This window comes from Phaseolus vulgaris, chromosome 4 (genome assembly GCF_051622355.1).
Source record: "Phaseolus vulgaris cultivar YP4 chromosome 4, ASM5162235v1, whole genome shotgun sequence".
Lineage (NCBI taxonomy): Eukaryota > Viridiplantae > Streptophyta > Magnoliopsida > Fabales > Fabaceae > Phaseolus > Phaseolus vulgaris.
The window spans coordinates 5,127,789-5,271,967 of record NC_143501.1 but is presented as its reverse complement, the minus strand read 5'-3'; the positions used below and the strand labels follow the sequence as shown (position 1 = coordinate 5,271,967).

General features: G+C 30.6%; 10 protein-coding genes, 3 long non-coding RNA genes and 1 pseudogene across 18 annotated transcripts in view; 6 read left to right on the top strand and 8 right to left on the bottom strand.

Moving 5' to 3' along the window:
* Window positions 1–6,823: 6,823 nt before the first annotated feature.
* Window positions 6,824–6,929, top strand: LOC137838956 (small nucleolar RNA R71; annotated as a pseudogene).
* An 8,743-nt stretch (window positions 6,930–15,672) lies between these two features.
* LOC150027840 (uncharacterized) lies at window positions 15,673–16,181 on the top strand. Its single transcript, XR_016520651.1, has 2 exons — window positions 15,673–15,709; window positions 15,868–16,181. It is a non-coding gene; the product is annotated as an uncharacterized LOC150027840 (long non-coding RNA).
* Window positions 16,182–19,254: 3,073 nt separating this feature from the next.
* Window positions 19,255–20,345, bottom strand: LOC150027839 (heat shock protein 90-1-like). The gene is made up of 4 exons (XM_090301532.1): window positions 20,225–20,345; window positions 20,007–20,144; window positions 19,702–19,901; window positions 19,255–19,635 (listed from the first exon to the last, which is right to left on the bottom strand). The coding sequence occupies exons 1-4, from the start codon at window positions 20,343–20,345 to the stop codon at window positions 19,384–19,386; spliced, it is 711 nt and encodes a 236-aa protein (XP_090157658.1). The 3' UTR covers window positions 19,255–19,383.
* Window positions 20,346–35,674: 15,329 nt separating this feature from the next.
* On the top strand, window positions 35,675–36,543 carry LOC150027838 (ribonuclease MC-like). Its single transcript, XM_090301531.1, has 3 exons — window positions 35,675–35,905; window positions 35,992–36,374; window positions 36,489–36,543. The coding sequence occupies exons 1-3, from the start codon at window positions 35,675–35,677 to the stop codon at window positions 36,541–36,543; spliced, it is 669 nt and encodes a 222-aa protein (XP_090157657.1).
* A 420-nt stretch (window positions 36,544–36,963) lies between these two features.
* Window positions 36,964–38,027, bottom strand: LOC150027837 (uncharacterized). Its single transcript, XR_016520586.1, has 2 exons — window positions 37,834–38,027; window positions 36,964–37,370 (listed from the first exon to the last, which is right to left on the bottom strand). It is a non-coding gene; the product is annotated as an uncharacterized LOC150027837 (long non-coding RNA).
* An 18,202-nt stretch (window positions 38,028–56,229) lies between these two features.
* LOC137836608 (uncharacterized) lies at window positions 56,230–66,989 on the bottom strand. The gene is made up of 6 exons (XM_068645269.2): window positions 66,210–66,989; window positions 64,412–66,108; window positions 58,200–58,348; window positions 57,984–58,119; window positions 57,679–57,878; window positions 56,230–57,612 (listed from the first exon to the last, which is right to left on the bottom strand). Exons 3-6 carry the CDS (start codon window positions 58,320–58,322, stop codon window positions 56,230–56,232), a joined length of 1,842 nt encoding a protein of 613 aa, XP_068501370.2. The 5' UTR covers window positions 58,323–58,348; window positions 64,412–66,108; window positions 66,210–66,989.
* LOC150027836 (extracellular ribonuclease LE-like) lies at window positions 62,604–63,504 on the top strand. Its single transcript, XM_090301716.1, has 2 exons — window positions 62,604–62,831; window positions 62,918–63,504. The coding sequence occupies exons 1-2, from the start codon at window positions 62,604–62,606 to the stop codon at window positions 63,320–63,322; spliced, it is 633 nt and encodes a 210-aa protein (XP_090157842.1). The 3' UTR covers window positions 63,323–63,504.
* A 226-nt stretch (window positions 66,990–67,215) lies between the features above and the next one.
* Window positions 67,216–69,035, bottom strand: LOC137836920 (expansin-A10). Its single transcript, XM_068645716.2, has 4 exons — window positions 68,886–69,035; window positions 68,651–68,790; window positions 68,215–68,503; window positions 67,216–67,761 (listed from the first exon to the last, which is right to left on the bottom strand). Exons 1-4 carry the CDS (start codon window positions 68,897–68,899, stop codon window positions 67,452–67,454), a joined length of 753 nt encoding a protein of 250 aa, XP_068501817.1. The 5' UTR covers window positions 68,900–69,035; the 3' UTR covers window positions 67,216–67,451.
* A 6,701-nt stretch (window positions 69,036–75,736) lies between these two features.
* LOC137836919 (mogroside I-E synthase) lies at window positions 75,737–84,081 on the bottom strand. The gene is given in 3 exon segments (XM_068645715.2): window positions 75,737–75,938; window positions 75,941–76,648; window positions 83,352–84,081. Coding segments are annotated over 3 exon segments (1,389 nt in total). The 5' UTR covers window positions 83,997–84,081; the 3' UTR covers window positions 75,737–75,902.
* Window positions 84,082–87,500: 3,419 nt separating this feature from the next.
* LOC137836604 (polypyrimidine tract-binding protein homolog 1) lies at window positions 87,501–101,039 on the bottom strand. Its single transcript, XM_068645266.2, has 10 exons — window positions 100,816–101,039; window positions 100,439–100,639; window positions 96,591–96,653; window positions 96,347–96,420; window positions 96,130–96,225; window positions 90,746–90,803; window positions 90,577–90,663; window positions 90,410–90,491; window positions 89,103–89,215; window positions 87,501–87,822 (listed from the first exon to the last, which is right to left on the bottom strand). Exons 1-10 carry the CDS (start codon window positions 100,993–100,995, stop codon window positions 87,523–87,525), a joined length of 1,254 nt encoding a protein of 417 aa, XP_068501367.2. The 5' UTR covers window positions 100,996–101,039; the 3' UTR covers window positions 87,501–87,522.
* Window positions 101,040–107,329: 6,290 nt separating this feature from the next.
* LOC137836917 (RNA-binding KH domain-containing protein) lies at window positions 107,330–113,719 on the top strand. Of its 5 annotated transcripts, none has more exons than XM_090301714.1 (8): window positions 107,330–107,464; window positions 107,924–108,567; window positions 108,725–109,156; window positions 109,539–109,796; window positions 109,895–110,161; window positions 110,279–110,343; window positions 111,879–111,946; window positions 112,522–113,719. In XM_090301714.1, exons 2-7 carry the CDS (start codon window positions 107,992–107,994, stop codon window positions 111,925–111,927), a joined length of 1,647 nt encoding a protein of 548 aa, XP_090157840.1. In that variant the 5' UTR covers window positions 107,330–107,464; window positions 107,924–107,991; the 3' UTR covers window positions 111,928–111,946; window positions 112,522–113,719. The 5 variants fall into 5 exon arrangements, with proteins under 5 accessions (XP_090157840.1, XP_068501811.2, XP_068501813.2 ...); XM_068645710.2 differs by lacking the exon at window positions 112,522–113,719 and adding an exon at window positions 112,144–112,461; XM_068645712.2 differs by lacking the exon at window positions 112,522–113,719 and adding an exon at window positions 112,144–112,461 and having other exon boundaries at window positions 107,459–107,536.
* A 1,760-nt stretch (window positions 113,720–115,479) lies between these two features.
* Window positions 115,480–116,280, top strand: LOC150027835 (uncharacterized). Its single transcript, XR_016520585.1, has 3 exons — window positions 115,480–115,618; window positions 115,977–116,030; window positions 116,133–116,280. It is a non-coding gene; the product is annotated as an uncharacterized LOC150027835 (long non-coding RNA).
* A 2,254-nt stretch (window positions 116,281–118,534) lies between these two features.
* On the bottom strand, window positions 118,535–118,999 carry LOC150027834 (uncharacterized). The gene has a single exon (XM_090301712.1). It carries the CDS (start codon window positions 118,831–118,833, stop codon window positions 118,672–118,674), a length of 162 nt encoding a protein of 53 aa, XP_090157838.1. The 5' UTR covers window positions 118,834–118,999; the 3' UTR covers window positions 118,535–118,671.
* A 23,483-nt stretch (window positions 119,000–142,482) lies between these two features.
* The window catches only part of LOC137818798 (uncharacterized), a 3,037-nt gene continuing 1,340 nt past the window's right edge, over window positions 142,483–144,179 (bottom strand). The window contains exons 2-4 of one of the 2 annotated variants that reach the window (XM_090301788.1): window positions 143,902–144,078; window positions 143,283–143,377; window positions 142,483–142,706 (exon numbers count right to left, since the gene is read on the bottom strand). In XM_090301788.1, coding sequence (XP_090157914.1) covers window positions 143,303–143,377; window positions 143,902–144,078 — 252 coding nt within the window. In that variant the 3' untranslated portion in view covers window positions 142,483–142,706; window positions 143,283–143,302. The remainder of the gene's footprint in view (window positions 142,707–143,282; window positions 143,378–143,901; window positions 144,079–144,179) is intronic. The other variant, XM_090301787.1, reaches the window with a different exon arrangement.

Sequence of the window (144,179 nt, the reverse complement as noted above, 5' to 3'; positions counted from 1 at the left end):
TGACTACACGGACCTCAATAAGGCATGCCCAAAAGACTCATACCCTCTGCCTACCATTGATCGTCTCGTTGATGGGGCGGCCGGACATCACATCCTCAGCTTCCTTGATGCCTACTCAGGTTATAATCAAATCCAAATGCACCCGACCGACCGAAAGAAGACAACCTTCATGACTGATTCCAATAATTTCTACTATGAAGTTATGCCCTTCAGACTAAAAAATGTCGGGGCCACTTATCAAAGACTAATGGACCATGTATTCCACGACATGATCGGCAGGAATGTTGAAGTCTATGTCGATGACATTGTTGTCAAGTCCGACTCATGCAAGCAACATATTGCTGACCTAAAAGAACTTTTTCAGGCCCTCCGCCAACACCAGATGTGACTCAATCCTGACAAGTGTGCGTTCGGCGTCGAAGGGGGGAAGTTCTTAGGTTTCATGCTGACTCATAGAGGCATAGAAGCTAACCTTGAGAAATGTAAAGCTATTTCCGAAATGAGAAGTCCCAACTCCATTCAGGAAATTCAGAGACTCATCGGCCGACTCACCGCTCTATCCAGATTTGTTCCTAAACTTGCCGAACGAACAAGGCCCATCGTCCGACTATTGAAAAAAGCATCCCACTTTGAGTGGTCGACCGAATGCGAGGAAAATTTCCTCCAATTGAAAACTTTTCTATCTTCCCCGCCGGTCATCCAGAAACCGGACGCCGAAGAGCCCATTATAGTCTACCTCGCCGTTTCACACGAAGCCGTCAGTTCAGTCTTAGTGCAAGAAATTAATTTTGAAGAACGGCCAGTTTATTTTGTCAGTCGCGCCCTCCATGGCGCCGAAATCCGATACCAAACGATCGAAAAGGTAGCTATGGCTCTCATCGTTACCGCCCGGCGAATGCGTATGTATTTTTAAAATCATCGTATTATTGTTCGGACAAATTACCCCATTGTAAAGTTTCTCACTAAGCCAGATTTAGCCGAACGAATGATCGGATGGACGATAGAACTATCCGAATTCCATATTTAGTACCAACCACGAGGAGCCATCAAGTCGCAAGCTCTTGCTGATTTCGCAGCCGAACTCACTTCTTCCTCAGCCGAGACCGAACACTCATCGTGGATCCTATACGTGGACGGCTCCTCCAACGAAAGGTCGTGCGGCGCTGGAGTCGTTTTGGAAGGCCCCGGCGAGATTTTCATCGAGCAAGCCCTAAAATTCGACTTCAAAACTTCAAACAATCAGGCCGAATATGAAGCCATTTTAGCCGGGCTACACCTCGCTCAAGAATTGGAGATCACTAAGTTAATTTGTAAAAGTGATTCCAGGCTAGTCATCGATCAACTTAATGATGAATATGAAGTCCGAGAAAGCTTTTTACAACGATACTATCACTTAGTCAAACAGTCGATGAGCACCTTTTCTGAAATTTCCATGCAGCACGTTCGACGAGATCACAATACTCGCGCGGACGCCTTGTCCCAGCTAGCAACCACGAAGTGTAAGGGAATGCATAGGTCGGTCATCCATGTTACGCTTGCACGCCCAAGCATCGACCTACAAGAATGCCTAACGACCGAAGCGGAATCTACTTGGATTACCCCAATTAAGCAATATTTACTCGACGACACGTGTAGTCCTCTCGGCGAAAAAACCATGAAGCTGCAGGCCGCCCGTTTTGTCTTAATTGGCGACGACCTTTACCGCCGAGGTTATACCCGACTACTCCTTAAATGTTTGACACCCGACCAAGCTTCCTATGTCGTCCGGGAGTTGCACGAAGGAATTTGCAGAACTCACTCCGGCGCACGAACAATGGCTGCCAAAGTATTCCGGGCCGGATACTACTGGCCGACCGTCCAAGGCGACTGCACCAATTTCGTCCAAAAATGTCTTAAATGCCAAGAGTTTGGCACTTTGTCCCATCAAAAACCTGAGGAACTTCATTTTATGTTATCACCTTGGCCGTTCGTCCAATGGGGTATGGACATCATTGGCCCTTTCGCCCCCGGTAAAGGCCAGTGTAAATTCTTACTGGTCAGCATTGATTACTTCACCAAGTGGATCGAAGCCGAGCCTCTTACTGCGATCACCGCCCGCAATGTTCAAAATTTCGTATGGAAAAATATCGTTTGCCGCTTCGGGCTTCCACAGATCATCATCACCGATAACGGTCGGCAATTCACCGACCGGACGTTAGCTGAATTTTACGAGAAGCTCCACATCAAACACATCGCCAGTTCAGTCGAACATCCGCAAACAAACGGACAAGCAGAAGCTGCAAACAAGGTCATCCTGAACAAACTGAAGAAACGTCTCGGCCCAGCCAAGGGTAACTGGACGGAAGAACTCTTAGAGGTCTTATGGGCATATCGCTGTACTCCTCAGACGACTACACAAGAAACGCCGTACAGCTTGACATATGGTACTGAAGCTATGATTCCCGTCGAGATTGGAGAACCTTCTTTCCGCCGACAAACCCTTGATCTTGATCTAAACAAGGAAAGTCTCTCGGTCGGCCTCGATCTCATCAACGAACTTCGGGACAAGTGTAGAATTAGAGAAGAAGCATGCAAAATTTGGGCGGCCAGACGATACAACTCCAAGGTCAAACCAAGACAGTTCCACAAAGGCGACTTAGTATGGCGAATGCGGAGTAGCTGATGACTTTTTACGCCAAGTGCACCGCGTTTGTCAAAAGTAATAATTGTCCCTAAGGACGGATATCGATCCCACAAGGAACGGTGAATTATCGAGTACAATAATCGCTAAATATAAAAACAGAACAATTAAAAGAGTTTTGAATTAATTGTGTTGGCACTGATCAATAAGAAAACAAACAAAGAATTAGTTGTTTCAATTGGAAAAATAAGGATTAGTTTCATCTCTCTCACTCTCAAGTATTTTGATTAGCATGTCAATATTAAGTTCTTTGATTGAAATTGATGCCCGTATAAAAATCATTTATATCGATTCCTCGCATATAAAATCCTTAAGAATGTCCCCTAACTATCGATCCCTCGCATAATTATAAGAACAACGTAGAATGAAGCTCAGACGTTTAATAGCAATTAACATTTCAAGTCTATTCCTAGCACTCAAATATGTTAAGTATTGTTGTTTAGGTCCGAACCCTAAAAATACCTCCCGGTCAGATTTAAGATTCTCAATTTGTCACGGAAAATTAAAAGTAAAACAACAATACCAATAATCAATCAAGAACTGAATATTAATATATAAAATATCACCTCAATACATAAGAGTTTGAGCAGATTACTCCAAATCCCAAAGGGTAGAATTAGCCACGCATACTTCTATCACCTTCCATTCTCCCAATTGGGTTACAATTCACTCTATTGTGTTTTCTTCTCAATCTGGCACCCTAAGGTTGAGCCTCTAGCCCTCTATTTATCCTAGTTTTCTAGGGTTAGGTTGTTTATTGTGTCGTGCTAATGGGCTAAATGATAAAACATAAAAAAGGCCCAATCTTCCTTTGCATCTTTTTCCATTCTGGGACCTTCTATCTTTATCTTTTTAGCTCAAATAATTCATCTTTAATCCAAATATCCAATCTTCCTTAGAAATCTGCAATTAACACCAAATTTGGGAATAAAATACTCTTATTCAAATAAAGATCATAAAAAATGTAAAAAGGTATAAATTCATAAATTATGGATTATTTTATATGTAAATTAGCAATAAATCCTCATAAGTGCCTATATTTTAATATGAAATATTACTGAAATTAGACACTTATCACTCTCCCCAACTTAGAATCTTGCTTGTCCTCAAGCAAAGTAAATGAATATATTTGAATTTAAATATCAAACAGCTTAATTCACTAAACAACAGATCAAATTAGAAACTTATGATGCTTCCAAATTCAAATATAGAAAAATATAAACACATTCAATTTCCAGGATCAAATGAAAACAAATAAATGACAATTCATCAAGGAATATCTTCTCATATGCTCACGGGTAAGTGTTTCTCTCTATTTTCACTGAATCATAACAAATCACAGTTGCTTTTCATTTCATCTTCAAATCACAAACATATTATGAACATGAATCTTGAGGTCTTTTCCAGGGTTGTAATGAGGCTGGGCTTCCAAAAAATATTGGTTTTTCTTAGATAACAAAATGCACATCTTAAAGAAGAAGAACATACATACAATTCAATTATAGAGAACATATATGTTATCTAATTACCACTTTCTTTCGATGTCACCTTTTTCCTAATTTTCTTTCTTTTCATGATTTTCATGAAATTTTTTCCTATCTTTCTTTTTTTTTTCTTCTCCTGTTTCTTTTTTTTTTTTCAATTATAGGAAAAAATTCTTCCTATTTTCAACTTTTTGAACTTTCAAAATCAGAACCAACCATTCCCTTTTCTATATGTATTGCATCTATGTTCTCCTTCCTTAGACATGCTAAAGGGTAGAAAATTATATCAATAAAGGTTAAGGTGCAATATTAACAAAAAATTTCTTGGCCCAAAGGGGATATAAAAAAAATGGAATTCTAATATAAAGGTTGGCTTTTTGGCCCTAGCTCCTAATTAACACAAACAAATGCCTCAATCATCTTCATGCTCTTTTACGATGCAACAAAAATAAAAATTAAGCAACCACAACTGTCAATTCATCAGTAAAACCCTCAAAATTGTTTAAGGTTCACACACTCACTTGGTTTCAATGGTCTCATTCCTTTTTGTCTTGTCATTATTTGTCCTAATCAATCATCCTGTTAAATTTGCATGTATCATAATTTTAACTACATTTGAATAGGGATTCAATCATATTTTCTTTTCTAACCTGTGTCTAATTCATCTCACTATTTAATATTTAAACTCAAATTCTTTTTTCCACAATTCAAAATTAATATTCTAGTTCTTTTTTATTTGAAAAAAAAAATAAACTAGAAAACAAACAAATTAAAACTGAAATTTAGTCAAGAAAGATAATTCTAGACTTAAAATTACCAAACTAACAAAACATGAAATTTATTCAAAATAAGCAATAAAAACAAACTAACAAATAAGCAAATAAACAGAAAACAAAATAACCGAAAAATAAAATAAATAAAATAAGACAAAATTCAAATAATTGAAAAGAAAAGATAATTAGAAAGATAAAACCATATTTTTGCTCAATCCTCTCTTCTTAAGAAGTCATCCAGCTTTTTGTTAAAATCTTTATCTACAGTCTTGCTTCATTTGCTGGATCTGCCCCCTGAATAATAGAACCTGTCCTCAAGTCAAAATACATAACCTGCAAAATGATTAGGAGGCATACAAGATTTTTTTTTTTTTTTTGAAAAATAAAATAAACAAAGGTAACAACATAAAACTAAAATGTGGACGGGGTTGCCTCTCAGTAAGCGCTCGTTTAACGTCATCTAGCTTGACGCCTGTTTATTTCAAGGTGGAATATCTCTGTGATCCATCCTTCTGTACACATTCTTCCCCTGCATTAAAATTTTTAAGACCATTAAAAAGATTTAAAGTTACCTCCTCATCTTGAGTTCTAACTTGAAGTTCTCCTTTGTCGACATCAACTATGATTCTAGCAGTCTTCATAAAGGGTCTTCCAAGTATCAAGGGAACCTCCTCATCTTCTTTCATGTCCATCACAACAAAATCCACAGGAAATATGAATTTATCCACCTTGACGAGAACATCTTCAACCACACCATATGGATACTTGGTTACTTGATCAGCTAACTTTAAACTCATCTTGGTGGGTTTAATCTCCAAATCACCTATTTTCTTCAGCATTGCCAAAGGAATTATATTTACGCTTGCTCCCAAATCCAATAAAGCATTGGCTACTAATAAAGCACCTATAGACACGGGAAGGTTAAAACTCCCTGGGTCCTTGAATTTTTTAGGCAAGCCTTTTTGAATAACGACACTGTATCTATCCTCCAGCTCTATATTTTTTTCTTCAATATAGCTCCTATTCTTTCAAAATCTTTCAAATGTTGAATCTTGCTTCAAATTTCCTGCAAAATAATTTTTAGGGAGCAATTTATCAAAGAATTTTCTTTCCTTCTCGCTTTTTGAAGGAGAATGAGGATATGATAAATCTTTTTCAAAAACTCCTCTCTCCTTATTTTCACTTTTCTTCTTATTTTTTCCTCCTCACTTCTCTCTTTCTCATCTCTCTTCCCCTCTATCTCATCTTTTTCTTCTTTTTCAGCCACTACATTATCGCAATGCTCTTTTGAATTGGTTTGCCTATTGACTGAAAACTGGCCACTTTGTTCCTCCACAATTTGTGCAATTTGTTTGGTCAGCTGTCTCATCTGGATCTCTATACTCCTAATCATGGCCATGCTATTGTCCTGCACTCTCACAATATTGTCATGTGCACTCACAATCTTTGTCAGAGCGTCTTCAACTTTATTCATTCTTTCAAGCATGGATGGATCCTCAACTTCAGGTGAATTGTTATGATAAAAACAGTGACCATTAGGATGAACACCTCCACAAAAATCACACCTGATTGACTGACTTTGGCTTTGAGATGAATGAACAACATATAATTGTTGGGGCAATTTAGCCATTTGTGCAGTTAGTTGCTCAATCTGCTGTGTCAGAATCTTATTTTTAGCCAAGAGTGCATTTTCTAACAACCCTTTATTCTGAAGATCTTGTCCATCATGTTGGGCTTTATAATCAGTTGATGCCAATGCATCAATAATTATTGTCGCTTGTTCTACATCAAGGGCCATCATTGTGCCACCAGCTGCAGCATCTAGGAGCATCTTTATGTCAGATCTGAGACCATTCAGGAATATGCTCAATTGAGCAATATCTTCAAACCCATGATTTGGGCATTTTCTCAATATCATCTTAAATCTTTCGCATGTATCACAAAAGATTTCATTTGCTCCTTGTCTGAACATAGAGATTTCAGACTTTGCTTTGATGTAGCGAGAAATTGGAAAAAATCTTTGCAAAAATTTTTCCTCTACATCCTTCCAGATAGTGAGACTCTAATTTGGAAGTGATTTGAGCCATTCCTTAGCCTTTCCTGCCAATGAAAAAGAAAACAAGCGCATATAAACATTTTCAAGATCACCTGATTGAAAACCCATTGTTCCTACCAATTCATAAAATGTATCCAAATGTGAATATGGATCCTCATGTTACCTTTCACACAAGCATCACAAAGCCTGTTGTCCTGAAATTTAATGTTAGGCAAACCAGAAACTAAATCTTTAGATTTCAATTTATTCAAGTGATTTGTGTGTATGTGAGCTAACCTCCTGTGCCACAACCAAGACTCATCACTTCTGGACAGCAAACACTCATTTGAAGAGTTAGTTTCCATGATATTCAACAGACAAATGTTATTCACTCTCTTACCAGTAAACAGTACCTTACTAGATGAATTACTTGAGATTGTGCAGCCATTTGACTCAAAATTCACTTTGTATCCTTTGTCACAAAGCTGACTTATGCTGAGAAGACTATGCTTGAGTCCTTCTACATACAACACGTTCTCAATGGTTGTTGAGTTCCCTATTCCAACAGTGCCTCTGCCCAAAATCCTCCCTCGGTTATTATCACCATAGGTTACATGTCCTTCTGCTTTGAGCTTCAAGCTGGTAAACTTTGTAAGATCTCCAGTCATATGCTGGGAACAGCCACTATCCAAGTACCACTGATTTTTCTTGCTGCCAATCTGCAAAACAAAATAAAAATGATACAAATGGTACCCTTTTCAGTATAGGGTCCAGCACAGATTAAAACCTTCTCTTTGGTAGCCATTTTGCTAAGTTCTCAGGCACAAGATGTTTTCTAGCAATGCAAGACCTAGATGTATGACCAGATTTCATGCAGTAAAAACAGGTTACATGAGATGCCTTTTTGCCACTGTTAAAAGCTGAAAAAACTGATTTTGCTGGAACAAAAAAACTTGAAAGCTTTTTGACATTGGTTACATTTCCAGGGGTATAACCAAGTCCATTCTTATTGAAAACAGCATTCTGTGATCCAAGGAGAGACTCAAGGTTTTCTCTTCCCTTGGTGAAATTGGAAAGGGTTTTCAGCAAATACTCCACTTGTTTTTCCAATTTTTTGCAGTTTTCACAGGATTTAATAGAGGCATGCAAGCAAGTTAGTTCAAGGCTTACCAAATCTGTTTTGGCTTTATGCAATTCTTCCATAAGTGTTTTTACTTTAGGTGCAAGCACATTATTTACCTTTTGCAACTTATTGCATATTACAGCTAGCCTATTGGCTTCATCATGTGTTTCCTTGAAGGCAGCAAGCAAATCATCATAGTTATCAGAATCAACAGAAAAATTACTTACTGAATCAGAGTTTGACTCCTCATCCTTCATCATGAAGCACAAATTGTTCTCCTCATCTTCTGTTGAAGAACTGCTAGTTGAGGATGCTTCATTTTCCTCCCATGAGATGTAGGCTCTTCTTCCCTTGTTCCTTTCAAATTTCTTGCTGGCAGATTTGTCCCTTGTTTGATTGTCTCGACAATCTGTTTTGATATGCCCTGTTTTGCCACATCCAAAGCAAGTATATTTAGAGGAATTTGAATCATTGGGTTTAAGATACCTTCTTTTCTGCTGGTTCCTATTTTTGCTTTTCTTCCTCAGGAATTTGCTGAATCTTTTTGTAAGAAGGCTGATTGTATCATCATCTTCAGCATCTACTTTTTCTTCCTTGATCTCTTTTAGTTCAGTTGCTTTTAGTGCAAGACCTTTGGGTTTTCTCTCTGTTGTTTCCTACTCTTTAAGTCTTTTAAGCTCTAGCTCATGCTCCATCAGCTTTCCAAACAGTGCAGCAGTTCCCAACTTTGACAGATCACGGCTTTCAGAGATAGCTGTCACCTTTGGTTGCCAGCTTCTGTCGAGGCACTTCAATATCTTTATGTTGAGTTCCTCTCTGTCAAATTCTTTTCCCAAGCCAGTGAGGTGATTCACAATATGGGTGAATCTTTTCTGCACATCAGCAATGCTCTCCTCGGGTTGCGTTCTGAACAGTTCATATTCTTGGATGAGCGCATGTTTCCTTGACCTTTTCACATCTTCAGTACCCTCATGAAAATAACCTTAGAGTAGAAGTGATATATTTTAAATGATACCTGAATATTTTATTATTAAAATGAAAATGACATATAAATAGAAAATTCAGTTATCCAGGTTTCATTTTAAAATAACCACCATCTCTCTAAAAGTTTCCCTTTTTCTTTCTCTCCCTTCTCTCTAAGATTCTGACCTCCTCGTTCATCTGTTTGACGATCAGAGTACGCCATTAGACTCCTGGCAGCAAAGACTACAAGATTGCCCGATCAAAATCCTAAATAGAGTAAGTTCATTTTTTGCCCTTTTCTTTGAGTCAAATTTTGAACTTGATAGGTTGTCTACATGAGTTTTACATGTGACTCTTTTAGCTTTAGGGTTAATCTCTGTTAACTCAAGGTCCTAATTATATAGTTAGATTTTGATTAGGACTTTGTGGTGCAGGTTAATTACCTTTAAGCTTTTGGGTAGATTTGGAGCTCTTAGTGAGCATCAACTAAAGTTCAGGTAAGGGAAGCTAGTCTTATTATTTTCAATAAAACCCTAGGTTAGAAGATTCTGGATGTGGAGGTGACGTGGTCACCAATTCTAATTGTTTTTGCTTGCAGGATTGTCTCTCTTGAAGAGTAAAGTAATATATTGACTGGAATGGTTGATTTTGAATCTGTTATGGGAATAATTTGTTGAAACTGTTTGTGATTGAGAATTGAAAGTGTTTGAATGATAATATAAATGAGTTGAACTATTCTTTTTGAATATTTTGGTTGAATTACTTAAGTGAGATGTTTGATGAGAAGTGGTTGTGTGATTTCAGACGATGATTGATTTAAAGAGCATATATTTTGAATTAATTATGTGTTTTAAGTAAAGTTTGAGATATATTTGGATTGTTTAGAAAGTATATATATATGAAGTGATTGAGTGGTGCATTGATATGTTAAATGATGTATGAGGTTAAAGTGTGATCAAGACGTAGTATTTTCAGGAAAGGAAATACCATGTTGAGATTGTTATTAGGGTGTATTGATTTGTGAGTGTCCTGTGAATGAGACGATCCTGACTCTACTGATATAATGGAATCAAATAGATGAAGTTATTCAGTTGGTGAGAGTCGAAGGAGGTCCATTTGGCTGATTCTGAGGTTTGAAAGAACTGATCAGAGCATATCAAATGGATTTACCCTGTCATATGAAGATGATGAGATGATGAGATATTGAGATAATTATGTGCATGGCTGTGTGGGTTTCACAGCAGTAGTATGACAGGTGCAGGTCTCTGGATGCTAATTTCATTACACGAGTCTTCCGGAAGTAGAGTCAAGTGTCTATGTGTTGTGAGTCAGTAAAAGTCTGACATATGAAAGATGAATTTTATGAATGTAATAGACACTTGATGGTTTGAGAAATCATATGAGAATTGATGAATTATGCTTATTAATTTGAAATTTAAATTATATCAAAACTTTTTATATAGATAGTTTACCCTGTTATTTGTTTGTGTTTGTTTCTTTATCTGTGATGATCGTGTTTTACATGGGAGCAGATGAGATTTCAGGTGATAGAGCTCCTTAGTGAACAGCTGGACAATGAGATAGTTTTATTTGAATGTTTTGTTTTGTTGTTAAAATTTTAGATGTATATATATTAAATCCCTATGAAAAGGGATATTTCTTTTGAGATACACGTATGAGAAAGTAGTATATGTTATTTGTAATTAGATATTGCTTGTTTTACTTTTATTACATTATATATGGGAAAAATTAAGGATGTTACATTATGGTATCAGAGTTGTTCGAACCTTAGGAGACCTAAGGGTTATGGGATTGTTTATGTGTGCTTTAGTTAGTTTGTTAGTAAAACTACATAGTTATGATTTTTTAGATTCATCCTAAATCTTTCTTTTTTGTTGTATAGCATGGCTCCTAGACCTCCTACCCCTCCCCAACCTTCTTCTGAGATGAACCAGATTGCCAGGGCTATTGAGATGATGACAAATGCTATCCAACAACAGAATATGGCAATGGCTCAGAATCACCAGGCAGCAATGCATCATTCAGAGACTGCTAGATCTGGTGCAACAGCTTCCCATGTCAGTCAGTCTCAGAAGCAGATGGGACTGACAGAGTTCGTGAGACACAACCCACCTAAGTTCACTGGGAATGCCACTCCTGACCAAGCAGACCAATGGATAAGAGATTTAGAGAAGATCTTTAGGGCAACCTCCTGCCCTGAGGATAAGAAATTGGTATTTGCTACATATTTATTGTCTGGAGAAGCAGAGTTCTGGTGGATGGGAGCTCAACAGATGATGGAAGCCAGAGATGAAGTATTAGACTGGGAGAGTTTCAGAGTGAAGGTTTTAGAGAAATATTTTCCAGATAGTGCAAGGTTTGCAAAGGAAGCTGAATTCCTCAGGTTGGAACAGGGAGAGATGTCAGTGAATGCATATGCTACTAGGTTTGAGTACCTAGCTAGATTCTACACCCAAGCTACCTCTGAGGCTTGGAGGTGTAGGAAGTTTGAAGAAGGTCTAAAACATTAGCTGAAGAAGACTATAGCTCCTATGTGCATTAGAGAGTTTCCCGCCTTGGTGGAGAAGGCGAAGATGGTGGAGACCCTGGAAAATGGTGATTCCAGGGTGATCAGATCACACCAAGGAGGGTCTTCCAGTGGGAAGGCCAAGGTGCAGCATCAACAACATAAACCTTATGCTAGACCTCCACAACATAGGACAGGAACATCTCTCCCACAGTTTCAGCAACAACAACCATGGAGACCCACATGTTATCACTGTGCTGGAACCCATTTGAAGAAAGCTTGTCCTCAACTTTCATCAGAGAGAAAGTGTTATACTTGTCAGAAAGAAGGACATCTATCAAAAGATTGCCCTAATAGGAGGAGGATAATTCCTGGAGGTAACTTGCAGTCAGGAAGAGGAGGAGGTGGTAGACCCCAAGCAACTGGAAGGGTGTTTGCTATGTCAGGAGCTGAAGCATCTCAGTCAGGTAACTTAGTACAAGGTGTATGTTATATAGCTGGTAGATATGTGAAAGTTTTATTTGATTCTGGAGCGACACACTCTTTTGTGTCGAGTTTATGTGTAGCGGAGTTGGGTCTTCTAGTAAAGGAGTTGTCGTTTGAATTGTTGGTCTCTACACCAACATCAGGAAAAGTTTTGACCTCTACAGTTTGCTCTGAATGTCCAGTAATAGTAGAGGGACGCAGGTTCAAAATAAATTTGATCTGTCTACCTCTTCAGGACTTAGATGTTATCTTAGGGATGGATTGGCTATCTGCCAATCACATTCTCATAGATTGTGGTCAACAGAAAATAGTGTTTTCAGATTCCAAGAAGTCATATGTGATGTCTGCTTAGCAGGTGTGGTCAGAATTGAAAGAAGGATCAAAGTGTTTTGTAATCTTAACTCAGATGGAAGTTAAGAACGAAAAAGAAATGAGTAGTATACATGTGGTGAAGGATTTCATGGATGTATTTCTAGAAGAAATACCTGGATTACCTCCTAAGAGAGAAGTAGAATTCTCTATTGATTTGGTACCTGAAGCTGGGCCAGTGTCAATGGCACCTTACAGAATGGCTCCAACTGAGTTGATTGAACTAAAGAAGCAAGTTGAAGATTTGTTAGAGAAACAATTCATCAGACCAAGTGTATCTCCATGGGGAGCTCCGGTGCTTCTAGTTAAAAAAAAAGATGGAGGGTCTCGTTTGTGTGTAGATTACAGACAGTTGAATAAGTTGACCATCAAGAACAAGTATCCTCTGCCCAGAATTGATGATTTGATGGATCAGTTACATGGAGCCTCAGTGTTCTCAAAGATTGATTTGAGATCTGGATACCACCAGATTTTGGTAAAGGCTGAAGATGTTCAGAAGACAGCCTTTAGGTCTCGTTATGGACACTATGAGTATGTGGTGATGCCGTTTGGAGTAACAAATGCTCCAGCTTTGTTCATGGATTACATGAATAGAATTTTTCGTCCGTTCTTGGATAAGTTTGTTATAGTCTTTATAGATGACATACTTATTTATTCAAGGACTAAGAGAGAACATGAAGAGCATCTGAAGACAGTGTTGGAGATTTTGAGGGAGAAGAAATTATATGCTAAATTATCTAAGTGTGAGTTTTGGCTGAAGGAAGTCAACTTCTTAGGGCATGTAATATCAACTCAGGGGATCTCAGTGGATCCAGCCAAAGTGGAGGCAGTGCTTCAATGGGAACGTCCAAAGACAGTGACTGAGATAAGGAGTTTTGTGGGTCTAGCTGGCTACTATCGGAGGTTCATTGAAGATTTTTCCAGGGTAGTAGCTCCTTTGACTCAATTAACCTGCAAAGATCAACCTTTTGCTTGGACTGACAGATGTGAGGAGAGTTTCATAGAGCTGAGGAAAAGGTTAACTAGTGCTCCGGTGTTAGTGATTCCTGATACAGGAAAACCTTTTGAAGTTTACTGTGATGCTTCACATCAGGGTTTGGGTTGTGTCTTGATGCAAGAGAAAAGACCAGTTGCATATGCTTCAAGGCAACTCAAAGTTCATGAGAGAAACTATCCAACTCATGACTTAGAGTTGGCAGCTGTGGTGTTTGCTTTGAAGATTTGGAGGCATTATTTATATGGAGCTCAATTTCAGGTGTTCAGTGACCATAAAAGTTTGAAATACTTGTTTGATCAAAAAGAGTTGAATATGAGACAAACAAGATGGATGGAGTTTTTGAAGGATTATGATTTCCAACTGATGTATCATCCAGGGAAGGCTAATGTAGTTGCAGATGCTTTGAGTAGAAAGTCAGTACAGGTGTCAACCATGATGATTGAAGAACAAAAGTTGATTCAGCAATTCAGAGATCTAAATTTAGGAGTGAAATTTCATGTTGATCATATTAGTTGTAGTAAGTTAACTACAACTAATGATTTTCTTGGAATGATAAAGGAAAAGCAGTTAGAGGATCCTACTCTGAAGCGTACTATGGATTTACTAGGTACAGATCAGGCTAAAGACTTTGTGATGGGAGAAGATGAGATCTTAAGATTTAATGGCAGAATTTGCATACCTGCAAATGAAGAACTGAAGAGAATGATCCTAGAAGAGGGTCACAAGAGTTATCTTAGTCTACATCCCGGTATGAATAAGATGTACCAAGATTTGAAGGAGTCATTTTGGTGGTCAGGCATGAAGAAAGAAATAGCTCTATATGTTGCTACATGTTTAACATGTCAGGAGGCAAAGGTAGAACATCAGAGACCTGGTGGTTTGTTACAACAGTTAGATGTTCCTGAGTGGAAATGGGATAGCATTGCTATGGATTTCGTTACTCATTTACCAAGATCAGTAAGGGGACATGATGCAGTCTGGGTAATAGTTGATCGACTGACGAAGAGCGCTCATTTTCTTCCAGTTAATTTGAGAATATCTATGACTAAGTTGGCACAATTGTACATCAAAGAGATTGTAAGATTGCATGGGGTGCCTTCTAGTATTGTTTCAGATAGAGATCCTAGGTTTACTTCACGGTTTTGGCAGAGTTTACAAGATTCTTTGGGAACTAGATTGAGAATGAGCTCTGCATATCATCCTCAAACAGATGGGCAGTCTGAGAGGACGATCCAATCCTTAGAAGATCTGTTGAGGACATGTATCTTGGATCATCTGGGAAGTTGGGATGAGATGTTGCCTCTGGTGGAGTTTACTTATAATAATAGTTATCATGCCAGTATTGGGATGGCACCATATGCAGCTTTGTATGGGAGGAAATGCAGAACTCCTTTATGTTGGTATAAGGATGGTGAAACAGTTTTGGTTGGGCCAGAGTTAATTCAACAGACCACTGAGAAGGTGAAACAGATACAAGACAAAATGAAAGCTTCTCAAAGTAGGCAGAAATCATATGCAGATAAGAGGAGAAAGCCTTTGGAGTTTGCAGCTGGAGATCATGTGTTCATGAGAGTGACACCAACCAAAGGTGTAGGACGAGCTATCAAATCAAGGAAGTTATCTCCTAAGTTTGTTGGACCATATCAGATCCTAAAGAAGATAGGTCCAGTGGCTTATCTCCTCAATTAGCAAATCTGCATAATGTCTTTCACGTATCACAGCTAAGGAAGTACATCCCAGACCCTAGTCATGTGTTGGAAGTGGATAATGTGCAAATCAAGGATAACTTGTCTTTTGAAGCAAAACCAGTCAGGATTGAAGACCATCAGAGTAAACAGCTCAGAGGCAAGACCATCAGTATGGTGAAGGTGGGGTGGGATGATAAATCTGATGATTCAACTTGGGAATTAGAAGAAACCATTAGAGAAACCTATCCATATCTCTTTTCTGGTAAGTCAATTTTTGAGGACGAAAATTTGTCTTGTTAGGGAGAATGTAAGGATCTAGAAAATAACCTTAGAGTAGAAGTGATATATTTTAAATGATACCTGAATATTTTATTATTAAAATGAAAATGACATATAAATAGAAAATTCAGTTATCCAGGTTTCATTTTAAAATAACCACCATCTCTCTAAAAGTTTCCCTTTTTCTTTCTCTCCCTTCTCTCTAAGATTCTGACCTCCTCGTTCATCTGTTTGACGATCAGAGTACGCCATTAGACTCCTGGCAGCAAAGACTACAAGATTGCCCGATCAAAATCCTAAATAGAGTAAGTTCATTTTTTGCCCTTTTCTTTGAGTCAAATTTTGAACTTGATAGGTTGTCTACATGAGTTTTACATGTGACTCTTTTAGCTTTAGGGTTAATCTCTGTTAACTCAAGGTCCTAATTATATAGTTAGATTTTGATTAGGACTTTGTGGTGCAGGTTAATTACCTTTAAGCTTTTGGGTAGATTTGGAGCTCTTAGTGAGCATCAACTAAAGTTCAGGTAAGGGAAGCTAGTCTTATTATTTTCAATAAAACCCTAGGTTAGAAGATTCTGGATGTGGAGGTGACGTGGTCACCAATTCTAATTGTTTTTGCTTGCAGGATTGTCTCTCTTGAAGAGTAAAGTAATATATTGACTGGAATGGTTGATTTTGAATCTGTTATGGGAATAATTTGTTGAAACTGTTTGTGATTGAGAATTGAAAGTGTTTGAATGATAATATAAATGAGTTGAACTATTCTTTTTGAATATTTTGGTTGAATTACTTAAGTGAGATGTTTGATGAGAAGTGGTTGTGTGATTTCAGACGATGATTGATTTAAAGAGCATATATTTTGAATTAATTATGTGTTTTAAGTAAAGTTTGAGATATATTTGGATTGTTTAGAAAGTATATATATATGAAGTGATTGAGTGGTGCATTGATATGTTAAATGATGTATGTAATGAGGTTAAAGTGTGATCAAGACGTAGTATTTTCAGGAAAGGAAATACCATGTTGAGATTGTTATTAGGGTGTATTGATTTGTGAGTGTCCTGTGAATGAGACGATCCTGACTCTACTGATATAATGGAATCAAATAGATGAAGTTATTCAGTTGGTGAGAGTCGAAGGAGGTCCATTTGGCTGATTCTGAGGTTTGAAAGAACTGATCAGAGCATATCAAATGGATTTACCCTGTCATATGAAGATGATGAGATGATGAGATATTGAGATAATTATGTGCATGGCTGTGTGGGTTTCACAGCAGTAGTATGACAGGTGCAGGTCTCTGGATGCTAATTTCATTACACGAGTCTTCCGGAAGTAGAGTCAAGTGTCTATGTGTTGTGAGTCAGTAAAAGTCTGACATATGAAAGATGAATTTTATGAATGTAATAGACACTTGATGGTTTGAGAAATCATATGAGAATTGATGAATTATGCTTATTAATTTGAAATTTAAATTATATCAAAACTTTTTATATAGATAGTTTACCCTGTTATTTGTTTGTGTTTGTTTCTTTATCTGTGATGATCGTGTTTTACATGGGAGCAGATGAGATTTCAGGTGATAGAGCTCCTTAGTGAACAGCTGGACAATGAGATAGTTTTATTTGAATGTTTTGTTTTGTTGTTAAAATTTTAGATGTATATATATTAAATCCCTATGAAAAGGGATATTTCTTTTGAGATACACGTATGAGAAAGTAGTATATGTTATTTGTAATTAGATATTGCTTGTTTTACTTTTATTACATTATATATTGGAAAAATTAAGGATGTTACACCAGTCCACTCTAGAATTTTTTGTTTGTAATCCTTTCTAGAGCATTTCTTAGGTTCCGTTTTCTTGTGCTTACTTTTATTAGTATCCTTAATTTTTGCTCGTCTTTCTTGTCCTTCCATTGTTGTTTATTATATATTTTTTGATGGTGGACCATCCAAAGCCGGACTACATGATTATTCCTCTTGATTTTAGCTTCCCAAATTTTTAGCATTTATTGCTTTCTTTATTGGCTTCTGTTGGTACACCTTTTTGGTGATTTGGTGGTGCTAGAAGTGGTACATAAAGTAATGCTTTGGCTAAACCATTTTTGGGGTAACAATTTGGTCTTCAAGGCTCTATATCAAAAGGAGAAAGAAGGATCAAAGAGAAGGAAATTCATATTACTTCACTTCATGGACCAAATCATATACTTTCAGACTTTTCACCAAACACCTTATGTTCAAGCCTTGTAATTTGTTTTAGTATCATAGAATTTTTTGTGATTTTATTTTCTTGTATAATTGTATTTCTTTTTTAGTGTTTGGGAAAATGCTCGAACAGAAATCTCAATAAAATTTGTAATAATTTTTGTGCAGTAGTGTGATAATGTGTCAGTGTGCTTTAAGTGTTCATTGCACTATCACCATATGACTTGTCCAACTTTACACTTGCATTTATTTCTATGCTTTCTCTTTTCGCATTATCCCTTTCTTTTATTTTCTTTACCTTTTATGTCTTTGTGATACTTTAGGGTTTTTCCTATTCTTGTGTTTAATATACCTTTCTTTGGTCTTCAGGATCATTTGTGCATTCACACACACACTTTTATGTTTTCAAATTGTTTTGAAGTTTCTTCCGAAAACTTTTGTGTGACCTTTTTGAGGTAAACTCTGGTTAGGAAAGTCTTTGTACTTAAGTCGTTCATTGTGACTCACATCACTTTCCTGTGAGTGAATTTGGAAAATTCTCACTTTAGATTCCTTGATTAATTTCGGAAAAAAATATCTAAACTTTTGTGAAAACATTTTTGTTCAACCTAGTTCAAATTTTAAATCTTTTGTGAACTTTTGTGAAAACATTTTTATCAATACAATTTTAATTATATTATGAATGCATGTTGAATTCTATTATATAAAATGTGAAATTAAATTACGAAAACAACCTCAATTAAATATTAAAAAATATAAAATTTAAATTTCGTGCCTTCTGACAAATACCTGATTTATTTTGTATTTTTTTTTCTAGGTTTTATAAAAGGACACAAAAATCCACATGACAATTAATGTTAATCATTCAGCCTACAAACTTTTATAAATTTAAAAATAAAAAGTTAATTTAAATAAATAGATAATTCACTTCTATCTTATAAAGGACTTACTCTCTCACTTAATTAAAGAATTTTATATAACACAAACTTCAAACATTAGATCTAAACAATAACTCTTACAATTTTATAATTTCATCATCACATAGTTGACATATATTTACAGAAGACACTAAGTCATTATGTTTCAAAAAATTCCATTACAATATACTTAAAATTTAGCAGTTCTCAACTCTTTAGTTTCTACTTAAGCACAATAGGAGAAAAAGTAAGAGGAATAAAAGTAAAAGAAATAAATAATTATTATACTAATATATCTTAAAACATACATATATCCTTCATAAACCACTTATTTTGCTCCCTTATCATATCATAGATGAAGCTATAAACAAAATTTCTCTTCATTAGGTAATAACACATGCTTAAAGGTAAAAGATTATTTTTAAAGTTGAAATAGAACCAATATAAGAATGTAGACAAAAAGAGAGATCAAATGTTCAAAACAAATTTATAATTATTATCAAAGGATTTGATAATTTATCATATGTTTAATTATAATTTGAAATTGTCAACCCATTTGTACATATACAAGAGAAACCTTTAAAAAAAGTCATAAGTCACTTAGGTTATAACAACAAAAATAATTAACTTTTCATTCCTTGGATTTGAACAAGACTTTCCCTATAAATTACCATATGGAACATTATACCAAGATGTACTTTGATACCAACCTTGGTAATTTTGTGGGTACTTAACTCAAACTAAACTAGTTGACCATCCTTTGTTTTGAAGAGTATATTTCCCATACTCCTTGCTCCAATAGGTGTTCCAATGCTAGGTAAAGGATAAAAAATGAAGAGTTTCTTCCATGTTTCTTTCTTAAGAGATTTCAAATCTCTTGAGAGATTTCAAAGGAAGTTTGAAGAGAATCGAGACTATGAGATCATTAGGTAAGTGATTTCCAAGCTTCTCATCCACAAATTTGTTCTTCATCTCTTGCTTATTCAAACAAGAGTTAATGAGTTGCAAATAGTCTTTGGTGTTTTCACTCCAAATGTAGATAGGATAGGTAATGTGTTGGCAGTGTTTGTTAACCAGATTCTTGATGGTGGCCTCTTCTATGTACTCCAACTAAAAGAAAAAATGAGTTAGAAAAATTAAATAACAAAAAAATTGGGGATGGGTTAATATAGATACCTGATCGTCCTTGAGAAAGAGGGTGATTTTGGTTCCCCTTGAAATTTTTTTGGCACTAATGTCCCTAGTGACAATTAAGGATCCATGGAGTTGAGATTCCCAATTATATTGATCAAGGTCATTATACTTAGAGGTGACGATAACCTTGTGAGCAACTAAATAAGCTGAGTAGAATCCAACATCCAAATTATTGACCAAATCTAAAACAAACAGACGAAACTACAATTAATAACCATTAAATACAAATGAAAATAATTTAATAACCAATAAATAGGAATGAAAATAAAACATTGTGACCTTCCTACCATATTTGGTCATGCCAACACCATTATCGATGATAGAAAGTGTTTTCTTAGCCTTGTGAGGTATCAATCTAATCATCAATTCATCATCTAAAATTCTCATGTCTGCGAGTCTCTCAAATCGAATTTTATTTAGAGCATGTGAAGGCATACATTGATTGATAACAATTCTGTATAAGAAATGTACAAATATAAAATCAAACTTGAAAGAGAACTTACATCAAAAGCATTATTGATAAGTTCACGAAGGAAGATTTCATTGTTCGAATAGAAAGTCTTCTTCATCAGGCTCAACACTGAACTCATTTTACCTTCCAATACCAATGCGTCATCATTCACCATTGCAATTGCTTTGTGATAATAACGAACTAGATTGAATCAATTCAACATAACGACATTATCAATAACCATATTTTATATGCATTACCACGTCCACAAAATAAAACCACTTAATACAAAATCATCATCCACACACGTGTATAAAAGTAAAACACTATTTCTAATACTTTTTTAATATCTTTTGTAAAATATTTAAAATTCATTATGATAAATCAATAATTATATTAACTAAAATATTATGAAATATATTAAGATAAAAAGATAACATTTTAATCAATTATTAATTAATATATTTAATAATATTTTAATTATTGTAATTATTGATTTTAATGAATTTTAAAAAAATTACAAAAGATATTAAAAAAATATTAAAAATAGTGTCTTAGTTTTATACACGTGTATGTATAGATATAACTAGTTAACATTATAATTTAAATTAATTATAAGTTAATTATAAATTAATAAAATTTAGCAACTATTTAATTAATATAATTACAATTTAAGTCATACGTTAATTTGATTTGAATTTGCTTAAGTTCTTTTATATTAATATTCGTGGTGAAAAATTTCGTCATCCTCTTCCTGTTAAATGAGAGTTTCCTTCACCATGTTGGGTTAAAATTAATACTGATGATCTTGTTAGGGGTTCTCTTGGTCTTGCTACATGTGGTGGTATTTTTCATGGGAGTATAGGGGAGTTTATTGGTGGTTTCTCTTCTTTCATTGATATTAAAATTGCATTGCTAGTCGAGTTTTATGGAGTTATACATGCCATTAAAGAAGCTAAAACGATGGGTTTTACTTGTTTATGGCTTGAATGTGATTCTGCCTTGGTTTGTGCTGCATTTACTGCTAGGACTAATGTTCCTCGGATTCTTCGTAATAGGTGGAACAATTGTCTTAATTACTGTGAGAAAACCAGGTCATGTGCCTAATCTTCCAAGTCCCATCAGACGGTCTTAAACTAGTACATCATCTATCGGTTTTAATGATAATAAACATTATATATGACTTATTTGTATAATTTTGAATGTATTATCTGAACATTTTAACATGACTTTTCTGATAGTTGAAGAATTTATAAGACCATCCAATGATATTTCCAAGTCTCATGACATAAGGTCTAATAGAACTTAAGTCTTCATAATTTGAATTTAGATAATAATAAAGAAATAACAATAAAATAATTTCTAGATAAATATGAAGTGTTTAAAATATCATCTTCAACTATGAAAAAAATAGGGAAAACATAATAAGAGAGTGTTAAATTGTATTTTAAAAACTTTTTGTAGATTCTTGCAAGTATGCCTGATGATAAACAATTAGAAGATAGTTTTGTGCTTGAAAGACAAAGTATAAAAAACTTTTGATATACTCAAACGAAGAATTTCTCCTTCTTCAGTTATTGCAAAAATAAAAAATACAATTTTAGCCGGATAAGGAAGGAAGAGATTATTCAGATACTTTTCTAGGAATTCGTTGGAAAACACAAACTATGTCTAATTCACAATCAACAAATTAAGTTCTAGTATGTAGACTAATGCTGCAATTTACAAAATTGAGTATTCTTTTGATTTGAAGGGAAAAACCATGAGAAAGCGCCTTGAGTGTAAAATTGTTCTTCCTGGTTTAAAATACAACTTGTTGTTTTACAGATTAATCAATTATTTTTTTACTTGTTGGTTTTGTTATCAACAATTTAATTTGTTAACTGAAAAGATAATCTGTTTAATATGTTTAATCTTGGTGACTTAAATTGATATCAAGAACTGCTGCTATTCAAGAATAATCTGATAAAATTTTCTATAAGTGAATATATTGAAATTCTGTAAACAATTTAGTGTTTTCCCTATTGTGGTATTCTGTTAAGGAAATTTCAATAAGTTATTTCATAAAATAACCAGTTTTTTTTCAGTCAAGATTGAATAATTTGATCTTTGCGAAAATTAGTCTAAGTACAATTCACCCAACCCCGCTCTTGAACTTAGACTCCTATAAAAGTCAACAGGTTAAACTAAATCAAACATGCGTCAATCTAATTCAACCGAATTTTATCAGAAAACATGTGTCTATTGATGTATTCAGTACGCCATTTGTAAAATTAAAAGGTTAGAATAAAATTAGACAAAATTCTATGATACTAAAACAAATTAAAAGGTTTGAATATAAGGTGTTTGGTGAAAAGTCTGAAAGTATATAATTTCGTCATTGAAGTGAAGTAATATGAATTTCCTATAAAATTACACAAAGTTCTATGATACTAAAACAAATTACAAGGCTTGAACATAAGGTGTTTGGTGAAAAGTCTCAAAACATATTATTTGGTCCTTGCAACAATCTATGCCACTCCACTCTAGAATTTTTTGTTTGTAATCTTTTCTATAGCATTTCTTTAGGTTCCTTTTTCTTATTGTTAAGATATTTAATTTTATATTTTAAATTATTGGGCTTTGTTTGTTTGGCCCAACTTTCCTCTTCTGTTTCAGCTAGGTCTTAATCTTTTTCTTATATATACACCATGTATTTTACTATCTAATATACAAGTGAATAAAAGTTTTTTATATATTTATTTTTCTCTACAGTTAAGGTTCATCAAAACCTCTCTTTCTTTATTACGATTACGTGCGATTACGTACGCTACATTAAAGCATCACATCAGACAAGGAATATTCATGTTCATTTACTGTAATATGGTATCAGAGTCATTTCGAGCCTATCCTAGCGAGTGTTTGTGTTGGGCTTATCGTGCCACCCGCTATCGGACCACCCATAATATATAGTCCCACGCACGAGTTGGTAGTCTCGGCGTGAGGGGGGGTGTTGGAGATCCACATCGACTAGAGATTAGAGCCTTTTCATTGTATATAAGTGGGTGCAAACCTTAACCTCATGAATCGGTTTGATGGGGTTGAGTTAGGCTTAAAGTCCACTTTGTAATATGGTATCAGAGCTCTTCGAATGAAAAGTTCTGTTGCGCTTCTCTCTGATTTTTATTTCCCTCTTTGCTGTTCTTGGTTATTTTTTTTTCTGTTCTCTTTCAAAATCTTGATTGGTTTTAAAAATCTTTTAGACAATGTTTAATGAAAACCCTAGTCTTAATAGTAGTCACACTATTACATGCAATTTTTGTGGTAAATATGGTCATACTGAGGCAGTTTGTTTTCGCAAAGTGGGTTTTCCTTCTGGTAATGTTAAAATCTCAAAGTTTTCTTTTACTAGAAAAGTCTGCACTTTTTGTAATTGTCTTGGCCACACTGTCGACACCTGATATAAAAAGGATGGGTTCCCTCCTGGCTACAAATTCACCAATTGGACATCCCAAGCCAATAATATGATTAGTACTAACACTTTTTCTGAGCTTTTTCCTAAAGAACCGGATGTAAAGGGGATTCAACTTACATCACAACAGTGTCAATTCCTTACCAACATTTTGCGTCAGCAAAACCTTGAGGATCCTCCCCCTCACACTCAAATTAATCAAGTCGGCACCATCTCTACGAACGAAATCCCCAATACTGAGCATTCTTCAACAGGTAAGTTTCTCTCTTCACTATCTTCTATAAAAGAATCTTGGATTATTGATTCTGGTGCCACTGGTCATGTTTGTCACAATTTGAACGTTTTTACTACTTATACTAAAATTAAACCTGTCTTAATTAGTCTTCCAAATGGCCAAACTGTTTATGCCACATATTCTGGTTTAGTACGTTTTTCTGATAAGTTTTATTTGTCTGATGTGTTATACGTGCCTCATTTTCAATTAAACTTAATATATGTTTCTAAACTCACACACCAACTTAAATGCACTTTAACTTTCACTTCAACCCACTGCATTATACAAGACAATCTCACCCAAGAGAGGATTGGTACAGTTAAAGCCACCGCTGGCTTGTACCTTGTCACTACCTTGCCTGCTTCTAGTCGTTCTAAACCGCATTGTTTTGCTCCTTTTATTAATTGTAATATCACAGACAAAACACTATGGCATTATAGACTAGGAGACCCTTCACATGAAAGATTACATGTCTTAAGCAAACAATACTCTTTTATTACTGTTGATACTCATCATGTATGTGACACTTGTAGTCGTGCAAAACAGAGAAAACTTCCTTTCACTTTAAGTAATACTGTTACCTCTGCTATTTTTGATCTTGTACACTTTGATATTTGAGGACCATGTTCCATAATTTCTATGCAAGGTTTTCGTTATTTCTTGACTATTGTTGATGATTACTCGCGTTATACTTGGGTTATTCTGCTGCATAACAAATCTGAAGTGCGTCAGCACATCATTAACTTCATTGTTTTCGTTCAAAATCATTTCAAAACTAATATCAAAACGATTCGTATTGACAATGGTGTTGAGTTTGCTATGTCAAATTTTTATGCTTCAAAGGGAATTATACATCAAAAATCTTGTGTTGAAACACCACAACAAAATGGCATTGTAGAACGTAAACATCAACACATACTAAATGTAACCTGGGCTTTACTTTTTCAAGCAAATCTTCCTCCTATTTTTTGGGAATTTGCTGTAAATCATGTTGTTTTCTTAATAAATGCTATTCCTACTCCATTACTTAATAACATCACTCCTCATGAAAAGTTGTTTGGAGAACCATATGACATTTCCTTTCTAAAAGTGTTTGGTTGTCTCTGTTATGCTAGTACCATTACTGCACATAGAAAAAAAATTAGATGATAGATCTATCAAAGGTATTTTTCTTGGCTTCCCGCAAAATACAAAAGGTTATATTATTTTAAATTTAAAGTTTCATAGCATAGAGATATCAAGACATGTAATCTTTCATGAAAACCACTTTCCATATAAATTGGACAGTGGCTTGCCTAAGGACCCTAACACTTTATCTCTCCCTATTTCTAATGCATATAATTTTGCTTTTGATTTTTTTTCTGATACTGCACCTCCTGTCGAGCCATGTGCCTCTACTCCTGCACCCAATACTGTCCCTCCACCAGCCTTATTATCCTATGATCTTCCAACAAATAGTGCCTTTGCTCCTGCATCCAACATTGCACCTCCATCAGAATTATCACCGCCTGCATCTCCAAGAAGCATCTCACCCCAATTTCCTAGAAGATCAGCTTGTCCTCACCGACAACCTGCCTATCTTGCAGATTTCCACACTGCAACCAACACTGTAAGTAGTAGATATCCTATTCATAATTACTTGTCTTACAATTCCTTATCTTCCAATTTTAGAAATGTTATTTCCTCTATCAATTCTCATCCTGAACCTCAAAACATATAATGAAGCCTCCAAACATGCTTCTTGGCAATCTGCCATGCAAGATGAGCTTCAAGCTCTTGCTGCTAACAATACTTGGCAACTTACCCCTATCCCTCCAGGAAAGAAAACTATTGGTTGTAAATGGGTATATAAAATCAAATACCATTCTGATGGCACTGTTGAGCGCCACAAAGCTAGAGTTGTTGCCAAAGGGTTCACCCAACTTGAAGGACTTGATTTCTTAGACACTTTTGCACCTGTTGCTAAACTCACTACCCTCCGCCTTCTCCTTGCTATTGCCACTACCAAAAATTGGATTTTAACACAACTTGATGTCAATAATGCATTTCTTCATGGTGATCTCCATGAAGAGGTATACATGACCCCCCCACCTGGCTTCTCTCTTCCTTCTCCCCAGCATGTTTCCAAGCTTCAACGGTCTTTGTATGGCCTTCGTCATGCTGGTCGCCAATGGTACACCAAACTTTCTACTTTTCTTTTATCAAATAATTACTCTATTTCTGTTGCTGATCACTCTCTTTTTCTTAAATATAATAATGATAAACTCACTGTTATTCTTGTTTATGTTGATGAATTGGTCTTAACTGGTGATGACACGGAGGAAATCAATACAATTACTGCATCCCTTCACCATCACTTCAAGATAAAAAATTTAGGTAATCTCACTTACTTTTTGGGACTGGAAATTACTCGCAACAGTACTGGTCTTCATTTAAGTCAACGCAAGTATACTCTTGATCTCCTTCACGAAACTGGCATGCTTGACTCTGCACCTGTGGCCACTCCTATGACTCACACCTCCCGTCTCTCTCCCGGCCAAGGCTCACCTCTCGATGCTGATGCCACTTCCCAATACAGAAGACTCCTTGGACGTCTAATTTACCACACGCAAATCTGTCACTGGATATTCCATCTACTTAGGAGACTCCCTAATATCATGGAAATCAAAGAAGCAGCCAACTATCTCCCGCAGCTCCTCTGCAGTCGAGTATAGAGCCCTTGCCACCACCACATGTGAGTTACAATGGTTGTCTTACCTCCTTCAGGATTTACATCTTCCTCTCTCCCAGCCTGCAACCCTGTACTGTGATAACAAATCTGCCCTTCAAATAGCTTCCAATCAAGTTTTTCATGAACGAACCAAGCACATCGAAATTGATTGCCACCTAGTTCGTGAAAAACTTAACTTTGGTCTCCTCAAACTACTTCCCATTACTTCTGCAATGCAAGTTGCTGACATATTCACCAAGCCCCTTGCTTCCGCATAATTCTCTTCTCTCAAATCCAAGCTGGGCCTGACAAATATCTACTCCCCAGCTTGAAGGGGTGTTAATATATTTAATTTTATATTTTAAATTATTGGGTTTTGTTTGTTTGGCCCAACTTTCCTTTTCTGTTTCAGCTAGGTCTTAATCTTTTTCTTATATATACACCATGTATTTTACTCTCTAATATACAAGTGAATAAAAGTTTTTTTTATATTTATTTTTCTCTACAATTAGGGTTCATCAAAACCTCTCTTTCTTCATTACGATTACGTGCGATTACGTACGCTACATTAAAGCATCACATCAGACAAGGAATATTCATCTTCATTTACTGTAATACTTATGCTTACTTTTATTAGTAGCCTTAATTTTTGCTTATCTTTCTTGACATTCCATGGTGTTTTATCATATATTATTTGATGGAGGACCATCCAAAGCCGGACTACATGATTATTCCTCTTAATTTTAGCTTTCCAAATTTTTAGCATTTATTGCTTTCTTTATTGGCTTCCGTTGGTACACCTTTTTGGTGATTTGGTGGTGCTAGAAGTGGTACATAAAGGAGTGCTTTGGCTAAACCATTTTTGGGGTAACAATTTGGTCTTCAAGAGTCTATATCAAAAGGAGAAAGAAGGATCAAAGAAAAGGAAATTCATATTACTTCACTTCAAGGACCAAATCATATACATTCAAACTTTTCACCAAACACCTTATGTTCAAGCCTTATAATTTGTTTTAGTATCATAGAATTTTGTGTAATTTTATTTTCTTGTATAATTTATTACGAAGTGGACTTTAAGCCTAACTCAACCCCATAAAACCGGCTCATAGGGTTGAGGTTTGCACCCACTTATATACTATGAAAGGCTCTAATCTCTAGTCGATGTGGGATCTCCAACATAATTGTCTTTCCTTTTTAGTGTTTGGGAAAATGCTCCAACAGAAATCCCAATAAAATTTGTAATAATTTTTGTGCAGTAGTGTGATAATGTGTCAGTGAGTTTTAAGTGTTCATTGCACTATCATCACATGACTTGTCCAACTTTACACTTGCATTTATTTCTATGCTTTCTTTTTTCGTATTATCCCTTTCTTTTATTTTCTTTACCTTTTATGTCTTTGTGATACTTTAAGTTTTTTTCCTATTCTTGTGCTTAGTATACCTTTCTTTGATCTTTAGGATCATTTGCGCATTCACACACTTTTATGTTTTCAAATTGTTTTGAAGTTAAACTAGTTTTTAACATTTAAACTTCTTTGCCATGGAAGTTGAAATTCTAAGTTATTATTATAAAAAATCTTTTTATTTATAATAAATTTGTAAATAATTACCAATCTATTCTTCTTCTTACTGAAAGAATTAAAAAAAAAAGGAAAACAAAAAGAGGTACAAGATAAGATTCCATTTAGTTTTGGCTGTAACAACGGTTGTTTTATCATATTGGAGAAGAAGCAACTTTGTGTATTGCAGATCCAATTTTTTTGTTCTTGGAATTATTGCACTAAAACTCTTTTTGTTGGACTCGTCATTCATTCCAACATGATTTTGTACATTCACGTCGATATTCCAAAGTCATGCTTGTCATATATTTACAAAGGACACTAAATCATTTTGTTTCAAAAAATTCCATTACAATATATTTAAAATTTAGCAGTTCTCGATCTGTTTAGTTTCTACTTAAGTACAATAGGAGAAAAGGAAAGAGGAATAAAAGTAAAAGAAATAATTAATTATTATACTAATATATCTTAACACATACAAATATCCTTCATAAACCACTTATTTTGCTCTCTTATTATAGATGAAGCTATAAAAAAATAATCTTCATTAGGTAATAACACATGCTTAAAGATAAAAGATTATTTTTAAAGTTGAAATAGAACCAATATAAGAAAGTAGATACAAAAAATCAAATTTTCAAAACAAATTTATAATTATTATCAAAGGATTGGATAGTTTATTATTTATGTTTAATTATAATTTGAAATTGTCAACCCATTTGTATATATACAAGAGAAACCTTTAAAACAACTTAGGTTATAACAACAAAAATAATTAACTGTTCATTCCTTGGATTTGAACAAGACTTTCCCTATAGATTACCATATGGAACATTATACCAGGATGTACTTTGATACCAACCTTGGTAATTTTGTGGGTACTTAAGTCAAACCAAACTAGTTGACCATCCTTTGTTTTGAAAAGTATATTGCCCATACTCCTTGCTCCAATAGGTGTTCCAATGCCAAGTAAAGGATCAAAACTGAAGAGTTTCTTCCATGTTTCTTTCTTACCAACTTCACCCAAAATTGATACGTAAAAGGTAGTTTTATCTTGATAATTTGACATCATAGCAATTGACCCATTTAAGACGAATAAGAACCTGGCCACAGCATATATAACAAAAGTATCATGTTTGGGCATGTCTATGGGCACAAGGGTTGCACAGTATGTCTCATTGCTCACGTCAAATGATACCAAGTATACTTGGCCATCAGTAGATGATTTAATTTGAAACTCAAAATCTTGATCAGAAGTCCAACTATTTAACCAATGACACATTCCATCTAAGTACAAATTGTTCTCCCCACCATTTGAACAAAAAGCGTAATCCATATCAACTTTCCTCCAAGAGTTACTTCTTTGGCTATAGATCTCACATATGGGTGTGAAATCCCATTCAATATCAAACAGATTTTGATCCATCACACTAACCAGATTGTCACCAAACGTCACAGTTCTAATCACCTTATAGTCATCTCTTACACAATCATAACCAAAGCCATCATTTGTAATATAAAGCTTGACATGATGTGGTACATACTCAGTTGGACTACGAGGAAGGGTCTTTAATTCACCTGTAGCTGGATTCCATAAATACATAGATTGGTTATAATAATTTAGGTAAAAGCAAAGAATTCCATTAACACTGGAATAACTAAATATATATTTTTCAAAAGGGTGATCCTCTAGTGGATTTTTCCAATTCAATTTTTCTGTATTCTGAAACTTTTCACCATTAAGTAAATATAAACAGGACTCATACTTAATCGGGTCATTATAATATTGATAGAGACATAGAACGAGAGATGTATCATCATAGTAGGAATGGTGACTAGATATGACATTATTACGAAATAAGTCAATAAAATGAGAGTTCTCAAACAAGAGGGCCCATGATTTGCAGAGGCCTCCAAATCTCTTGAGAGATTTCAAAGGAAGTTTGAAGAGAATCGAGACTATGAGATCATCAAGTAAGTGATTTCCAAGCTTCTCATCCACAAATTTGTTCTTCATCTCTTGCTTATGCAACCAAGAGTTAATGAGTTGCCAATTGTCTTTGGTGTTTTTACTCCAAATGTAGATAGGATAGGTAATGTGTTGGCAGTGTTTGTTAACCAGATTTTTGATGGTGCTCTCTTCTATGTACTCCAACTAATGAAGGGAAAATGAGTTAGAAAAAGGAAATAACAAAAAAAATTGGGGATGGGTTATTATAGATACCTGATCGTCCTTGAGAAAGAGGGTGATTTTGGTTCCCCTTGAAATTTTTTGGGCAGTAATGTCCCTAGTGACAATTAAGAATCCATCGATTTGAGATTCCCAAATATATTGATCAAGGTCATTATACTTAGAGGTGACGATAACCTTTTGAGAAACTAAATAAGCTGAGTAGAATCCAACATCCAAATTATTGACCAAATCTAAAACAAACACAACGAAACTACAATTAATAACCATTAAATACAAATGAAAATAATTTAATAACCATTAAATAGAAATGAAAATAAAACATTGTGACCTTCCTACCATATTTGGTCATGCCAACACCATTATCGATGATAGAAAGTGTTTTCTTAGCCTTGTGAGGTATCAATCTAATCATTAATTCATCATCTAAAATTCTCATGTCTGCAAGCCTCTCAAATCGAATTTTATTTAGAGCCTGTGGACGCATACATTGATTGATAACAATTCTAGAAAAGAAATGTACAAATATAAAATCAAAATTGAAAGAGAACTTACATCAAAAGCATTATTGATAAGTTCACGAAGGAAGATTTCTTTGTTCGAATAGAAAGTCTTCTTCATTAGGCTCAACACTGAACTCATTTTACCTTCCAATACCAATGCGTCATCATTCACCATTGCAATTGCTTTGTGATAATTACGAACTAGATTGAATCAATTGAACAAAATGACATTACCAATAACCATATTTTATATGCATTACCACATCCACCAAATAAAACTACTTAATATAATATCATCATCCAGACACGTGTATAAAAGTAAAACACTATTCTAAATTTTTTTTAATATCTTTAGTAAAAACATTTAAAATTCATTATGATAAGTCAATAATTACAATAATTAAAATATTAATAAATTCTATTAATTAATAATTGATTAAAATGTTATATTTTTATCTTAATATATTTTAATAATATTTTAATTAATATAATTATTGCTTAAATGAATTTTAAAAAAATTACTAAAGATATTAAAAAACTATTAAAAATAGTGTCTTAGTTTTATACACGTGTGTATGTATATATATAACTAGTTAACATTATAATTTAAATTAATTATAAGTTAATTATAAATTAATAAAATTTAGTAACTATTTAATTAATATAATTAAAATTTAAGTCATATGTTAATTTGATTAAATTTGTTGTCAAAATGCTTTCTATTCGGATGATATGACGTATGAGAAATTATGCTAGATTTCAAGTTAAGATTAATTTTTCCAGGACCATTTACACCATTAAAGATTTCACTTGCCTACTGAGTAATTTGTCCGAAAGCTATATGACCAATGATATGTTTAATTTCAATTTGCTTAAGTTCTTTTATATTAATATTCATAGTGAAAAAGTTCTTCATCCTCTTCCTGTTAGATGAGAGTTTCCTTCACCATGTTGGGTTAAAATTAATAATGATGATCCTGCTAGGGGTTCTCCTAGTCTTGTTACTTGTGGTGGTATTTTTCATGGGAGTATAGGTGCGTTTATTGATGGTTTCTCTTCTTTCCTTAGATATTCAAACTGCTTTGGTTGTTGAGTTTTATGGAGTTATACATGCCATTAAAGAAGCTCAAACGATGAGTTTTACTTGTTTATGGCTTGAATGTGATTTTGCCTTAGTTTGTGTTGCATTTACTTTCCTTGGATTTTTTGTAATAAGTGGAACACTAATCAGGTCATGTGCCTAATCTTCCAAGTCCCATTAGACGGTCTAAAACTAGTACATTATCTATGAGTTTTAATGATAATAAACACTCTATATGACTTATTTGTATAATTTTGAATGTATTATCTGAACATTTTAACATGTTTTTTTTTTTTCTGATAGTTGATAGATTTATAAGACCATCCAATGATATTACCAAGTCTCGTGACAAAAGGTCTAATAGAACTTAAATCTTCATAATGTGAATTTAAATAACAATAAAGAAATAACGATAAAATAATTTCTAGATAAATATGTAGTGTTTAAAATATCATCTTCAACTGTGAAAAAATAGGTAAAACATAATAAGAGAGTGTTGAATTGTATTTTAAAAACTTTTTTAGATTCTCGCAAGTATTGCGTGATGATATACAATTAGACGATAATTTTGTGCTTGAAAGACAAAGTATAAAAACTTTTCATACACTCAATCGAAGAAATTCTCCTTCTTCTGTTATTGCAAAAATAAAAAAATGCAATTTTAGTTGGATAAGGAAGGAAGAGATTACTCGGATATTTTTCTACAGGTTCGTTAACACAAACTATATCTAATTCTCAAATCAACAAATTGAGTTCTATTTATAAAAATTAGTATTCTTTTGATTTGAAGGGAAAAACCATGTGAAAGCGCCTTGAGTGTAAAATTGTTGTTTTACAGATTAATCAATTGTTTTTTTACTTGTTGGTTTTGTTATAAAAAATTTAATCTGTTAACTTGTTAACTGAAAAGATAATCTGTAATTTTTCTTGATTGAGACTAGAATAAGAATTTCAATCTATTATTTTGAGTTTTAATCTGTTTAATCTGGGTGACTTAAATTGATATCAAGAACTGCTGCTATTCAAGAATAATCTGATGCTATTCAAGAATAATCTGATAAATTTTTCTTTAAGTGAATATCTTGAAATTGGTTATGAATTTGCTTAAGAAAAAATATTAATTTGTTGTTTCTGTAGACAATCTATTGTTTTCCCTATGGTGGTATTCTGTTAAGGAAATTTCAATATGTTATTTCATAAAATAACCAGTTGTTTTTTTAGTCAGGATTGAATAATTTGATCTTTGCGAAAATTAGTCTAAGTACAATTCACCCCCCCTCCCCTCTTGAACTTACATTGCTATAAAAATCAACATGTTAAACTAAATCAAACATGTGTCAATCTAATTTAACTGAATCTTATCAGAAAACATGTGTTTATGATGTATTCAATATGCCACTTGTATCCATGTATGTACTCATGGGATGTTTCTCTCCTCTCTCCTGAATCATGCGTCTAAGAAATTAATCAGAATAATGCGAACTAATTAAAAAAACCAAATTTTAAGACAAGTAAGACTCTCAATTGTGCGTTCAAGTACAACCTCTCATAAAAACCAAATTTCCAAGAGATTAAAAGATTAAAACAACTGTTACAAAGAATAAAAAAATAAACTTTTATTCATCAAAACTTCAAAACTCATGAGAAATTACAAAGGAATCAACCAAAAAGATTTTAGCATTCCATGCGGAGACAAAAACAAAAAAAATAAAAAAATAAAATAAAACTAGGTTAGAGTGTGTTGCATATGATGCTCCTTTTTTCTTCCTCTGAGTCTGCTTTATAATCTTCTTTCCTTGTACAAAATTAGATTAAAAATCTACCTTATGATATTGTTTTACAATTATTAGATGTTTTCTTTCTTGTTTCAGATTATTAAGAGATATCTTCATTCTCATATTTTATTCTTACTTCTCTTTCATATATATTGTTTCCAATTTTGTTTTAAATTTGCGCATTGATAGTAATGCATTCCAATACTGCTGTGAGAGATGATTATGATGGATGAAATAAAAATAACTAATTATTATATTCACTAAATCAAAAATTATTTTATAAATTAAAAATTATTGAAAGTTAAATTAGTTTTTATTATTAATAAAAACTTTTGATATAAATAGAGATTATACTTTTAGGACTAATGGTCATAAAAAAACATTTGTTTATTTAGAAACAACTTTTTTTTTTTGTCTCTAATTGAAATATAAATAGAAATATTTTTTAATTATTATTAATTTATTTCAAGGACTAATGTTTTGTCAATAAATAATAAAATTAGATATTAAGTTTTTTCCTGGATTAATATATTTAAATTTTTCGTCATTAAAATCTTATTTTAGATATTATTTTTTTAGTATTTAAATTTTATAAAATTATGTACTATTTTTTTTATTGTGATTTATAAACCAATTATATATAGACTAGATTATTGAATATGTTATACGGAAACCAATTTAGTTATCAATATATTATTCACTAAATTAGTTTTTAAATAGTGAATATTTATTATCATAATACCATTTACTCCTTTATTTATTTACATAATTTTTTAAATTTAAAACTAATATATAAAATAAAATAATTGATATAATAAAATTAGTTAACACACTATGAAAATTTCAAATGTTAGCAAGGTTTTGCACACATATGTAGTAAAATGTCACATGCAAAATTTTTACCTCAACAAATTGAATATAGTATTTCTATCATTTCAGTTATTTCACCTAACATTTTCATGTGTTGTTACATTTAACAGGAACAAAATAATAACGGCTCATATGTGTTTTCAATAATATGTAAGTGTTTTATAAAATTAAAATATATAACTCTAAAATTATAGATGGATAGAAATTGTCCAACTATAAAATAGAAAATGAGTTAGTGTTTCAAATAATGATTCTAGTGTACATACAGTAAAATTTAAAAACTTTTCAACAATAGAAAAAAGATAAAATTTGATGAAAGTAAAGAAAAATTAGATAAATTAATCACTATTATAATAATTTGTAAATACATTACAATATATGCCTTGGACAGTTTATTATACTCACTTTTGTTTCAGTTATTTCAGTTATGCTTTGCAAGATTTTCAATTATTATATTTGTTCAAAATATCCTGAAGAATCATCAATAATTATAATAAAAAGGAGTCTTAGTAACTAATAATGTGAGACTTGCTAAAAAATATAATCTCTTAATATTAATGCTAAATAATATATTTGATTAAATGTAATTATATTCAATATTGTATTTTTATAATTTTTTTATTGGTATGAATTTTATGTTTTTGTGTTCTAAATTAAGTCTTCAATATTTTTGTAATTGTAATTCTTACCTAATGTTTAGGATTTTCACAAAGAATAAAACATGTGTTATGATTCTTTGCATGCATGTGCAATGTTTGCATGTTGTATGTTTAAATTATAGTTAGGTTCTTTATTGACATTCATGTTATCTCTAAATTATTTTAATAGAGAATTTAAAAAATTGTTAATTAAAATTATTTATACTTTAAAATAAAAATAATAGTGTATATATATTAATTTGAATACTAAGAAGGTCACAATTTACAATAATAATATTAATGAAATGTGGAGAAATGGAGAAATATCATTTTTAATAGTTTTGTTATTTTGATATAAAGTACAGTAACACAATCTAAATTAAAATTTGATTGTGTAGTTAAACAAAATTAAGAAAACTCATTTGTTATGTTTGTTTAAACATTCATTCAAAATGAATAACTTCACTTTCATCTTTATAGGATTTTTCCTATTCCATGGTTATGGTTTTGCTAATGGATTTGATTATAGGATGATTGCACAAACTTGGCCACCAGGCTTATGTCATGAAAAATCATGCATACCAGAAAAAGCGACACTAATGAAGTTTACTATTCATGGTCTATGGCCATCTTCCAACTCCATCAGACTAGAAAACTGTGGAGGAAATCAGATACTACCTCAGGTAAGGCTTTAATTTAAATTTCTTAATATTATAATATTTTGATATGATATTGAAGAGATGACACTTTCTATTATTTATTTTGTTAGATGGGAGGAATACAAAGTGAACTCCAACAAGATTGGCCAAATTTGTTAAATGCGAATGACACAACATTTTGGTCTTACCAGTGGAAGAAGCATGGAACCTGCTCTTATATGATGTCATTTGATTTCTTCATGTTGGCATCAGATATTTATGCAAGAAATGATCTTCAAGCAATACTTAACAATGCAGGTATATTAAGTGGTGGGAACTATGATAAAAATCATATCATCTCAACCATAAGCCTATCTCTGGGTGCTAAACCACAAGTCGTATGTTCCAAAGCATCACCTAAGCATGTAATTGAAATAAGATTATGTTTGGACACAAACCAATTTCCTGGGTACATCAACTGTCCTTCACAATGGTTTGCATGTGATAAAGGTCAGTATGTAAACTTTCTGTAATAAGATACAATATAACTAATTGATGAATAAAGATTAAACAATTCTACACAAATATACACAATTATATGTTGTATCTTATTTTCTCCTGTTATTAGGTCTACTGCAACAGGTCTACTGCAACAGGGTAATCCTGTTCTATGTGTCCAATAAAAATTTCAGTTGTGTTGTATTGGTTATTTGATGTTGTATTTGACTAATTATTGAATGTTACTATGAAATTAAGAAGAATTGGATTGGATGTAACATGCTTTCATACTTATTATACTTTTTAACTTAAAATATTAATATATATATATTATTATATTATCAAAATAGTTGTTTAATTGTTGTAATTTCTCTTTGGGTGAGTGTTAAATATACTTTTCTAATAAATTATACTTTAAAATTAAAGGTGATGATTTATAAAATAAGGGAGTACAAATGAGGAGGCATTAATTTCTTTGAAAGTACAGTGAAGAGAAAGGAATAACAAAAAAGCTTACAATAATTTATATAATAAATTATTAAATGATACCATGATAAATGAAAAGGGAAAGATAAGAAAAGAAAAAGTGAAAAAGATGCATGATGTAAAAAAGGGTAAATATTTGATCCCTCTTTCCCAATATAAGAAGAGCAGAGGCACATGAGTGGAATAGAGACACCCAAAACAAGAGTTCAAGATACATACATGGGTATGATGACATTCTCCATCTTCAAACTACTTCTGTCATCATTCTTTCTCTGCACTTTCTTGCAAGAACCCACTAATGCCCTTAGAAAGGAAAGCAAGCTCTGTATTGTATTCCTCCACCACTGTTTCTTATTCAACTATTTTCAGTGTTAATCTATTCAAGAAATGTAACATAAACATGGATAGATACTCTGTTTTCATACCTACATTGTGTACTTGGTAGGACACTCTCATGGACTAGACCCTCTCCCAATGATCTTGAAATAGCCACCAACACTAATCTTTATTTATTCTTGTTTCTCTACTGTGCAATGAATGAAGGAGGCATATATTTATTAGTAACAAAGAAGCATCACTCATTTTGACCAACATGGGAAGCAATGTTTTTATTAATAACAAAGAAGCAGTATTTACTAGTAACAGCAACAAACATGGAAAGGCATCAGCTTCAATTTAATCTGCATTACCAATTTTTTTATTAAGGAAATCAATACAAATGTTATATAAGCAAATATTCAAAACATCACCTTAGGGTTTCTTTGATTTTGGGCAAAGTCTCTGGTGGTGGTGAAACAGATAATTGAAAATTAGATGGGATGTTGGAAGAAGATAAAAGCTAAACCTTCACTACATGATTAAATTATCATTTCACGATAAAGAAATCCAAATTCCAGCAACTACTAACATTCCTAGGGTTTCAAAGGAGCTAGAAAATGCAAAGGCAAAACCTAAACCTAAGAAGGAGAAATCTTGAGAGAGGCACTAACCAGTTGTTACCGAGCACTTCTTCTACGCGGTAGCTGCTAACCATCTCGAAGACGGTGTTGACGTATGTGATATGGTGGTAAAGCACGACGAAGCTGCAGGGCGCAGTTTGGAGGAAGAGAATGACGAAAAGGGGATATGGGTTTCCAGCAAGAGTGAAAATTATAAAATATTAAAGGATAAATAATAAAAAAGTATTAAAATTATTTATTTATTAGGTTTTGAAAAAAATATTTTCATCAGTTTTTGAATAAATCTTTGAAACTTAATCTAATAAAATAAATCTTTGCAAATTGTTCATATTTTATAATAAACTTATACAAAATTCTATGATGTAGTCTGGCTTTTTGGATGGTCCTCCATCAAATAATATATCATAAACAACAATGAAAGGTCAAGAAAGACAAGCAAAAATTAAAGCTACTAATAAAACTAAGCAACCTAAGAAATGCTCTTGAAAAGATTACAAACCAAAAATTCTAGAGTGGACTGACACAAATTGTAGCAGAATTTATATGATTTTTTTCACAAAGTATTTTATGGTATAAACTCAACAAGGAGAAATATGCAACAAATTTGAGACTATATGGATATTTATTCACAGATAAATAAATACAACAAGTTGATATAACCGCAAGCAATTTGGTAGAATTATGCAATCTAGGTTCAACATTGGCCTTGTTCATGTGCACTGGCCTACAAAAAGGTGTGATGAACTTTCCCATGGTTTTACTAGGCCAATTAGGCTCTCTAGCAAGGGAAATTTCAGAGAGAATTAGGTTTCAAATCTAAATACTTCATTCAATAATAACAAATTTGAATACATGAGACTCTTGCTTGTATCAGAAGTAAGGGTATCTAGAGTGTCTTTGATTTATTTACCAACTACTCTTAAACTAGTTCAAAATACAAGTCCTAAACATCATTATTCTACTATTTGTAATTTCTATACAAATAGTTCTTGTATCTTTATTCTTATATATGGTTGCTTGGATGGTCCTCCATTAATCTCCCTTTCTTCAAAAGGATCTACCCTCAGATCCAATTAAAGTGCCACCTTATTTGTATAGACTAGATTCAATATCCACCGGTTCGTGGATCCACCTAAAAGAGAAAGTAAGAATACATAATAAGTAAACATATTTGTAAATTTTCCAAAAAATGTGTTGTATCCTTTTTGTAGAAGAAAAGTCTTTAACAATAGAAAAAGAATGTAATTGAGATATACCTTCCTTGCAAGTTGGAGTAAGTCGGAACAAAATTTTTGAAGGGTAATCCTCTATTGGTTGAGGTGTTATAATAGTTTGTTTTCATGCTGCTTGTTCACCTTCTAGCCTACTTCCAAGTCACTGATGTTCTCACGAAACCTGTTTCAGGAGACTCTTTTGCTAGACTTAGACATAAACTTATGGTTGACCTTGGATTGCATCACCTTTTATCTCCATCTTTCCCTAGATTCCTAAAATTAGCATAAACTTGGGAATAAATAGTTCTTTTTCATCTCATAATCCAAAAATATGTTAAAAGATTCAAATTCCTAATTTTAAGATTGAATTATAACTTTATCAACAATTAAAATTCATAAGTGCCTAGCTTTTTGTAGAAAATGTCACTAAATTATGACATTTATCAATGTCCTCAAAAGAAAACATTGATTTTAAAAGACCAAGACATTCAAGGGATTAATACTTTATCTTTTGTATTTGAGGCTGAAGAAGTCATGTCTTCTAAGGAAGAAATTCAACTACGTACAGGAGATTTATGGATGGTTCAATGACTCCTTCAAAGTTGTCCCGTAGAATTAGGTACTTCACAATGAGAAAACCTATTTCACACACACTAAATGTAAAGTTCTAGATAACATTTGTTCCTTAATTTTCGATAGTGGTTCTTGTTATAACTGTTAGAGTTCTAGGTTAGTCAACATGATGTTGTAGTTGTCAAACATATTAGACTGGATTAATCAACATGATGGTGTAGTTGTTAAACACAAGCAGGTGCGCCAATTCACATAGGAAATTACCAAGAAAACATTTTATGTGATCTTATCCCCACAGAAATTGGACACATGATACTTGGGTGACCTTGACAATTTGATCGTAATACTCTTCATGAAGGTCATTCCAATTAAATAACTTTCCATTTCAAAGGTCATAAATATACTATATGTCCTCTTACACTTGCAAAACTTTGAGAGGATGCCATAAAACTCAAAACAAAAATAGAAGGTGAAAGACAAAATATAGAAACACCTCAACCAACAATAGAGGATTACCTTTCCAAACCTTCCAAAATTTTGTGCCTACTTACTCCATCTTACAAGGAAGGTATATCTCACTTACATTCTTTTTCTATTGTTAAAGACTTTTCTTCTACAAAAAATATACAACACATTTTTTGGAAAATTTCCAAATATGTTTACTAATTTTGTATTCTTACTTTCTTTTTTAGGTGGATCCACGAACCGGGTGGATATTGAATCCAATCTTTACAAATAAGGTGGCACTTTAACCGGATCTGAGGGTAGATCCTTTTGAAGGAAGGGAGATTAATGGAGGACCATCCAAGTCACCATATACAAAAATAAAGACAGAAGAACTATTTGTATAGAAATTACAAATAGTAGAATAATGATGTTTAGGACTTGTATTTTAAACTAGTTTAAGAGTAGTTTGTAAATAAATCAAAGACACTCTAGAAACCCTTACTTGTCATACAAGCAACGGTCTCTAGAGCATCTTAAGAGGACCTACACGCCACCTCCTTAAGCCACTAACCTCACCATAGTTAAGCTTGCTTAACTAGAGTTATGGTAGCTTAAAGAAAAAGTTACTTTCATCCTCTTCATCTATAAATATCTCAAATGAACCTCATGTATTAAGATTTGTTATTATTTAATGAAGTATTCAGATTTGAAACCTCATTCTCTCCTAAATTTCCCTTGCTAGAGAGCCTAATTGGCCTAGTAAAACCTTAGGAACGTTGGACACACCTTTTTCCTCTTCATTGCACCTCAAATTCCAACCGAAACTCACCTTCTCCTCTTACTTTCGGTGAACTTCTCCAACCAATTCCGTCGCCACTCCATATTTTAATCCAACCTCAAGCTTGGATTACATCAGGTGGATCAGAGCACACCAAGATCCCACAACCAAGCTTCTTCCAACTAAGTCAAATTTCACAATTTTTTTTGTTCAACCTTGTTCTTCACGGTTCTTGCTTGTTCTTCCATAATTATTTGTTTTACAATGTTTATAATCATTTTTATCTAATTATAATTTGTTTCCATCATTTAAAACAATTTTTCACCAGTTAAATTCACTTAAACATTCATCAAACACTTTAACCTCACTTGTTGCTTGTTGTTCTCTTTTGTTTTGCATTTTTCTTGCTTTTAATTGGTTCAATGGTTGTTCTAGTTCATTTTCCAATGTTTAACCTTTTTTTTACAATTTAATTGGTTCATTCCATGTTTTGTTTGGTGCCTTTTGTTTATTTATGTTGCATATAGCATCCACACCAAAACAGTACAGTTTGTGTTCTTCGATTTTCCTTTGATAATGCTTCATTATTTGTTTTTTTTTTAGTTTAAATCCATGTATGTGTGCATTAAGGTCTTGTTTAGTGTTTCTAATATTTGCTTGTTCAGTTTCACATTCAATTCTTCATTAGTTTTGATTTTTTTGGTTAAGTGTTTTTATTTTGCTAGATGTTTGATAGTTTGTGTTCATGCACACCTAGTGTTTGTGAAAAGGTTCCTTTGAGTTTCTGAGTTTATGCTTTTGTTCTTTTCAGTTTTTACCTATTCCTGAGTCTTTCAACTTGCTACTAGTTCATTAGTGAGTTTCTTTAATCCATTTTCAATAATTGTCTTGAAATTTTGTTCAATTGTTCGTTGACTTCTTTAGGTTTCTGCTCAGTTTTCATAATTATATGATTTTCACTTCGTTTTGAAAAATTACCCTGACCTCATTTTGCATCCAAATCTTGTGAATTTTTTTTTGTATGAACCTTGACATGTTTACGACATATAGTAAAACAAGCACATTCTAATCTCAACTACAAAAAAAAAAAAACCCACCAAATCCAGGACGTTTTTGTTGTATCACACATAGTTTCCGTGCATTTGTAGCTCTTAATTTTCAGTTTATTGCACCAAGTTCCTTTGGTGTTTTAGCTTGATACTTTTACCATATTATGCAACATATCTTACCTATAACTAGTTCAAATTTTAGCTTTAAATTCTTTGTATAAAAATTACCATAAATCTTACACTCCACTCGGCCAATGTTGAACCTAGATTGCATAACTGCTACCAAATTGTTTGCGGCAATATCAACTTGTTGCTTTTATTTCTCTGTGAATACAAATCCATTTAGCCTCAACTTTGTTGCATATTATCCCTTGTTGAGTTTATACCGTAAATATTTCAGCCTAAAAAAGTTTGCGAAAAAATTCATATAAATTCTGCAACAGTCTATGGCAATCCACTCTAGAATTTTTTGTTTGTAATCTTTTCTAGAGCATTTCTTAGGTTCCGTTTTCTTGTGCTTACTTTAATTAGTAGCCTTAATTTTTGCTCGTCTTTCTTGACCTTCCGTTGTTGTTTATCATATATTATTTGATGGAGGACCATCCAAAGCCGGACTACATGATTATTCGTCTTGATTTTAGCTTCACAAATTTTTAGCATTTATTGCTTTCTTTATTGGCTTCCGTTGGTACACCTTTTTGGTGATTTGGTGGTGCTAGAAGTGGTACATAAATGAATGCTTTGGCTAAACCATTTTTGGGGTAACAATTTGGTCTTCAAGACTCTATATCAAAAGAAGAAAGAAGGATCAAAGAGAAGGAAATTCATATTACTTCACTTCAAGGACCAAATCATATACTTTCAGACTTTTCACCAAACACTTTATGTTCAAGCCTTGTAATTTGTTTTAGTATCATAGAATTTTTTGCGATTTTATTTTCTTGTATAATTGTCTTTCCTTTTTAGTGTTTGGGAAAATGCTCCAACCGAAATCCCAATAAAATTTGTAATAATTTTTGTGCAGTAGTGTGATAATGTGTCAGTGAGCTTTAAGTGTTCATTGCACTATCACCATATGACTTTTCCAACTTTACACTTGCATTTATTTCTATGCTTTCTCTTTTCGCATTATCCCTTTCTTTTATTTTCTTTACCTTTTATGTCTTTGTGATACTTTAGGGTTTTTCCTCTTCTTGTACTTAGTATACCTTTCTTTGGTCTTCAGGATCATTTGCGCATTCACACACACACTTTTATGTTTTCAAATTGTTTTGAAGTTTCTTCCGAAAACATTTGTGTGACCTTTTTTAGGTAAACTCTGGCTAGGAAAGTCTTTGTACTTAAGTCGTCCATTGTGACTCACATCACTTTCCTGTGAGTGAATTTGGAAAATTCTCACTTTAGATTCCTTGATTAACTTTGGAAAAAAATATCTAAACTTTTGTGAAAACATTTTTGTTCAGCCTAGTTCAAATTTTAAATCTTTTGTGAATTTTTCAGTTTTCGAAATTTAACTACGGGTGATCATAAGATACTTTTGGCTTTGAAAAAAAAGCATTGAAGACCTTTCTGAGATAAAATAAATGCTTATAAAATATACCCAATCTCAGGAAAGTAAAACACATAGGTCTCAAAGTAAACATATAGAAAGCTTACATAGACCTAGGAGTAGACAGAGGGAGGGTATTATAAAAAAGGAACCTTATACGAAATCCTATTGTCCAAGAAAAGAGGTCTTTCAAAACACCCATATTGTGGATACATATCCTAGTTCAACCTACCCTAAGAAAGAGTACAAGAACTGATGGGGAATTACAAAGGAATCAACGAAAAGGATTTTAGCCTTCCATGCGGAGGCAAAAACAAGAAAAAGAAGAAAATAAAATAAAACTAGGTTACAGTGTGTTGCATATGATGCTCATTTTTTCTTCCCTAGAGTCTCTTTTATAATCATATTTTTCTTGCATAAAATTGGATTCAAAATCTACCTTATGATATTGTTTTACAATTATCAGATATTTCCTTTCCTGTTTCACATTATTAAGCAGATATCTTCATTCTCATATTTTATCCTTGCTTCTCTTCCATATATATTGTTTCCAATTTTGTTTTAAATTTGTGCATTGATAGTAATGGATTCCAACACTATTGTGAGAGATGATTATGATAGGTGAAATAAAAATAACTAATTATTATATTCACTAAATCATAAATTCTTTTATCAATTAAAAAACATTGATAGTTAAATTAGTTTTTAACATTCAAACTTCTTTTTCCATAGAAGTTGAAATTCTAAGTTATTATTATAAAAAATCTTTTTATTTGTAATAAATTACTAATAAGTACCAATCTATACTTCTCCTTACTGAAAGAATTAAAAACAAAAAAAGAAAAACAAAAAAAATACAAGATAAGATTCTACCTAGTTTAGGCTTTAACAACATTTGTTTTAACAACGTTTGTTTTATCATGTTGGAGAAGAAGCAACTTTGTGTATTGCAATCAAATTTTGTTGTTCTTAGAATTATCAATACAATTTTAATTATATTATGAAAGCACGTTGAATTCTATTGTATAAAATGTGGAATTAAATTACGAAAACAGCCTCAATTAAATATTAAAAATATTTAAATTTCATGCCTTATTTTTTGACAAATACATGATTTATTTGTATTTTTTTTCTAGATTTTATAAAAGGACACAAAAATCCACATGACAATTAATGTTAATCATTCAGCCTACAAACTTTTATAAATTTAAAAATAAAAAAGTAAATTTAAATAAATAGATAATTCACTTCTATCTTATAAAAGACTTACTCTCTCACTTATTAAAAAATTTTATATTACACAAACTTCAAACATGAGATCTAAACAATAACTCTTACAATTTTATACTTTCATCATGACATAGTTAACATATATTTACGGAGGACACTAAGTCATTATGTTTCAAAAAAATTCATTACAATATACTTAAAATTTAGCAGTTCTCGACTCTTTTTAGTTTCTACTTAAGCACAATAGGAGAAAAAGTAAGAGGAATAAAAGTAAAAGAAATAACTAATTATTATACTAATATATCTTAAAACATACATATATCCTTCATAAACCACTTATTTTGCTCCCTTATCATATCATAGATGAAACTATAAACAAAATTTCTCTTCATTAGTTAATAACACATGCTTAAAGGTAAAAGATTATTTTTAAAGTTGAAATAGAACCAATATAAGAATATAGACAAAAAGAGAGATCAAATGTTCAAAACAAATTTATAATTATTATCAAAGGATTTGATAATTTATCATGTTTAATTATAATTTGAAATTGTCAACCCATTTGTATATATACAAGAGAAACCTTTAAAAAAAAAGTCATAAGTCGCTTAGGTTATAACAACAAAAATAATTAACTTTTCATTCCTTGGATTTGAACAAGACTTTCCCTATAAATTACCATATGGAACATTATACCAGGATGTACTTTGATACCAACCTTGGTAATTTTGTGGGTACTTAAGTCAAACCAAACTAGTTGACCATCCTTTGTTTTGAAGAGTATATTGCCCATACTCCTTGCTCCAATAGGTGTTCCAATGCCAGGTAAAGGATCAAAAATGAAGAGTTTCTTCCATGTTTCTTTCTTACCAACTTCACCCAAAATTGATATGTAAAAGGTAGTTTTACCTTGATCATTTGACATCATAGCAATTGACCCATTTAAGACAAACAAGAACCTGTCCACACCATATATAACAAAATCATCATCTATGGCCATGTCTATGGGCACAACGGTTGCACAGTATGTCTCATTACTCATGTCAAATGACACCAAGTATACTTGGTCATCAGTAGATGAAATATCAAGTTGAAACTCAAGATCTTGACTAGAATACCAGTTATTTAACCAATGACACATTCCATCTAAGTACAGATTGTTCTCCCCACCTTTTGAACAAAAAGCGTAATCCATATCAACTTTCCTCCAACAGTTACTTTTTTGGCTATATATTTCACATATGGGTGTGAAATCCCATTCAATAGTAAACAACTCTTCATCCCTCTCACCAAACGAATTTTCATCAAACGTCACAGTTCTAATCACCTTATAATCATCTCTTACACAATCATAACCAAAGCCATCATTTGTAATATAAGCCTTGACATGAGGTGGTACATACTCAGTTGGGCTGCGAGGAAGGATCTTTAATTCACCTGTAGCTGGATTCCATAAATACATAGATTGGTTATAATAATTTAGGTAAAAGCAAAGAATTCCATTAACACTGGAATAACTAAATATATATTTTTCAAAAGGGTGATCCTCTAGTGGATTTTTCCAATTCAATTTTTCTGTATTCTGAAACTTTTCACCATTAAGTAAATATAAACAGGACTCATACTTAATCGGGTCATTATAATATTGATAGAGACATAGAACGAGAGATGTATCATCATAGTAGGAATGGTGACTAGATATGACATTATTACGAAATAAGTCTATAAAATGAGAATTTTCAAACAAGAGGGCCCATGATTTGTAGAGGCCTCCAAATCTCTTGAGAGATTTCAAAGGAAGTTTGAAGAGAATCGAGACTATGAGATCATTAGGTAAGTGATTTCCAAGCTTCTCATCCACAAATTTGTTCTTCATCTCTTGCTTATTCAACCAAGAGTTAATGAGTTGCCAATAGTCTTTGGTGTTTTCACTCCAAATGTAGATAGGATAGGTAATGTGCTGGCAGTGTTTGTTAACCAGATTCTTGATGGTGGCCTCTTTTGTGTACTCCAACTAAAAGAAAAAATGAGTTAGAAAAAGTAAATAACAAAAAAATTGGGGATGCGTTAATATTGATACCTGATCGTCCTTGAGAAAGAGGGTGATTTTGGTTCCCCTTGAAATTTTTTTGGCAGTAATGTCCCTAGTGACAATTAAGGATCCATCGAGTTGAGATTCCCAATTATATTGATCAAGGTCATTATACTTAGAGGTAACTATAACCTTGTGAGCAACTAAATAAGCTGAGTAGAATCCAACATCCAAATTATTGACCAAATCTAAAACAAACACATATAACAAAACTACAATTAATAACCATGAAATACAAATGAAAATAATTTAATAACCATTTAATAGAAATGAAAATAAAACATTGTGACCTTCCTACCATATTTGGTCATGCCAACACCATTATCGATGATAGAAAGTGTTTTCTTAGCCCTGTGAGGTATCAATCTAATCATCAATTCATCATCTAAAATTCTCATGTCTGCGAGCCTCTCAAATCGAATTTTATTTAAAGCCTGTGAAGGCATACATTGATTGATAACAATTCCATAAAAGAAATATACAAATATAAAATCAAACTTGAAAGAGAACTTACATCAAAAGCATTATTGATAAGTTCACGAAGGAAGATTTCATTGTTCGAATAGAAAGTCTTCTTCATTAGGCTCAACACTGAACTCATCTTACATTCCAATACCAATGCGTCATCATTCACCATTGCAATTGCTTTGTGATAATAACAAACTAGATTGAATCAATTCAACATAACGACATAATCAATAACCATATTTTATATGCATTACCACGTCCACAAAATAAAACCACTTAACACCAAATCATCATCCACACACGTGTATAAAAGTAAAACACTATTTCTAATAATTTTTTAATATCTTTTGTAAAAACATTTAAAATTCATTATGATAAGTCAAGAATTATATTAACTAAAATATTATAAAATGTATTAAGATAAAAATGTAACATTTTAATCAATTATTAATTAATAGATTTAACAATATTTTAATTATTGTAATTATTGATTTAAATGAATTTTAAAAAAATTACTAAAGATATTAAAAAAATATTAAAAATAGTGTCTTAGTTTTATACACGTGTGTATGTATAGATATAACTAGTTAACATTATAATTTAAATTAATTATAAGTTAATTATGAATTAATAAAATTTAGCAACTATTTAATTAATATAATTACAATTTAAGTCATATGTTAATTTGATTTGAATTTGCTTAAGTTCTTTTATATTAATATTCGTTGTGAAAAATTTCATCATCCTCTTCCTGTTAAATGAGAGTTTCCTTCACCATGTTGGGTTAAAATTAATACTGATGATCTTGCTAGGGGTTCTCTTGGTCTTGCTACATGTGGTGGTATTTTTCATGGGAGTATAGGGGAGTTTATTGGTGGTTTCGCTTCTTTCATTGATATTAAAATTGCATTGGTAATCGAGTTTTATGGAGTTATACATGCCATTAAAGAAGCTAAAACGATAGGTTTTACTTGTTTATGGCTTGAATGTGATTCTGCCTTGGTTTGTGTTGCATTTACTGCTAGGACTAATGTTCCTTGGATTCTTCATAATAGGTGGAACAATTGTCTTAATTACTGTGAGAAAACCAGGTCATGTGCCTAATCTTCCAAGTCCCATCAAACGGTCTTAAACTAATACATCATCTATCGGTTTTAATGATAATAAACACTATATATGACTTATTTGTATAATTTTGAATGTATTATCTGAACATTTTAACATGTCTTTTCTGATAGTTGAAAAATTTATAAAACCATCCAATGGTATTTGCAAGTCTCATGACATAAGGTCTAATAGAACTTAAGTCTTCATAATTTCAATTTAGATAACAATAAAGAAATAACGATAAAATAATTTCTAGATAAATATGAAGTGTTTAAAATATCATCTTCAACTATGAAAAAAAAGGGAAAACATAATAAGATAGTGTTGAATTGTATTTTAAAAACTTTTTGTAGATTCTCGCAAGTATGCCTGGTGATATACAATTAGAAGATAGTTTTGTGCTTGAAAGACAAAGTATAAAAAACTTTTGATATACTCAAACGAAGAATTTCTCCTTCTTCAGTTATTGCAAAAATAAAAAATACAATTTTAGCCGGATAAGGAAGGAAGAGATTATTCAGATACTTTTCTAGGAGTTCGTTTGAAAACACAAACTATATCTAATTCTCAATCAACAAATTAAGTTCTAGTATGTAGACTAATGCTGCAATTTACAAAATTGAGTATTCTTTTGATTTGAAGGGAAAAACCACGAGAAAGCGCCTTGAGTGTAAAATTGTTCTTACTGGTTTAAAATACAACTTGTTGTTTTACAGATTAATCAATTGTTTTTTTACTTGTTGGTTTTGTTATCAAAAATTTAATCTGTTAACTGAAAAGATAATCTGTTAATTTTTCTTGATTGAGACTAGAATAAGAAGTTCAATCTATTCTTTTGAGTTTTAATATGTTTAATCTTGGTGACTTAAATTGATATCAAGAACTGCTGCTATTCAAGAATACTCTGATAAAATTTTCTATAAGTGAATGTATTGAAATTCTGTAAACAATTTAGTGTTTTTCCTATTGTGGTATTCTGTTAAGGAAATTTCAATAAGTTTTCCATAAAATAACCAGTTTTTTTTTCAGTCAGGATTGAATAATTTGATCTTTGCGAAAATTAGTCTAAGTACAATTCACCCAACCCCCCTCTTAACTTAGACTCCTATAAAAGTCAACAGGTTAAACTAAATCAAACATGTGTCAATCTAATTCAACCGAATTTTATCAGAAAACATGTGTCTACTGATGTATTCAGTACGCCATTTGTAAAATTAAAAGGTTAGAATAAAATTACACAAAATTCTATGATACTAAAACAAATTAAAAGGTTTGAATATAAGGTGTTTGGTGAAAAGTCTGAAAGTATATAATTTCGTCCTTGAAGTGAAGTAATATGAATTTCCTATAAAATTACACAAAATTCTATGATACTAAAACAAATTACAAGGCTTGAACATAAGGTGTTTGGTGAAAAGTCTCAAAATATATTATTTGGTCCTTGCAACAATCTATGTCACTCCACTCTAGAATTTTTTTTTTGTAATCTTTTCTAGAGCATTTCTTTAGGTTCCTTCTTCTTATTGTTAATATATTTAATTTTATATTTTAAATTATTGGGCTTTGTTTGTTTGGCCCAACTTTCCTTTTCTGTTTCAGCTAGGTCTTAATCTTTTTCTTATATATACACCATGTATTTCACTCTCTAATATACAAGTGAATAAAAAAAAATTTATATTTATTTTTCTCTACAATTAGGGTTCATCAAAACCTCTCTTTCTTCATTACAATTATGTGCGATACGTACGCTACATTAAAGCATCACATCAGACAAGGAATATTCATCTTCATTTACTGTAATATGGTATCAGAGTCATTTTCGAGCCTATCCTAGCGAGTGTTTGTGTTGGGCTTATCGTGCCACCCGTTATCGGGCCGCTATCGGACCACCCATAATATATAGTCCCACGCACGAGTTGGTAGTCTCGGCGTGAGGGGGGTGTGTTGGAGATCCCACATCGACTAGAGATTAGAGCCTTTTCATTGCATATAAGTGGGTGCAAACCTTAACCTCATTAGCCGGTTTGATGGGGTTTAGTTAGGCTTAAAGTCAACTTTGTAATATCCCACATCGACTAGAGATTAGAGCCTTTTCATTGTATATAAGTGGGTGCAAACCTTAACCTCATGAGCCGGTTTGATGGGGTTGAGTTAGGCTTAAAGTCCACTTTGTAATATGGTATCAGAGCTCTTCGAATGAAGAGTTCTGCTGCGCTTCTCTCTGATTTGTATTTCCCTCTTTGTTGTTCTTGGTTATTTTTTTTCTGTTCTCTTTCAAAATCTTGATTGGGTTTCAAAATCTATTAGGCAATGTTTAATGAAAACCCTAGTCTTCATAGTCTTCATAGTCTTAATAATAGTCACACTATTACATGCAATTTTTGTGGTAAATATGGTCATACTGAGGTTGTTTGTTTCCGCAAAGTGGGTTTTCCTTCTGGTAATGTTAAAATCTCAAAGTTTTCTTTTACTAGAAAAGTCTGCACTTTTTGTAATCGTCTTGGCCACACTGTCGACACCTGTTATAAAAAGCATGGAATCCCTCCTGGCTACAAATTCACCAATTGGACATCCCAAGCCAATAATATGATTAGTACTGAAACTTTTTCTGAGCTTTTTCCAAAAGAACCGGATGTAAAGGGGATTCAACTTACATCACAACAGTGTCAATTCCTTACCAGCATTTTGCGTTAGCAAAACCTTGAGGATCCTCCCCCTCACACTCAAATTAATCAAGTCGGCACCATCTCTACGGACGAAATCCCCAATACTGAGCATTCTTCAACAGGTAAGTTTCTCTCTTCACTATCTTCTATAAAAGAATCTTGGATTATTGATTCTGGTGCCACTGGTCATGTTTGTCACAATTTGAACGTTTTTACTACTTATACTAAAATTAAACCTGTCTTAATTAGTCTTCCAAATGGCCAAACTGTTTATGCCACATATTCTGGTTTAGTACGTTTTTCTGATAAGTTTTATTTGTCTGATGTGTTATACGTGCCTCATTTTCAATTAAACTTAATATATGTTTCTAAACTCACACACCAACTTAAATGCACTTTAACTTTCACTTCAACCCACTGCATTATACAAGACAATCTCACCCAAGAGAGGATTGATACAGTTAAAGCCACCGCTGGCTTGTACCTTGTCACTACCTTGCCTGCTTCTAGTCGTTCTAAACCGCATTGTTTTGCTCCTTTTATTAATTGTAATATCACAGACAAAACACTATGGCATTATAGACTAGGAGACCCTTCACATGAAAGATTACATGTCTTAAGCAAACAATACTCTTTTATTACTGTTGATACTCATCATGTATGTGACACTTGTAGTCGTGCAAAACAGAGAAAACTTCCTTTCACTTTAAGTAATACTGTTACCTCTGCTATTTTTTATCTTGTACACTTTGATATTTGGGGACCATGTTCCATAATTTCTATGCAAGGTTTTCGTTATTTCTGGACTATTGTTGATGATTACTCGCATTATACTTGGGTTATTCTACTGCATAACAAATCTGAAGTGCGTCAGCACATCATTAACTTCACTGTTTTCGTTCAAAATCATTTCAAAACTAATATCAAAACGATTCGTACTGACAATGGTGTTGAGTTTGCTATGTCAAATTTTTATGCTTCCAAGGGAATTAGACATCAAAAATCTTGTGTTGAAACACCACAACAAAATGGCATTGTAGAACGTAAACATCAACACATACTAAATGTAACCCGGGCTTTACTTTTTCAAGCAAATCTTCCTCCTATTTTTTGGGAATTTGTTGTAAATCATGTTGTTTTCTTAATAAATGTTATTCCTACTCCATTACTTAATAATATCACTCCTCATGAAAAGTTGTTTGGAAAACCATATGACATTTCCTTTCTAAAAGTGTTTGGTTGTCTCTGTTATGCTAGTACCATTACTGCACATAGAAAAAATTTAGATGATAGATATATCAAAGGTATTTTTCTTGGCTTCCCGCAAAATACAAAAGGTTATATTATCTTAAATTTAAAGTTTCATAGCATAGAGATATCAAGACATGTAATCTTTCATGAAAACCACTTTCCATATAAATTGGACAGTGGCTTGCCTAAGGACCCTAACACTTTATCTCTCCCTATTTCTAATGCATATAACTCTACTTTTGATTTTTTTCTGATATTGCACCTCCTGTCGAGTCATGTGCCTCTACTCCTGCACCCAATACTATCCCTCCACCAGCCTCATTATCCTATGATCTTCCAACAAATAGTGCCTTTGTTCCTGCATCCAACATTGCACCTCCATCAGAATTATCACCGCCTGCATCTCCAAGAAGCATCTCACCCCAATTTCCTAGAAGATCAACTTGTCCTCACCGACAACCTGCCTATCTTGCAGATTTCCACACTGTAAGTAGTAGATATCCTATTCATAATTACTTGTCTTACAATTCCTTATCTTCCAATTTTAGAAATGTTATTTCCTCTAACAATTCTCATCCTGAACCTCAAAACATATAATGAAGCCTCCAAACATGCTTCTTGGCAATCTGCCATGCAAGATGAGCTTCAAGCTCTTGCTGCTAACAATACTTGGCAACTTACCCCTCTCCCTCCAGAAAGAAAACTATTGGTTGTAAATGGGTATATAAAATCAAATACCATTCTGATGGCACTGTTGAGCGCCACAAAGCTAGAGTTGTTGCCAAAGGGTTCACCCAACATGAAGGACTTGATTTCTTAGACACTTTTTCACCTGTTGCTAAACTCACTACCCTCCGCCTTCTCCTTGCTATTGCCACTACCAAAAATTGGATTTTAACACAACTTGATGTCAATAATGCATTTCTTCATGGTGATCTCCATGAAGAGGTATACATGACCCACCCACCTGGCCTCTCTTTTCCTTCTCCCCAGCATGTTTGCAAGCTTCAACGGTCTTTGTATGGCCTTCGTCAAGCTGGTCGCCAATGGTACGCCAAACTTTCTACTTTTCTTTTATCAAATAATTACTCTATTTCTATTGCTGATCACTCTCTTTTTCTTAAATATAATAATGATAAACTCACTGTTATTCTTGTTTATGTTGATGACTTGGTCTTAACTGGTGCTGACACGGAGGAAATCAATACAATTACTTCATCCCTTCACCATCACTTCAAGATAAAAAATTTAGGTAATCTCACTTACTTTTTGGGACCGGAAATTGCTCACAACAGTACTGGTCTTCATTTAAGTCAATGCAAGTATACTCTTGATCTCCTTCACGAAACTGGCATGCTTGACTCTGCACCTGTGGCCACTCCTATGACTCACACCTCCCGTCTCTCTCCCGACCAAGGCTCACCTCTCGATGCTGATGCCACTTCCCAATACAGAAGACTCCTTGGACATCTAATTTACTTAACCAACACGCGACCAGACATCGCCTTCGTTGTCCATAATTTAAGCCAATTCATATCTGCACCCACAACTCATCATCAGCAAGCTGTCTCACGTCTTTTGCCTTACCTCAAGGGCACCCCTGGTGAAGGACTATATTTTTCTCACACTAGTTCACTTCACCTCTGTGGTTTTAGTGACTCTGACTGGGCAACATGTCCTACCACACGCAAATCTGTCACTGCATATTCCATCTACTTAGGAGACTCCCTAATATCATGGAAATCAAAGAAGCAGCCAACTATCTCCCGCAACTCCTCTGAAGCTGAGTATAGAGCCCTTGCCACCACCACATGTGAGTTACAATGGTTGTCTTACCTCCTTCAGGATTTACATCTTCCTCTCTCCCAGTCTGCAACCCTGTACTGTGACAACAAATTTGCCCTTCAAATAGCTTCCAATCAAGTTTTTTATGAACGAACCAAGCACATCGAAATTGATTGCCACCTAGTTTGTGAAAAACTTAACTCTGGTCTCCTCAAACTACTGCCCATTACTTCTGCAATGCAAGTTGCTGACATATTCACCAAGCCCCTTGCTTCCGCACAATTCTCTACTCTCAAATCCAAGCTGGGCCTGACAAATATCTACTCCCCAGCTTGAGGGGGGTGTTAATATATTTAATTTTATATTTTAAATTATTGGGCTTGGTTTGTTTGGCCCAACTTTCCTTTTCTGTTTCAGTTAGGTCTTAATCTTTTTCTTATATATACACCATGTATTTTACTCTCTAATATACAAGTGAATAAAAGTTTTTTTTTTATATTTATTTTTCTCTACAATTAGGGTTCATCAAAACCTCTCTTTCTTCATTAAGATTACTTGCGATTACGTACGCTACAATAAAGCATCACATCAGACAAGGAATATTCATCTTCATTTACTGTAATACTTATGCTTACTTTTATTAGTAGCCTTAATTTTTGCTTGTCTTTCTTGACATTCCATGGTTGTTTATCATATATTATTTGATGGAGGAAGATCCAAAGCCGGACTACATGATTATTCCTCTTAATTTTAGCTTTCCAAATTTTTAGCATTTATTGCTTTCTTTATTGGCTTCCCTTGGTACACCTTTTTGGTGATTTGGTGGTGCTAGAAGTGGTACATAAAGGAGTGCTTTGGCTAAACCATTTTTGGGGTAACAATTTGGTCTTCAAGAGTCTATATCAAAAGGAGAAAGAAGGATCAAAGAAAAGGAAATTCATATTACTTCACTTCAAGGACCAAATCATATACATTCAAACTTTTCACCAAACACCTTATGTTCAAGCCTTATAATTTGTTTTAGTATCATAGAATTTTGTGTAATTTTATTTTCTTGTATAATTGTCTTTCCTTTTTAGTGTTTGGGAAAATGCTCCAACAGAAATCCCAATAAAATTTGTAATAATTTTTGTGCAGTAGTGTGATAATGTGTCAGTGAGTTTCAAGTGTTCATTGCACTATCATTACATGACTTGTCCAACTTTACACTTGCATTTATTTCTATGCTTTCTTTTTTCGTATTATCCCTTTCTTTTATTTTCTTTACCTTTTATGTCTTTGTGATACTTTAAGTTTTTTCCTATTCTTGTGCTTAGTATACCTTTCTTTCGTCTTTAGGATCATTTGTGCATTCACACACACTTTTATGTTTTCAAATTGTTTTGAAGTTAAACTAGTTTTTAACATTTAAACTTCTTTGCCATGGAAGTTGAAATTCTAAGTTATTATTATAAAAAATCTTTTTATTTATAATAAATTTATAAATAATTACCAATCTATTCTTCTTCTTACTGAAAGAATTAAAAAAAAAGGAAAACAAAAAGAGGTACAAGATAAGATTCCATTTAGTTTTGGCTGTAACAACGGTTGTTTTATCATATTGGAGAAGAAGCAACATGTGTATTGCAGATCCAATTTTTTTGTTCTTGGAATTATTATTGCACTAAAACTCTTTTTGTTGGACTCGTAATCATTCGAACATGATTTTGTACATTCACGTCGATATTCCAAAGTCATGTTTGTCATATATTTACAGAGGTCACTAAGTCATTTTGTTTCAAAAAATTCCTTTACAATATATTTAAAATTTAGCTGTTCTCGATCTGTTTAGTTTCTACTTAAGCACAATAGGAGAAAAGGAAAGAGGAATAAAAGTAAAAGAAATAATTAATTATTATACTAATATATCTTAACACATACAAATATCCTTCATAAACCACTTATTTTGCTCCCTTATCATAGATGAAGCTATAAAAAAAATCTTCATTAGGTAATAACACATGCTTAAAGATAAAAGATTATTTTTAAAGTTGAAATAGAACCAATATAAGAAAGTAGATACAAAAAGAGACCAAATTTTCAAAACAAATTTATAATTATTATCAAAGGATTAGATAGTTTATTATTTATGTTTAATTATAATTTGAAATTGTCAACCCATTTGTACATATACAAGAGAAACCTTTAAAACAACCTAGGTTATAACAACAAAAATAATTAACTGTTCATTCCTTGGATTTGAACAAGACTTTCCCTATAAATTACCATATGGAACATTATACCAGGATGTACTTTGATACCAACCTTGGTAATTTTGTTGGTACTTAAGTCAAACCAAACTAGTTGACCATCATTTGTTTTGAAGAGTATATTGCCCATACTCTTTGCTCCAATAGGTGTTCCAATGCCAGGTAAAGGATCAAAAATGAAGAGTTTCTTCCATGTTTCTTTCTTACCAACTTCACCCAAAATTGATATGTAAAAGGTAGTTTTACCTTGATCATTTGACATCATAGCAATTGACCCATTTAAGACAAACAAAAACCTGTCCACACCATATATAACAAAATCATCATCTATGGGCATGTCTATGGGCACAACGGTTGCACAGTATGTCTCATTACTCATGTCAAATGACACCAAGTATACTTGGCCATCAGTAGATGAAATATTAAGTTGAAACTCACGATCTTGACTAGAATACCAGCTATTTAACCAATGACACATTCCATCTAAGTACAGATTGTTCTCCCCACCATTAGAACAAAAAGCGTAATCCATATCAACTTTCCTCCAACAGTTACTTTTTTGGCTATATATTTCACATATGGGTGTGAAATCCCATTCAATAGTAAACAACTCTTCATCCCTCTCACCAAACGGATTTTCATCAAACGTCACAGTTCTAATCACCTTATAATCATCTCTTACACAATCATAACCAAAGCCATCATTTGTAATATAAGCCTTGACATGAGGTGGTACATACTCAGTTGGACTGCGAGGAAGGATCTTTAATTCACCTGTAGCTGGGTTCCATAAATACATAGATTGGTTATAATAATTTAGGTAAAAGCAAAGAATTCCATTAACACTGGAATAACTAAATATATATTTTTCAAAAGGGTGATCCTCTAGTGGATTTTTCCAATTCAATTTTTCTATATTCTGAAACTTTTCACCATTAAGTAGATATAAACAGGACTCATACTTAATCGGGTCATTATAATATTGATAGAGACATAAAACGAGAGATGTATCATCATAGTAGGAATGGTGACTAGATATGATATTATTACGTAATAAGTCTATAAAATGAGAATTTTCAAACAAGAGGGCCCATGATTTGTAGAGGCCTCCAAATCTCTTGAGAGATTTCAAAGGAAGTTTGAAGAGAATCGAGACTATGAGATCATTAGGTAAGTGATTTCCAAGCTTCACATCCACAAATTTGTTCTTCATCTCTTGCTTATTCAACCAAGAGTTAATGAGTTGCCAATAGTCTTTGGTGTTTTCACTCCAAATGTAGATAGGATAGGTAATGTGTTGGCAGTGTTTGTTAACCAGATTCTTGATGGTGGCCTCTTCTATGTACTCCAACTAAAAGAAAAAATGAGTTAGAAAAATTAAATAACAAAAAAATTGGGGATGGGTTAACATAGATACCTGATCGTCCTTCAGAAAGAGGGTGATTTTGGTTCCCCTTGACATTTTTTTGGCAGTAATGTCCCTAGTGACAATTAAGGATCCATCGAGTTGAGATTCCCAATTATATTGATCAAGGTCATTATACTTAGAGGTGACGATAACCTTGTGAGCAACTAAATAAGCTGAGTAGAATCCAACATCCAAATTATTGACCAAATCTAAAACAAACACAGGAAACTACTATTAATAACCATTAAATACAAATGAAAATAATTTAATAACCATTAAATAGAAATGAAAATAAAACATTGTGACCTTCCTACCATATTTGGTCATGCCAACACCATTATCGATGATAGAAAGTGTTTTCTTAGCCTTGTGAGGTATCAATCTAATCATCAATTCATCATCTAAAATTCTCATGTCTGCGAGCCTCTCAAATCGAATTTTATTTAAAGCCTGTGAAGGCATACATTGATTGATAACAATTCCATAAAAGAAATATACAAATATAAAATCAAACTTGAAAGAGAACTTACATCAAAAGCATTATTGATAAGTTCACGAAGGAAGATTTCATTGTTCGAATAGAAAGTCTTCTTCATTAGGCTCAACACTGAACTCATCTTACCTTCCAATACCAATGCGTCATCATTCACCATTGCAATTGCTTTGTGATAATAACGAACTAGATTGGATCAATTCAACATAACGACATTATCAATAACCATATTTTATATGCATTACCACGTCCACAAAATAAAACCACTTAACACCAAATCATCATCCACACACGTGTATAAAAGTAAAACACTATTTCTAATACTTTTTTAATATCTTTTGTAAAAACATTTAAAATTCATTATGATAAGTCAAGAATTATATTAACTAAAATATTATAAAATGTATTAAGATAAAAATGTAACATTTTAATCAATTATTAATTAATAGATTTAACAATATTTTAATTATTGTAATTATTGATTTAAATGAATTTTAAAAAAATTACTAAAGATATTAAAAAAATATTAAAAATAGTGTCTTAGTTTTATACACGTGTGTATGTATAGATATAACTAGTTAACATTATAATTTAAATTAATTATAAGTTAATTATAAATTAATAAAATTTAGCAGCTATTTAATTAATATAATTACAATTTAAGTCATATATGTTAATTTGATTTGAATTTGCTTAAGTTATTTTATATTAATATTCGTAGTGAAAAATTTCGGCATCCTCTTCCTGTTAAATGAGAGTTTCATTCACCATGTTGGATTAAAATTAATACTGATGATCTTGCTAGGGGTTCTCTTAGTCTTGCTACATGTGGTGGTATGTTTCATGGGAGTATACGGGAGTTTATTGGTGGTTTCTCTTCTTTCATTAATATTAAAATTGCATTGGTGGTCGAGTTTTATGGAGTTATACATGCCATTAAAGAAGCTAAAATTATGGGTTTTACTTGTTTATGGCTTGAATGTGATTTTGCCTTGGTTTGTGCTGCATTTACTGTTAGGACTAATGTTCCTTGGATTCTTCGTAATAGGTGGAACAATTGTCTTAATTACTGTGAGAAAACCAGGTCATGTGCCTAATCTTCCAAGTCCCATCAGACGGTCTTAAACTAGTACATCATATATCATTTTTAATGATAATAAACACTATATATGACTTATTTGTATAATTTTGAATGTATTATCTAAACATTTTAACATGTCTTTTCTGATAGTTGAAGAATTTATAATGAACATTTTAACATGTCTTTTATGATAGTTGAAGAATTTATAAGACCATCCAATGGTATTTCCAAGTCTCATGACATAAGGTCTAATAGAACTTAAGTCTTCATAATTTGAATATAGATAACAATAAAGAAATAACGATAAAATAATTTCTAGATAAATATGAAGTGTTTAAAATATCATCTTCCAACTATGAAAAAAATAGGGAAAACATAATAAGAGAGTGTTGAGTTGTATTTTAAAAACTTTTTGTAGATTCTCGCAAGTATCGCCTGATGATATACAATTAGACGATAGTTTTGTGCTTGAAAGACAGTATAAAAAAACTTTTCATATACTCAAACGAAGAATTTCTCCTTCTTCAGCTATTGCAAAAATAAAAAATACAATTTTAGTCGGATAAGGAAGGAAGAGATTACTCGGATATTTTTCTACGAGTTCGTTTGATAACACAAACTATATCTAATTCTCAATCAAAAAATTAAGTTCTACTATGTAGACTAATGCTGTAATTTACAAAAATGAGTATTCTTTTGATTTGAAGGGAAAAACCATGAGAAAGTGCCTTGAGTGTAAAATTGTTCTGGCTGGTTTAAAATACAACCTGTTGTTTTACAGATTAATCAATTTTTTTTTACTTGTTGGTTTTGTTATCAAAAATTTAATCAGTTAACTGAAAAGATAATCTGTTAATTTTTCTTGATTGAGACTAGAATAAGAATTTCAATCTATTCTTTTGAGTTTTAATATGTTTAATCTGGATGACTTAAATTGATATCAAGAACTGCTGCTATTCAAGAATAATATGATAAAATTTTCTATAAGTGAATATATTGAGATTCTGAAAACAATTTAGTGTTTTCCCTTTTGTGGTATTCTGTTAAAGAAATTTCAATAAGTTATTTCATAAAATAACCAGTTGTTTTTTTCAGTCAGGATTGAATAATTTCTTCTTCTTCAGCTATTGCAAAAATAAAAAATACAATTTTAGTCGGATAAGGAAGGAAGAGATTACTCGGATATTTTTCTACGAGTTCGTTTGATAACACAAACTATATCTAATTCTCAATCAAAAAATTAAGTTCTACTATGTAGACTAATGCTGTAATTTACAAAAATGAGTATTCTTTTGATTTGAAGGGAAAAACCATGAGAAAGTGCCTTGAGTGTAAAATTGTTCTGGCTGGTTTAAAATACAACCTCTCAAAAAACTAAATTTCCAAGAGATTAGAAGATTAAAACAACAGCTACAAAGAATAAAAACAATAAAACTTTTATTCATCAAAACCTCAGAACTCATGGGGAATTACAAAGGAATTGACCAAAAGGATTTTAGCCTTCTATGCGGAGGCAAAAAGAAGAAAAAGAAAAACGAAAATAAAACTAGGTTTGAGTGTGTTGCATATGATGCTCATTTTTTCTTCCTCTGAGTATGCTTAATAATCTTCTTTTCCTTGCACAAAATTGGATTCAAAATCTACCTTATGATATTGTTTTACATTTATCTGATGTTTTCTTTCTTGTTTCATATTATTAAGCAGATATCTTCATTCTCATATTTTATCCTTGATTCTCTTCCATATATATTGTTTTCAATTTTGTTTTAAATTTGTACATGGATAATAATGGATTCCAACACTAAGAGATGATTATGATGGATGAAATAAAAATAACTAATTATTATATTCACTAAATCTTAAATTTTTATAAATTAAAATTTATTGATAGTTAAATTAATTTTTATTATTAATAAAAAATTATGATATAAATAGAGATTATACTTTTAGTGACTAATGGTCATAAAAAACATTTGTTTATTTAGAAAAAAAAAATTGTCTTTAATTCAAATATAAATAGAAATATTTTTTAATTATTATTAATTTATTTCAAGGGGCTAATGTTTTATCAATAAAAAATAAAATTAGGTATTAAGTTTTTTCCCTGATTAATATATTTAAATTTTTCGTCATTAAAATCTTATTTTAGATATCATTTTTTTAGTATTTCAATTTTATAAAATATTTACTAATGTAGTTTATTGAATATGTTATACGGAAATCAATTAAGTTATCAATATATTATTCACTAAATTAGTCTTTAAATAGTGAATATTTATTATCATAATACCATTTACTCCTTTATTTATTTACATAATTTTTTAAATTTAAAACTAATATATAACATAAAATAATTGATATAATAAAATTAGTTAACACATATCACATTCCTATGAAAATTTCAATGTTAACAAAGGTTTCTCACACACATGTAGTAAAATGTCAATGCAAAATTTCAACCTCAATAAATTGTATACTAGATGAAAAAAATCTAGTATTGGTATCCTTTCAGTTATTTCACCTAAAATTGACATGTGGTGTTACATTTAATAAGAACAAAATAATAACAACTCATGTGTCTTATCAATAATATGTAAAAGTTCTATAAAAATAAAACATATAACTCTAAAATTATAGGTGGAATTATCAAATTTATTTATAACCAAAATATCTTGAAGAATCATCAATAATTACAATAGAAAAGGGGTCTTAATGACTAATAAGATGAGACTTGATAAAAAAAATATAATCTCTTAATATTAATGCTAAATAATATATTTGATTAAATGTAATTATATTCAATATTTTAATTTTATAAATTTTTTTTATTGGTACGAATTTAATGTTCTTTGTGTTCTAAATTAAGTTTTCAAAATTTTTGTAATTGTAATTGTTACGTAATGATTAGGTTTTTGACAAAGAATAAAGATGTCTATGATTATTTTCATGCATGTGCCATGTTTAAATTTATATGCATGCATGTGCTATGTTGAAATCATAGTTAGATTCTTTATTGACATTCATGCTATCTCTAAATTATTGTAATAGAGAATTTAAAAAATTGTTAGTTAAAATTATTTATACTTTAAAATGAAAATAATATATATATATATAAATTAATTTGAATACTAAGAAGGTCACAATTTACAACAATAATTAATGAAATGTGGGGAAATATCATTTTTAATAGTTTTGTTATTTTGATATAAAGTGCAGTAACACAATCTAAATTAAAATTTGATTGTGTAGTTAAACAAAATTAAGAAAACTCATTTGTTAACTTTATTTAATTAGCTAAAGACATGAGACTATAAATAGGGATCATTTAGCTCACTCATTCTTCATAAACATTCATTCAAAATGAATAACTTCACTCTTATCTTTATAGTATTTTTCCTATTTCATGGATTTGCTAAAGGATTTGATTATTGGAAGATTGCTCAAACTTGGCCACCAGGCTTCTGTCGTGAAAAACAATGCATACCAGGAAAAGAAACACTAATGAAGTTCACTATTCATGGTCTATGGCCATCCATCCGCTCCTCCACCCAAGGATCAACAAACTGTGGAAATATGCCACTGCCTAAGGTAAGGTTTGTATTTAAATTTCTTAATATAATAGTATTTTGATATGATATTGGAGAGATGACACTTTCTATTATTTATTTTGTTAGATGGGAGGAATAGAAAGTGAACTCCAACAAGATTGGCCAAATTTGTTAGATACGAATGACACGGAATTTTGGTCTGACCAGTGGAAGAAGCATGGAACCTGCTCTTATATGATGCCATTTGATTTCTTCATGCTGGCATTAGATATTTATGCAAGAAATGATCTTCAAGCAATACTTAACAATGCAGGTATATTAAGTGGTGGGAACTATGATAAAAATCATATCATCTCGGCTATAAGCATATCTGTGGGTGCTAAACCACAAGTCGTGTGTTCAAAAGCATCACCTAAGCATGTAATTGAAATAAGATTATGTTTGGACACAAACCAATTCCCCAGTTACATCAACTGTCCTTCACAATGGTCTACTACATGTGATAAAGGTCAGTATGTAAACTTTCTGTAATAATATACAATATAACCAATTAATGAATAAAGATTAAATAATTCTATACAAATATACACAATTATATATGTTGTATCTTATTTTCTCCTGTTATTAGGTCTGCTGCAACAGGGTAATCCTGTTCTATGTGACCAATAAAAATTTGAGTTGTGTTGTATTGGTTATTTGATGTTGTATTTGAGTAATTACTGAATGTTACTATGGAATTAAGAAGAATTGGATTGGATGTAACAAATGAGGGGCATTAATTTCTCTGAAAGTACAGTCAAGAGAAAGGAATAACAAAAAAAACTTACAATAATTTATATGATAAATTATTAAATGATACCATGATAAATAAAAAGAGAAAGATGAGAAAAGAAAAATCATATTTACTTCTGTGCACTTTCTTGCAAGAACCCACTAATGCCCTTAGAAAGGAAGGCAGCTCTGTATTGTATTCCTCCACCACTGTTTCTTATTCAACTATTCAACAAATGTAACATAAAACATTTCATCATATGGATAGATACTCTGTTTTCATACCTACATTGTGTACTTGGTAGGACACTCTCATGGACTAGACCCTCTCCCAATGATCTTGAAATAGCCACCAACACTAATCTTTATTTATTCTTGTTTCTCTACTGTGCAATGAATGAAGGAGGCATATATTTATTAGTAACAAAGAAGCATCACTCATTTTGACCAACATGGGAAGCAATGTTTTTATTAATAACAAAGAAGCAGTATTTACTAGTAACAGCAACAAACATGGAAAGGCATCAGCTTCAATTTAATCTGCATTACCAAATTTTTTATTATGGAAATCAATACAAATGTTATATAAGCAAATATTCAAAACATCACCTTAGGGTTTCTTTGATTTTGGGCAAAGTCTCTGGTGGTGGTGAAACAGATAATTGAAAATTAGATGGGATGTTGGAAGAAGATAAAAGCTAAACCTTCACTACATGATTAAATTATCATTTCACGATAAAGAAATCCAAATTCCAGCAACTACTAACATTCCTAGGGTTTCAAAGGAGCTAGAAAATGCAAAGGCAAAACCTAAACCTAAGAAGGAGAAATCTTGAGAGAGGCACTAACCAGTTGTGACCGACCACTTCTTCTACACGGTAGCTGCTAACCATCTCGAAGACGGTGTTGACGTATGTGATATGGTGGTAAGGCACGACGAAGCTGCAGGGCGTAGTTTGGAGGAAGAGAATGACGAAAAGGGGATATGGGTTTCCAGCAAGAGTGAAAATTATAAAATATTAAAGGATAAATAATAAAAAAGTATTAAAATTATTTATTTATTAAGTTTTGAAAAAATATTTTCATCAGTTTTTAAATAAGAAACTTAATCTAATAAAATAAATCTTTGCAAACCTCAATTATTTTGTTCATATTTTATAATAAAATTATACAAAATTTTATGATAATAAAACAAATTACAAGACTTGAACATAAGGTGTTTGGTGAAGTAATATGAATTTTCTTCTTTTTAATCCTTCTTTCTCCTTCTGATATAGACTCTTGAAGACCAATTTGTTACCCCTAAAATGGTTGAGCCAAAGCAATCCTTTATGTACCACTTCTAGCACCACCGAAAGCCAAGAAAGAAAGCAATAATAAATGTTAAAAAAATTGGGAAGCCAAAATCAAGAGGAAAATGATGTAGTCTGGCTTTTTGGATGGTCCTCCATCAAATAATATATCATAAACAGAAAGACAAGCAAAAATTAAAGCTACTAATAAAAGTAAGTACACGAAAAATGAACCAAAGAAATGTTCTTGAAAAGATTACAAACCACAAATTCTAGAGTGGACTGACACAAACTGTTGCAGAATTTATATGATTTTTTTCACAAAGCTTTTTAGGCTGAAATATTTATGGTATAAACTCAACAAGGAGAAATATGCAACAAATTTTAGGCTAAATGGATATGTATTCAGAGAGAAATAAATACAACAAGTTGATAAAACCGCAAGTAATTTGGTATAATTATGCAATCTAGGTTCAACATTGACCTTGTGGAGTGTAAGATTTATGGTAATTTTTATACAAAGAATTTAAAGCTAAAATTTTAACTAGTTATAGGTAAAATATGAAGCATTATATGGTAAAAGTTCAATAATAAAACACCAAAAGGAATTAGGTGCACTAAATTGAAAACTGAGAGTTACAAGTGCATTGAAACTATGCGTGAAACAGCAAAAACGTTCTGGCTTTTGTGGTTTTCTTTTTTGTAGTTGAAATTAGGACATGCTCGTTTCGTAAAAAAAACTTTTCACAAGATTTGGATGCAAAATGAGGTCAGGAAAATTTTTTGCTTTATTTTTCAAAGCAAAGTGAAAATCATACAATTATGGAAACTAAGCAAAAACCTAAGGAAATCAAAGAACACTTGAAAAAAACTTCAAGACAATTTTTGGAAATGGATTAAAGAAACTCACTAATGAACTAGTAAGACTAAAAAATAGGTAAAAACTGAAAAGCACCAAAGCATACACTCAAAAAAATGCTTGCGACATAAATGCATCAGAGGTTTGGATGCCAAAAGAAAAACCGCAAGGTTATCAAAATAAACTTTGGGAATAGTATTAGTAACGTGTAGCTTAGTGAGGAGAGATTGAACCCAGATTATATCAGCAAGAACAGTGGCAATGATTCTATATTAAGCTTCAGTGCTACTGTGAGAGACTACTTTTTGTTTGTGAGAGCCCCATGATATCAAGTTTCTTTTGAGATACACAGTAATCGGTGGTAGATCGCCTATCATCAAGATCAGATCCCCAATCTGCATCATTGAAGTCGATGATGGAAAAAATCAGAACATGGATGGAGAACAAGACCATGGTGTAGAGTATCAGAAAGATATCTTAAAATCCATTTAACTACCTTCCAATGGTGTTCCTGGATTATGCATATATTGGCAAACTTTATTGATAGAGAACGAGAGTTTTGGTCGAGTGATGGTAAGATATTGTAGAGCACCAACAACAGATTTGTAATGAGTGGAGTCTTTAATAGTTGTGGTGCCATATTGAATGAGTTTAAGGAAAAATACCATAGGAGTTGGATGAGGAAGAGCAGTGAGCATGTGAGTTCTGTCAAGAAAGTCCTTGATTAATTTGGTTTGAGTGAGATATAGTTTTTCGTCGGAGGTAGGAGAAACTTCTATTCCAAGGAAACAATGAAGAGAACCAAGATTTCTTAACAAAGATTTGGATTGTAGATTATTGATGAATTGTTGAATAATCATGGTAGTGTTTCTAGTGATGATGGTGTTGTCAACGTATATGAGAACATATAACATGTTTCCATTCCATAATTTGATGAAAAGAGAGGAATAGCTCTGAGAGGCATGAAATCCCATAGCTGATAAAGTTTGACTTAGCTTGTTAAACCATGAGCATGAGGAGCTTGCTTCAAGCCATATATGGCTTTATGGAGTGAGAATTATTGGGAATGGGGATAGAAGACGATGAATCTTGGAGAGGATGAGCACTGGTGGGGATTGGTGGAGAAGACTGAAAGTTACATGTATTTGTGCTAGCAGTAGATGATCACAAGGTTTGAGTAAAGGGTACAAAGCACAACCAAAAGCTTTTAACAAATTATATGCAGGTTTCTTGTGAAAAAACTTTTCATAAGGATTGTGATTTTGAAGAACGGGAGTGGGTAAATAGAAAATAGAGAGAAAATTGTCAAGGATCAATTGACATTTCTCAGTCAACAACGGTTATAAAAGTACAAGAAGAATATACTTTATTGTTATTATTATTATTTAAGTTGGTCTTTATGGAGAGGCACAGAATCCCATTTGCCAAAGTGCAGTAATAATGCACACAAAATGCCATCTCTAATCTACTTCTCTTCAGCCGGCAAAGAAACACAAGTACCCTTGAGGCTAACTTAGCATAAACCACAGTAGCAATTAATCTGGAAAAAATCTTGCAGTATAAATCTAAACATCTTCAAGAGACTAGATTAAACTAAACCACACTATTTTGTGGCTCAATATTGACACATTTACACTGTTGAACTATGCCGTAGTCGTTTTCTCTTTGATGCATCCTTATTACTATGTTGGTGGTAGTAGCCAACATAATGAGAGTGATGTTCCATGTAAAGGGTTGGTTAGTAGAGGAATTGCCTTCCAGTGTAGGTTTGTCCAAAGGACCAACTTGGTGGTGCAGCATTGTATGAGAGGACACTGCCACCATCACTTGTGGTGACCAAAAAGGAGAGACTCTGTCCATTAAGGTAGGAATTACTCTGCCAGTTTTGGCCCCAATTCCTTGACATGGCTTGCCATCTACTCCTTGAACCTTTGATGGCCACAGAATGCACATCACCAGCACCTCCAACATTAGTCACAAGGACTAAGTTGAAGTATGAATGACCATTGATGGTGAACCTGATTCCGCCCCTTCTTCTGCACCTTACCCTTCAATCAAAATCCATCAAGACAAAAATATCACCTTCAAGACCAATAGGTAGTAAAAGTAAGGATAAAACTTGGAGTATTTATACTCACCATCTTATCCAATCACACTCTGTCATATATAACAACTTCCTCAACTTTTGCATCAGTTATCTTACAAGTCATGTGAACTACCATTTTGTTGAATGCATTATGTAAACTTTTTCATAAAAATAAAGCCCAAACATAACTAGAATTCCTTGGACGTTTTAGGTGTTATCTGATCGAAAAATCCTGGTAGTTTATGAAGTGAAACTTTAACTGTGATTGCCCAATAGTACAAAAAAACATTCAAAAGAACTGCATTTAAGTCTCATCGTGAAAGTAGTTATGTTTGTACAAATTAGTTCACATGTTGCATAAATACTATGTACAAGAATCTTTAAAGGATAAAGGAAAATAGAGTGGTGAAGTTACCTTCTGTAAACCACAGGAACAATACCAGCTTTGTATTGAGCAATTTGCTGAAAAACAGGTTGAGAAAGATCAAAATGGTGATTGGGAGGATCACACCATCCACCAGGGGGGCAGAAATTAGTGGCAGTGACTACAATGGTGCCAGGGAGACACCACTGTGGATCATTTGCACATTTGATTTGGTAGCATGAGCCACAACTCAAGCCATTGTTGAACAAGGCAGTGCTAAGAGCTGCTGTGTCAGTTCCATACCCTTGGCTATACAGGTTTCCATAGCCACAAGCCCCACCTGCAATAGGATGATATAGATAACTATGCAAGCAAACTTGAAAAATCTAATGTACAATTTTGGCAAACACATACATTTCTTAGTCACATTTGTTCATACATGCTACAGGCAATACATTAACACATCCATACATACATTAATACATACCCATTGTCCCAGAAGCATCACTTCCACCATAGAATGTGGCATGTGCATTGTTCCAACCCCCATTGGTGGCATAACCATTAGCATAGGAGATCATGATGGAGAAACACCCCAGAAGGAAAAAACCAACATAAACCATTTTCCTGCATAAATGCAGCAGAATTTGATTCAGCAATGTGATATCCCTATAACAATAAATTGAAAGAAAGCATAAGGAGGACATGAGATAATAAATTACTTGGATGTGAACATTGAATGGAGTTGTTTGGGAAATGAGGGGGGGACTGGAGATGGAATAAATAGAGGTGAGTCAACATCAAACCCTGACACACTTTAGCTGTTGGGACCATGCAAGTGCTCAAAAACTGTGAGGGAGTAAGCAGCATTGGGACTCAACTCAGTTTTCTTCAAACTCTGTTTTTCAATGGAGATCAAACCATTTACCTCAAACCAAATCAGTCAATGGAATCCTTACCTGCTCAACTCAGGTACAAGAATCAGTATCAACCACAATTTTTTCAACAAGTATTCAATACAATTATCCCTTCAAAATTGATAACTTTATTTACATGTTTTACCAGATTATGATAACCATAAATTTATGAGAAGATGAATTTGATGATATTATAGATAAAGATGATGAAAAACATATATAAAACAACTAAAAAGTTGGTAAATGTAACTCTTATAAAAAAAATATACTTTAGTGGTAAAAAATCTCAAAATTATCAATCATTAATCATTATTGAATTGCTAAATTTTAAGAATCTTGAGCAATGCCTCATTTGATATGTTGGTACTAGAAGAGTTACTTCTTAAAACTCTTCTTTGCCATCATCATAGGACTTAGATTTCAAATATATGAAAATATTAATATTTATCTAATAATATATTATTAAATGAGTAAATAAGATCTTGTAATAAATAAAAAATTACAATAAAAAACACACAATTTATAATTTTTAATAAATTTTAAACAATAATAAGAATATATTAAATTAAAATTAAATCATCCAGTTATTATAATTCCATAGACAATTTGCATTCACATTTTGCTGAATCCCTTTGGTAGAAAGCACACTCAGACAGAATGGTTGGTGCAATTAGTGTTGATATCTATCCCATCATAGTCAAATCCAAACATGAATAAATAAATAAGTAAAATTCTTATAGTATCTATTCTTAATAATATAGTTTGGTGTTTTTTTTCCTATTTATAATTTATAAAATTAGAAATATCTCTTATTATTTTCGGTAAATTATTATTTAATGTTATATATATGTATATAATTTAGGTTTTAATTAACTCCAAAAACTATTTGGTGGAATAAGTATTGTCTCTATCCATCTTCACTATTGTACCCGTGAATTAATGTACTCTCTCTCATCATTGTTGCCTAATTTTTTTTATTTAAGATATAAAAAAAGTTAATAAACTGATAAAAACACAATGATTTTATAAAATTAATCTTATCATAATTTATTCATTTTATTTGTTTCTGTTAGTTAAAAACAAAAAATAATATTTCATTAGAAAATAAAACAACACTGTGTTTAGAATTATGTTTTTTCTTACATAAGATAATTTTACTAAAATCTCTAGTAAATTAAAAGAAAATTATTAAATAAAAATGATTTTAGAAAAAAAATATTTAGCTATTACACCTAAAATAAATATTATTTTTTAATTAAAAAAATTATTAATATCTAATTTAATTTTTATTATTAATAAATATTTTTTAAATTAGTATTTATATAACTACTAAGATTTTAAATAATAATTTTAAAATCTAGTTAATTAGATTATAATTTATAAAATATTTATCAACTAAAAAAAAACTAATTTAAATATTAATATTTTTTAGTTTCTAAAATATTATCTAATCTAGTTCATATAATAACTAATTATTATTTTTTTTAAATTTTATTTCTCCTTAGAATTTTTTTAATAATGATAATTATGAAAAAAAAATGTTATATAATTTAATTTAGTAGATTTTAAATCTAATTTAAAATTAATGAAATTTGTATATTATTATTAGTATATTATGAGTGACTTTATTATTCTAATTTATATGAGATTGCTCAATATAATTTACTTTTTAAGTAAAAGCATTTATAAATTTGTGTGACACAAATGGTAAGAAAATATAATTAATATATATTATATATTATGTAGAAAATTGGGTAGAAAGATATAGACATGAAAATGGTTTTGTCTCCATCTGTAGAATAGAATGAAGGAAGTTAACAACAGAGAAGTTCCTGCAAAGACATATATGTTTGGCTGGCACGCATGCAAAGCTGTTCCTTCATTAAATTCAAACATGTGCTATTTACTCACTTCACCCGACACAAAACCTACTTGTCACTATTATACTATGCTCATCACACTCACACCACATGCATCAAATTATCCACACATATTTCTTAACTACTAGTGTTTTAATTCACTTATTCTAAAGATATGCTTCTGTTCATTTGTGATATTTTTAGAGATGGTTAACATGTAATTCAAGCTTGACTTAAATTTGGTTTACTAGAACAATGTTTTTGTCAATTTTGTTAAGATTTGTTTTAATATTTAAAGGTCAAAATAATTTATTAAAATGTGATAAAATTATAATAGTTTTTCTTTCTTTTATTACATTTTCAGTGTTTGAGTTTAAAATATTTTTTTTTTAAGTTTAAGAGTGGAGTTTTGTATTAAGATAGGTTTTAAATGAATAAAGATGTGAGGGTTTATAAATAAAAGTTATGTGTTTTTTTTTTCACTTTAAAAAAAATCATTACAAGAAAAGTATTAGTTAGTTACACATAATAGGTCATGTAATTAATACAAATAAATCACTTAATTCACTCTAAATTAAAATAAAAATAAAAAATTAATAAAATTAAATATTTTGAAGTTAATATTTAATATCAATGATATATATATCTTACCTATACCACACAATATAATTGGACAACTTGCAAAATCTCTCGTTTGAACCATTTTTCCACTAGAAATTGAACTTGTGATTAACACTTTGATACCAATTGTTGGATTGAAGGTAAAGTTATAATTGATAGTCAATTTGTAACTCTTTCTACTTAAGAGGTGCAACAACAATAATTATGATTCGATTATGACCTGACTCATCCAATCTTTATTTTGAGATAATTGATGTTATCTACAACAACTTATACTGTCTTAATAATATAATAAATATTACTTTATGATAAAAAAAAGTTTAATACAATTATGTTTTAAAAGCATTATGTGACACTAATTAATTAAGCATCTTATATTAAGAAATTCTTTTAATTTTGTGATAAAAAAAAACAAATGTAACTTGTGTTTGTATGATCATGTTCATGAGTGTGACATGTATATATATTTGTTTGTGTTATATGTATCATGTGTATAAAATAATTTAAATTACATTACTCTTACGTTGTGTATGATGAATACTGTGATTGTATGGAAAACAAATAATATTATAGCTAGTAAAAGTGAAAGTACCAAAAACTAAAAAAAATGTATGTGCATATTTTTTTAGAATTTAATAGTTTGATATAATATATATATATATATATATATATATATATATATATTTATTAGTATATTAGTATATTTTAGTGTATGTGTATTAGTATATTTTAGTATATGTGTATTATAGTTTTTTCGGGATATTAAATGTTGAGAAAATAATTTTTCATTCATAAAATTTAAATTTAGAAAAAAAAACAAGTTTCTTGTTACTTAATGTATTTAAAATTTGAAAGAAGAATTAGGAAAGTACTGAAATTAAACTTATGAATAGGGATAAATAACTTAATCAAGTGCTAACTAAATAAGAGCATATATAGTGAAAAAAGTTATTCATAAATATTTTTTATAATTGAATAAAAATAAGTTTAAACTATTTCATATAAAATTATAGATTATTTTCCTAAACCATCATAACCGAAATGTTTATTAAAACATACTATTTTTTTTAAGATTTGAAATAAACTACTGAAAAAACTTATCCTAAACACTTGTATCATATATCCTAAACTCAATTTAAATGTAAATAATGATCAAACATTAGTAATCAGTGAAATACAGGTCTTAATTTAGGATTTATTCATAGAGAATCTTTTCATTAGTATAATAGACTACTGTCTAGTCTGTTATTAGAATTCTTTATGAATAAATGTGTATCGTTTTTTGTAATATATGGGTTTTGGTCTAATCTCTCCATGTTTTTGTATACTCTTTATTTTTTATTTTTTTTAATAATATTTTTTTTCATATGATGCAAATGATTGTTGTTACTTGAGGTGTCCGCATAGATGAGATGTCAAGTTGCATAATGATGCCATGAAAATTTTTATTTTAAAAAAAAATAATGATCAAACATACAATAGAGGATCAAATTATTTAAAAGCAATTCATTATTTTATTTTTTATTTTCTTATAATTTAATATTTAAAATTCACTACTAAAAAATTATTAAATACAAATTAATTTTAAAGATAAAAAATAATTAATTACTATATTAACTAAATTAAATAGTATTTTAAAAATAAAAAAATAATTGATAAACAATTTTTACATTATTATCTAATTAGTTATTAAAATTTTAATTATTAGTTAAAATATAAATAATTAATTATATACAAATTTAAAAAATATTTATTAATAATTAAAATTAATTTAGATACCATTAATTATTTTAAATTCTAAAATAATATTTAATTTATTCAATATAAATATTAATTATCTTTTATTTTTAAAATTATTTTTTATTATTTTTTAGTTTTTATAATTTTATTGTAGTAAGTAAGTTATTTTTTATTATTATTAAAAATAAGAAATTGGATGATGAAAGTGTCAAATAACTATTTTAAAATTACTTTCATATTAGTTTGATTCATCAGTTCACAAAATTTAATTAAACCAACAATTGTAGTATTAAAAAAAAATCTAATGCATTATATATATATATATATATATATATATGTTAATTTCGTCGGCAGGTGTTGAGAAGTCCTAAAACTTTGTGGGTTTGTAGGGTCAGCTCAGACAAATCAAAGTACTTTTTCACATGGGAAAGATAAGAACCTTTAGCTCTACCACCAAAACATCATTTTCCAACATTTTTTTTCTACATTTCTAACTTATAAAATAAACAAAGAAACTAGCAACTCAAATTTTGACTAATTTATTTATAAAAAAGAAAAATACAATCAAAATGATTTTTTAATAAATTAATATTAATGTTTGTACAACTAATTTGTAAAGTCTTTCATATAATTTCTTTCACTTTTAATTTATTAAAATTAATTTTTTTTAATTTATACATAAATTATTATTATTTTAATTTATGGAAAACTCATTTATTCAAATATAGCCTTATTAGAGCTAACATGCAAGTTAATACAATTACAAGTCATGTCAATTCATGTTTTACCTATCACATCAACATTATTAAGGAATTGAATTTGTGGGTCAGAATTGGGTAGGGGTTAGCATGATGGCTATGCTCCATTAATTCAATCTTCTCTATGGTTAAGGTTAAATAGGTTGCACTAACTTTTGAGATTAATTTTTTTTTTTTTACTTTTTTTAAATGACTCAGTGTTATATTTTTAATTGTCTAACTCAGTTTAATATCATCATTAATTATATACTTTTTTTAAAGATTGTGAAAATAATGAATTTAAAGTAAATTATAATAATATCTTACAAAATTAAGGGAGTCAAATTCATTCCATTAGTTATGATAGGTAAATTGTTAAAAGAAAACTAATTTTAAAAATAAAAAATAATTAATTATTATATTAACTAAATTAATATTATTTTATAAATTAAAAAATTATTGATATCTAAAATAATTAATATATTAATAAAATCTATAATTAATTTTTAAATTGGTATTTAATTAGCTACTTAATTTATAAATTATTAATTTTAATAATAATAAGAATTACTTTAAACATCAAGAATTTTTTAATCTCTTAAATAATTTTAATTTAGTTAATATAATAACTAATTATTTTTAACTAAAAGATTACTAAATAAAAAAAATTTTAGAGAAAAAAATAGTTACTATATTAATATATTAAGTGAATTATATATTAATTTAGAGACTAAAAAATTTATTCAAATTAATTTCTAAATTAATATATAATTAATTATAATTAAATTAGATTCTAAAATTAATATCCAATTTAGTCAATATAATAAATAATTATTTTTTGTCTTCAAAATTATTTTTTAAAAAATATTTTGTCTCTAAAATTAGTTTTTATTTAATAATTGTATATTTTTAAAAATTAAAATAAAGGTTTGTATAATATATGAAAATGTAAAAGTAATGTTTTAAAAAACATTAAGGGTTATTTTGTAGATTTGGAAAAAACAGTATTGAACAAAATTTTAAAAACAAAAGATACAATAGTAACTTATTCTAATTTGTTAACTTAATTTTAGTTAAATCGATCTTGTTTTTCATATTTCTATGGTTTGCTCAGACCAAATTCATATTCAAGTATATAAGCAAGTTAAACAATTTTAGTTAAATAGAAACAGAAACAAATTCGTTCCAACTCGTCTTCAACTCTAGAATTGGAAATAAAGTATTTTTTTATATAGTAAAAAAAACACATTATTATTATTACTATTAGTAGTGAGAACATGTGTCTCCACTCTTTTCTGTAAAATAGTAAAAAAATATGAAAAAATAAGAATTAAAAAGAAGAATTATTCACAAATGTTATAGATAATATTGCAATTCATTTGACGATATGATTTTGTGTTCATGGGCCAATTGTGAATGAAAAATTCCAAGGGATGGTAAGTTTGATTTCATATATTTTTTTTTTTTCTGTTTCCTAAAATATCTTAATTCATGGAAGTAGTTTTAGTGTCCGTGTTTGATCATTTGATTTCATGCAATTCATGTATTTTTCGGATGTTATTGACATAATTTTTTGTAATGTTTTATTTTTTACTTTTAGGGTTAGGGTTTATAACAATTTATACATTTTACTCCATCAATTTAGATTATATATCAACTTAGATAATACAACATGTTCTATATATACACAATGCGAAAATTCATCACTGGTCATTTTCAAATTTACTGATAAACTAAAATAACTATTCAGTATGATAAAATGTTCGTATGAAAATATAACATGAATTATCTGTCTTAGCATGAAGCAATATACTGAATTATTAACCAACCTATTACATGGAAATACAAAACAACAACTATGCTGATCAAAAAGCAATTTCTATTTTAGAACATGAAGCTTGTGAATTTCATAAATTTGATTCGCAAATTCTTTGACGTTTTCATAAGAACTACCACCTTCACTAAGAGCTCTTACTGCTAAATTCCTCCATTGAATGGCATTGGTCTTCATTTCTTCACATCCCTCCATTATTTTCTTTATACAATGCTTTAAAGTTTCTCGTTGCACAACCTTTTTCTCATCAACAAGAGCTCTAATTCCAGTTTTCCAAACGTCTGAAATAAGCTTTGCATTTGTTTGTTGGTCTGACCAATATGGTATTGCAACTGTTGGAACTCCTAAGCACAAAGTTTCTAATGTGGAATTCCAACCACAGTGTGTCACAAAACACCCAACAGCCTCATGAGCAAGAACTTTCAATTGGGAACACCATTTTACCACCAAACCCTTTTCTGTTTTCTTCTCAAAATCTTTAGGAAGTTTGGTTTCTTCAGAATCTCTCACCACCCACAAGAAATAACCGGAACACTCTCTCAAGCAGCATGCTATTTCTTCCATTTGGTCTTCACCAAAGGAAGCCATACTCCCAAATGATACATAAACAACAGACCCTTTTGGCTTATCATCTAACCATTCAATGCATTCTTCACTCTTGAATTGTGTCACCCCATATTCTTGGTCATCTTCATATTGTTTGTCTAAAAAGAATGATGGAATGTTTGGTCCTGTAGTCTTAAGTTTTGGCCAAACCTTCACAATCCAATCTGCTGCCTAAAAATGTAAGATTACATGCAAAATTGGAGAAAATAAAAATTACACATCTATTTATCTCAATATATAAATATATATATATATATATATAAATAAATATAAAATCATTAAAAAAACTAATTTTATAAACAAAAATTAATTTTAAAAACAAAAATAATTAGTCATTATATTAATTAAATTAGATATTAAAATAATTTTGCTGTACTTTTTAATCATTCAAAAATGACATACAGATTTATATTTGTATTTCATATTTCTAATCATGAGACAAGTTCTCAAGTAATATGGTTTCAGTGTAATAGAGCGGAGAGAGAGTGGGAGAAGTTTGAGGGTGATGGCAGAAGCTTCTTTCTTTTTCACTAATTTTCCAAATGATTTTCAAGAAAAAGATTTATGGAGAGTTTTTCAACATGTTGTAGACGTCTTCATTTCTAGAAAGTTAAACGCCAGGAAAAAACGTTTCGGTTTTGTCAAATTTCATGAAGTTAAGGATGAGTATGCTTTGGAAAAACAGCTTGTACATGGTACATGGAGTCCGACTTTACATCGAAAAGTCTGGAAACAGAAGAATCAACAGTGCTCTTATGCACAAGTAGTTACGGGTGGAAAAGCAGGTCGCGTTCAGAAGGAAGAAGATGTTTTTTTGCCACATGTTAGAGTTAATGCGGAGACGTCATTTTGGTTGGAGAGATGCTTCATTGGGAAAATGTTAAGGGCAGCGGATGTGCAAAAAATCAAAGAGAATTTTATTTTGGGAGGTTTTAACTCAGTAAGGGTGAGAATCTTAGGAGGAATGTTTGTGTTACTATCAAGTGAAGAAGAGGGACAAATTAAGAGGTTGATTGCAGACAACAAAGAATGTTTTGAAGGATTTTTTGAGTCAATTGTTCCATGGGATGACTCTTTTGCGGTCTCTGAGAAGATAGTTTGGTTCCGATGCAGGGGTATACCATTGGCTCTTTGGAGCAACCAATGTTTTGAACGCATTGGGGCTCTTTTAGGCAAGCTCGTAGAGGTTGATGAAAGAACAATTTCTAAGGAGGTGTTAGAATATGCAAGGTTGAGTATTAGAATCCCTTTGGGCATGGAGGTAAGTCAGGCGAAATCAATGAAGATAAATGATAGGTTATGTCAGGTTTTTTTCGAGGAAGAAATTTTCCCTGTTTCTTCACTTGGAATTCCATTCCACAAGTGGGGGGTGGCTTCAGAGGATGAATCGGAAGCACAATTCGACTCCAGCATAGGTGAAGTTTTATCAGAGTTTGAGTACTCAGATCATGATGGTAGACAAGGAGAGAAGAGAAGGGAGGAGACGACTGTTCAGTATCCGGCAGAAGAGGGAGAAAATTCAAAAGGCGGAACATGCATTGATGGAGGAATTATTTCTGTTGGAAAGAGTCACAATGATAGTATGTTGGAACCAAGGAAAGAGGGGATTATCAACTTGGAAAAAAGGGAGGCACAAAATAATATATTAGTAGAGAATAATAGTGGAACGGCTACAGTTGGGAATATTGTTGGGGGATGGGCAGATGACCTAATTTGCAGTGGGCCGGTTCAAGCCCAATTGAGTGCAGAAAGTTGGGTAGGGGAAACCCTAATTTCTGACCCAATTTCAGACCCAATTGTTGACGTGGCAATGCAACTAGGGTTTGGAATGGAAAGAGTGGAGAACATGGTGGAAGGCGGAGGCGGCGGCGGCAGAATCCTCGATGACTTTCGAGGGTGCGACGGAGAGGTAGGGAGAGAAGAAAGGGTGGAGACATCGACGGAGAAGCTAGCTGCAGTGGAGAAAGTCGTCGGCATCCCTTCTCAATCACAGTCGAAGGTGGGCGACGCGGGGAAGAAATTCACGGCGTCTGGAGCGCCGACCGACGTGGGAACGGTGATGGGTGGTGGTGAAGGAGCACGGGTCGCTCCAGAAACGCAGGCGACGGCGACGGCGTACACTGGTACTGGCTTTTGCGAGCCTGGAACGCCATGGTGCGTCGCGGGGGGTGGCGCCAGCGAGAGCTCAAAGCGGGGCGGTGATACGAAGGGAATCAGCGACGTGGAGGTGAACGGTGGTCGCGAGTTCGAAGAGGTTGGACAGCTTGATGAGGAAGAAGGTGAGTTGAGAAGGTTTGATCAAGGAAGCAAAGAGACCGTCGAGTGCGAGACCGAAGACGAGACAACAAAAGTTACAAAAGAGTTGAGCATGGAGGGGTCAGTACAGGGTGCAATGATTGCGGACGTCGAAGGAATCGTTGTGCGCGAGATAGACGACGAGACAACAAAAGTTACGGAAAAGATGAGTACGATGGGGCTAGTACAGGGCGCAATGGTCACGGATGTTGATGATAGAGTTGTGGTGGAAATTACACAAAAGAATAAGATGTGTGGGATGGAGTTAATTTCTGCTAGTTGTCCGGTAGGGAGGTTGTTGGACAATATCGGAGGAGGGGTAGGCGATATATCGATTCTAAGAGATGGAAAGTCACCGTTGGTTGAAAGATAATTTAAGTCAGTTTCGTTAAAGGGTTTAAGGTCAGAAATTTCTATCTCAGTTAGAGATGTTAGAAAATATAGAAAAATGTTGAGATTAAAAGATGAACAGGGTGAAATCAAGAGGGCGTGGAAATCTGGTAAGGAGATGGGTTTCACGTTGTTAAAAGAAGAAGAGGTAGTTTTAAATAGACTGAGTACCTTGGAGAGTCGGGACTACAGATGTTGTCAGATGGAGAATAATGTTTTAGATGATGAGTCTAATTAGTATGAATATAAGGGGGATTGGTGGAAGCACGAAAAGAACATACTTAAGAGACTTGATTAGAAAAGAGGAGGTTGGAATTGTATGCCTACAGGAGACAAAGTGCTCAGAGATTAGCAAGGAGCTATGTTATTATTTGTGGGGTTCAAACGAAATTGAATGGTTAGAGAATGGGGCAGTTAATAATGCAGGAGGAATTATTACTATGTGGAGAAGAAGCAGTTTTGATATGACGGGATTTTTTAATGGAAAAACTTATTCGGTTATTGAAGGAGTTTGGAAAGCAGGAGATGGGGTACAACTTACGATAGTGAATGTGTATAGCTCCGGTTCGTTGAAAGCACGAAATGAGGTATGGGAGGAGATTAGTGAGATCAGGAAGAGACAACAAAACAAGGTGTGGTGTGTTGTTGGGGACTTCAATTCAATTAGAAGGAAGGAGGAGAGAAAAAGCACAGTTTCAGTATCAGATTATAGTAGAGAAATCAAGGGGTTCAATGGTTTTATTGAAAGAACAGAATTGTTGGATATCCCGATGGTTGGAAGAAAGTTTACTTGGTACAAGCCGAATGGTACGATTAAGAGCAGAATTGACAGGATTCTTGTTTCAAGGGAATGGTTGGATGTATGGCCGAACAGTAAACATTTAGTCCTCAGTAGATCAGTTTCTGATCATTGTGCCATAGTGCTCCAAACAACATCGGTAGATTGGGGGCCGAAACCTTTCAGAAGTCTAGATGTGTGGCAAAGAGATGGAAGATTTTTAGATTTTGTTCGAAGCAAATGGCAGAATTATGAAGTGTTGGGAGGAGGGATGTTTGTACTAAAGGAGAAATTGAAGAAGTTAAAGCTTGATTTGAAGAAGTGGAATAGAGAGGTTTTTGGGAATGTCAATCAAGAAGGTATCTTATTACAAAAGAAAATTCAAGAGTTGGACTCAAGAGATGACGAAGGTTTTTTAGATGAGATTGGGCGGGAGGAGAGGAGACTTTAGTTGGCTGAACAAAGTCAGAACTTATTTAAACAAGAAGCGATTGTGCAACAGAAAGCAAGGAAAAATTGGTTGAAACAAGGTGACTTAAATACAAAGTTTTTCCATTCATCGGTGAAATGGAGGAGAATGAGAAACGGGATTAACGGGGTAGAAGTGAACGGTCAATGGTGTGAGGAGAAGGAGGTGGTAATGAATAAGGTCAGGGAGTTTTTCGAGGCTAGATTCGTTGGGGAGCCCGAGCCAGTGGTTAGGTTGGACAATGTTTAGTTCTCCTCGTTATCAAAAGGAGATAATGAGTCTCTAGTCGGAGTTATCTCTGAAGAAGAAGTTAAGAATGCTGTTTGGAGTTGTGATGGTTCGAAGAGCCCTGGTCCTGACGGTTTTAATTTCAGTTTCATTAAGTTTTGTTAGGATTGTCTTAAGGAAGATTTTATCTCAGCAGTAAATGATTTTATGGTCAATGGTAAGTGGCCTAGGGGTTCAAATGCTTTTTTCATCTGTTTGATTCCTAAGAATGATAATCTGCAACAGCTTAATGATTATAGACCGATTTCATTGGTAGGGTGTGTGTATAAAACAGTTTCGAAGATTTTGGCTATCAGGTTGAAAAAAGTGATCAGTAAAGTTATCGATGTTAGGCAATCTGCCTTTCTTCAAGGAAGGGGGTTATTGGATAGTATTCTGGTAGCCAATGAAACCTTAGAAGAGTTGAAAAGGAAGAAGAAAAGTTGTGTGTTTTTCAAGGTGGATTATGAGAAAGCATATGACTCCGTGAGGTGGGATTTTATATACTATATGCTAGGAAAGCTTGGTTTTTGTGAAAAGTGGATTTCCTGGATTAAAGCTTGCTTGGAATCAGCGTCGATGTCAATTCTCGTAAACGGGAGTCCTACTAAGGAGTTTATTCCGAAGAAAGGGCTGAGACAAGGTGATCCATTAGCTCCATTCTTGTTTCTTATTGCGGCCGAAGGGTTAGCTGGGGTATCTAGAACTGCAGTAGAGAAGGACTTGATTGAGAGCTTGGAGATTGGAAATAAGTCGATAAAAGTAAATATGCTTCAGTATGCTGATGACACTTTGTTCTTTTGTAAGGCAAAGAGCAAAAGTGTTTTTAATTTAAAGGTTATGTTGAACTGTTTTGAATTGGCATTTGGTCTTAAGGTGAATTTTTCCAAGAGTAGACTTGGTGGGATTGGGGTGGAGCAGACGGAGATTCTTCACTTTGCGAAAATTCTAAATTGTGAGGTAATGAGCATTCCTTTTAAATATTTGGGGATGCCTGTAGGGTGATGTCATAAGAGGGGTGAGTTCTGGGATGAGGTGGTTAACAGGGTAAAGAAAAGGTTAGGCAGGTGGAAAGGAAGATTTATCTCGATGGCGGGGAGGATTTGTTTAATTAAGTCAGTCTTGTCGTCAATACCACTGTTTTATCTTTCTCTTTTTAAGATTCCGTCTATTGTTTTAAAGAAGATTGTGAGTCTGCAGAGGAATTTTTTGTGGGGATGGGGGTCAGATGGAAGGAAGATTGCATGGGCGGCATGGGATAAGGTTTGTAAACCTAAGGAAGCAGGAGGGCTTGGTATTATAAATGTCAGACAGTTTAATTTGGCTCTGATGGGAAAATGGATATGACGCCTGAAAACAGAAGCAGGGGGGTTGTGGAAGGAGGTATTGGAATCTAAGTATGGAGGATGGAGAGGTTTGAAGGAGCAGCGAGATAATAAAAGTAAGGTCTCTTTGTGGTGGAGAGATTTAAGGAAGGTCTGGAGGTCTGAGGATTGGGGAGGGAAGTTTGAAGATCGTTTGAATTTGGAGGTCGGAAACGGGAGAGAGATTATGTTTTGGTCAGACAATTGGATTGTCTCAGAAGAATTGAATAGCACTTTTCCAAGGCTATATTCTTTATCTGTTAATAAGGAGGCAGTTTTATGTGATTGTGGATTGTGGGAAAACGGGACATGGAAGTGGAACTTAAGGTGGAGAAGGGGTCTGTTCGCTTGGGAAGAGGAGCAAGAAAGTCAACTTTTAGAGTTGATCTCTAATAAGACACTAGAGACAGAAACAGTGGATAGTTGGGTTTGGAAGGATAGCGATTCAACTGAGTTTTCAGTTAAGTCCGCTTATGGGTTTTTAAGGGGAGAAGGTAGTGAGGAAGACTTAAGAAGGTATAAATTTTTCTGGAAAATTAAGGCGCTCCCCTCAGCTCAAGTCACAGCTTGGAGAGTGATTGAAAACAAGGTTGCTTGTAGGGTTAATCTAGAGAGAAGAGGAATCGAGATCGAGAGTAATTTGTGTTGCTTGTGTAGGAGGTCAGAGGAGACAACAAATCATTTGTTTTGCGAATGCAGAGTTGCTTGGCTAATTTGGAATCTCTGTTATAACTGGTTAGGAATAAGATCAGTGGATTGTATGGATCCTGGGTCTCATTTTGAACATTTTAAGATTCTGGATGCACCTATTTCAGTTAATCTTATTATGGGAAACCTGTGGATTGCGTTGGTTAGTGAGATATGGAGGCACAGGAATAATTGTTTATTTAAAGGTGGAGTGGTTGATCACACTAAAATTTTCTCTCTAACACAGATTAAGGTTTGGTCATGGATCTCATCAAAGATACCGTCAGCTAATTTCTCATTCTTTGATTGGTGTCTTGAACCCTTGGTATGTATGTATTATGTTTAGTTTTTTTATGTAAAAGGTTGTTTCTTGGGTTTCTTTTATTATTGATTGAGATGGGAAAGAGAGTAGGAAGTCTTTTGGTTGATATGTAGATGGAAAGACTCTTTGAGAAAATCTGTTTTGTTGTATAAGGGTTGGACCACCCCTAAAGTGGTCTTATTTAATTTCATTGCTATTTGCTGATAAAAAAAAAATGGTTTCAGTGTAACTTGATAGAAAACACAAAAGGAAACATTTAAGTTAAACAGAATGTATATACATTGAAATTGCTTGGTTGTTACCTCCTTATCCAGCTCATAGAATGTGTTGCACAGGATCCAATCAGCTTTGTGAATACTGGGGAACTGAGAAACCACAAAATCAAGTAAACACAAATCTTGATCAAAGAAGAAAGAAGACATGTCCTGAAGATGAAGCTTAGGCAATGCAGGAAGAGAAATCTCATCCTGTGTGAGTGGAGATTGCAAGTTCCCCAAGTGAACATGATAGAATATGCTATTCACAGCCATGTTTTGAGTGAGATAAGCTGCTGCAGCTATCCCAAATCCCTTGGCCACATCCAGTGCCCAAGAGAAGAATGAATCATAGACAACACAATCAACATGCTCATCTTTTGATCTACCAAGTTTCTCAAGAAGCTCTGCAAAGGTGGGTGGCCCAACTTCCCAAAAACGTTTGATATAGAGTTTGTAGTCCCCAGCCTCTCTTGGCCCCCCTTTGTCAAAGCCATCAGAGATGGTTTCAAGGGCGATAGAAGGAGGCACAGTTTGGAGGTTACTGCAGAAGGAACGAGTTGTGACAAAAGTTATTCTGACCCCTTGGCGTTCCAATAGCTTGGAGAATTGAAGCAAGGGATTAATGTGACCTTGAGTTGGATATGACAACACCAAACAGTGTGCTCTCCTACCCATCTTTTTCTTCTCCATTTTTGCTGATGAATCTCAACTTGTTCTTGGTGACTGTTTGTGATGTTGAAGAGCTGAGGGGTTGATTTACTCCATGTAAAAGGACAATAAAAGGACTTTTTTATAACATGCAAGTTAATACAATTACAAATCACGTCAATTCATGTTTTACCTATCACATCAACATTATTAAGGAATTGAATTTGCGGTTCAGAATTGGATAGGGTTTAGCATGATGGCTATGCTCCATTAATTCAATCTTCTCTATGGTTAAGGTTAAATTGGTTGCACTAACTTTTGAGATTAATTTTTATTTAATTTTTTAAATGAGTCAGTGTTATATTTTTAATTGTCTAACTCACTTTAATATCAACATTAGTTATATACTTTTTAAAGATTGTGAAAATAATGAATTTAATGTAAATTATAATAATATCTTACAAAATTAAGGGAGTCAAACTCACTTGATTAATTATGATAGATAAATTGTTAATAATTAATTATTTTTTTATCTAAAATTAATTTTTATTTAATAATTTTCTTCTAGTATTTTGTTTTTAAAATTAATTTCTATTTAATGATCATGTATTTTTTTAAAATTAAAAAAAGGGTTAGTATAATATATGAAAATGTAAAAGTAATCACTAGCGCAGAAATGTTAATCAAATGCGGCTATTTTACATTTACAAATGCGGTTATAGAGCCGCATTTGATCAGCACGCAGTTGTAAATCAGAGAAATACAAATGCGGCTATAGAGCCGCATTTGTAAATGTGATTTACGAATGCGATTATTTGAAATAACCGCATTTGTATATTCTTTTGAATGAGCTCGCATTTGTATATTCTTCGGAATGAGCTGGGGTTTTAGGGGCACGTTGTTGGTGAAGAGTGGAAGGGGAGAGGAGGAAACACGGCAGCTGCGGTGAGTGCGGCGGCGGAAGCGGTGGCGGAGCGGCGAGAGCGAAATGCGACAGCGGCGGAAGCAATGGAAGAGTACACCTTCAAAATGCAGAGCGAAACTCATTAAAAACGAAAGCAATATGGAAAGCGAAAGCCATTGGAGTTCAATGCAGTTGTTAGGAGCAATGGAAACAAGAGAATAAGGGGCAATGCAGTTACGTACCTTCGAAAATGAAGAACTTCGCAACCAGAGAAAACAAAGAACAGTTGTGAGCGCAAACGAAGAATGAATGAAACTGTTGAGCGCCTAAAATTTTTAGGGTAAAAACCATTTACAGATGCGGTTATTTAAATAACCGCATTTGTAAATCAAGCGTTTTGATTTACAAATGCGGTTCTTCAAATAACCGCATTTGTAAATCAAAATAATTTCAAAAATGTCACCGCGTTTTTTACGAATGCGTTTAAGCGCTGAACCGCATTAAATAAGGAGCGTTCTTTTCTTATTTTTGTACTAGTGAATGTTTTAAAAAAAAATAAGGGTTTTTTTTGTAGATTTTAAAAAATAGTATTGAAGAAAATTTTAAAAATAAAAGATATAATAGTAACTTATTCTAATTTTTTTTAATTTAATTTTAGTTAAATCAATCTTGTTTTTCATATTTCTATGTTTTGCTCAGACCAAATTCATATTAAAGTATATAAGCAAGTTAACCATTTTAGTTCAATAGAAACAGAAACAAATTCGTCCCAACTTGTCTTCAACTCTACAATTGGGAATAAAGTATTTTATTTATATAGTAAAAAAAACACACTATTATTATTACTATTAGTAGTGAGAACATGTGTGTCCACTCTTTTTCTGTAAAATAGTAAAAAATTATGAAAAAAATAAGAATTAAAAAAGAAGAATTATTCACAAATGTTATAGATAATATAAGTGTGATCTGATTGCAATTCATTTGACGAGATGATTTTGTGTTCATAATGAAAAATTCCAAGGGATGGTAAGTTTTATTTCATATATTTTTTTGTTTCCTAAAATATCTTGATGAAGGGATGTTTACCAAAAAGGGTGAACAGATCTTTGGCTTAGATTACGTGGGGACTTGGTGTCTATGTTTGCACATATATGATGACCTACGTGTAACAGTTGTTAGTAGTTACATGAACAATTAATATCCAAGTAGTATATGATTAAAGAACCATATGACTCGTAAATTTTGTAACAAGAGAAAATTTCTTATTTATTTACAAATTTGTATTGAGGAGTGAATTTTAAGTATTTTTATAAAACTAATTTATAAGGTGAGATTTGTACCTACTTATAAATTCCCTCACGTCAAGACTATCAACTCATTAGTAAGACTATATATTATGAGTTCGATAATGACTCGATAGCGAATGACCTGGAAAGACTAACAAACACTTGTTAGGATAGACTTTAAATGACTTTGATACCATGTTGAAAAGTACACTTTAAGTCTAATTCAATATCATAAAATCAGCTTATAAAGTGAGATTTTCATTCACATATAAACTATGAAATGTCCTAATCTCTAATTAATGTGAAATCTCCAACAATTTGCGTGTATTATTTAAAAAATAAGGTTATATTACGAGTTTTTTTTAGTTCCCTGTAAATACTAATATCACTTATATATGGTATTATGATTATCATTGATAAAAAAAAACTTTTACATGAGAATTGAATATATTTGTTTCTTGTTAAATAAATAGTTCTGGGTGTCTATATGTGATATTATCTTTTATATATTAAAAAAGAATGAGTGATTAAACTAAATTGATTTTGATTTTTTTTTATGTAAAAGTTTTCTTCTTTTATGGTTTTTTGAAAGTCTTTTTAATTTGAAAAGACAAATGCAATTAGATTTGGAATGAAGATTGATATAAAATTGAAATGCAACACAATAAAATAAGAAGATAAAAGAAAGAAATTTTATAATGGTTCAAAATCCAATGATTTTATATTTAGTCACACCTATTCAACTCTAGAATAACTAATTCATTAACTTAACAAGTTTTTACAATGCACTCAACAATTAAAAACTCAAAACAACAAAAATAAACCCTTGAACACTCCTAAGAAGATATCAAACACGAGAAGATATCAATATTATCAAGTCTTGATCTCACAAGACGATGAAAAGTGTGAAAATAAGAAAAATACCAGAAGGAAGAATTGAATTGTTTTTTTTCAAGTTTAAAAACTTTTTGCAAGTATGGTCTGATTCATAGTACACAGTACACAAGTGATGAATTAGTTTATCAAAAAGTCATATTGTAACCCTTTCATATTGACTTTAACAAATAATATTTTAATCTTTAAAATAATATTTAAATTAATTAATATAGAAATTAATAATTTTTTATTTCTAAAATTAGTTTCTATTTAATAATAAATTATTTATTCGATAAAAGAAATATAAATTAACAACAAAGTCTTGTCCCTGATAAAATAATCGGAAGGGTTGAGTAATACGAGAAAATACATCAAAATATTATACTTTAGTCATTAGAAAGCTGAATTTGAAGTTACAGTAAATTCTATAAGATCTAACTATAATTATAAAACTTAGAATATCTGAGTGCCCAATATTTTCATACAGTAGTTGACATAAAACCTAGTAACCATAATAATAAGGTTGTATAGGAAAAAACCCTAAAAAGCCTTGCATTTGAGGTGAAAAAGGAGGAACTCCTATGTAACCTGCAGTGGGAACCATAGGGTTGCTTTGTTCAAGAGGATAGGCATAAACTTGATCAGGAAAAGTAGCAGGTGCAGATATGTAACAATAGGGATAAGCATGGACACCACTACTAGGGTTCATAGATGCTGCATAAGGATTCTGCCAAGCTGTTGCTGGAGCTTGTGGCACACTGTGTTCAGGCTTTGAATAGTCTCTACTTTTGTCACCATAATCCTAAAACCAAAATAGTTAACACTAAAATCAAATTCAGCAATCATCATGCAAACATTAAAGGATTAGGTAGGTTTAAGTCTTTTTTTAGGGTTTAGGGTTTATGTAAGTTTTGAGACTGTACAATTTTTTCTGGAGGATTAAGGCGTTTCTCTCAACCCATGTTACAGCTTGGATGGTGATTGAAAACAAGGTTGCATCCAAGGTAAATCTGGAGAGACACGGGATAGGGATTGAAAACAATCTTTGTTGCTTTTGCAGGCAGTTAGAGAAGTCAACAAACCATTTATTCTTAGGATGTAGAGTTGCTTGGCAAATTTGGAATCTTTGTTATGACTGGTTAGGAGTGAGTTCGGCCAATCATAACATCCCTGGGTCACATTTTAAACATTTCAAAATCTTAAATGCACCTACTTCAGTTATTCTTATTATGGGTAATGTTTGGATAACATTGGTTAGTGAAATTTGGAGACACATGAATAATTGTTTATTTAAAGGTGATGTGGTTGATCATTCTGAAGTTTTTTCCCTAGCACAGCTTAAGGTTTGGTCCTGGATTGTTTCAAAGATACCGTCAGTGAATTTTTCGTTATTTGACTGGTGTCTAGAATCCTTGGTATGTATGTAGTCAATTTAATGTTCTTTCTTTAGCTGGTAATGTAGGGAAAGGCAGTAGGAGATTCCTTATGATTTTAAATGTGTAGGTGGAAAGGTATTTCTGCTCATTTTTGCTCTGTATGAGGGTTGGATCACCCCTTAAGTGGGCTGATTTAATTTAGTTGTTTCTTGTTGAAAAAAAAAAAGTCTTTCTTTTTTAACTTGTTTTGTGAATTTTTGGGGTTTTTTCTCAAAATTTAATTCCATGTTGCATTACTTGTATAAATTTAGTTTACCAATGAATTTTATGTGGGTGTTTGGACAAGTGTATATGTGAGTACTTTTAGAATACTTAGTTTTTGATACTTGGTGTTTTATACTTAGTGTCTACCTATAATATATACAATCTTGTGTTCTATATCTAAGTAAAATTTGATATGTTGGTATACTTTGGTTGTTGTTAAGGGTGAGTTCATGTGTAGGTGATATTCTTAAATTTTGGGTTAGTCGACGACTTTTATTAAAAGATTGATTTAGATTAGGACATAAAAATTTATAAATTTTTTTATATAAGGATTGAGTCACCCTGAAAAATCCATATTAAAAGAAAGTTTCAAGTGTGATAAAAATAAAAGAAATTCTAATAAAGAAAAATGTATTGTTTATAAGATTAAGTTTTCTCATACCTTTACATTGACATCATCGTGACGAGAGTATGTCAAATGAATCTTAGAATAGCCACCAGCATATATACAGCGACCCTCCAGAGTATTTTTCGCAGCTTTTGCTGTCGCCACATCTGAAATCAAAAGCATACAACCTCAAAAATTATGTACTGTCAAACAAACCAATGCATGATTATCCTAAGAAAACAAATTACAATTTCACTATATTCTATGTTAACCATGATGTCTCAGGTTACAACATTCTGATCAGCAACAGTAATGTTTAGTTTATCTTATATAATAATAATAAACTTTATAAAACAATAGTAATACATATATTGAGGATCATTTAAGCTTGTGATATAAGATGGGATGACTAGTTACTTATCCTTCTTGATTTTAAAAGTTTTTTGTTTTTGCTTTTCTGTTGTTGCTTATATGTAATGGTGGTCAACAAAAGTGTTTGCATGTTGTTGGATAAATGATGATGATGAAGGGTTTTTTTTATGTATTTAAAAAAAAAATTATTCAATAGAAACTAATTTTAGAGAAAAAAATAATTAGTTTGCTATATTAATAAAATTATATACTATTTTAGAGATTAAAAATGTTATTGGTATCTAAATTAATTTTTATTATTGATAAATAATTTCTGAATTGGTATCTAATTAGATATAAAGATTTTAGATATCAACCTTAGAATCTAAATAATTAGTTGTTAAAATTTGGTAACTAATTAAATATCAATTTAAAAACTATTTATCAATAATAGAAACTAATTTAGATATCAATATTATTTTAGTTTCTAAAACAATATCTAATTTAGTTACTATAGAAATTAATATTTCTTTTTCTAAAATTTGTTTCTATTTAATGATTTTCTAGTAGTGTTGGTAGATATAAATTTGGTTGGTCATTGATGATTTCAAGAATTATACACATACATAACTAATTTTTGTAATAAAGTTGAAATATTCTTCAAATATCCAACATTAATACATTCTTTCGATAATAAAAAAGAAGTAATAAAAATATTAATAAGAGTAAAAGGAACTAACCCCTAAGATTTATTTTAATTTAGAATAAGAAAAAGTTCTCCAATCTTTAGATTAAATAAGAATTAATTTTCATCCTTTGACAAGAAACCATCTTCCATACTCAACATTAGAGTATAAGGAAAACCATATTCACACTCCAAGAATTTTAAAACCCACTGATAAAAACTACACATAAAAGAAAGAAAATAAGGGAATACTTTCGAAATTATAAATAAATATTAAAAATGAAGTATAGAATCTCTCAAGAGCTCAGAGAATTAGGATTGATACCATAGTACTGAATTAGTGCATGAGTTCGAGTGTTCTTTTTAAATATATAAATTTTGTGCACTGTTCCAATTTCAGAGAACACCTGCAACATATACTGCATTAGTAGAAAGATAATGAATCTCTTACAAAAATTACAATTTGAAAGAGATTGAGGAACACAAACCCACCCCATGAAGAACATCTAGAGTGACATCTTGGAGCATGTTTTCAAATGAAGCTAAAAGAACATGATTGTCAGCAGTTCTAGGTATTGGCTGAACATCATAAATCATTAGCACATATGATCAAACAAAGAGAACATAAATTCATCAGAGAAAAGTAGTAAGAAAAATGTACCTGTAATGCCCTAGCAATAGTAGCCTCATTAACAGGAAGCGTAGCATTTGTGTAGTCCCTGTTAAGTCATAAAAAATGTATTAATATAACCAAGCAACAACATAGAAAAGTATCTAAAGATCTTTTAGATTATATTTGAATTTTGAAATTTTAGTGCAAACATGAAAACAATGCCATGCAAGAAATTTTACATAAGTTTTAACAGCACTAAGTCAGCTCTTTAAGAGTGTTAGAAAAGTGTTTTTTTTATCAGCAATAACAAGTATATAAATGCGAACCACTTCAGGAGTGCATCAACCCTTATACAAGAGATACATAATCCAACATCTAACAGGAACCACCAAACCAACAAGTAAAGCATTGTCCATACTAATCAACCTAAAATACCTCAAACGATCAATTGCATACATTCCAGAGGTTCCAAACACCAACTGGAAAAAAGAATCGAAGCAGAGCAAGATTTTACTGACATCCAAGACCAAACATTTGTTTGCATCAAAGTACAAACTTCAGACGTGTAAACCACACCCCTATTGAAAATGATAGAATTTCTGTGAATCCAAATTTCCCCTACAACCCCAACCCAAATTGTACGATACACGTCATTAATCGAATCAGAGGACGTGTTCATCCTGAATTGAGCAAAGTTTGACATGAGGATATGTTATGTGTATAGAATCTGATAACCCAAATTGTTTTTGATCGTCGCACAAGGTTTAGCGGGTCTAGTAAAAGAAGCGACAAGGAAAAATTTGCTCTCGGGAATTAAAGTTGGGGGGAAAAAGGTGGAAGTGAACTTACTCCAATTCGCTGATGACACCCTTTTCGTCTGTGAATCTAACGTTCAAAATTTCATATGCATTAAGGCTATCTTGAGATGTTTCGAATTAAGCTCTGGTCTTAGAGTCAATTACCATAAAAGCAAAATTGGTGCAATTGGGGTAGGTAGGTATGAGATGAATGTGTACTCGGAAATACTTCATTGCAGTCTAATGAATATACCCTTTACATATTTAGGCCTACCTATAGGAGGTAATCCATCTAGATGCTCATTTTGGGAGCCTGTGCTTTTAAAGATTAGAAAGAAACTATCAGTGTGGAAGGGGAGGAACCTGTCTTTTGCAGGCAGAGTATGTCTTATAAAATCTGTCATCAGTGCCATACCACTCTTCTTCCTATCCTTTTTCAAAGCACCGATTGGAGTGTGCAAGGAGATAACCAAACTACAAAGAACTTTCTTGTGGGGTTGGGGAGCGGAAGGGAGGAAAATTGCTTGGACAAGTTGGGAAAATGTTTGTAAGGCAAAAGAGGAGGGAGGTCTAGGTATTAGAAACATTGAGTTGTTCAATAAGGCACTCCTGGCAAAATGGCTATGGAGATTGGGATTTCAAGAGTCTGGACTCTGGAAGGATGTTCTAGAATCAAAGTATGGTCAGTGGGGAACGACAATATCACATGCACCAAATCGAAAGGGGTATACATCTAGATGGTGGAGTGATCTAGCCAAGGCTAGTCTTTCTGACCAAGGGGTCAATTGGTTCAATCAAAATTTGGGTTGGAAAGTGGGTTCTGGGGAGAAGATCAAATTTTGGGAGGACGAGTGGTTAACCAATGGCCAACTCAAAACAAGATATGAGAGGTTATATAATAACTCGGAGCTCAAAGACAAGTATATTGGTAGTTGTGGAAGCTGGTCTATGGAAGGGTGGGAGTGGAATTTCAGTTGGAGAAGAGATTGGTTTGAATGGGAGAAAAGCATGGTAGAGGACTTCATGGCAATTATATCTCAAGTCACACTATGACAAGAGGTTGAAGACATACGAATTTGGATCGATCCTCCGTTATATACATTCACAGTGAAATCAGCATATAACAGGTTAGTAAAGCATGATACAGGGGGGGTTTTGAAGGTGTTCGAAATACTTTGGAATTTAAAGGTCATGCCATCAGCTAAGTTTTTTGTGTGGAGGGCATTATCGGATAGATTAGCAACAAAACAGAATTTCCAAAGAAGGGGCGTGATATTGGGGGATATACTATGTGTGTTTTGTGGAAAAGAGGAAGAGACATGTTCACATATCCTTGTTTCATGTGAAGAATCAATTAAGTATGGAACATGTGCTCTAGTTGGATGGGAGTAAGTTCGGTGAACTATAATGTATTGAATCATCATTTTGAACAATTTCCTGGCATATGTTCTAATCAAGAAGGTAATAGGTTATGGAAAGGTCTTTGGGTATCAGTTGCTCGGTGTATATGGAAGCATAGAAATAGGATTATCTTCATCCAAGCTAAGTTAGATGTGGAGGAAATTTTAACTTTAGCACAAGTACAATCATGGATTTGGATGAAACACAAAGAAAGGAAAGTCACTTTTTCATTTTCCGATTGGATTTTATCTCCTATAACATGCATCAATATGATTATTAGATAATGCTTTATACTGTTTTTAATATCATGCATGTTGGTTGGCTGCTGCAACATTTTTAAAATTAAATTGCTTAAGATCCATGGGTTGGACTGGTTTTGTATATCTAAGTTTTGATGAGGTGGGGAAGGTGTTTTCTCTCTCATTACTGTAGAAAATAGGGAGGATATCTGATAAAATCAGCAGATACTTCTTTCATGAAGCCGCGTGGAAGGTGTTTTCTTGGTGCAGGAGCTACCCTGGGAGTTTTGAATCTTGGAAACCAAAGCTGGTTTGTGCAGCAACTACTGAATTTGAACCTGTCTGGAACTTTGGCACCAGAGATCGTCAACTTATCTTACTTGGAAATACTGGACTTTATGTGGAATGACATAAGTGAGAGTATACCGAAGGAGATTGGCAATATCAAAACTTTGAAACTCTTACTTCTGAGTGAAAATAAACTAACTAGGGATCTCCCTGAAGAGCTTGGCCATCTTCCAGTGCTGGACAGAATACAAATTGATGAGAACAATATTACAGGATCCATACCACTATCATTTGCAAACTTAAACAACACAAAACACTTCCACATGAATAACAAGTTGCCTAGTGGACGGTTGGATGCTGAGGAGTTCGGTGTGCAGACGCTGTCATGTGCAACTCTCTACTGTTTGGTATGCTGGAATTGGATGTGGGGACATGCTTATTTCACTCCATTCAGTTTTGAAGCCACTGTTTTTGCGCTTTTCTGATTGATCTAAGACATGTGCTGGTTTCTAGTAGCCTGCAGGTTGTTTTTACTGCATAAATGGTTGTGTGAGTCTAGTAGGTGTTCTATGGTGATCAAGAACCAAAAGCTTCTGTTGTATGGAGCTTTTGACTATTGTATACGGGTTGGGACACCCCTGAAGTGTCCCATTTTTAATTTTATTTTTATTTATTCTTTGCTGAAAAAAAAAATCTGATAACAACTTTATTTTTTTGGTTGTCACTCTGTGTGAGGTGATGTTGGTAAGGTTAAGTTTTTTTTTTTTTGGATGAATGTCAATATAAGTGATAACGATTATGGCATGATCAGCCACGGATTAGAAGAAAAAAATATTTTGAACGATTGAAATCAAGAATAAATTATCAAAGCTAAAAGTCGTGCTTACAACTACATATAGTGATTACAGTTGTAAAAGGTAGTTGTGGTTTTTTAAAATTCAAATAGTTTCCATAAATAAAGGAGATAAAATTATATTAAGAACATCTAAATAGTCTGTATATTAACTCTTTCATATAATTAGGAAAACATACCCAGATGCAAAATAAAATTTCTTGTTCAACTAGTTTCCATAACAAGAAAAGTAATTTTACAATTTATGATAACTAATTCCTTTTCAGGAACTCCTCCAATGGTATTGACATTCACAACTATAATAGATTCTGGTGAGAATTATTTTAGGTGAAGCGTTAAGACTATAGAACATAGGAAAAGAAATTAGTTTTACGCATATAGGGAATGAAGATGACATAACTAAAAAAATAAAACAGATGGAGTAAAGGGATAAGGGTAAGAACTTAGGAAGAGAATAAAGGAGTAGATATGAAAGATATGAGAGTATAGGGAAGAAATATTGCTTGGGTAAAGTGGGAAATCATTTCTAAGAGCAAAGATATCATGGATGAGGGTGGTTTAGGTGTCAAGGGTTTGAGATGTTTCAACATGGCTCTCTAGACAAATGGAAGTAGTCTCCATCTATTTAACTCTAAGGTTGTGAATGAGTCTAAATAATTGTAAGGATAACACAAAGAAATCGAGGTGATGGAGGAATCTTAGGTATCTAGAAAAGGAGAAAAAGAAAAATTTGTTTGATGGTAATATTACCTAGAAAAGTGCACACTATAAGAAAATCATGAAATAAAAATTAATTTTAGAGACAAAAAATAATTAGTTGTTATAATGACTAAATTAGAGACCATTTTAAAAACTGGAAAAAAAATTGGTTTATATTATTGTTAAATAGTTTCTAAATTGGTATCTAATTAGCTACCAATGTTTTAACTACTAATTATTTATATTCTAAATTTGGTAGCAAAAACCTTGGTAGCTAATTAGATACCAATTTAGAAACCATTAAACAATAATAGAAACTAATTTAGAAACCAAAAGTTTTTTAGTTTCTAAAATGATCTCTAATTTAATCAGTATAACAACTAATTTTTTTTGTTTCTAAAATTGGTTTCTATTTCATGATTTTCTTGTAGTGGGAATAGGAAACCAAATTCTATTTTGGGAAGACATATGGTTAGGAGAAACTCTATTATAAGGGACAAATATCCTAGAGGTTACTCTAATTCAAATAAAAAGGGTGTAAAAGAAGTGAAGGTTGTAGAATGGCATGAAATAAGTGGAAGTGGAACATGGAGAAGGAAATGGTTTGAATCGGATAAATCAATATTATAAGATTTCATGCAACTGATTGAGGATGCTCAATGCAAAGCAATAAGGAGGGTGAATGGGTTTGGAAAGCAAAGGGAAAACTAGAGTATATCATGAGGTTTGCATATATGAGGGTTGTACGGATTTTATAGTGGTAGATTTGTTTGTCTCTCTATTTGTTGGTTTGGGATACCAGTGATTTGTCTCATATTTTTTAGGTATGTATAAGGGTTGAACCATCCCTTAAGTGGTTCCTGTTATTCAATCTGATAAAAAAAATAAGTTACTGGAGAGGATGAGGTCATGTATGGGAAATTATGGAAAATCAATGATTTGCCCACAACTATGTTTTGTGCATGGAGAGTCCTACATATGACAATTTATACCATAGAGAAATATAGTTGAGTAGTAGAAGGTACATAATGTGTGAGACATATGATGAATCTATAAGCCATATGAAATCATGAAATTATTCAAGATAATAAGAAATTAAACATCCTCTTAAAGATAAGAAAAGTTATGATAGTTTTCTTTAATGTCCATTATTACCTGCTACGATTAGACTGGAACTTAATATTAAGTTCTCGATGCCCTGAGTATGCAATGCGAAACTTACAATCACTAATATGCTCTGGAAGTAAGGATCTGGATACAAAAGTATAAGCAAATCAGCAAAATTAAGATTTATCTAACAGCTAATCACCAAAATTAATTAACCATGAAGGTGAAGAACAAATTAAAGATGAAATATAAAAGCATTTCTTGCCTAGGTATGTTTTTTCCATCCAATGCTTCCTTAGCAGAAGTAGCAGATTCACTATCAGCATATTGAATCAAAGCCTGCAAAAAAATAATAATAAATAAATATATATATATATATATATATATATATAATTAATGATAGTTTCCATGAATCTCTATGTATTATTAACTCTTTTATGTATATTGAAAAATGTATTTACATGTGACAGAGATTCATTGAAAGAAGCTCATATCACTAATTCAACTACCTGGAAACCTGAGTTCTTTTCAAATGTTGAAATTTTTTGCACCAAACCATATTCAGAAAAGACCTGAATAAAGAATTAAAAAAAAAGTATTATAACCCCAATTAAGACACATACATTAAAAGAAAAAGAAAATGGTATACAATAACAAAGTAGAAAAGTTAAGTAGCACACTAGCTCAAAGGAGACAAATGATCCAAAAAAAAAAAGGTGGTAAGACATATATGTCATTTTCTTGAGAATTATCTATCTAAAAGTAAAATAAAAATTATAACAAAGTATTTTGGCTAAAAAAATATGTTTAGAGACTATGAGTCTATGGCAAATAGGGAACATGTTGTATGTTACATTCTTACGAGATAATGATCATGGTAAAAAAAATAGTTGAGATGAAAGGGATATGATGGAGATTAACAAGGTGAAACCTTGAAAGTAAATTTATCCAAACATAACATAAATTTATGTAGTTCATGATAAGTAAATTTCATTATTTAGAGCTAAATCTATAGCAGCCCAAATCAAGCAACATGAAGAAGAGACTATGAAGAATGAGATAGTTATCTCATGTCTATTTTTTTTCATGTGAGATTTTTACCAACATTATGCATTTGGAAACACCCAACCGAATAAGAAATGAACGGAAGAAAATATATGTAGGTGATGAAAGGGTAAAGAACATCAAACTTTTGACTTTTAAAAGAGAATTTGAAATGTTGAAAATGAGGGAGAATAAGTTATCAAGGAGTAAACTTTAAAATCACCCCATTTAGTGAATCAATAAAATGGTAAAAGATAGAAAATTGTAGAAAATTTGTTGATTAACCTAGCCAGGGAGGTTGAAGTTAATTGAATATAATTTAAATAGTAATTTTCCTCCTTCTATACATCCAAAGGAAAAACCCATTTGTCCAAAAGTTTTTGGTATAAAGTAAAGTCTTAAACTTAGTGTAACAATTGTAAGAAGTGGGAACATAGAACACTTGGAAATGAAAAAGTTGTTGAGGCATAAGGGAAATGTAGCACTTTTGTTCACACTAGCAAATTTTGTAAATTTATTCATGATAATTTGTTTATTTCATTTTTGAAAAAAAAAATAGTTTATCGAAAATTGAAAGAAGATATTTACTCTATTTTAAAAATAATGGTTGTTATAATTTTAAATTGTGATCATTTTGAAGTTATTAAGGTTAAAGTGTGTGATAAATGGATTTTAAATTAGTTTGAATCAAGTGAATAAATAAACACTTATTTCCAAACATTTTATTTTATTTTATTTTTATTTTTTATCAGCAATGAATATATAAAATAAAATAAATGAAACACTTTAGGGGTGTTCCAACCCTTATACTTAGATTATCTCTACAAATACAATCCACCAAAAATCAACCAACACACATTAAATCTTAAACCTTAAACCCTAAACTTATTTCCAAACATGATTATTTCATGTTATGGCATAAAAGATAAGATCAGTTTTTTATTAGTGTATTAAAAAACTAGGTTCAAAAAAAGTATTCATGTTTAAAAATAAGTAAGAAAGGATTATGATAGTCTACTGAATCTAATTCTCCAATGCTCAAAATCAAGTCTTTAACCAAAATTTATGAAAAGTGTAACATTTGTCGTTGATGAACCTTCTTTGTTTTGAGGAAACTTTCACGCAAATAGAATAAAATGAAGTAAAGAAAGAAGATTTGATATGATTAACAAAAATGGGACTTGGAAATTCACTTTAAAGTTTAATGACAAACATTTGATTGGTGCAAATTATAGAACTAAGTTATATCCTTATGATTATATTCACAAACATAAAGCAAGACTTGTTTTTAAGAATTTTCACTAATGAGTGGAGTTAACTATGGTAATATATTTATGTCTATTTTTAAGAATAAAACAATTAATTTAACTATTATTCATCAATTCAATATGGATAGAAATCTTTGACTTGGATATTCTATCAAAATTATTAAATGGTGATTTGGAGAAAAAAGAAGTTATGTTTAATAATATGTTGGCTTTATTGTTATATGTTACAAAGGAAATACTTATTGGCTTCACAAAGTTTTGTATGCGCTAAAACAAAATTCAAGAGTTTGAATGAATAAAATTAATTCACATTGTTGCAAAAATAATTTTAGGAATAGTTAAAAAGTAGTATATTTTTCCTATGAAAGATTTTAGCATTGGGAATAAAATTGGTGTTTCATTTAATGTGGATGCTTTGTTTAATTAGCAATACTAATGAAATTGGTAAAATCAACAAGAATACGTTGTAAGTGTTTTAAATGATAAATCTTGGAGTGATTATAATTTTTGGAAAAGGAAATACTTTAGCTTTGAAGATATAAAAAATATAAAAAGATTGAAGGTTATATTATAGTAATTGGGGTTTGTTTTATTGATTATTCAAATACCACAATTGGATTTTTATTTTTTTTTCACTAGTGCTTTCATAAAATTCTAAGAAATAATATTTAGTTTTTCATTCTTCAATTGAAGGATAACATAAGTATTTTAAGTTCATAGTTAATTTCCATTTATGCTTACTCATGCATACTTTATATATGCATATTTTTTCCCAACACACCTAGCTAATTTTTTTATTTATTCATCATGTACTACTGGATAGTCGAGAAGACCGACATAGTCGAATGATCGAATGACTCTCTTAATTCAAACACAGTCCGTAAATCCACTGTTAGGAGTGGCAAAGTGAGTCGGTCCGCCTCGCATAGGCCCTCCCCGCATACAAAATGTAGGCAAAGCAGTGTAGAGTCGTAGGTGGAGCGAGTGACGACATTGCAAAGGAGAGTGCGTTGTGCGTTTTTTGGAACAACATAGCTGCATTGGGTTTTGAGTGAAAACCTATTTTTCTTTCACTCAAAGTTGTCACTCATCCACTGGACCATTACTACCAAGTCAATTAATTTTATTTTTATTTTTTCCGAGCAAGCGGGTCAGCCCGCTTGGCTGCTGGCCCACGGGTTATGCGGGGCGGGCTAATGTAGGTCAACGGGTTGAAAAGGTCAGCCCGCCCCGCGTTTTTTACCGCGAGCCGGCCCGCACGGCTCTCCCCGCTTTGCCACCCTTATCCACCGTTAACCATAATTAAGTCAGTTTAATTGTAAAATGGTGATTAAGGCACGATTGGACCCTCTTTTGAACCCACGAGCAGACTCATGATAGCTAAGACCCATTCAAAAGGTATAAATACCAGAGGAGACCCATTTTTCTCTCTTTATTCACTTGCACATTGTACTCGGACTAACTTGATCATCAGAGTGCCTTTGTAGGTTCCTCCCCTTACTCATTTAACAAAAGGAATAACTAATCAGATACCACCGAACCCAAAGGTTGTGAAGATTGTGATGACGGGAAGAAGGATAATGTTTTCCTCTTTCTTTACGAAGTTTTCTTTAAAAAAAAATATGGATTCCTTCCTTAACTTGTGTTGCTTCCTCTATTCCGTCCTCGTTTATAAGCATACATTTGAACATGTTTCTCATCCTTTTCCAATTGATCATTGAGTCCTAGTTATCTTAACCATCAATTGGTTGAAATCTTGAAACCATGTAATATACTAGGATTAAGGTTCCAAGAACCAATGGATAACATTTTATATAGGTGAAATCAAACTCAAATAATCTTTTATAAAACAAACATTCTCTGTTAATAGTAGTTTCTATTGTGTTTTTTTTTTGTAATGACCACCAAGATTGATAAGTCTTGAATTTTTTCTATAAACGGATTAGAACATCCTGAGATGTTTTATTTTATTAATTTTATTCTTTATTGATAAAAAAAATTAGAAATTGAATTAACTAGGAAACTAATTAAAACACAGGACTTACCAAGCTCATGGCATCAATGCTTACATCTCCAGCTTTCACCTCTTCCATGGTTACCAGCAGAATATTTCCTTTGCCAAATCTGCTAATAACAATTTCTGGTCTATCAGAATACTGCACGTAAATATTTCTCCCATGTATCTCAACAGGATCTGGAGACGAAGCATAGTTTGAAACCATTGAAATGGCATCATTTAGATCTTCCTGGTAAAACATTCAAGCTTCACAAGTGAGAAGAGAACCATGATCACTTCAAAAATCAGGTTTTATTAGAAACCATCTTTTCAGTCATTTGTTACAATTATTATATATGATTATTCATAACAGAACATGAATTCATAAATAGAAAAGAGAACAATGAAAAGAGTGAAAGAACTTACAAACTCAGCAAAACCCTGGTTCTTGTTGGGGCCAACGTTGCACAAAAGATTAACAACTTTACCGAAGGGATTACACAGCTCTGTGAGATCCTCATGAGAGCACTGTTCAGGAAGGTTTCGAAAGTGCACCACCTTCGAAGGAGGCACTGTTTCATCGATTCTGAGGGAAGAAAACGCCATGAATGAGCAAAGTGTTGGAAAGGAGAGAGAACTGTGTTTGGGATTCAGAGAAATGTTTGAGAGATAGAGACAAAGATACACTGTATGAACAAAGATGGTGAACTTATTAATTACATTATGTGGGTTGTTTTAATGTACTCATAACGGTTAAGAAAAAAATCATAAATGCTTTTTAATTTAATCTTATTACTTTATTATTGTTTTAGGAAATTCATTAATGCATGTCATATATATAATTTAATTAAAGATATTTCATTATCTGTATGAGTTAAAACTTTCAGTCCAATCATAAAATAGGTAGATTAAGTTGTGTACTTTATTTATATTTAATCTTAATGGCTGAGAAATTCATACGTATATTCAATTCTTTATTTGATTGTTATATTTGGGAATTTATTTAATAATGGTATATATATGTTTTTTTTATAAAAAAAATCTTTATTAACTAATCAAAATAGGTTTTATATTATTTAGGGTTTAGGATTTAAGAAATAAACTAATGGACCTGAAAATGGTAATAGTATAGTTTTTTTGCACTATTATTTGATTATAAATTACGATGCATAAATGATTTTATACATAATTTAAAATTTTTAGAGATTATTCACTTTTATAATAATTACTTTAAATTTTAAAATATTTTTGTTAACATTTATGTGAAAATTTTATACTAACATTGCATGAAAAATAAACTTAAAATTTTATTTAACCGTATGTTCATCTTAATTGTTTTTCAAGATGAATATCAATAGCACGTTTTAGGATAAGAAGTTTTTCCTTAATTTGTATTGATTTATTGAATTGGAAAAAAAATAATCCTCAATTTATAAAATTGCCTATATGATGAAAGTGTATCTCTCTCTAAATTTTATATATATATATATATATATATATATATATATATATATATATATATTGTATTTATAATTTATCTCATTACCATGTCTGTTTTACTTATCTTTGTCATTATTATTTTTCTCAATATTGAATGCGTTTAAATTTATGTTATATTTGTTATTTATTATTATGTGAAATTAAATATTTACTTATTGTCAATATCTCTGAATAATTAATGCATTAGATTATGATATGATATTAAATTAGTTAGTTTATAACGTTCAATGATTTTTTTCTCACTCATTTTTTTAATGTCTTTTCTTTAATTTGTTTCTCTCTTTTTCTTTACAAAATTACTTATTAATTACCGGTTAAATAGTTAATAGATCGGAGTGGAATTAAATTCAACTTTTTAAGAAATATCCTAAATTAACAAAATGAATAAACATTTTAAACCTAGTAATAAAAATATTTGATTTTTCTATTTGTTATGTTATATCACGTGGCATTATATTTAGGGTTAAAATCCACGACTCAACCCATTTTGATACTTCGTATATTCGGTTAAAGGATGACTTATATATACGGCTCCGCGACAACCTACTTGAATGGTAAAAATTATCATAGTGTAAAATATAGGTCTCTTGTAATTGGTCATAACGGACGTATGAGTAAGATCTATAGACGTACGTCAGTGTAATCGGCCATAAGTCGACCTATAGTGTAATCGATCATAAGTCGATTTATGAGTAAGATCAGAAGATCATTATGCCTTTAACACCACTATCCCTATAAACTAGGTAATCATCCTATATTCTCACATATGAATTATGAATCCAAAAAATAAAGTCATGAAACATCGAAAGTAGGAAAAATCTTGCTTAATATCAAGAAAGTCGTTATCCACGTGGTTGAGATTGATGATCTATAAAGGAAGTAAAGAAGAAGGAAAAAAGGAGTTTCTTCTGAGAGTATTAAACACAAGAGAATACTTATCAATGGATCAATTGACACATTATTGGTCTGGAAGGTGATTTTCTTTGGTAAGATCCCAATTAGAACACGGTTACTTTTTAGCATTATTATTCCTACTAATGTGTTATTCTACACTTTTTAAAACTATGTCTCATTCATAAATATTATATCACTACGAGTAAATAAAGTTTTAGCATCATTCAGAAATCAATGCTAATAAGTAAAAGTCGACGTTACTTAATTAATAGAGTCGAGTTTATGTTGTATGTCCGTGCAATTCTAAAATTATAAATATTAATTTTTTAATATCGATATTTGAAAGTATCAACTAAGTTAATACTAATTCATCATTAATTTTTAATTAAAACAGTTTATCATTAGTCAAATCAACATTAAATTAGATATTAAATTTTAAAATAAAAATACATTAGCACAAGTGCTTTGTCTAGTAGGCACAAACAACACATGTGTTCTCTTTGTTTCATGCAGAAGCTTCAATAAAATGATATGAACATATTTTCAAGCTAATGTTTTTTTTTTTTAATATTCTCTATGCTTATTTTGTATTTGCAAAAAAGCTTTTCGTCTTAAGTTAATAAAAAGATATCGAGAGCACATGTCTACATCAAATATATCTTGGAAGACGCATTAAAGTCACTCCACACCATCAACCATCTTGCACAAGCTAAAGTTAAACAAAATACAAAATGGTTGCTTTCTAGGCATGTTTAGCATTGCTAGCTTTTGGAATGTTGCTTGAAGAGGAGAACCATATTTATAGATGCACAAGGGCAAGCGCTAGAAGAATAATACTTTTTCTAAAGACCATTATAAGGGCTACAAAAGATGTACAATGACTTTTTTCTTCTCACGATCCTAATATAGAAAATCTCTTTGAAGAAGGAAGGTTGACGATGAAGAAAGTCTTTCTACAAGAGTGATTGTTTTTCAAATAATATACTTGGTGGTTTAGCCAAGAGTGATTGAGTTTGAAATAATACTCGGATTTAGGTAGGAGTAATTGTGTTCCAAATAATACCTAGTATTTTAGCCAGTAGTGGCTAAGTTCTAATAATACTAAGTCTTAACTGGAACCGGTTCCAAATAATACTCGGTCTTAGCTAGAAATGCTTTTGTCCAAATAATATTATGTGTTAATCTATGAGTGATTGAGGTACAAGTAATACTCAGTGTTACCCAAGAGTGGTTGAAATCCAAATAATACTTATTTGTATCTTATAGTAGTAGTTTGCACAGTGAATCTCAATCAGTTGATTGAGAATTGGACGTAGCCTACATTATCACACGAAATAGTATGAAAAAATCACAACATAGATATTTTTTTCTTTTACCTTTATTTATTATATATTATCATATTGTAGTAACAAAAATGAGAGCTTTACAAATTAAACTTTAGAAAATAATTTATGACAGGTCATTTATCAAGTAAAATTATCATCTAATTGTGTATCATCAAACGATATATTGTGAAAATTTTTAACAATTCAACCCCTTCTTATTTTTTGGCATGCTTTTACATTTGTAATACTTAAATACAAGAGAAACTACTCATGTAATAAGATTAGAGCTTAATTGACAAAAGAGATAAGTATCACTTTTTATATATATATATTTTTAATACTAGTTTATTGTACACCAAGTACTAAACAAAGTTATCCAAGAACAATGAAAAAATTATCCAACTCACACAACGAATCTCATCCATTGAACACAAATGACAATGAATAAAGAATAAACACAAAGATAGAAATTTAAAAGTTGTGTTTTGTATTAAACAAGATAATCATTACGTTATATAGAAATTAATGCATTTCATAGCATAATTTTTTTCATACAACTCAAAACTTCCTTATATATGTGCACAAAAGAATTACACGATAGTTAGAATACAATGAAAAACCATCTCAAGAGAACGAATGAATAAGATGACTGATTTACCAAACAATAAAACTTTGAATCATCAATGATTCCACTACTAGACGATGTGTACAACCATAAAACCAAACTACTACTAGATTATATTTATAACCATGAGACAATATATCATATAAATAGTTTAGTACTTTAAAGAAAAATTTTCTTTATTCTTAATCTTTTAGATTTTTGTCACATTTTATATGATATATTTTCATTTTATTCTTTCCTTTGTTGATTGAGCTTTTACACATGGATTTAGTGTGTTAGTGTAGTAAGTTTCACGTTAGGTCATAATAGGTTTTCAAGAATTACATATTCTTGAGTTTGTTGCATAGTGCTTATGAAAAGTTAGGTATCTAGGGTAATTTTCAAAAATAGTGAAATAATTCATCTTAGGTTGAATCGATTAAAACTAAATGTAGATTTAATGAGAATTGAAACAATATAAAATATTTATGTACTTTATCTCTATCTTTTAGCTCTTCTATCTTTTATATTTTTTTTTCACGCGTGATTAAAAAAATTAAATAAAAGCAAATTGTTTTTCTATTAAAATTTTTTACAGCCTCTTTATCTTTATATACATGACCGTAATAGTCAATAAATATTGAAAACTAATTTGTTTTAAGACGGTGGAAAAATATAAAGAAAATATTATATCTTAAAAAAGATTATGACTCCAAAATTTTGTTTGAATTAAATGAACGAAAGTAAGGGATGAGAAAGAGAAAAAAGAATAGAAAATTAAAGATAAAGTTATTTGAATAATAAAAAATAATGAAAAGTTAAGTATTTTAAATTTTATTGTTAATAATTTTATTTTATTTATTATTTTAATACTTTTATTGAATTATGTATTTTATTAAAATAAAAAATATAAATATTAATTATATAATTGATTATATTAAAAAATAATTAATTGTATCAACATTGATTATTTATAGCATAATCTTTAATCAATTATATCTTTAAATAAAATTATTTACTATAAATTTGTATATAGAAAGTTTAATTGGTAATTTTTTTTTTTAACTTTCTAATTCTTCGATTTTCATATTTTTTTTATTTAGTCATTATTAACTTTCCTCACCTTAAAACAAACCAGACGTAAAAACATATTCTTGTAAACTTTGATTACATACTAATAAGATTATAAAAGAAAAGTTATTAAGAATGTAACATTCCAATATTTTATCTAGAGTAAAGATATAATAATCTTTACGGTAAAAAATATAGAATATATATATATATATATATATATATATATATATATATATATATATATATATATATAAAGAGAGAGATGAAAAATTGGGCCTGCAAAAGGCCCATGGACGTATATCGATTTCTATGTAAGTAAATAAAATAAGATCTTCTATATTGATATCCTCTAGTTATTAAATTATTTTATTTTAATAAGGTAAATTTTGATATATATATATATATAATATATATTTTAAATTATTTATTATTATTATTTTATATGTTTAAGGCATATAATCTATAATTTGAATGTAAACAATATTGAGAAACTAATATAAATTATACAAAAAAGTGGTTAAAAAAGTAACTATATAAAATTAACAAATTTGATCTTATATTTTTTTATTATAAAATTTGAAATATTTTTTTAAAAATTTTATAAAATGCGATAATTTTGGTTTATTCTATATTATTTTATTTTACTTTTAACCGTCCCAAAATTCAAACGTCTAAAATTTCAATTTATTATTTTTAGTTTATAATATTTATTTTAAAATAGATAAGCATGTGTATTTTTTATATATCGTTATAGATTTTTTTTTAATTTTATAAAATAGAAATATGAAATATATACATTGGAGAATGCTTTTATTATAGATTATAGATTTAGAGATTTTATTCATATTATATAATTATCTTTTACTTAAAATGATTAAATATTTTCTTCAACATACAAATGATATCTTGAATTATTTTTATTTTTAGAAAAAATAAACGCAAATAAATCACAAAACCAAAATAAAACTCATTTAAAATGACTAAAATAGGTTTAAGTTACACCTAAATAATATTATTTATATTGCTTGACACGTGTTGAAAACATATAAGTCATCATATAAAATAGATTAGAAAGAATATATAATCTATAAAATAATATTTATTTTATATGTTTCGACATCATGTGACTCTTAAAAAAATACATAAAAAAATAGAAATTACTATTTGTTTCCGCTCTAATTTTGAATGTGAAATTCCAATGAATTATGAATTAAATATAATCCAAACAGGTAATATATACCATGGCTCGTAAGAATTAATTTACTCCAAAAAATAATAGTTTGTTTTTAAATTATATTTTTTAAATAATAATAATAATAATAAATACTACCACCTTAAAATGATGTAACATTTATACAATCATATTCATATCATCATAAATATAAGTCTAATAGGTATAATCTTTTAAGAAGATTTCCACATTAAAATAATATCAAATTTAAAATTCTGAATTTGAAATAAAATTCTGAATAATTAAAGTAAGAGGGTATATTTCTATCTTAAAAATATCAATATCAATATAAAAATAAAAATATTATAACATTACTGAAAAAGTAAAATAATAGATGATATAAGCAAAAGACCATTAACCCAACCCTAACGCAATTAAGGACAGATTCCTTTGTCTCCTCAAACGACGACTTTTCTGCTTTGATCCTCACAATTCCAATCCCACCATGTAAGCATCGCATCACTTCTTCTCTTCCCAGATCTCACAACCTTCGTTTTTTTTTCTTCTTAATCTCATTCTGTAAATTTTTTCGCTCTTATTTTTCAATTGTATTTTTATTCCCAATTCCAATTACCCTTTGATTTGGGAATTTACTCTGACTATTTCATTTGGGTATTTGCTCTAATTAGTAATAATGGGTGATTGTTGCTGAAAGTTCAATAAAGTTGATATTTTTACCTGATTTTTACATGTAGTTCATACTCATAAGATGGATCTGAATTATCTGTTGCATATGTGAGTTCATGTTAGGGTACCTTGCAATTGTAGTTGGTGCTTTTTTCAATTCACTCATCAAAATGGTTCTTTGACCATGCTATTAAATTTATTACCTGTGTGTTTATAGTCTATTGAATATTATAATTGTTTAGATTGTAGTTTGAAATCTGGGTTTTGTGACCTTTGCAGAATATCTAGCCCCTTGTGAAAGCTGTTTGTCAGTTTGATTTGGAAGTTGGTGTCGATAATTTGCTTTGATGGGTGGCCAGAGGAGTGGTTATGGTAAGCGCCCCAATTCTCAATCTGATTATGATAATGGGCCAAATAAAAGGAGGAATCACGGTGAGGATAGAGAGCAGTTTGTGATTGATACGGAAGATACAGTTTTTCGATATGTATGCCCGGGTCGAAAGATTGGCAGTGTTATTGGTAGGGGTGGTGAGATTGTTAAGCAACTGAGGGTGGAGACCAAGGCCAAGATTAGGATTGGTGAGACTGTGCCGGGTTGTGACGAGCGAGTTGTTACTATTTATAGTCCCAGTGATGAGACTAATTCCGTTGAGGGTGGTGGGAATTACGTGTCGCCCGCACAGGATGCTTTGTTTAAGGTGCATGACAGAGTAGTTGCTGAGGACTTTCATGGTGATCAGGATGATGATGGAGGTCAGCAAGTAACTGCTAAGCTTCTGGTGCCATCTGACCAGATAGGTTGTGTTATTGGGAAAGGGGGGCAGATAGTTCAGAACATTCGAAGTGAGACTGGGGCCCAGATTCGCATACTCAAGGATGATCATTTACCTTTGTGCGCCTTGAGCTCTGATGAGCTTGTGCAGGTAAACTGGATGAGAATTTTTTAGCTTTAAATTCAATGGGGATTTCCAGTTTATTTGTTTATTAATGCAATTGATGATCAGGGTATTAAATGAATTGCTATTCGGCTGACTTGTTTTTGTTTATAATTTGTTTTCTATTGGTTTTTTGAAACTCCAGATTACTGGGGATGCTGCCGTTGTGAGAAAGGCTCTGCATCAAGTAGCATCTCGACTTCATGATAACCCTTCACGATCTCAGCATCTTCTTACTTCTGCTGTTCCTGGTGTATATCCTGGTGGTAGTTCACTCATTGGTCCAACTCCAGGAGCTCCAATTGTGGGGATAGCTCCCCTTGTTGGTGCTTATGGAGGATACAAAGGCGCTGCTGGTGACTGGCCACCGCGGTCCATGTACTCAGCTCCGAGGGATGAGGCATCTTCAAAGGAGTTTTCAGTTCGATTGGTTTGCCCAACTGGAAACATTGGAGGGGTAATAGGAAAAGGTGGTATGATAATAAATCAAATTAGGCAGGATTCTGGGGCAACAATCAAGGTTGATAGTTCATCAACAGAAGGAGAGGAATGCTTGATCACCATTTTGACAAAAGAGGTAAAAATTTGGTCGCCCAATGGGCCATCTTTTTTTTATATATAAATTTAATTTTGAGTATGATTTGTATTTTGTGCTATATGGTGATTTTTTCTAAATTGTGCTACTACTAATGGCATGTTTGCAAGAATGTTGTGTTAAAACATAAAAAATGTTTTTTTTCAAAATCAATGAACTAGTTGTTTTTATTTTAACGCATTGAATAGCCCAATTTTCCCGTTACAACTGAAATCCAAATATGCTTAGTAACCATTTCAACTATGGAGGAGACATGTTGATCTCCCAGTGGCTTGCATTTTCCACTTGCATTACAAATGTATTTTTTATGGTATGATATGTGCTGCTATGCATTTTGTGATGTTTATAACTTGTGCTAATGCAGTTCTTTGAAGAGACTTTCTCTCCAACAATAGAAGCAGCTGTGCGATTGCAACCTCGATGCAGTGAGAAGGTTGAAAGAGATTCAGGAATCATCTCTTTCACAACCCGTCTGCTGGTATCAACCTCACGAATTGGTTGCCTTATTGGTAAAGGGGGATCTATTATAACTGAAATGAGGAGGCTTACAAAAGCAAATATTCGTGTTATCTCTAAGGAAAATCTTCCTAAGATTGCATCTGAAGATGATGAAATGGTGCAGGTGAGGGTACTTTCATTCTTTGGTCTAGTAGTGTTGTCTTTGATAGAGTCCTAACATCCTGTCTAACAACATTGGCTCCGCAAACCCATCCTGATTAGATTTCTGGAGATCTTGATGTCGCCAAGGAGGCTCTGGTGCATGTACTTACACGGTTGAGAGCAAATATTTTTGACAGGGAGGGTGCTCTCTCTGCATTCCTTCCAGTTATGCCATATCTGCCTGTTTCAGCAGATGGATCAGATGGCCTAAACTTTGATGGCAGAGATGGTAAAAGACATGGACGTGGACATTCATATTCAAGTGGGTATGGTGGCTCAAGTGATTTAACAGGTGGTGACTTTTATGGAAGCTATGGTGGTTCACAGGTACTTCTCTCTTGTTGGAATTGAGTTTAGGATAATATTTAAAATGGCCTGAGATCTTCAAGTTTTAAACCGTGTTTTCTTGTTCCATGTTTGTAATATTGTTTCGTACGGCTGTAGCTTGGAAGTAGCGGTGCTTATGGGGCTTATGGAAGTTATTCTTTTGGACGGTCTAGCAGTGCTGGGTAATCAATCTTCCTGATGTCTAATTTCTTGCTTCAGTTTTTTTATCTTTTACTTTTACCTGTAATTATCATCTTAGATTAATAAAGCTTATCAGTTTTAAAAATCAACCTAACAGTTGAATCTTTGATTTCGGCTCTAATCTATTTTAAGGACTGAAGGATTGGATTTGGATTATACTCTCAACACTGTTTGAAACTTGTGTCATGGAAGCTTCTAATAGCATTTCACTTATGTAGATTTGATTTGTGGATGTGTATTGGTTCATTTATTTTATAGAAAGTTAGGTATTAAATTTTCTTCCCATTTGTTTTCTGGTGTTTGCTTCCACAATTGTATTCTATTGTTTGATACTTTGGATTTTTTTTCCACAAAATTCCCAGTTTTCTAGCCTACTACATAAACTAATGTCTAGTCCATTGTTATCAGTGAGCGTTATGAAATGGCCATTATGGTAGTGCCATAATGGTATGGCATGTCGATTTTGCCATTCGTCGCTATCCACCATTCGGTTATTTTGAAGGATATGGTCTCTTCGGCCATGGCACCCTGCCATGGATTTGGTGTGGTTCGCAGTGGTGAAATCAGTTTTTTTCTTTATTTTTTGTTTTTCAAAATCATGATTTTGGGTTTGGCCCATTTTTAAATAACCCCAAGCCTGGACACAGGAGAGAATGAACCCTCTTTTATGAATGAGAACCTTCTTCAGAGTGAGAACCCTTAACTGTGAAAGAAAAAGAGAATGAACCTCTCTGTAGTCAAGTCTCCTGAGTCATCTATGGCTGTAACAGCAGCCTGAATTGCAGTAATAATAGCTCCGACTATCTAAACCTTGAAACCAAGATTTGTTTTCTGGTTTTTCTTGTTCCTTCTATCTATTACTTTTTTTCTTCCTCATCTGTTTTCTCTCCTTTTCTCCCCTTCTCTTTTTACACGATATTCATCTTGCTGCTCTGATTTTGTAGTTATCCTTTATTTTTTCAAAATTTCAGAACCAATTATTTGTTTGTTGTTCTTATGTTTGCTTATAAAACATTGTTATTGATTACTTTCCACTTACAGAGCCCCCAAAACTAAAACAATGCGTCCTAAAATTGCTTAATGAAATATTAGTGTTTTTGTTAGTTGTGTTTAAGAATTGTGATGACAATCATAAGAATTTTATAAATGTTGTGAAATTAGTTTATCATTATATAAAAATTTGTCCACCATAACTTTCCTTAATAGGCTGCCACGCCACCTGCGATATTTATACGGCAGATTTTTAGCTCACCTCCATAGGCAGTTATCAATCCAACCCTTAAAGGGGTAATATTATGAGTGGGTTTGTAGTCTTCTAAAATAATATTTTGAACTTAAATATCCCCTTGGAAAACATGCTTGGAAATATTCTAATAAGCCCCTTGCCAGAATCTAGTTACCTTGCATTCCCAGTTTCTTTATTCTTTCCTGTCCATGTTGTGAAAAGGCCACTCTTACTGACAATTTATGACTGTTCCTGAATTCATCAATTCTAATATTTAGTACCCATTTCCAGGTTGTCGAGTCAGAGTGGTGTTTCTAGGAGGAGAAACCATGCTTACTGAACTTAATGAGTCTCTGCAGGTAGAATGCAATTTTTATTAATGGTCGCCTTTTATCTGGAAACTTCCTATAATTTAGAACTGTCACTTTTATCTTTTATCTGGCAACTTCCTATAATTTAGTATATAAGAGATTGATATCTTAACCTGACCAGTGCCCTTTTAGAATTCTGATGATATTGTTTTCCCTTTGTTCCCTTTCCCTTACCACCCAAACAGCTGAGTTCTATGAAGCCCGCAGCCTGCCTACTGCCTACTGCCTAAACCAGAAGACCTGATGAACCAGGGTTTGACAAACTTATGGCCCACCCTGACGCTACTACTTAGAGGACCAAACTTATGTGGAGACTATTGAAATTGGCCATGTCCATTTTACCTTAATTCCCAAGCTTGATAACTTGTTGTCCCAAGAACCTATAAAGCTGGCTTGCCTTTCTGTTTCTTATTATTGTGGTTAATTTTTATCTTTAAAACTAAGACGCACCTTGTAGCTTTCATCCTCCAACAGTTGTATACTATTATTGTTTTTGGGTTTTATTTTCTCATAGTTTCACTATCACATCAAATTTGGTGGAGTTTTGGTGTCGTGTATTGCAGGTGCTACTATTTGCCTATATCAGCATGAGAAGGTAAAGGCATGTTGTCTAATATGATTCTGAAAGTATACTTATGGATGTTGTTGAGTACCTTACATGACTACACTTTTCAGTTTAATGGTGAAAGCTGTACTTACATGTTAATATGTTAACTCAACTACTGAAGCTCATAGTCGAAAAATAAGTTCTTTGTGGAAAGATCATTAGAAGATATTGTATGGTATTTGGTGATTCAGAAATAGAGGATCTGTTTGATGGATTCTGTTTTGAGGCTACATTGTGAAAGCTTGAAGGCACTCCAACAGCATTGGTAGTGATGGTGGCTGTGGGCTGTCCTAGTTGGAAGTGAAAATAGATAATTGATTAGAACAACTTAAAGGAAACAAAAGCAACCAAAACGTGTTTTCATTTTTCTGCACCAAAAGACAGATTGAGAAAAAAAAGGTCTTCAAAACCGTTAGATTAGATAATAGATATGTTACCCAAACCGATTTGTTTTTAGTTTTTGAAATAAAATAAAAAAACTTAGTCAAAAACAGTATTCAAACATGCCATCACTTGTGGCACTTTTCTTTTTTCGATTTGCCAATATCACACAGGTTTGGATATTTATCGATGCTGTACATTTTTTAGCTTAATTAGCATTCAACTGCACTGAACCACATTTCTTTTAATTTATTTCACTTCTAAATTCTATTGGACTACCGCTAGGCACCAAAATTGGCATAAAAAAAGAGATATTTTCTGTCAGGCCATTAGGAAACCTGCACAGACAGAGTCTTCTGATATGCAGTAATCCAATGGCCAGTGCAAAGGTGTGCCTAGGGTTACTCTTACATTTCTGTTAAGTACTTGTTAAATTCTGTTAACAGTGACCTAGTGAGAGGAATGCAGTGATCTGAATTTCTTTTGGAGCTTTGGTATATTTCACTTTTCCAGGTAGTTGGATTAGATAACATTGTGCTTCAGGACTTTGATGGTACCTGGAGATTGGATGAATTGGATTTGGGTGGATAATGTGGTAGATTGTCTGTAACAACTTACATTGTTCACTGGTTTGTAATTTTAACTGAAATGCACTTTGATTTGTTCTATGCAACTCATTTGGTAGGCCCAATCAGGAATACTTTTTTGTTGACTCCCATTTTATTGATGCAAAACCGTCATGGCCATATTTGCTTTTGATGATTTGTGCTTAATATTGTCTAATTTCTTTGACTTTGAACATTGCACGAGTGACTGTTCATGTAAAAAGGACTTGTGAGGCTCCATTTGGAATTAACCTGGTTTTATTCCCTGAAGTGTTGATCAAGTATACTTGCTTCATTATAGATGGTGAATAAAGAACCAAGTGTGTTCTATTCTTTGGTCTCACCACTCTTTTGAATGAAACTAAAGTAAAGTATTTATTAAATTTATCTTCTAATTCATTTTTAGAATTATCTTGACGTAAAATAAAACTCATTCCGATTTTATATAAATCCAAATACAACGTTTTTGATAATCATGTTATTGTGGTGTTTCTCTTAAAAAAATTATTGGCTTTGTTGATGATTTATTTTGGTTGATCAATTTTTTTAACATTCTTTTGATAATTTTCTTACTATGTTTTTTCTATTTGTGAGGTTTGATAAGCATATCGATTACATATTCTGGAATGTGGATTTGGATTATTTGATTATGTAAAATATATTGGTTGGTCCTCGTTAATTACTCTGTACAGGAAAGTCAACACTTTTTTCTGCTTCTACCAAACAGAAAGAGAGAATCAAATAACATGGTTAAGGTGAACCTAATTTCACCTACTTTGTTATTTAGAAATTCAAAAGCTCAAATGAAGCAATTATTAACAATCCTGAGATATGATCAATGTATTGTTGAACGCTGTAGCAATTTCGATTGTATATAAAGTTTAGCAGAAGCCTAAGAGTACTACAGAAACAGAACTTCATAAGTAGTAAGATTAAAATTGGAAACTTGAGATTACAAATTCTGTTTTTCTAAAGCTAAAATCTATATATTTGTTATAACACAAAATCCGTACATACTTGTGACCAATGTAATAAATAGTTCCACCTAACACACAATGCACATCGTTCATTTTTCAACTTAGTGAATAGTGTTTGTTCAAGTAGATGCTGTTCATTGAACACAAAGGATTTGATCTCTATCAATACTATGTCACAGTTGATAGAAGATCATCTCTTAAATATACGATTAGATATTGGATCTTTATGTCTGGTATTATATATTTGACAGATCAAGAGGTATGTGTATGAAATAATATCTATTCAAAAGGATGATCTTCAATCAAATTTTGCATTTGAAGAAATTGAACTTTACTTCCAATCAGAAGATATTCCAAGTTAAAAAAAAGGGTCTTGTGTTGTTCTCTTAAATGGTCCACAGGGATGATATGAGAAGCTACACAGAACTAGGGTGGTGGGGTGGGCATGCACCTAATAAAGTTCTCATATTCCTTGGTTTCTTCACCATGCAAAGTCACATCCAGCAATAAGAATCCTCCAGAATACTCATTTATTTTCTCATTTCCCCTTCAATAAAGGACAACAATAGAACAGTTATAGAGCTTCCCCTTCTGCAGAGATGCTAGCATCATTAATGCTTTGGCCTGGCATGCCATGTCATGTAGCATATGCATTTTCTTTATATTCTCATTAGATCCTTTCTCTGCTTCAATACCCCATTCGTTTGTTTCCTGTCATGAAAGACCTTCAACTCCATTTGGCTTCTTCTCCTCTACCAGCTAATCACTAACCCCTTATGAGAGTCCATGCTTGTTTCTTTCTTTTGTCAATGAAAAGGGTCTTTTTCCCTCATTCTAGTTGGGAATGCTGTCTTCCTCATTTGGGAAAAAAATGTTCTTGCAGTTATGGCAGTGATGGCCTCTATTTGATTGGTGAAACTGATTAACTTGACTATCTACCTTGTTTGTGTAGGAATCATACATTTCTTAGCCTATTTGTATGATCACTAGCTTCAAATAATTCATCTAATGTCTTGCATGTGGGAATGAGGTCATGTAATGCAGCCAAGGATGACTTGCCGGCAAGCTTCTTTTGGCATTGTGACTCAAGGTTCTAAAATATATGGTTCTAGTCATACTTTTCTTTCAATCTTTCATATTGTGATAAATTGTAGCCAAATGTGACTTATATTCATGATTTTGATCAATATAAGTCTAAACATGTTAATGTTTTGGCTAAAGTCACAATTTTATTTTGATCTTTGACAAACTAGTTGTATTGGATAAATTTCTTCGTAAAAAATGATTTTTTTAAAATAATTAAAATTATTTTATACAATTTTTACTTTTTTGTTCTTAATTTATCTTTGTTAAAAAAGTATGTTGTTATATTCAAATATTCATTTTGCTTTCTTAGAAATTCGGCAAGTCGTCTTTGGCTAAGTTATGACCTTCTTCTCTCATGCTAGATTCTTTTGATGATATATGTAGTCATGCACATTATTGGGACATAATCAATAATGGTGAGATGCACAAAATGATATATATATATATATATGTATATATTTCATTTATATGTTGATTTTCAACTTTGTTCCTTTGATTTAACTTGATGGATTTTGCAGGTATGAAGATTCAGTTGGTGTTTAATTTCCCTCACCTTGTGCATTGTCTTAAAGTTTCATCAAGTATCTTATTGTTGCTTCAAATCTTAAAAATGAGCTTTAGTGTAATATTTTGAAAGCATTGCCATAAAAAAAATTATTCATTGTCTGCCTTTGATTTTTCTTTTTGTTACATTTGTAGTGTTTTCAGCTTTAGGGCATTTTTATGTCTTAGTTAACTCTGAAAAGTAATTATTGTTTTATTTTTTACCAGGGATATCATGAATGATTATTATTTATAAAAAAAATATTAGCTAATTAAATTTACAAATTAAAAAAATGTATGAACTTTTCTTCAATAATATGAATTTTTGAACTCTGTAAGTGACACTATCACAAGTAAATTAATATTTTAATCTAATAAGTTAGAAAAAGTTATGACAAAATAATAATACTATTTTTTATGTGTAAGATATTGAAAATAAGACTATTCTTGTGATGCTTTTATATTAATGTACATGATATTGAACCAGTTTATTATTATTCACTAATTAGTAATTACCAACTAATGTTTACATTCTCCGTTTGGCTAGTTTAAGGTTATTACAAGTATAAACAATAGCGATAAATATGCCAATAATACCATAAATATGCCAATAGTTGAAATAGTTGTATAAAAGTAGTGTTACTTTTTTGTTCTTAAAGTGTTATTTTAAATATTAAAAATCAATTAATATTTCATTAGAAGGTTTTTAACCTTTTTTCTATGACTAAAACTAACATAATCTTGAAGCAGTAATTTGGTAAAAGAAATATGAACTTAAATAAAATGAGTAAAATTTCAATAGTTAAATACAATTAAAGAAAAAAAAATATTTAAAACTTGAGTCTTAAAGACTCTTAGATTATAAAGAAAGTTAAAAAGAAGTTTTAAAAGTAAGATGATAGATTGAAATTTACACAAAAAAAATAAATTAAATTTATATATTGTAGGAATTATTATAGAAAATGAGGTCTTAACTTACATTTTTTGTAATTTTACTATATAAAATTTTGTTATAATTTTATTTTTACTTTTATAGAAATACACTCAAAATTTTAATTAATGTTTTATTTGATTGTTGAGTAACTCACACTTTAATTAATTGATATTTTCTTTAATTATTAATATTTAAAGATATTTTTTAATTTTTTATAATCTAAAAATTTATTTAAATGTTATAAAATATTAAGATATTTTAGTAAATAGCCTTATAAAAACCATGTCTTAAATTTATACCCATATATATAACTCCAAATAATAAAAATATCCCAATAATTTTTGTAATGGAGAGAAATAATTTGACTTGTTATTGTAGCATTTTTAGAAAGGAAGCATTCTTTAGGATCATCACTTTATACAGTTATGATCGAACATTCATTTATTATTAACTGTTTGGAACATGGCTTTCTACAGTGACAATCAATGCTATCACATGGAAAAAGGTTTAAACTATTTTCTATTTATTGAAAACACAATTAAAAATTATTATTTTCATTGAAAAACATACAAAAAAAACATAGAGATGATGATGGAGATACTTGCATCAGTGACCCTTTCTTTTTGAACAATTTTCTATTTTTAATTTCTTTATTTTAGGGTTCCAACATTTTTTATTAATTTTCTCTCGAATGTACTTTCTCTTGTAAAATACTTTCCTAACCTTATCTTGGGTTGTAGAAACAATTAAAATTAACTGGGTAACCTTGTCATAATATTATATAAACTATAGTTATTTAAATAAAGTAAAAAAAATCAATGAATGTAATAATGTCATTAATCATAAATAGTTGTATTTAATAAATTTTTCACTTTTATCATAATCAATTTTAAGTTTATACTATTATTCTTTTTTTAATTAGTTGACGGTTTAATTTTTGTATGACACGAAAAATAATTAAATTCTAAAGTAAAATTAAAAGTAATGTTATCTTCTCTGAAGTTTTACACTCATAATTTCTAATAAAAGACTACATAATTTAATTCTCAATATAAATATTTGACGCCAATACAACGAAATACATGATTGTTGCTAAGAAATTAAATTATTTTCCCTTCATCCCTCCATAGACTATGGTTTAATTTTCTATGGTGAAAAAAAAAACTAGAAAAATATTCTCAAATCTAAGTTTTATTCCATATTATAACTATTGTGAAGAGAAAACGTAGATATATTACTTTAGATACAAGCACTAAAATTTTGGGTGACATTTCTTACAAATATTTCATGAGATTTTTCAAAATTAAAAAAATCACTTTTTTTATTAAAAAATGCAAAAAAAAGTCTCATGAAATATGAAAATATAGCATTCTATTATCAAAATGGAATTTCAATTATAATTAAAAAAAAAAAGCAAGATGTATTTAAGATATACCATCTAAGTTTTGTCATGCAACTAGTGATAAACTTTCATTTCTTTCTCATTAGAGAGCAATTAAAACAACACTTGATCTAAGTTTTATCTCAAAGAGGAAAAAAAGAAGAGATTGAAAGAGAACAAAAGAAGAGAAAGGAAGCCATTAGAAAGATATGAGACCTTCTCCTATGAGCAAACCCAACATGAGAACAAGAAGGCCAAGTGTGATGCATTGAGTTGGTGATATGAAGGTTTGTGAGTAAGCAAATAGAGTTAGGGTTGCACCAATTAACCCTATCAAAAGGGCCATCATCTTCTCCTTCATTCTTCTTTCTTCTTCTTGTGATCTCTTTGATCTTCCTCCTTTTGATGATGATGATGGTGATGAACTTGAAGATGCAACACCCTTTTTCAAGCTTCAACTTTGATGGTTGTTGGTGTTTTGATATCTCAATTACCACCAATCTATGGATCTTATGGTTATATATAATCTTGTTTCTAGTAAGTCAACTCCTAAATGGGAAGATGGTGGTGGTGGTTGCTTAATAAAGTATAATTAATCCATTGATCATTGATCCATTGGGAAATAAAATATGACCATAAAACAAAATGAAATTGCATAAAATAATTAGTGATCATAATGTTATTTTTTACGTTGAGTGTGAAATATTTATTAATTTATTAATCATTAGTCTACTTCAAGGGATTTGACTTATTATTTTTAATTGGGTTTTTTTTAATTATATTTTTCGGCTATGTATTTTAAAAGGAGAACCTTATTAAAAATGAATTTATCGCAAAGGATTTTATTAAATTCTTTAATAATGATTGGTTAAAATTAATAAGGATTTCTTAATAAATAAATAAATTATATAATGCTTTTTTTCATGTTTTTCTTAATAATACAAATATTTTTATGAGTTTTATATTTTTTTTTCGGACATGGCAATATCCAGAAGGTGTACCACGATGGTGATGGTCATGTCCAATGAAAGAAATAAACCACTACTTCAGGTTTGGAGTTCAAATTGACTCATAATATTGTTTCCAATTAAGGGTTTTGATGTTTAATACCACCTTTTCCTTTCTAAAAATAAATTTATATACCTTCACATTTTAAAATTAATGTTAAGGAAATTCAACACCCTATGATTTTGGCTAAGTGTTGAAAATATCCAAATTTAAATATGATCACACATTGTTTGAAAGACGACTGATTTTCAATATAAAAAATTATGTAAGATGCAAATATTTTTCTTGATAGACAAAATAACATTGTATAACATTTCCTTATGTATGACATAATGCTCATATGATCAGAATATATGTTTATGGGATTAGATTATACACACAAATAATATTATATCTCTTGAATATATATACACGTGTGTGTACTATTTGATTGCAAGAAATGTTCATTGACTTTGTCTGTCAAAGAGATCTGCTAAAGATGCAAGCTGAAGTCAACATCAAGTGATATCTTAAGAAAAGAGTTAAAGTTTCTTTGTCACCAACCTCCTAAGACATGAATATTTCAACTCTGACCTATTTGTCTGCCTTATATGGTGTGGATTTTAACCATGAATTTGTGCAAAAGGATATGCTATCAAGAGAAATAAGCATTTCTATTTATCAAGGACGTTGTGTAAAGATAAAATACATTAGAGCAGGAACACTAGCAAAATATATGGATCTTGAAGAACATTATGAAAAACACTAAGAATGTTTATCCTACTTACCTTGAATTTTCTCGAAAGGCGTAATCTCTTCCTAAACTAAGAGAAATAGCCTAGACATTGTATTTTTTGTCAGACACAATTCCCCTTGGTGATCAAATCCAATAATCTGTTGATAATTGAAACACCCAACTTTTAGACTTTAGCCAAGAGTGGTTGTTTGAAAAACAATATCCAAGGGAGTAGCTAGAAGTTACTAGGTGTCCAAAGAATACTCGTTAAGCTAGGAGTAACTTGGAAAACAATACTCATTGAGCTAAGAGTGATTCAGAAAGAATACTCATTGAGCCAAGAGTGGATGGGAAAATAATACTTATTAAGCCAATATTGACTTGAGAAATAATACTCTAAGGATTAGCCAAGTGTGGCTATAAGTCCAAAGAATAATCTAGTGTACTTTGCATCATTAGTTTACCTAGTTGAACTTGACTTGTTGGTCAAGAACTAGATGTAGTATGTTGCGGTAGATGAACTAATATAAATTATTGTGAGTATTTTATCTATGTTTTATCTTCTTTTTTACATGTCATCATGAATTGCACTAACCAGACCCGTTTTGGCTCAACCCGCCATTGGTTCCCCAAACGCAAGGCAGGACGGGGGTGAGTTGGCTTGCCAAGGTTATATGGGCTAAAATTGGTAACCCGCCCCATCATTGGTTGAGTTGGTGTAACATCCTTAATTTTACCCATATATAATGAAATAAAAGTAAAACAAGCAATATCTAATTACAAATAACATATACCACTTTCTCATATGTGTATCTCAAAAGAAATATCCCTCTTCACAGGGATTTAATATATACATCAAAAGTTTTAACAACAAAACAAAGCATTCAAATAAAACATCTGCTTCCGTGTAAAACACGATCATCACAGATAAAGAAACAAACACAAACAAATAACAGGGTAAGCTATCTATATAAAAAGTTTTGATATAATTTAAATTTCAAATTAATAAGCATAATTCATCAATTCTCATATGATTTCTCAAACCATCAAGTGTCTGTTACATTCATAAAATTCATCTTTCATATGTCAGACTTTTACTGACTCACAACACATAGACACTTGACTCTACTTCCGGAAGACTCGTGTATTGAAATTAGCATCCAGAGACCTGCATCTGTCATACTACTGTTGTGAAACCCACACAGTCATGCACATAATTATCTCAATATCTCATCATCTTCATATGACAGGGTAAATCCATTTGATATGCTCTGATCAGTTCTTTCAAACCTCAAAGTCAGCCAAATGGACCTCCTTCGATTCTCACCAACTGAATAACTTCATCTATGTGATTCCATTATATTAGTAGAGTCTCATTCATAGGACACTCACAAATCAATACACCCTAATAACAATCTCAACATGGTATTTCCTTTCCTGAAAATACTACGTTTTGATCACACTTTAACCTCATTACATACATCATTTAACATATCAATGCACCACTCAATCACTTCATATTTAAACTTTCTAAACAATCCAAATATATCTCAAACTTTACTTAAACACATAATTAATTCCAAATATATGCTCTTTAAATCAATCATCATCTGAAATCACACAACCACTTCTCATCAAAGATCTCACCTAAGTAATTCAACAAAATATTCAAAAAGAACAGTTCAACTCATTTATATTATCATTCAAACACTTTCAATTCTCAATCACAACCACTTTCAACAAATTATTCATCTTATTAACAATTGGAATTGGTGATCACGTCACCTCCACATCCAGAATCTTCTAACCTAGGGTTTTATTGAAAATAATAAGACTAGCTTCCCTTACCTGAAACTTTAGTTGATGCTCACTAAGAGCTCCAAATCTACCTAAAAGCTTAAAGGTAATTAACCTACACCACAGAGTCCTAATCAAAATCTAACTATATAAGTAGGACCTTGAGTTAAAAGAGATCAACCCTAAAGCTAAAAGAGTCACATGTAAAACTCATGTAGAGACAACCCTATCAAGTTCAAAATTTGACTCAAAAAAAAGGGCCAAAAATGAACTTACTCTGTTTAGGATTTTGATCGGGCAATCTTGTAGAGTTCATTGTCAGGAGTCCAATGGCAGACTGATCGTCAAACTCTGATAACTGAGGATGTCAAAATCATATAGAGAAGGAGAGGAAATGAAAAGGGTACAAAAATAAACTTAATCTATCAGAGATTTTTGATTGGGCAGTCTTGTAGTCTTCGCTGCCAGGAGTCTAGTCTGATCGTCAAACAGATGAACGAGGAGATCAGAATCTTAGAGAGAAGGGAGAGAAAAGAAAAAAGAAACTTTTAGAGAGATGGTGGTTATTTTAAAATGAAACCTGAATAACTGAATTTTCTATTTATATGTCATTTTCATTTTAATAATAAAATATTCAGGTATCATTTAAAATATACCACTTCTACTCTAAGGTTATTTTCTAAATCCTTACAGTTGGCAGGTGAGCGGGCTGACCCGCCACTTTAATTATTTTTTTTCAATTTCTTTCTTTTTTATTTATTGTTTTGAGTATATTTATTTTATTGTAGTCATTGGCTTGTTGTCAACCCACCAAGTTACACAGACGAAACCAATACGAAATAACGGATTCAAAAGATTGACCCATGTTACTTAAATAATGATGGATTGGCCGATTAAATCCATTCCTAATTAATATTTATATTCTACCTATATCACCTTTCTATTCATTTTATTTTTTTTTTAAATTTATCTTTATCAAACCTCATATGTTACATTTTTTATGTTCCACGCTATATTCTTCATTTTCTTTTCTACAAAACCTTTCTTTTTCTTTTTCTTTTCGTTCCATTTTTTTTTTCTTTTCAATCCATACAAAACATTATTATATGTTTGTTAGAGAGAAAAGAAATACAAAAGTAAAAGAGTGAAAAAAAAGAATTAAATAAAAATAGTGATAATATAAATAATTTGATTAAAAAAGTAAATAAAAAAGAGAATGAAAATATAAATTATTTTAATGAAGAGGAATAAAATTATTTTTTAAATAATATTTAACTTTAGAAATTATATTATTTTTATTAATATATTTTATTCATTATAAAAAGCCAAAACTGTAATTTCTTTTACCATAATAATTATGGTCATTGATTATTAATTATGGAGCTTAAAGTTCATAAGTAACCTAAATAATTTCAATGCAATCAATATTATACAATATGTTGGGGTTTGGGAGACTTTGCATTTTCTTCTTTTTTGAAGAGTAAATATGCTTGTGGTTCCCAATTATTTTTAAGATTATGTATAGTATGAGAAAATTTACCTTTCAGAAAAAAAAATGTAATAAGGCTCTAAGAACCATTAGTAAATATCTAGGGTATTTTTAATAAACTTCTCCAAAATTATTTATAGAGAAAAATATGTTTTATAAATTAAAATTATTTTATACATAATTTATAAAAAAATGCATATAAATTAACTTAAGCATAAATTTACTTTAACCTATATAATATTATTTTTTATAAAACCAATTTTAACTTAAAAACCGTATCTTTTAATAAAAACACATCGCAAAAAGTTTGATTAAATAAATCTTTATTATCCCACATTTAACTAATATTCCAATTACGTATTAATTTATACATAAACTAATCTTAACTTGTATTTTAATTTAACTGTACATTAGTTTATGAAGTAAATTTTTAATAAATTAAGATTAGCTTATGAACAAGGTAAAAAATAAAAATTGTTTTACAATAAAGGGTCTATAAATTAATGTACACAAACTAATTTTAATTTATATTTAATTTTTTATTTTAAAAATGATCAAGAAAAAATCATTGGAACAAATATTTGAGTTTCAGTGGTGCATTAATTTATAGTAGGTTGCTTAGAAGACCAAAATAGAAGTTAATGGAGCAACATAAATTGCATTTGACTTGTTGAATTTCCACTGATTGCTACCACTTTTCAAATTTTGTTGCTTCCTTTAATAGCTTGGTGACATTCACAAGTACCTAAAAACACTTTGTAGCCATTTACAAACAATGAAAGTGCAAAAAAGGTACTATCACTATCAAAAAAACAATGTCATTAAAAAATGAAAGTTTATAAGAAGAAAATTCTCAATTTAATCTTTAAATTTTTATCTAATCTATATTTCCTTTAAATTAAAAAAAAAATTCAAGATATAAGATTTTGAAAACTTTAGGACTATATTTATTTATTCTAATCTTAACTTTTATGATAATAATCCACTACTAGAAAATTATTAAATAAAATTATAAAAAATAATACTATTTTAGAAGATTGTTGATTATTAATTTATATAGAGATAGAAGATTATATTTATTTATATAATAATGAAAATAAATGTTGATTATTATTTTTTTGTACGCTATCATATAATTATCTTGGATTTTTTCCAAAAAAACAAGTTGATGAAACTAATAGATTATACACATGTCATTTCATTTTAAGTAAAAACCAAATTATACAAATATAACTTATATTAAGTACTTTATTATTTATATTTTTTTATAAAATGTAATTTATATCAATTTGAAATAAAATTGTAATTAGACATTGTGTTAATAGTTTGTGTCAAATTTTATAGAAAAAATAAAATTAATAAGAAGATAATAACTAAATAGTATATATATATATATATATATATATATATATATATATATATATATATATATATATATAACCCTAAACCCTAAATATATATGTATGTATTAAGTATGCATACACTCTTTGAAAATATTTTTATACTATTTATTAACTAAGTTAATAATGTGAGAGTGTGTATAAAGAGATAAGAGAGAATTGAGGGTTTGGGTTTTGGTTTCTATTTTTGATGAAACATATGAGATGGGATAATAAAGTTGAGTTAAGACTTTGTTTTTGGACTATTATCCCTTTCATTTCATCTATCATTTTCAATCTTTCAAGTACCACTTGTGCTCATTCAAATAACGTCTCTCTTCATATAATTTCATTATTCATATCCTTTCATCCCTTAATATCTATCTATATATATAAATAAATAAATAAATAAATAAAGAGAATTATTTTATAATTTAAAGATATTTTACTTTTTAATAGTAAACGATTATTTTGGGTTAAATATTGTTGGAGATCCCACATCGACTAGAGATTAGAGCCTTTCATTGTATATAAGTGGGTGCAAACCTCAAATCCTATGAGCCGGTTTTATGGGATTGAGTTAGGCTTAAAGTCCACTTCATAATAAATATGTTTTTACTCCATATACTTTAACTCGAAATTAGTTTTTGTTTCCAGTTGAATCTTTGGAGTAATTAAATCCTTGTACTTTGAAAAGTGTTGAAATAAAGTAGAATCTACTTAAACATTCATGTCAGTAAAGAGTAACTGTTCAGGTCAACATTCAAGTCCATAGACTAAAATCGAATTTAATTATAATTTTTCTTACATAAAATAAATTATTTTATATAAAAAAAGGTTTAAAATATTTTAAAAAATATATTATAATTAATATTTTTATATTTAACTATTTTTTACATAAAAAAATAATTATATAAAAGTATTTAAATATTTAAAAATATATTATAATTAATATATTTTTTATATTACAAAAAGTATTATAATGAATATTAAACTAATTCATATAAATATTTTATGTATTTTTTAAAAAAAATAAATTAAACTTGTGGGTAAATTAATTTTAATTTATAAATAAGTTTATCTTATTTTATCTTTTCGAAGAAAATAAATTTTGGATCGAAAAAGAAATGATTCATAATGATTTTTAAGGTTTAGGAAGTACATTTTTAAATTTCTTTTAAACTTGCAAGTGAAGTGATGTATATTTTCAAAATGATAAATTCAGTTTTACTATAAATAAAAATATTAATTCTAATACATTTTTAAATATTTTTAACTTTTTTATATAAAAAATATTTTATGTAAAAAAATTAGAATTAAACATGTTTTTAGTTTTTGAATTTTCAACTTTCATAATGAACAATGACCCCTCACATATGTGAATGTTTAATAGACTCCAAAACAGAAGTTCATCAGTCACTTTGCAAAAATGTTAACCATGACAGCTTACGAGGATCTTTCAATTACTCTAAACATTCAGTTTTTTGAATGAAAGTTCAAGAACTCAAAACATATAGAATCAAGTTTTTTTTATTTTGATCTTTATGAAGTATTTTAAAATAATTTTATATTGAAATAAATAAATAAATAGCACTTACTTTTAATTGATAAAGTACATACTATAAAGTTAATAATTTTATTTTTTAAAAAAAGAAAAATAATGTACATAAATTAAATTACAAATTTATTTATTTTACAAGAACTAAAAAGAATAATAACAACATTTTCATGAATGAAAAATAAAGAAAGAATTATATAAGAACCAAAATTAAAATTCAATTATTTTATTTTATGCAAGACCTGAATATTTTTTGGATATATAAATTTTAAAAGGGATGAAAAGTAAAAGTTTATAAATAATTTATAGATATTCATTCTTTACTTCATTAGAAATTATATTTTTCTAAAACTCTATTTTTCCTGTTATTCTTCGGAATTCCAAAGTTTGAAACTATTGATTTAAAAATAAAATATATCACCCAAGAGATAATAGTTAAAATAGACCGATTCCAATATTGATCTAAGTAAGTTATCATTTTTCTTTCTTTAATTGTCTTCTTTCTTGGAGTTTGGGAAAGAAATTATTATAATGGTCTGATTAAGTATGTGGAAACTTAATTCGGGTTACGAAAGTATACAAAGGAAATTTTTCTAGTAAACATGTCACTTTAGGTAAAAAGAGTTAATTTTAGTTTCAATTTGGATATTGAAATAAAGATGTGAAAATGTTGGTTGTTATTTGAATGTGCATACATGAGTATGATTATGCAAGTGTGTAGTTCAAAATATGATTTTAAAAGTGAAAAAGTGGATTAAAATAATTATAAATCTGGTATACATGCTAAAATTGATATGTTTTATTATATATTTGTGAAATCTTGTTCATGAGCTTATATCGTTGTTCAAGCGGTAGATTATCATTTAAGTGATGACTAAGCAATGAGTCACATTGTACCATTCAATATCTCTTAATGTCAACATGGACACTCAAGTAGTAGAACACATCTCTCCACATATGACTTAAGGCTCAAGAATGGGAGATACCGATGAAATTCTTTTTTTTTTGGAATAAGTGACACTAAAGTAATGATAAACTAGTTAAATGCTGATGTGTGAAACCAGACAATCACGTGATACAACTCAAGCATTGAATAAGCGGTGTGCTTATCTAAATGAGTACTTCCTACGTCATTGAAATGTTCATTCACACATCTATCTCTTTGTTGAAGTAGTTGGAGCTTCAAAAGAAGTTCATGTTATAAGAAGACAATAATTTTGTTCGCATGCATTTTTTTAATTATTTTCGAGAGACCACGTGCAACCGCTTATTTAATCCAATGTCAATAACGATTTGATGCGACCAAGATAATGCATAAAGTTCAAATGCCTTACATGCAAATAGGACCTTTGATCCTCATAAAAAAAAATTAAAATTAAAATGGTGATCCATATATTCTTCCCATGAAAGATATTTTTCCAAGTTATTATTCTCATAGTTGTTTGACTTTAGGATTTTTTTTTTTGGATATAGTTCATGCCTTATTGGCCTTGTAAGTTCTTCATCATGATAGTCATGGAAAGTCTTTCATATATTGCATCATAGTTCCCTTTTTCTTTAATTTCCAATTTGTCTTTAGGAATCTTCAAGCTTTTGTAATTTTCATCACAAATTTTAGATTCTCATCCTTTGAGCTGTACTTCTCTTAAAGGCTTCCAATTCCATCTTGATCTTGATTTGTGCTTAGCTTTTGTTGAGAGAAATTAAAATGATGATGACGTCCTTGGCATTTTTTACCTATAAAAAATATAAAGGAATAGAAAATTAACAAAGAAACAAAGTTAGTAAATAATTTGAAACAAATAAAATCATCATCTAACTCTTTAAGGAATCAAATATTAATTCTAAGATTCAAATGAAAAAGGAGCAACTCTTCTACACACTTATAACTCTCATTTTCTTGTGTTTTTCTTAGACTAATTGTATTTTCTAGAGGTTTCTTTTGTTTTTATTTTCTATTTTAGTAAAAATTTAGAGTGGTAATAAATCTAGTATAAAAATGTATTTTTTGACTAAAAGTTTGCATAGACTGTGTAATTGGTTGCTTATGATTTTCGTAGTAATATTTTCGAGATGATCTTTAACTTATGAAAATTTAATGAATATATTTGGATCATGAAGATTAGTAAAAATTGAGATTGAATGATTAAAACCATTGAATCTGCCAATAAAAAGTTTTAGAAGGTCAAAGAGTTAAATAAGCATTAAATGGTCTAAAAGTCGAAGATAGTCTAGTATAGAGATGAAGAGAAACAAACATTTTTTAATAGTTTTAGTAGTTAGGAAATTCATTTTTACATTTTAGTTTTTACAACTTTTAGTTTTCTCTGTTTTTTAGTTTATTTTAGTTTACAATTTTGTCTATACGTTCTGGAAATTTACCTTTGAAAATCGATTGAATTCTGAAAATGGGTAACAATGAATACGAAATCGTGCTAGAAGATGTTCTATTTGAGTTATTTTTTTCTTCAAAATCATTTTGGAATTTTTTTTTCAATTGAAAATCATTTTCTTTTGAACATACAAACTGATTGGTTCTTTGTTTTCTTCATTAACAAGGAATCCATTGGGTTTCTTGTATTCGAAGTTAGAGATGACTTGACCATAGTTTTTGTTCTCTGTTTCACTTTTCTAGAATAAAATTCACTTTTTTTTTATGTCAATTCCTTTTAATGCCTATTCGTTTACAATTCCACACTATACATTTCAACTTTATGCACTTAATTAAGTTCAATTCATTTCTTTTAAATTGCACTTTTAATTCCAATCATGCTCTATTTTTTTTCTTGCATTTACATTTTTGCAGTTTACAATTTCTATCATTTATATTTTCACAATTTATATTTATTTTGTTTACAATTATGGAATTTACATTTATGTCGTTCACAATTCCATTTGATGCTTCCTTTTTTTTTAATATAACTATTAAACGGTCTATTACACAATTGTCGACTAAACGATATAACATTTGAACTTAGTTTTTATTTTGCACAAATTCATCTATACTTTACTTTTTGCTTTAGAAATAGATGTTAGTTTTAATCCCCTTTACATTCATGTATCCATTGAATTATCTAACAAAGTTTTTTTTAAGCCTATGATGCATACTCTGTTTTTGGTTATTCACTATAATTTAAATTTTGTCCTTTTAATTCTAGTTTTTAGTTTATATTTGAAGTTTATGTTTAATTCTCTTGCAAACTTTTATTTACTTTTCAATTTCTGCATTTTAATTGTTGCTAGATGGTCTATTACGCGATTGCCTTTAGACAATCTACTTCACATTCTATTTTACATTTTAGTTTGTTTTCAATTTTAATCTCATTTCAATTATTTCCATTTTAGTTTGTGAAAGAAAGAATATCAAATAACGGATTCCATAAACATGTGGTCTCATAATTCCATAATACTTTCAAATCACTTAAACTATAGAAAGAAGAATTAAATCTTTAAGGAATCAAATATTAAAACTAAGATTCAAATGAAAAAGGAGTGACTATTATGCACATTCAAGAATTTTTACGAAGAAAACTTAGAAAAAAAATAAAAGCTCAAATAAGATGTAGACAAAACTAAAAAGTGACATACTAGAAAAACGCTTTTAGAAAAGGTAAAAAGTTAACATAAGTTATTCACTTAAATTAACAACAAAATTTCAAGTAAAGTTTACTAAAACAAAGAAGATTAATGTTTCCATAATTATGAACTCAATTTGCCACCTCAATAGTAAAAAACATTTATAACCTAAGTTTGGAAAGCTATATATGTTCACTTAGATTTTAAAATGTTTCTTAGAATATCTACACAATATTTCTTCAAACATGGACTTCTATTTTTTTTATACTATGCATTTTTCAAGTTAATGTAAAGATGTTAATGATTCAAAGAGAAGTAAGAACACTTGAATTCTATGTTCGGACAATCAATCAATTATTTGTTAAAGTAATTTGTACTTGGAAGATTTTAAAATAAATATTTAAGAATTTAGAACAAGATTTAAGAAGATAAGAAAACTTGCACAAAAGACTCAAATGAACAAAAGGTAGACTCTTAAAGATAATTGAAATCAAGGAACAACATTATTATTACAACATATGCAAAGGTCAAAGCATAGCAACATCCTTCTTGGATCAAATTAATCTATGTTTTATAAACACCAAAATAACTATGAAAATTATCGATAGAAAATAGCAACAAAAATTCAAAACAACTAAGAAAGAAAAACTAGTTACGTAAAATTGTGATGAAAAAACGTTAAGGACTTATTTCAAATTTGATTTAGATTTTCAAATTTTGACTTTGAAACAAATTAATCCAGACAATTTCGCTTAACCTTAGATGACACATAACATCAACCTTAGTCTAAATACCACATGGTATGAGTTGAAATTTTCAACCAAGAGTCAGGACATAACTTATATTTTAGGACATAACTCAACAAAGATTGTCGTTGAACACAAATTTAATTTTAAGTGTAAAAGCACTCTTCAAAGAGTGTAAAGGAAAAACAACACACAAAATGGATAAGACTTGCCACTTGAATCAATAGAACTAGATAAAATTCACTTGACAAAAAACTTTTCTCTTTCACAATTTTACTTGTGTAAAAAAATACTTTTATTCATTCAAGTATGCTTATAAGAAGTGTGTGGCCTTATATATAAAAGCAATGGTTGTGGATTTCAAGAAAGAAATGGAGGAAAATTCAAATTTCCCATGTACTCTCCTAAATTTTTGTCACTTCTGGTGGATCTCATCCATGTGCATACATTTTGCTTCTTTTATCATGTGTTTAATGTGTTCTTTACTTTACATGTGTGTTTTCTTGCTACTTGGGATGATGCATATAACTTTGTGGGCTGGAAAATGAGTGGCCCAAAAGTTGCTTGCTTCCTTTACTTTTTTACTATCTTTACCCCTTAGCTTTATTGGACTTATTAGGCTCAAATATAACTATTGTTATATGCACCTATTTTAAAATAACAAAAGTACACTTGGAAATAAATCCTAATTATAAGTAAATTAAATTTTATTTTACAATAAGTAAAACTAATCAAGATCTACCTACGCCATACATTTTATCATAGGAAGTTGAGGGTGTTATTTCAATACATTTTTAATGGTTCAATATCAGTCTTTAGTATATATATTTAATATAAATCATTCAAAAAGTATTGAATGAAATAAATGACACTGAATTATCATTAAAAAAATTAATAAATAAAAATTAAACTAATTTTAGAGATCAAAATAATTAGTTATTCTATTAATTAAATTAAAAATTATTTTATAAACTAAAAAAAATATTGATATTTAATGTAGTTTTTATTATTGATAAAAAATTACAAAATAGTATTTAAATTGGTATCTAACCATGAGCTACTAAATTTTAGTTATTAATTACTTTAAATTTATAAGTTAATAGTTAAAATCTTAGTAACTTCATGGTTAGATACTAATTTAAATATATTTTATAATTTTTTATTAATAATAAAAACTATTTTAGATATCAATAATTTTTATAAATTTAAAAAATAATTTTTAATTTAATTAATATAATAACTAATTATTTTAGTGTCTGAATTTAATTGTTATTTAATAATTGTTTTTAGTGTTGAAATATAATTGAAGATTCGTATATCATTTAATTAAGTGATTTTTTAGGTGTAACTTTTTGTAATGTTATCTAATATGAAAATGTGATTTGTATAATATGTTATGAGTTGTATAATATATATATATATATATATATATATATTATTTTATTTTATTTATTTTTCTTTTTTCTTTTTCAGTTTATATATTTTTAAAAATTCCTTGTAAACTAAGTATTGTAATTTATAAAATTTATTTGTTTAAATATAAAGTAGATTTTGTAATAATGTATATAGTTAAATAGTTAATTAATAGTTAATATATTTAGGTATTACAACTTTCTTTTTATCTATTGACTACATTTAAATAATTCTAACCTAACATATCTTTTATATTTTAAGATGGCATCAAAACCGAGAAAGAACAAGAAATATCAGAAGACATGCAGCTTTTAACATCTAAAATTAAAATAAGTTTTTAATTGAAAGACAACAAAAGAGAAGACCAGAAAAAACAATCAGAAGAGACCTACAACTTTTAATACCTAAAACTCAAATATTTTTTTAACAGAAGAGAATTCAAATAATTTTAAATATATTTTAAAAACTCAACCTTTTATTTAAACAATATTTTGTTTTCAATATGAAATTTGAAAATTAAAACCATCTCAAATAAACCTGAGTAAGTCATGAACTTGATCATGCTAGCTTTTGTTCCCTTGTTCCATACTCTTTCCACATACTTTCACCAAATTTTTCCATTTTATGAACTTTTGATGTATGAGATATTTATGGCATCCATGACAAAAAAAGACAAATATTAGTGGAGTTCATGAGTATGACCTTACTTAATATGCTTTCCCAAAGAAAAAATAAGAGAAGAAATATCACATTCTCTCTTAGATTAACAATTTGAAATATTTATACTTAATAATACAATCTAAAGTAAGTAAATTACTTTGCAAGGTTATTCAAAAAAAAAATTAGACAATTTTTTTATAAATATTTTTAGATGAAAACAATTATAATTAAATTCTTTTACTAGGTCAAATTAATTTTTTTATAAACTTATATATAGAACTTGTTCATACAGTTTTTTTAAAATTTTAATTTATATATAATCTAATTTTTATATTTTATTAATTTCTTATCATTCTTTGTAGTTGTGTTTTACTATGAAAAAACTTATCCTTAAAACATATTTTCAAATCTCAATAAAATTTTATCTAATAGCTTATTTATATTAATAGCAATAGTCAATAAAAATAGATTAAAATATGAATTAGCCAATTATGATCTTATTGTTATTTTTTTTTTATAAAATCTAACCCGAGACAATATATAATTATAATTCAACAACTGTTAAATTATTTGAAATTTTAATAAAACTATTGATAATATAATATTTATTTTAATAGTTTATATTCATTCCATATATAAATATATATGTCTCTCTCTTTAGCAAACAAACATTCCTCAATTTTGTTGTATTGTAGATTTTTGTAGCAACTTGTGTTTGTTGAAATATACTTTAAGGAAAGTTTGCAATTTCCAGCTGCACTGAACAACTCTGAACTAACTTCTAATATGATTAGGTTGCCTAATTTTGTGGGCACACAATAATAGAAATGAGTAATTCTCAACTCCAAAACCCTACTACATTTACACTCAAATCTTAATCTTATATATCAATCTTCATTCAATTTTGAATTTGATGTATATATTTTTTTTGACTTAATATGCTTTGAAATGATATTAAGAAGTGCACTTTAAGTTTAACTCAACCTAATAAATGGTGTTCTACTACTTCTTTAGCAAACATTGCAGAGTTATCTGATGGTGCTAGCATTCCGGATACAGTCTTTCAGTTTTGGACAGGTTGTGATTGGAATATTCTCTTGTCTTTACAACAGATGCCTCATTTTTTTAATCATATCATGGTTAGGGAGGAATAGGATATTCCTAATTGGATTCTAGATGAGTCTGGTTGTTTCACTCTTAAATCGGCTAGGACTTTTTTTCTTGGAACCAAGAGTTCCATGTGGTTGGGGTAAATTCATTTGTTCTTCATCTATTCCACCTTCCAAAACTCTAGTAGTCTGGAATGTTTTTCATGGACAACTTCCTACAAATCAAGCATGAAGAATCTATTCAGCATTTATTTTTTGAATGTTCTAATGCTTTGCATATTTGGAGTTGAGTTCGACGAATTTTTCATACTTCTCATTTCTCTAATAAGGATGATCTTCTTTCTTTTATTAAGAGTGATGGTAGTCCTTTGGTTAAATTGATTAAGCTTGTTGTAATAACCTTTTCTATTTGGATGATATGACTTATGAGAAATTATGCTAGACTTCAGGATAAGATTGAGGTTTCTATGGTTATTTCGGTAATTAAAAACTAAACTTGTCTAGTAAGAAATTCGTCTAAAGCTTTCAGTGAAGAATGATATGTTGGATTTCAACGTGATTAACTTTTTTCGTATTAATACTCGTAGTGGTGAAGTTATTCGTCCTCTTCCTGTTAGATGAGAGTTTCTTCACCAGACTAGGTTAAAATTAACACTGATGGGGCTACTAGGAGGTATCCTGGTCTTGCTACTTGTGGAAGTATTTTCCATGGGAGTATGGGAGAGTTTATTAGTGTTTTCTCTGTGTTTCTTGAAATTCAAACTGCTATGATTGCTGAGTTTTATGGAGTTATACATGCTATGGAGGAAGCTCAAAAGATGGGGCTTACTAATGTTTGGCTTGAATGTGATTCTGTCTTGGTTTGTGCTGTGTTTATTGCTAGAACTAATATTTCGTGGGTGCTTCGTAATCGATGCAATATTTATCTTAATTATTGTGGGAAAGTCAGGTTTATGGTTACTCATATTTTTCGTGAAAGAAATGCATGTGCTGATAAGTTGGCTAATTTATTATTTATTCATAGAGAACCATTTAATTGGTATAATAGACTTTCATCTGGTTTGTTCTTAAAATTCTTTATGAATTTATAAAGTTTACCTATGTATCGTTTTTGTTAGCATATGAGTTTTGGTCAAGTCCCTCATATTTTTGTATTTTTTTAATAATATTTTTTTCATGTGATAGCAAATGATTGTTGTTGTTTGAGACGTCAGCCTAGCTGAGATGTCAAGTTGCCTAGCTGAAATGCTTAACATGAAAACTTTTTATAAAAAACTAAATCAATTTTATTTCTATTATACTTTTAAACTATTTTTTTTATTTTTCATTTATTTATTATCTATTATATATTTCCTCTCGATCAAAGGATGAATAAAAATAATATATATAAAAGTTATTTTTGTTGTCTAATCTAGGTAGGGTCCTAGTAAATGGTGTTGGTTTTGATGACAAAGTGATTCAATCCATTAGGTTGCCAAGTCCTACTCAAATTTCCTATAAATAGCTTATACAGACGCGCGTGTTTTTACCTTCCACAAACGGAAACATTTTGTTAGTATTATTATCTCTATTCTCTTCATTTTCAACCAATCTTTCATATCAATCCACCACTCATTAATCATTTTTCTTCACTTTTTCTTTACATTTATTTACTTTTTTACATAAAATATTATTTCAAAGATTCCAAATAAAATCTCTATGATCCTATTAGTAACACTCTGTCCCCCATTTAGAATCTTCCACACAACAAGGAAAAGAGTGTACCATTTTTTTTCTTAATAATATTAAATGTTACCGACAAACATAAATAATACATTACATTATTTTGCAAAAATATTTATTTTATTTTATTTTTCAATCAATAATATCTATTTCCACCTTATTTTTCTATTTTTTTTATAAGAAAACTACTCTAACAATTGTTAGACTTTCTCAAATTATATTAAGACTTTTTTTTTCTTCAAAATTCTGCATAATTCTCCATTTTGTTTATTACATTGTCACTTATTTTACCTTCTTTATAAAAACATTAAACTTTATATCTCCTAATAAACCCTACACTACAAGAAAATCATGAAATAGAAACTAATTTTTATAGACTGAAATAATTAGTTGCAATAGTAACTAAATTAGAGACCATTTTAGAAACAAAATAAAAAATTAGTTTCTAAACTAGTTTTTATTATTGTTAAATAGTTTTTAAATTGGTATCTAATTAGAAACTAAGGTTTTAGAGACCAAATTTAGAAACTAAATAATTGGTAGTTAAAATCTTGGTTGCTAATTAGATATCAATTTAGAAACTCTTTAACAATAATAGAAACTAATTTAGAAACCAATTTTTTATTTAGTTTCTAAAATGGTTTCTAATTTAGTTACTATTGTATCTAATTATTTTGGTTTCTAAAATTTGGTTTCTATTTCATGATTTTCTTGTAATGCTAGTGAAAAAAATCACTACAATGATGAAGAAAACAGGGTATAAATATTATTTGAAAAAAACAATCTCATAATATTGTAATTTCATCTTTTCTAACCTACTTCATTAATTTTTGTTATATATTAACCAAACATGCCTTAGTAAAGACACTCTTAAGAGTAAGGTGTAGGAAAATTATAAATACAAAGTAGAGAATATATACCATTGATTAAAAAATAAATAATATATTTTTTCAAAGTAAAAAATTATTATAAAGTCTTAAAAGCAATTATCTTAAAAGTATAACATAAAAAATATCAAGTAAAAGAAATTTATTAAAAGTCACGAGCTCTGTAGATACTTTCTATTTATAATATGTGTGTTTTTTTATCGTCCGTTCACACTTTCTTTTGTACATTATTTTCACTTTCCTCTATTCATAGTACTTGTTTTTGCTTAATTAAAAACCTCCAAAAGGGAGAGTTAAATTTATGAAGTGACCCCAACATATCAAAGTGCTGGAATATGGTTTTTCTTTAATTAGAAGCCTACACCTTACCTTTTTTTCTGTTTCCATTAGTATCACATTTTTAGAAACTAATAAAAATAATTAGTTGTTATAATGACTAAATTAGAGATATTTTGAGACTAAAACTTTTGTTTGTTTCTAAATTAATTTATATTATTGTTAAATAGTTAGATGGATTGGGACAATCAAAAATATTAGTACACTTTGAAGTATATTAAACCAATTATAACTCAAATCGATGTAATAAGTTTCTTCAACAAAAATAAACAGACATATTACATCGATAAAGTCATAATTAATATAATATACTTTAATATTTTTAATAGATGTGCTATTTTTGTCTATTTCTCAACTTGTAATAGTATAACCACAATCAAATTGCCAACACAAGAAATTTGAATATTGATCCAGAGTAATGAATACTATTATCTTTATAATCTTGTACAATTTAAATACATGAACATTTAAACAAAGCTAAATTATAATAATAAATGATAAAAACCAAAGTAGCTATATGTAATGAAAATGGCTAAGTTCTAAACATAATTATAAACTTAGCTAATACTAATTTCTAATACGTAGAAAATATATTGCCCATTCATGATAAATCTGTTCAATTGCATTTATATCTAGTGACTTGTCGATAAAAAGTTGAAATATAAAGAGAATTGGGAAAAGTATTTGTAAATCTCCATTTAATCATTTAGGATTATAATATCTACAACATTAAAAATGTATAAATATAAATTAATATAATATTATAAATAAAAATATTCACAACTACTGTTAGTTTAATATTATATTTAAGACACATAAATAATACCATAAATTTGTTATAGGTTACTATCGGTTATAGCTATTATTATAAGATCCATTTATATCTTATGATAACCATTCAATATTTTTCTTAATGATTTGAGTCCAACAAGACCTATAAATAGATGAGTGATGACTCTCTCAGTAAGGACACACTAAACTTTATTCTATATTCTTACTCTTATACTCTTTGTTAAGAATTTATCATCATCTTTATGATCCTACGAACTTAAGCATCGAAGAGTCTTTTGCAGGTGGACCTCCATCTCTCATCAGAGACCAGTTGAAAACTTGTTTTTCGATAAACACGCAATCCTTACTGAGTTGCACTTCCCAGATTCATTTTCGATAGGAACAAAAATTATTTTAATCCATATTTTACTGAAAGTAATAATAATTTTTTATTAATAATAAAAAATATAATAAATATAAGTATTTAAGAGATATTTCAATTCTATTATAATAATTATTTTTGTTTATGGGAAGATTAGGTTCATTGTTTGTAGGTGTAAAAGGAAAGTGAGCTTAATCCACTTGATACATGCAAACATTGTATTTTTCCTTTATATGGAAAATTTAGTTTGATGTTTCCATTTGGTATATATGTACGCATTTGGGAAGTTATTCATTACACGTTTCACCAATAAAAAAATTGTCTCTTGTTTGTTATTAATGGCCAGGTATTTGTTGGTAAAATAATTTATATATTTTTTAATTTTTATAGCTAAGTAATATAATAATATTTAAATAATTTATTTCAATTCGATGATTTGGATTAGTTTCAAAGTAATGAAGCACAAACTAAATTGAACCATTCAGTTTTGAAAAATAAATTTAAATTGAATTTTAACCTATTATCGATTTTCAGTTGTTTTTTAGTCGATTTGATTCTAAATACTCTACTAGCTAATAAAATATTTCATATAGTATTTATATATATGAAAAATATATATGATATTTACCCGTTAATGTTATATGGCTAGTGTGATAATTGGTTCATCGGTATAAATGGGTAGAGGGAAAAAGAAATTTAAATTACCAACAAACTATCGATTTAAATATTTCATATTCTATTTGTCGAGGACTTTACGCGTGGGTATAAATATTTTGTCATATCCACTCCCCATTTTGAATATAAAAAAATGTTTTGACTTTTTTATATTAATTATAAATAAATTCAAATAATTTTTATTTTATTTAATGAGAGTTTCTAAATTGGCTTACTTTATATATGTTCTATATATATATATATATATATATATAGTTTAAAATAGTGTTATTGAGTAATTTGTTTCATTTGTACGAATTATTTTGTTGTTGATTATATTAGGAATTTCAATATATAATAAAAGAAAATTATTAAATAAAAATTAATTTTAAAGATAAAAATAGTTAATTACTGTATTGATTAAATTAGATACTATTATAAAAACTAAAAAAATTATTAATATATTAGTTTTTATTATTAATAAAATTTATAAATTAGTTTTTAAATTGATATTTAATTAGCTACCAATTAATTTAGATTCTAAAGTTGGTAGCTAAAACTTTATTAGCTAATTATATACCAATTTAGAAACTAGTTTATAAATTTTATTAATAACAGAGACTATTTTAAATATTAATAATGTTATTAGTTTCTAAAATAATATATAATTTAGTCAATATAGTAGCTAATTTTTTTTTTTAATTATTTTTTATTTAATGATTTTCTTGTAGTAATGTTATAATTGGTAATTATATTATTTAATTTTTCATGAGTAGAGTAGGGTTTTCATTATGAACATATATATTAATTTTTAAGAAAAGCACAATTATATGAAAATTATATGAAAATGAAAAAATTCAAGCATTTCTACAAAATTATTAAATAAAAATAATTTTAGAGATAAAATATAATTATTAATTTCTAAAATAATATTTAATTTAATCAATATTTTTATAAAATCACTATTTGGCCTAACATAAAACTTTTATAAAAAAATTAATGTAACAATTTTTTTTCTATATTTAATAATTTTTTAGTGAAACTAAATCATTGGTAGATAAAGCATGATATTTTCTAATGAGTTGTACAATAATTTCCATTATTCCCGTCAATCTCATATTGAAAATGAAGAAGGTACAATTCTTGGGTCCACCTTTGTTTGGATTGTAGTTTATTTTTCCCCAATAATGTATGCAAATAACGTCATTTCATGAGAGACAAAGTCATGGGTCTTTGAAAGCTATTGTGCTGCCAAATCACTACATATAGAGATAGTTTTGTATTACCCATTTAAAACTCTATCTTTAGTATGCAACATCATATATCTTCTTCTTTTTTTTATCACTTGAAAAAAATAATATAAGAATCACTTCAATTCAAAAGAACACACAATAACAATGTTTTTTAATCATATACATACAAGAGAAAGATAAGTTATAAAAATTGTATAGTAATATATAAATATATACAAGTTATTACACTAAAAAAAAATCATGAAATAGATAAAAAAAATTGATTTTTAAACTAGTTTCTATTATTGTTAAATAGTTTCTAAATTAATATCTAATTAACCACCAAGGTTTTACATACCTAATTTAGAAACTAAATAATTGGTTGGCCATAATATACCTGATGGGTCAAACAACTCGACTTTATTCCTACCAAAGGTTATGTGACAATAGACAACTCAAAATAAGTTTTTTTATAAGGTAGTTGTTTGTATCTCAAAATAAGTTTTCTTATGAGCTAGTTGTTTGTTTCAACAATCATATATATCACCATATGAAAATATTTTATTATTTGATCATCTTTTAATTAGTGAAATTTGTTTAGAAAAAGAATAATAACTGATTTCATAATTAAATAAAAAAGGATTTGTTAAAACCAAAGTTTAAGTTCCCTATATCTAAAAGTCATTTACATTTTCTTTTAATTTTCTTATACAATGTCAATCAATAAATTAAGGAGATGAAATTGAAATTACTTTATCAACATTTGAAACTTTTTTGAAAACATTGGTAACTTTACCATAGTGAAATCTTATTTGAAAAAACATTTTATTTTGGGATTTCACTTTTGACATGAAAAATCAAGAGTTTTATGATATGGAGTTATAAAAAAATAATTATTTTCTTTGTACATGCACAACTTTAATTACCTATATTAAAAAATTTATAAATTAAATGGTTAAAATCTTATTTTTCATTTTTCATGTCTTAGTCTTTCTTCCATTTTTTATTTCGATATTTTGGTCTCCTATTTTTTTTTTCTTGAGATTTTTAGAATTCGAAATTTTAAAAACATACATTTTTTTTTAATTCACACACTACTAGAAATCATTAAATAAAAATCAATTTTAGAGAAAAAAAAATAGTTAGTTGTTATATTGACTAAGCTGAATATTATTTAGAGACTAAAAAAATTATTGGTATCTAAATTAGTTTGTAGTATTTGTAAATAGTTTTTAAATTGATATATAATTAGTTACCATGATTTTAGCTACCAATTATTTAGATTCTAAAGTTGGTAGCTAAAACTTTGGTAGCTAATTAAATACGAATTTATAAACTATTTATCTATAATAAAAATTAATTTAGATATCAATAAGTTTTTAGTCTATAAAATAGTATCTCATTTAATCAATATAGTCACTAATTATTATTTTTCTCTAAAATTGATTTTTATTTAATGATTTTCTTGTTGTGGTGATCCTTTTATATTTTTTTTTTCATCGACTAAATTATTTCTTCATAGTAACTTAAATAAATGTGTTAATTTTAGATTCAATTGACTCAAAATAAATAACACATGCAAATTTAAAGATTGACTTGAAATCTAGAAAATAAATTAGAGAACCAAACTCGAAAATCAGAAACTAAAGAGAAGCAAAATTAGGGTTTAGTCAAAACCTACAAAAACAATATTCAATATATAACAACAACATTAATATACCATTCAAAATCTGAGGGCATATGCATGCAACATCATTTTCTCATTACTATTGGTTGGCAGAAGAAGACCAAGATATTAACAACCTCTTAATGATCATATACATATATTATAAGCATATAAATTTCCTACTCTTTTTCATTTGTCTTGTAATAGACTTCTATATTAAGTGAATTATGATTAGTCCCTCATTTTTATATTTTTTTCTTTAATATTTTTTTTATAATACTTGAGTATGTTATAGATTGATACTACTTAAAGTGTTAACCTATATAGTTTACTTACAAATCCTTCTTTGTGTTGCATGACTTAAAAGGGTGACTATTGTTGATGAGAAGAACAGGTTCATTGGTTGTAAGTAGGTATAAAGGGGAATGAGCATAGAATTCACACTACAAAAAACAGTGTATATTGTGGCGGTTATTTTTGTATAAACTGACGTTTATAACCGCCACAATATACATGTGTGGCGGTTTTTCAAACCGCCATAGAACTGGCCGCCACAAAGTTTAATGTGGCGGTTTTACGCTAACCGCCGCAACACCCGCCACTTTAACAATATGTTTAAAGTGGCGGTTTTTATATGTAAGTAGTGACAGTTATAACTGTCGCAATTTAATTCATTGAAAAATATTTTTGACAGCATTAGATAAGGTATATTATGGCATTTTTAACTGACATAATTTTCATTCTAAAAAAATGAAATTTAGCCGATATGTTTTTATAATCTGGTTTGTATAATTAAACAACTAAACATATTTAATTATAATAGTATTTAATTAAATATGTTTTCATAATAAAAAATATAAATGTTAATAAAATGAAATACTATAAAAATTTATAAGCATAAATTAGAAACACACATAATTGTTATATCATTTGAAAATTAGAACAAGTTGATACATAATTGTTCAAAAGTAAAGAAACCACACAATATTTTTAAATATCATAGAACATTCAAACTATTACAACATGTTCATCTCTAATTAGTTTTCTTTTCCATCTTCCTTGATCAATTTTACTTTATGCACTTGATCCTATTACTTGATAAGGTGATGAAGCACCACTTTCAACATCTGTTACCTGAAATAAATAATAAATAATTTGATGTTAAGAATTTTCAATATTTATAATTATAAAATAAAAGATGAAAACGAAAGGAGTAGGTGGCATGAAATATATTTAAGTAGCATATATGGCTGGAAATTAACGAGTGCCAAACAGGTGTATACATTCATGCATGCTTTGATTTCCTATTCACCTACCCGTGCTAAATTCCTCCACTAGAGTAAAAATAATAATATAAAACTAGGTTAATGAAACTAAAATAAGAGAAATAATATCTTAATATTTTACAGAAAAAATATATCAATATATAATTTTTAAATTAACAAACAATGTTAGTATATGTTTGAAAAAATTTTAAATTCTTAACTTTTTTCTTTGGATGCAAGTTTCAGTTTCTTCTAAATCTATTAAAATATTCTTATTTAGTCCATGAACACCCTTGCGGTCCCTAGAGCAATGTTATACCTTTTGCTCCATTGAAGTGTATTTGAACCTGATGAAAGGGTCTAAGGTAAATAACCATTCTCCATGTACACTATACCCAAACATGCATATTAAGTTCATGTAGTTAAACTTTCCAATGATGCTTACCTCAGTCAGAAACTCATTTTCTATCTACATATTTGTTTATTGCTTTTATTGCTTTCCTTTCTAATCATCTTTCCTTTTTTCTGCCACCGTTCTGTCTGCACCAAAAGTGAGATGAAAATCAGTAAGTTATTTGTGTTTGCTTTTATGTACGCAAATGATACCTTAGCATTCATCGTTTACTTTGTGCCAAAATTATGCTTTTTGTCTAGTTCTCTAATTTGTTCTATAACTTTAAATTAATAAATATCATTCCATAAGACAACTTTGACTAACATCATTCAGAAATAGCCTTAAATTCTTGCTCTATTGGGACTTTAGATTGTATAAAAGAACAAAACAATATTAAAAAGTAAAAGCTTGGACGAATGCTAAATGTTCAAAACAATAATTTGGTTTCCTAAGTTCGAATATGATTGCATCTATAACAAGGGCCGTCAACAATCCCTTGTTATCTGATAACTTCAGAAACTTGTTGAGTGTTGAAGCTAATCGAGAACTCTCACATATTCACATGAATATGACACATGATTGATTTGATATTTAATTGACTTTTATTTTCCAGATATAACATTCTAAGCAACATCTCTGCTGAGAATTTGAGATATTATTCTAAACTCACCTTGCCCCTAGATGCTACAGCAGGAAATTGTGACCTTCCCACTCCACCCATTTCAGATTGCTGGGGTACATTATCATCCTCGATAATTGACTTGGCTTTTCTGGCTAGAACACCCCAAAATCTATTCTTGGACTCGTTCATGTTCTTCATGGATGTATATTCATAGGGTCTTGAATCCTATATATACAGCACCACATTTAACAAAATGACTACTATTTTGAATCAACATAGTGATACTCTAAATACTAAGAATACACATTAAAAGAGACATAAAAAGT

Coding starts and splice junctions, on each gene's coding strand:
- LOC150027839 (XM_090301532.1), bottom strand. CDS start 20,345: ATGGTGAATGATGACGCATTGGTATTGGAAGGTAAAATGAGTTCAGTG. Junction 20,145..20,224: donor ACTTATCAATAATGCTTTTG/ATGTAAGTTCTC, acceptor GTATGCCTTCAC/ATGCTCTAAATAAAATTCGA. Junction 19,636..19,701: donor TCTTTCTCAAGGACGATCAG/GTATCTATATTA, acceptor TTTTTCTTTTAG/TTGGAGTACATAGAAGAGGC.
- LOC150027838 (XM_090301531.1), top strand. CDS start 35,675: ATGAATAACTTCACTTTCATCTTTATAGGATTTTTCCTATTCCATGGT. Junction 35,906..35,991: donor GAAATCAGATACTACCTCAG/GTAAGGCTTTAA, acceptor TTATTTTGTTAG/ATGGGAGGAATACAAAGTGA. Junction 36,375..36,488: donor TTTGCATGTGATAAAGGTCA/GTATGTAAACTT, acceptor TCCTGTTATTAG/GTCTACTGCAACAGGTCTAC.
- LOC137836608 (XM_068645269.2), bottom strand. CDS start 58,322: ATGGTGAATGATGACGCATTGGTATTGGAAGGTAAGATGAGTTCAGTG. Junction 58,120..58,199: donor TTATCAATAATGCTTTTGAT/GTAAGTTCTCTT, acceptor ATGCCTTCACAG/GCTTTAAATAAAATTCGATT. Junction 57,879..57,983: donor TGTTGGCATGACCAAATATG/GTAGGAAGGTCA, acceptor TGTTTGTTTTAG/ATTTGGTCAATAATTTGGAT.
- LOC150027836 (XM_090301716.1), top strand. CDS start 62,604: ATGAATAACTTCACTCTTATCTTTATAGTATTTTTCCTATTTCATGGA. Junction 62,832..62,917: donor GAAATATGCCACTGCCTAAG/GTAAGGTTTGTA, acceptor TTATTTTGTTAG/ATGGGAGGAATAGAAAGTGA.
- LOC137836920 (XM_068645716.2), bottom strand. Junction 68,504..68,650: donor TGATGCTTCTGGGACAATGG/GTATGTATTAAT, acceptor ATCCTATTGCAG/GTGGGGCTTGTGGCTATGGA. Junction 67,762..68,214: donor GTTCCTGTGGTTTACAGAAG/GTAACTTCACCA, acceptor TTTTGATTGAAG/GGTAAGGTGCAGAAGAAGGG.
- LOC137836604 (XM_068645266.2), bottom strand. CDS start 100,995: ATGGCGTTTTCTTCCCTCAGAATCGATGAAACAGTGCCTCCTTCGAAG. Junction 90,804..96,129: donor TTCCAGTCTAATCGTAGCAG/GTAATAATGGAC, acceptor ATGACTTAACAG/GGACTACACAAATGCTACGC. Junction 89,216..90,409: donor TGCACTAATTCAGTACTATG/GTATCAATCCTA, acceptor TTTTGATTTCAG/ATGTGGCGACAGCAAAAGCT.
- LOC137836917 (XM_090301714.1), top strand. CDS start 107,992: ATGGGTGGCCAGAGGAGTGGTTATGGTAAGCGCCCCAATTCTCAATCT. Junction 109,157..109,538: donor TCACCATTTTGACAAAAGAG/GTAAAAATTTGG, acceptor GTGCTAATGCAG/TTCTTTGAAGAGACTTTCTC. Junction 110,162..110,278: donor GAAGCTATGGTGGTTCACAG/GTACTTCTCTCT, acceptor GTACGGCTGTAG/CTTGGAAGTAGCGGTGCTTA.
- LOC150027834 (XM_090301712.1), bottom strand. CDS start 118,833: ATGAAGGAGAAGATGATGGCCCTTTTGATAGGGTTAATTGGTGCAACC.